A 143,397-nucleotide genomic window follows, 5' to 3' on the forward strand; every position below is an offset into this window, starting at 1 on the left:
GAAGCATGCGTGGGGGGAGGTTAAGTATTTAAGATATGCAACCATCTGTAGCATTTGCCTAGGACTGCTGATACATAATTTTAACAACAAGCCAGATTGCCAGAGGAAATCTTTTAAAAGATAGATACACAGATATTGAAATACAGATATATTAAAATACTGCATCTGTAGCAGGGTATGAGGTAAGTGCCCTAGCCCTCCGTGTCAGAAATCTAAGAGAATGCAGGGGAGGAGTTCAAGAAACAAAGAAAGAAACCATGCAGAAGTAAGTGCAGCAGATGAGAGTGTTGCTTCGAACTCCAAATCCCCAGCTCTGGCAGCTGAGATGACGTCTTCAAAGTTCCAGCAGAAAGAGGTCCTTGGTCAAGCACTCTGGAATTACATTTCATATTTCACTTGAAGCTTTTGGTATCTGTGAAGCTGACCAATGCATCACAACTTACTTTTGTTTCATCCCTGGTGTTGGAACAAAAGACAGAGCCTACCAGGATGCTTTTTCTCCATAGGGCATGATGAATATAAGCCCGGCCAACCACGATGGAGAGGGACCTCCATTCTAAGACACGCCTGGGGAACACAGGCTGAGGGAGGCATTTCTTAGGTTGCTGTGGTCTGTCCCAGTGCTATCTGCTAGAAGTTATAAGATTAGAACACTGCTCCCGTGGGACCTGGATATTTAAGGGTCAGAGGACAATCCCAAGCAAAGCCGAGCAATTCACAGTATTTGTTTTTGAGGTTAACACACAGAGGCCTAATATAAATGTTTTATTTAAAGTAAAAAGTGTGCACAAATAAAGGGAGTGATTACACGACAACATTCAGGACCATATTCCATATGAAACAGGAAAATAGTAGTGACAATATTAACTAACAGAGCACCCATAAGAATCCAACTCTTATACAAAAAGGAGGTTACTCCACATAAATACATCATGCTTCTGAGGCAGACACTTTCTCCGAAAGACAAAGCCTACTGCACTGGACTGTTTACACCCAATGTCCCTTCTCAATATTTGTGACAGTTGCTATATGCTTAACAATGGAAAAATAACAGTTAATATCATGGCACTTTGGAGAAAATTAAAATATAAAAATGGATTTACAGTCATTTAAGATGTTTGTCACTTATCTCAGTGACATTCTTAATGGTTAGGTAAGCAAACAGAAAAAGCATCTTTTCTGTGACATTATCTATAAAAAACCCCAACTTTTGTTTTAAGCACAAAAGACAGTGTTTTACTCCATTACTCTTCTGTGATGAACACCAGAAATGCCCTTCCTTACATAAAGCCATTTTCCTTAATACTCCATATGAAATTAAGCCACGGTAGAGACAAGGCTTTTCTCGTTTCCTTTAAGTAACTTCCAAGTTTAATATCAGCTAAGTTCTGATGTCTAAACCAGTCATGCGGGTGTAGAAGTCAGAGGCTAAACAATTAATCACAATTTTAAAACTGCATGTAAACAGTTAACTTGACATGAACTAAATGTGCTGAAGCTATCTACTCTTTAAACATAGGTTTACTCTGATATTTTACATTTTTAAATACACAAGTTGAGTTTAAGGGAATTTGACTTCTAACAGTGTTCAATGCTTCCCTGCAACTGAGGCCCCTCCAATCACCTCCCAGTTTTGAAAACTCAGCCCAATACTTAGGAGTTTCCTATTTTCATTGCAAAGAAAAATACAAACTAAATATCATACCATGACACTACTGTGTATTTGTGCATTCTCTCTCCTCTAAGCTAACATGTAAGTTAAAAACACATACTCTGAAGATTTGTGCTCTGCATTTACAGTGTTGCCATACAAGGATTTTCAAGGAGAGACACTGACCAAGCAGAAGTCTTATTAAAAGCTTCAGGTAAGGTTTGCTAACTTGTGCTTCCAGATACTCAGATCTGCTCTCAGTAACACTTAACTTGCCTTACAACTCTTACTATAACACAGATTCTTTTCTTCAATGTCTCTTAATCCCTTTTCTCCAAAATTAAAAAAAAAAAAAAAAAAAACAAAAATGGTACATTTGGCATTTCTTCAGCCTAAGACATTCCAAACTACTCCTCAAACATTAAAAATAAGAATTATCTGTGCTGTATATTATACTGTTTACTAACATGAAATGTAAGAATCACATCTCCCAAAAGCCCTAGTTTGAACCGTTCTTGTTCAGTTGCCTCACCATTAACTTTCAGTCTACTACCAACATGTAAGGTTTGATTGTGATTATAAATCACAATCTGAAGCGAAGAAGTTAAGGGAGTCATTGTGGACAGCACCTATTTTTTTTTCTAGATGTGCTTTTTCCACTGGCAAAGTGGAATGCATTTCCAACAGTATGGCAGTAAGGTTAAAAAAAGGAACAATGCCCTTATCTAGGCCATAGCTGTAATGTATGCAGTTCTGATACAGTTAAGACAGCAAGTGTAAAAGCAATAAATAATAGCATGAGGTTCTACATCTATCAATATTAGCTGCCCATTACTGCTAAATTACACTCTACAGATTTTAACTTTTCAAAGTATTAATTGAATTCCATTTATTTAAACTGACACTTTATACCATGTACAACCCTCATGGAAAGGGACAGGCTCAGAAAGGCACTCTCTGTGTATCTGTGTACAATTCCCACTGTCTAATTTCGGAGCAAAGTCTATTGATTCTAATATTGAGTTAATAATTTCCTTTTGGATAGGATCAATTTACCCTATGAAAGCAGCCATTCTTGACCTATTCAGTTTACAAATCTGCTCTCCTTGCTGTCATTTCAATCTGAAGGGTAATAACATAGCTCTAACTTCTAAGTCTAAGCAGAACAGGGAAATCAGATGTCTAGACAGAAGAGATTTAAAACTAAACTACAGAAGTTATAAGGTCTTACTTGTCTTACTTAATTATATTGTATTACATCCCCTAAAGCAATTTGTATTCTTAAAGCAGTAAGAAAACTTTCCTTTATCAGAACGCTGTATTGGCAGATTATACAGCCAGACCCATTGCTCAGTAAGGAGCCCTAGAGACCAACTTCTGTATTAAAATTCAAGTTTGGCAAGACTGTTGGAAAATTTAACATTTTAAATCTGGCAGCTGAAGGTTCAGCATAACAACTGTCCTGGACAACAATTAATACAAAAAGAAAATTAGTGAGTAATTCACACTAGGTGGCAAGGGTAAGATGTTCAGTTACTCATTTTACGCAAGCGCATCCAAATGAAGAGATGCTTATCCATGCAGAAACAAACAGAGTAACAATTGGCACAGTCCAGAAATGGAGAATTCAGACACATTCCTCAGCTGACATCAAAAGAGGATTTATATATTCAAAGCCTTCAAATTCAGACTGGTCAATCTTCTTCACAATATCACTATTAAGATTAAAAAACAGTCATTAGTTCAGCAAAATTAAAAAGGTAACAGTACTGATAGTTTGTCTAAAAATTTAGACCTGTACAGCAGATTGTAATTGAGAACACGTCCCTTCTCTCTTTTGTCCCTCTCTATCCTTACAGTCACCACTTTTTTTTTTTTTTTTTCAGCCTCTATAATGGTAACAAAACACAAAATCAGTCAGGAGCAGTGACTGGGCTGCTCCCACACACGTATTCTCCCCACAGAGCAATCTGCAAGGTTTGTAGTTTTAAAACTTTCCAAAAACAGTCAGTTTTGTAAAAAACTGAAAATATTAGGATGTGATAGATACTGCACCTGCATTAGCAACTTTTCTAAACTTTACTTGTACGTTGTGCATTTAGAAAGGGATGAAGGACGTTGGATCTCAGACCTAATTAAGATGCACAGGTAACATTTAATATTCACCGATTGTGTTTACATGCTAAATGAACATTATACAAAACCCTAGAAAAATTCCTAAAATGCAAACAGCACTGGCTAAGTCAAACTAGAAAGGCCCTCCCCTCCTCATCCCAAATCAGGGCCTCTCAGGAGTAAGGAATCACAAATCCACTACCAAAATGAAACACATTATCATGCATTTTATCAAGGCTTTTCCGCCAGGACAACCTCACTTGACTACCAGCTATTTAAAATACCCAAAACTAGCCAAACAAAGCATCTTCTCTTGTACAGAACATCCAAGATAAATTCAATCTAAATGCAATATTCTAGAAATATCATGCCTTAAAAGTAATGCAAAAATAAAGCACTTGACAAAACAGATCTTTTCCATCACACGTTAATTTCTTGCAGATGATACCACTAAAACTTGTAAATAGCACTTATTCATTTTCCCTTAAACTAAGATTCTTTATAGCAACTTTCCCACTGTTAGTTGATTTTTACATCATGCCAGAGTACAACACTTAATCCAGTCATACAGAGTCTACCATGAGGACACATAACAGAATTTTCTCCAAACTAACACAAGAAAATGTTACTTACCAATTTATGTATACTCTATGTTCTACAACTACAGTTATTAAATGAAGTTTTATAACCCCTTCACTGACTTATCAGAACTTCTTAAATTCGACATTACTTACTCATCATCTGGAGTGAGTTGCACAGGTTCGTTGGTGAATTGGGAATCAAAGTTATCCAGACCAAATTCTCCAGATATATTTGGTTTAAATGGAGGCACCACTTGCTTTTGCTCCATCTAAGAATAAATGCACTTAGTGACACCAAGAACGAGTTACAACTACTGAATTATTTTTAAACAAGGTTGGAAATCACTATTAAGTTTCTTTTGTATATTCTATTAATCTACTGTACGTAAAAGGGTTAGAAGATTCTGTATTGTCGTTATGATACATCATATGTTAAGAGCTTAAGGTTTTTGAGCTTAAGATCATCTCTCATGCTCAAAGCAAGTTGTCAAGCTATCACTGTATATAAAGAAAATAAGCCAAGCCAGTGGGCATTCACGTACCAGATCCCAATCAACATTGCGAAAGAATGGATGTCCCTGGATATCTGCAAATCCTGTTTGAGGATGGCAGCCTAAACGTTCCTTTGGATCCTGTGCAAGGAAGAAAATATTTCTAAATGGGTGCCGTGGCCTATACATAAATAAAATGCAAATGTTACACATTCTGTGAGAAACGAAACACCAGAGTTACAGTGAACACTGAAGAACTAAATTAGTGTTACTGATTTTGGAAATTGTTCCAATTTACTGTCTGAAATAGGCATAAATATATGGAAGCCTTTAACAAAATTTTATATAAACAACCCAGCCATCTATCTACGCTTTTATTCAGACCTGTTTAAACACACCATATGTTTCACAGCAAACTTGGTTAGACTACAAGTGAATTTGATTCTTCCCCTTGTGCACCCTTCCTCACCACTCCCTGAGCAGACTGACTACACCAGGCAGTCACACTGGGGTAGTAACTGCAGGTTACTGATAAATATGGTGGAAAGAAGATTATTTTAACAAGACAATTCCATCTCCATGTGCACGTATGCACACACTACCAAGGAGTTAAAACAGAAGCCGTATTCTTGAACAGTAGTACTTTCTTAGAATAATTTACCCAAATCTGGTTTCTCCTGTACCTTTTTCTCCCCACGCATGTAACAGCCACTAAATAAAGGCCAGCGTGTGCTCAGACTAGTCCACTACCACATCTGCACCTTTTGACTCTCACGCTAGTTAGCTACCAGCGAACGGTGAGCCTCTGTGTTTCCCTCAACGAAGTCATCAGAAGTTGCCAAAGTGCAAAGCTGCTTCTCTTTAAGAACCAAAAAAAAAAAATAAATCTGCTAAGTTTGTCCAGTTCTCCACAGTAAATAAATCATTTGGAGCATTTCTATGCTTTTCTATTTGAAACTTACTCATGATCCCAGCCTGAGAATCCGGAGCTTCAGATTTTAAGACAAATACCTAGAATAGGTCCCCCAGCCCCAGTGACATTCTGCTTTAGGCTCACACCTTTTCTACCTTGTTTCTGTACATGGCAGATAAAGCATGTCTGCTACACATCAATTACCCAACAGCTTTTACAAAAAAAACAATTGCTCTTGAGAAGTCTTAAATAGTCCCCTTTAGTTCTTACCTTATTAAGGAAACTCTTTAGAACACCCGCTGCTTTAACAGAAAGGGATCGGGGAATTCGGATCTGTTTTTCCAAAATTACTGAAAGAAAACAAAGTTTGTATCAGCCTTTGCATATTTAAAGTTCTATTAAAGGTAAGTAGAAACAAAGCACTGAAGTGTAGGAACACTCATGGCACTGACCTTGGAAAAGATAATCTTCTGTGTTCTGATCAGGATTGTCAGAACTCCCAACAATATCAAATGGTGACCGGCCTGCCATCATTTCAAACATAAGCACACCAAGTGCCCACCAGTCTACGCTGAAGCCTAGAATTCAGAGGGAGAAAACACCACTGAAGATATTTTGGAGCAAAAATACCAACACTTTTGGGGCTAAAGACAGACGTGTTTTGAGAAGAAAGAATGAGTTCAAAAATGTAAGTATTGCCAGTCTTTCTGATTATCTGAACACAGGAGAGGTAAGGATTGTACGAGGCATTACTTGGTTCATTATGTGCGCAATATTTTGTACAAGGAAAGGAAATACAAGGAAAAGGAAATGCAAAAAGTTTAAAGGTTAGTGCTAGGACCTTAACAAAGGTTTAGATAATATTTAAGCCTAGCCATTACTAACCAAAAATGCGTTATCCAGGGCGGGGGGTAAGGACAAGGAGGAAGTATGTGATTCTTAATAGTAGCAAGACAGTAATTTATGGAGCTAAGCGTATCTATGGTACTATTCACTGCTAAAGAAAAATTCCAATAGCTAGGCTGGGACTGATATAATCTAGTTGGCCTAGAAAGTTTGTGATAAGGAAGGAGGATGTGAACCCAGTCTGAAAGAGACATTCAATCGAAATAAGATGGTAGATTTAAAAAAAAATACATATGCTTTTTTAAAAATAGGAACTAATTGTAGAACTTGTTAAAATCTTAAGGGAAGAAAATAGATCAAAGATCTGCTTGGCACAGTATTAGAAGCTTAGGAAGAAAGGAAAAGTAGCAGGAAACATACACAGCAAGCCTTCTATGCCCTTGTATATATCATGCTTCAGGAATCTTGCGGACTTCCTGAACAAGCAATTGCATAGACAATTTCATTTTTAACACTGAGATTTGTGAAAGGGACATCTATCTAGGCCGTTTACAATACTATCATTGCTGCCAAATATAAAGGTCCAAAACTGAACACAATTCACAACTGCAAGTATATCACTGATAGTATCTAAAATAGTTATGAACAATAATAAATTTGGAAGACTTAAGCTATTCTTCAAGACTGATAAGAAGTATTTAAAATGTGGAAGGCAGGGTACCTCATTCGCTTGGTGTGATGTTTTTGGCCCCTCCTTTGAAGAGTTTATTTACTTTTTCAGACAGGATGCTGAATTAAGACTGATCATGTGTCTAATGGAGATTATACTTTCTACTGCTAAACAACTCCAGTAAGAAATAAGAGACAAGGTGAAAGTTATATGATACAAGTGAAAAATTCCATTTACCATAATCCTCTCCCCGAAGAATTTCAGGTGCAATATAGTTTGGAGTGCCACAGAATGTGCTGGTTGTGTCACCAGGCCTCAGACCCTCCTTTAGGAAAAGATGGGAATAAAATACTTTACAGTTATCCAAAAATCCCACACTCCCCACTCTGCTAAGAGCTTCATTTTGAATTAAATATCCTGAATAAACTGCTTCTGGTTTAGTAAGACTATACTTAAATCTGTATGTAAATTAATACAAAACACTACTTTTTTTTCAGAATTAACAGAAGTAGGTTGCATCTAGAGTCTCAAGAGGATGGCACATACCTATTGACAACATCTTTTAAAGATTTAGTTCATAAGCTCCACCACATCGCCAACAATAGGCAAGTGGAAATAACTGAGGCATGGTGGAACACCTTACATGACTGTGGTGCTGTGATGGACAGATATAAGCTTTTCAGATAAGAGCACAGGATGCAGAATCGGAGGGTTACACAAAGAAGTTGTGCAATTTTAATCCTTGGAAGTTTTCAAGACCTATTCAAACTGAATAGGGCCCTTAGTAACCTGGCCTGATCTTACAGGTTACTCTGCTCTGAGCAGGAGGCTGGATTAGACTTCCTGAGGCCCTTTCCAGTGTGTATTATTTTATACTTTTCAGTTGCTTAGCCAAAATGATAGCATTTAAAACAGTTTTAATAGATCAGCATAATGGCAATTCCACAGCAAAGTCAAACCTGTGCTCCAAGGTCTCTGTAGTGACAAAAGTTTTTCTAGAGAAAATGGGAAGTGTCACAGAATCCAAATGGGAGCAAACGTGACTGATCAACCTTTTGCTCTTTTTGAAATCAAGCTATCTTGACTATTTCAGCCTACCCCTCCCCGTCAAGTTGATACAGCAGCTTTATAAAAACATAAACAGTATATATATGTAGCCTGTGCACTTTGGCATTTTTCTTTCCTCCATTTGTAGAAGTGGAATGAGCATACAGCCCATCTGCACTGTGCATAAATGAGTACCTTGAAATTTCACATTTTTAAGTCTCTCCATCTTTTCGTTTATGAAAATCTCTTAATTGTTGATTTTACTGTCAATAAGGAACTAGAGCTTACCTTGCACATGCCATAATCTGTGAGCTTAATATGCCCTTCAGAATCTAATAGCACATTATCCAGTTTTAAATCTCTGTAGATTATCCCTCGTTCATGTAAATAGTTCAACGCTAGACTGATTTCAGCAGAATAAAACCTAGTGTAGAAAGAGATACTGCTTACTCACGTAATCAAAACTCAAACAACAATGACTTAGTCTCAGTAGTATGATACTTTTCTAAATTTAACTCCATGTATTCTATTATTTTTCATCAGAAAAGTGGCTAAGTTGTTTATAATCATACAAATGTTTCTATCCACAGTCACTCAAAAATTATTTTTAATTAATACAAATGTCTACTGAAATCATCCCTTCCATCTCACGATCTGAGATGAAGCATATGCACCAAGAACTCAGCATTTGTCTGGACAGCTGGTAGCGTTTGTTGTAAGAGAAACACACTGATATCATTAGACATTTAAAAAAATACCACAAAAGTGTTTTTCTAGGGAAAAAAAAAATTCAGAGTCAGATTGAAGTAATCTAGGGTAATACTAATGCAAACAATACCTAAGTGCTTCCAATTACAGTTCCTCCTTGAAACAAAAATACGGTAGCTTGCAGCATTAAAATGAGGATGCAGTTTCACTTTTCTTAAATCCTTAACATCTGGAGAGGATTTGCTAGCTCATCATCATAAGCTCTGCACTGCTGCACTGTGTCAGAAAACCAACTGTTTTGATGCAAGAAATCTGAAAGCAGACATACCTGGCATGCTCCTCTGGCAGCTTTCTCTGTCTCTGCATATGAAACATTAGGTCTCCTCCATTTACATACTCTATAACAAAGAATAACCTGAAACACACAGGAGTTTGTTACAAATGATTGTACACAAGGCTGAAAGAGGTTTGAGATGTTACAGGTCTGTTATCAAACAATACCAATTCAACTCCTCTCATCTCCCTGGTAACATGGCTGGTTTCACCATTTTCCCTCCCTTTGAATAAATTCCCAAAGTTAAAAATCAAGTACAGGAAGTTTCTCTACGTAATTACTTTATTGCTAAAGGAAAGTAAATAATCCTTCCCACACTCCTAATTCATTACAGCTACTGCTTGTTATTATATATGCGACTATATAAATAGATTCATATCAGTTTCTATGCATAAACCAGAACAATAATTAATTCTTTCTCATTTTCCTTGTTGATTCCTTTAATCTCTTTTGTTTGTGGTTAATACTATTAGCGTATTACAAATATTCTTTCTTTTTGGTTCCCTCCACTAGCTTGTCACCTTTTCAAACAGCAAGGATGTTGTTTAAATATACAACAGCTATATTTTATATACACTGAAAATTATTACTTTATAGAACAGTACTTTATTTGCCTACTGCAATCTCTTCTCCCATATATAAACACACATGAAAATAATAATTTTCATCTCCATTAACTCTGTTTTCCTTTCCAAATTTCAGGTACTATTTTCTGAGTCTTGCTCACAGACTAGTCCTCAGAGAGTCCATGCAAGTTTGAGGTTTTCCTCATTTTTTGTACTTCTGATTTGTCCCTCCCTAAACCCCTTTTTTCCTCCCATTCTAGGTTCCGTCTTCAACCTCATATTCTTAAGGCTTTTTTCTGCTAGCTGCACCTCTCTTCCTGTCCAGAACCCTTCCCATCATACAGGATGCTTCATCACCACTAAGGAGGGCAACTTCCCCGTAATCAGGATAGCCAGAGGAAAGCTGAGTTCTCTGTGCAAATGAGAGGAAAAAGGGAAACAGAGCAAGATGGACTCAATATTTATGGTTGGACTCGATGATCTTAAAGGTCTTTTCCAACCTAAATGGTTCTACGATTCTACTAGTACTTTACATTCTTTTGCATCTTCCCAATCTGAAAAGTTTAGATGATGAACATGGCCTTTTGCTCATAAAATGCTACAGCTATTTACAGCGCATTGACTCCCTACCTACCTAACATTTAATGCTTTAAATAGGCCTTTGAAGTGCCTAACAGTATGAAGTATTTTTTGAATAAGACTGTCTTCTTATCATCTCGTGACCTTTACCTGCTTTCTGTCTGGAAGCAAGAGTGTAGTCCAACAAGAAAGGGATGATTTGAAGCCTGTTCAAAGACGTGTTTCTCTGTCTGAACCCAATCAATATCCTATTTATTTAAGAAAAGCGACAGTCAGAAAAGGATTGTTGCACTTCCAAGGTCAAGTATTAATGACAGTTAACGGAAAGATATGCAAGTGTTTTGCCGTCCTCATTTTACTTGCAGGAAGTTAAATACAATATAGTTCTCCAATGTGAAGTAAGACAATTTAGCATACTCATGCAGACAAATGTAAAGTAGCATCAAGAAATGTAGAAGAAATCAATGGCAGACCAAGAATGCAAAAGCTCTTGGATAGGAAACTGCAGTCAGTAAAGTCTTTTCAGAGTAGCCTAAAGAAACACAAGGGAAATCTTCAGCAACAATAGGTGCAGTTTAGCAGTTTAATACTGCAGTTTCTGATTAGTTTCCACTAATCACTATATAAGCTACAAGCAAATTATCAAGATGGAGATCCGACTTAAAGAGCAATTAAAATAACATTGCGAGTCTTCCTTTCTGTCAAAAAGCAAATGTGAACATAGGAAAACCAGACTCCACCCATTTCCTTTTCAGACCAGCAAGCTAACACATCAGGAGTATTGTATAGTATGTATAAGAAACTACACGTATAATTTTCAATTAGTGTTGTAGACCCAGAAGCCCAGCTGCCACCTTTTGGCAGGTACTGAAGCTCTTTGGAAGAGTTGTCTGATTTACTGATAAAATCTTGCCTACCTCATCATCATTGACGAGCTCTTTCTTCACCACTTTCATTGCATAAATCCGTTCTGTTTTCTTCAATCGAACAAGCAGTACTTTAGCATAACTGCCTCTTCCTATAACTCGGAGCAAATCAAAATCCTGAAGACCCAGACTGGAAGAAGCCTTGCCGCTTTCTCTAATGCTCATTGCCTTTTAGTAAAGATAGTTTGAAATGAGTAAGCAGGCTTGCTAATTTTAACAACTGCAAAAGTTAGCATTTCAAACAGAACAGCAGAATTAATATAAACAACTGATTCAATTAACATTTGTTTTTCTTAAAACTGCACTCTCCTGGAAAGGAATGTGAGAGGGGAAAGGAAGGAGGCAGAGACTTGGCAGATAAAAACAAATTAAACCGGAGGAGTTTGCATATCTGTAGTTTCTAAATCAAAGCACATCTCAACTCAAGGTTCAAAATAACACAGCTTGCAAGCCATACATGCATACACCTGAGTGAGCAACCCAAATGTGCTTTATGTACTAGTTTGCAATTTGTGACAAATTAAATTACTAAAATTTTGAAATTCAGAGACACAAGCTGCAAGATCTCTGAATACAGTTAGCGTGACTATGATACTTTACCTCTTTTTCTTCACCAACGTGGTCCAAGCTCTCATGACTTGAGGGATTGTACGGAATCACTAGAGGTGCAAGAAAAACTATTAGACTGATGCAACACAACAGTATTTTGTTTTGCCTTAAAATTTTCACACACAAGAACTCAAGAGATTTTTTTTTGCAATACTGCATTAAATAATAAGTTATAGTTAATATAAACCCCTGTAATTATATTTGAGGATCTCTTCAGATTAATCTTGACTCCAACACAAAGAGAATCTTGTGCAGAACAGTGGTTTGTTTGGTTTTAAACTGATCATTGTCTATATTCAAACCCAAATGTTAGGATCATCACTCCCAGTTGCTACAAGAATGAACTTGTTTGGCTTCCCATCGAGGAGAAACTCTGCTAATTCTGTTAAGGAGGTTTTTTTGTCTGTTTGTTTGATCAGAGCATTTAAAGTACACAGCTTACTGATGGAAAAATGTGGCTGACAGTCTAAATTCTTCCTTTTCAGTCAAGTTTCTCAAACTGATAAGATATTGAAAACTGAGGAATTTTTCTATTTATATCCTCCTTATCATTAAGAAGCTGCCTTATTTTTCTCGTTCTATGAACAAAATAAGGCTTTTAAAATTACAGTTATTCTGTTTCATTTTAAAACCTGAGGTTCACGTTTCAGCAACTTACAGTGATTTAAAGAAAAGTTATCGACCTTACCTGATTCTACATTATCTGAATGCACTGATGATGGATCCATAGGCATTATTGGTTCCTGCAAATAGGCAAAGGATTTTTGTAACAGACTGACCAAGTGAGAGAGATATTATTGTAGAGACAATAAATGAAACATATGATCCTTGAGGAATGTAATCTAGCTACTTTTTAACTTGCTTAGTCAACACAGTTACTGCTCTACTGCTCTAATCCATACACAATTTAAAAAAAAAAAAATTAAAAAAAAAACCCCCAAAAAACCCCAAAACAAACAAAAAAAAAAACAACCCAAAAAACCCCAAACCACCACAGTCCTCATTTTACCCATTTTCCAGAAGTTAGGACACACTTCCAGAAGCTGTTGAAGTGACAACTTAGTACAACAGAGAAAAGTAGTATAGTAGATGAGAAATGAGACAGAAAAGCTCAAGTACTTCAGCAGTACATATATTACTCAAATGAATTCACAAAATGTAGACTTGTAGATGTCTGCTTGTAATATTAAACCAGGAGCAGTACTCATCTAAATTTTTCTGGGGACTTCAGAACTACAGATTGAATTCCTTGGGAGAAAAGTCAAAACTTCTGCACTTCATTTTCCTTTTCTGTAAAACGGGAAATAATCTAACAGAAGTTTAGAGAATTTATTTTACCTGTACCTCACTTTGAGGATGCAAAATAGTGTAGGTGTGTGTGCATGCACTATGTAACCATATAGTGAAGAACAAAATAAATACCACTTATATGTTTACATTTGACACAGGAAAAATTTCAGATGTGAAAATTAGACTCCCATCTTGCCACTAAATTGCTAAGTGATTCTGAAACTTTCTTGCAAAGTGTCACAGTAACCATAAAGAATGATGTTTCACCTATTGTGATTATTTGCAGCCTATAGTTTGAAAATCATTAGTATAAAATGGGTTATTTTGTTTGATTGGTCGGTTGTTGGTTTTTAAAGACAACTTTTCAGATAAGTTTTACTTACTGGTTGCAGCGTGTGACGGCCACATTCAATACTGACAAGTTTGTGACACTTCTTGTGAACAAGGAGTTTGCAATTGATGCATTTATATCCCTGGCGACCCAGGCCCCATATTCGGTCAGTGCAGATGGCACAATGAGCTCTCTAGAATGACAAATCAACAAAACCAATTAAAGAGCAAAACTAACCGATAAAAACTATGCAGCCACATTTTCATTAACAAAGAACACAGGACAGGTGATCAGAGAGACCCCTACTGAACCTGCCACTATACCAAGAGTCTCTATCTGAAAACTTTAAGAACTAACATGCAATCTAGAGAAGCTCAAAAATTACAACTGAGCAACAAGCAGCAACTGCTGTACAGAAAGCGTGCATCTACACGGAAAGGTGCAGGCACAGCCAGCCTCTTCCACTGCACAGGGAGGCAGAGAGACATAAGCCAACTCCAGGTCGAAACCACTGCAGCTGAATCAGCAGGCTGCTGTGACCAAGCTAATTTGCTGTGCATCTCGTCACCTCTCTGTGTAGATGAGTCCTCACATTTGTATAGAGGAAGGTAGGAGAGCAAAAGCTTCACACGTTAAACCACCAGAAAAAAGGAAATGGGAAGATCACCACTCGCTGAAGGACATTCACAAAATAACTCAAAAGAACCATGAAAACAGGGTGCCTACGAAAGCAAGATTGGAAAGTGATTAAACTATGGTGCCTTGACAGCCTTTGACCAGGAAGAGGTAAAAAAAAAATTTAAAAGAGCGCATAAGTTAGATATGAAGGATGCTCAAGATGAAGTTTAGTGGAGACAATCCCAAGCATTAAGCACACAATACACTAAGCTTAGAAAAGAAGGAAAGACTATTGAAGCTGTCAAGGAACCTGGCTTATTAAAATATTTTGGGTTTGGGTTTTGCTGTTGCTTTTTCTAAATATAACAGATACCCTTCTTGGTCCTTAGCTAATTAATTTGACCATTGCTTCTTGAAAATATTACAAATGGTTTGTTATTTTCAGTTGATTACATGCCATCAGGCTGTTTGGAGAAAGATCTCAGTTTTTCATTTAAAAGTCATGAAATAAAAGTCTGTGCATCATAAGCAAGTTCAGAGCTTTCTACTCCCAGAACTTAAAGAACTGAAATGTATTTTCAGCTCAGTCATCTAATGCCAGTGTTCAAGTTTTCCCTCTGGGAAGATTTTAAGGGAACACAGGAGCATTTATACAATTGATATCATGGTTTCAGACTATAAATAAAGTGAATTGCAACAATTTTTTTCCTTTTTAAGTTCCAGATAATTTAATAATGATTAAGTTTCATGAAACTACAGGGTTAGCATACTATAGACGAAAAACAAAAATGAGACTAAAACGACCTTGTAATTTTTGAAGGCAGTAACATTGTAATTTCAAAAAGTAAGACATCCCTGTATCATGGTTTTAAGTACCCAACAAGAGTCTCACCCTGTTAAATCGTTTGGCTTGGAAAGTGTGACCATTTGCACAATAGAGCTTTCGCCACCGGCGGGCGCCTCGGCGATAAATGGATTCTAAGAGGAAAAACATACGATTATATCCATAAAAATATAAACACAGAACTACAACATCTTCTCATGGACATTTCTGTGTAGAGTGATTTGCAGAGTAAAGTTTCACTTCTACACCTTACAGAAACACAGAAAAAGGTTCTAAGTATCTTTTTCATTTTTTTTTTAATTTTGGAGAAAATTTCAGGTAAAATATCCTGATCAACTCAAAGCTAATTCTTCTTTTCCAAAGTTAAAAGGAACAGTGGAGTCAAGAGAAGGAAAATTGCCCAAACAATACACACTCGTGTGCAAAGTACGGACCCACCTTACCTAAACTTGGGGAGGAGCTGTGGGGAAAGTGAAGGAGGAAAGAAGGTGAATTTCAGGAGCATGCCCTGATTTATAAGATTGCTTGCACAAATCCTCCAGTGTTTTAGATCCACAGCTGACACTGTTTGTTTGGATTTATTTTTTTTCTTTTTACTATTATAGGTATGTCAGGAACAAAAACTGAAAACTAGAATATACAAAATTACACTGAGTTGCAAATCTATTTCAGATTCGGTCTGCAACCTCATTTTTTCATAAAAGCAGCATTACCTATACTGTCAAAGTTAACTTTTAAGCATGCACATTCACATTCATCCAAGACTTGGATATCAAGCTGATAGATGTGTGTGTGCATGACACACATATGCTCTTTTATAAAACTTTGAGATAGAGGGGGGGAAAACCTCTTTAATGTCTAGTACATTAGCTAATATAACTTAGAGGTTTTCAGAGAATACTTCTGATAGTACCTAAACATCGATTTAAAATGAATTAACCTCAGATCTCTAAATGGTGATACGACAAGTCGTTACCATTGGCTACAAGTCTTTGTCCACATTAGTCAGCCAGCAATCTGGCAACTACCAAAAAAGACAGGAATAGGATAAAAAATTGTCACGATAGAAGAGGCAAAAGCAAGGAAAGCAGAGTGACATGGATAGTTAACAGGAATGGGAAATGCTTATTAACAATGACTCAGAAATGACAAACATTTAAGTTTAGCAAGTACAGGATGCCAAACTGTAGAATACCAAAATCTTCTAGAACAGGAAATCTGAATTCCTGGTTTTCTGTACTTCTTAACTAAAATGCCTACTTACTGTCTTCTCCTGGACAAGGCATGCCAGGCCGTTCTGGTACACAAGGAAATACTGCAAGAAAAACATTAACTTCCAATTAATCTTTATTTTGGACAGAAAATAAATCTTTGGCTTAAATGCAACACTTCTAAAAGGCATTTAACCACTTAGGAATACAGCACAGACTGCATTTTAACAAAACTTTGTGCAACAGCAGGTGAGCTGAAAGGCTGGCACAAAGCCCTTTGCTAGACATAGCAGTGATTCACATGAGAAAAATGACAAAAAGCAGAGTAAACTAAGTTGCTTCCTAAAGAAAATAACTAGAAACAAGCAATGATTCTGGTTTCTCCTGTGACCAGTCATCACAGCCAGTATTTGGAAATCTTTATTATAAATACATTATGTTAAAGTTTACTAACAGTGACATATGATCTTGTCTACATTAGTCATTTTTTTCACTTTATTTAGCTTCAGTAACTGTCAGAGAAGTAAAACCGGGGAGAGATAGCCCTGGTTTAATCAGAAGCTTATCAAACACAAAAATAAATGGAGAAAGGGTAGATCAAACAGCATACTAAATTAATATATACAGATACAGTGAAATATATATCAGAACAGACTACATTCTTCTTCCACTTTTTAAAAGTCTTTGTGGGAAGCTGAAAAATTGTCTCTTCCTTCCAAATGAGCTGATGGCAAACTAGATTTTTTGATCCTTTTAGGGAAGGACCACATTGAGACACTGTACTGTAACACAACTGCTAACACTCTTTCCAATCATCCCCTGCTTTTCTGCTATAATCTCTGTTAAACTGAAATCTATCTTCTAATTGTAAAAAGTTAGAAACAGTTAGAAAAATATACTGCAGAAGCTACTGTAATAGACTTAGAACCCTGAAAAATAAAAACTGAACAATTACACATGAAACAGGGGCACGATACTATTAGGTTCAAAATTAATCTGAAGTACTTAATTTTAGAAAAGTCAAACTTTTGACTAATCTAGCATCACAAACGGAGCTCAACAACTTTTTTTCCTAATATAGATGCTGCTCTAAAGCACTCAGGAATAACAAAGTGTAGGACACTGTACTATGTATCTTCAACTACCCACTGCCAGCCAGCATACGAAAGCACTTGGGATAATGAAAGAGACGGGCTGTCTTTCATTAATAAACTAACACCAAAGTATTTTTTCCTCCCTTAATTTAATAAAGAATATTGACAAAGTGCTGACAGCTAAAAAGCACAGAGCATCCTCTTGATGGAATGCCACAACAGGTTTTAATTGAGGAGGCTGGACTAGTGCAAAAAACACAGATAACACAAGGTAAAAATTCCACTTCTTCACAGGTACAAAGATGAGAAGTAAGACAGTAAATTTCACCATACCATGAATGAGAAGCTCTGAATCCTTGTTTAGTTCATACAACCGAAAGGCCTCTTCTAACTCCAGCTGAGAAGAAACTGTACATGGATCTCCTGTAGAGGAAAGAAAGAAAAAAAAGTAACAATACTACACTCAATCCAATTAGTTCTGTGCCATTCAACAGTTCCCTCACAGTCGGTTCTAAGATAATTACTGCAGCAAAAGAGAACAATATTCTTAAGTGTGGTAGAATTTATTTTTAACAGTGTTCAGAGAGTACACCTGAAAATACAACCATATTTAATGCTTTCAGCGAAAATAAAAATATGAGATATTCCCAAGAGGCAAGCAGATCATAATCACAAAATAACATTGGTTTGGTCTGCTACAAGCATGGTTACACATCCTTTCAGCACAGGAGGTGCAGATTATCTTCCTGCACCTAAAATCCTTCTAAGATTCCATTTTATTTTAGGTATTTTTAATTAGAACTCAGTCAATTCCATTTTCACAGCTGCTTCAACATCGCCACAACTTTAACCAGGAGGTTAAAGCAGAAGCAGTTAGACCTCTGGTGTTTCCTTAAACCTCAATCAAGACATTGGAAAAATCACGTAACCTAAGTGAAAACACCCCATTTTTCTGATTTTTTAACTACTACTTTCACACTCACAGGACTATCTGAAGCAAAATCCCTTAAAGAAAGAAAGGGCACCAAGCCAGGAAAAAAAAAGTGTGAGTTTGGTTGTTTTTTTCTGGTTGGTTTTTTTTTTTTTAATAGAACAATTGCAGCTTTTGTTGACCATTTGAGATGGAGCAGATTATCATACAAGCATTTGGCATGTATTTTAAAGTTTCTCTGACAAGACTGCATTGGGTTGCTTTAACAAATCCATGTTTCAGAAGTAACAGTTTAGGACTAAGGTCTCTTTGTAGATAACTACTTCATGTTTCTAAAAAAAATAACATATATCCAGAAAGGTATTTCAGAGTCATTAAACAACACTTAATTACATCAAGGCAACTTTGGCATATTGGTAGATTCAAAGCCTAGGGATGGGGTGGGTGAAGAACAAAGGAGACCAAACTAGAGATCTGCTGTACCTGAGTACAGGAGATCAGGAGCAATAAAGACCTTAAATTCCAACCTTGGTCCATACTCCTTTGGACACACAGCCCATACTTTACTTGTTTCTCAAGACGCATCTAAAGACTCCATCTGATATTTTAACTGATCTCCTGTGCCTGTCAGTGTGTGAAAACTGCTATAAAGACTTGAAAGAACAGGCATGCAACAAAATGTTTTCTTCAGTGTCTGATGTAGATTAGTAACGCTGTTCAAAATTATGCTAAAACTGAAACATTTTTAAAGCAATGTTGCAGCTGAATCATCATTGCCTCCAAGAAAGTAAATACTTCTGGTTATCAGTTCAACTTTTTTGTTCCCCCTCCACCTATAGATGTTCTGTGCAAGAATACGGGATCTATCTCTGCCTTCTCATACTCCAGCATGCGAGGAGAACAACCTTCTTTCTAGCCAAAATCCCATACAGCAAGTATACTGCCATAAGATGTTTCAAGTTTTTAGCAGAAATAGTACTTTCCATACCCTTAAGTGGTAAGCTGGTTGTGGGGTAACAGAACTGGAGGAAGGCAGAACAGTTTCCACCTCAGCTGAACTGGATCTAATCTGAAAATGTTACTGCTTTGAGTCTTCAATCAATACCGTAGTTTGAAAGCTAACAACAGTCTATTAACTATTCTTTTTGTTTTGTACTACAAGATATCAAAATTAATACAGATACTGCTACGGCTTTTCAGCAGAACCGTGCACCTAGCAGGTATGGGGATATTTAAAACTCGCCCTACAAAAGTTTTTCCAGTTAATTTGTTTCGTTTCTAATGCATCCAGTCTTTGCTATTGCTAAAAGATTAGTAATGAATTTAAACTGTTAATTGGAAGCATTCTGTCTTTATTCTTTTCTGCATGTCATAACCCTCAAAACTACTCTTTTAAACCAGCTGTAGTCATTTTTTACCATACCGCCACCTCCCTGCAATTAGCTTATCTGGACATCAAACAGCCTACCCACTGCATAAGCTCACACAGTGCAGAGCATGGGGGGAGGAGAAGGAACAACTACATTTATTCAGTCTCACAATGAAAATCAACAAACCAGTTTTTCTTCATTTGTTTCTGACACCTGTGCAAACACTTTTGTGTTTCTTTTTGGCGGAAGAAAAGGAGGCTCTCAAGAACACATATCTGCTTCAAACTAGGAACATAAAGTTTACAGACGTGAGAAGGAAGCTTCAGAATTAAATCTGACTCACGCAATTTTTTATTGGTGATCACAACTTAGCTGACAATGGCAACAGCACGTAACTGATCCTCTCCAACACTTCTCTCAGACTCACAATTTCACTTTAAAATCTAAAAGGGGATAACAGAAGTCTTAATCCACAAAGTGTTTTCAGGGGTAACTAGGTACCTAAAACCAACAAGCTACAAATATTCTTTCAACAAGATCAGACTAGTAAGAATTTTGCAGCCATCTAAAGGAATGTGAGCAAGTGACAGGAAAATGTTTACTTTTCATTTATACAGCTACAAACAACAGACTTAACACAAACACAAGGCTAGTTTCATCCTATAGTACATTTCACAAGACAGAGGTAAGAAACTGACTGCATACAGATAAAAATAGAAATTTGTCTAAAATCAAATCAAGTTAATTCTATTTTCCCGTTGAATCCAACCATTTTTTAAGTGATTCCATTCAACTAAATTAGGTCTGCCTTTGTATGCCATTACTTCTATGAAATAGAAGCAGTTATACATGATGCTCTGCATCTTGCAAAGGCTAAAAAGACAAATGACAAATAAAAGTCTCAGTGACTAGGTAAATCCAGTTTAGTCACACATCTGATCAAGCAGTTCAGTCAGGAAGTAGTGAAGAGATGGCCTCGACACCATATCTTGTCTTATACTACAAGAAGCATGGGCAGTAGTGTAACAAGTACCAGGCCACAGTACACACATTTCCTCATGCTGCTATTAAAGAGTGAATTTCAGTTTTAGTGAAGAGGATGCGATACAGGAATTTTCCAAGAAAGCAAATTATGAGTTTCTAGAAAGAATACCAACTGAAAACACTAAAGAATGCTGGAGAGAGAGGAAGAGAGGAAGCAGGGCTCTTGGCAAGAAGCCACACATTGTAGATGCAAGAATTACTCATAATAAAGACAGTGGGATTTTTTTTAAACACACTCCTCATTGCCAGATTAACTTTTTCTCCACTGACATTAAACTGGAAGTCAATGACTAAAGCAAACACGGATTGCTTGTGAAAACTGAATCCTATGTGAATACATGAAAACAATGTAGTCAAATTGCAGCTTTCCTTTTTTAAAACCTATCTCTAATTAAAGAGCAGAAATTGAGACAGAAAATTATCAAAACGGCACAAAATTTTCTACAGATGTTTTATTAAAAAACGTATGTACTTCTTACTATGACTGACACTCCAGACTCTTCAGTGAGAAGTCTGTTATCCTCCTCAAGATGAGAAAAAACAGTCAGCTTACCATGAAAGAAACGTTCAACTCAAATAGCAGTGCTGCACAGTTCAGTCATAAACATTGATCATTTTACTTTAATGCATCTGACTGGTATAACTAACTTCGGAATGATGAGTGGAATACAAGAAAAAGAAAGAAAACCTGCTCAGATTTCCAAGACCACATAATCTTCAATATACTTGCCCATACAGCACTTCCAAAAATAGCTTTGGACCATCTTTAGCTTTAAGCTCTGAATAAACTGGCAGTTGCCCAGTTTTGAATGGGAAAGCTGTGAGAAGGGGAGGAAACGGTTCCATAAGCACCATTTATGCTGATCACTGCATACAAATACTAACCACTGCCGACAAATCACTGCACATTATGGCCTTTTATGTATTGCATCAAGCACTTAGCATGCTAAAATAACTCAACAGCTATTTCATAATTCAGACATCTCTTTGGTGTAGCTTAAAACCTATGTGTACAAAAGAAATTCCACAAAGAAAACAGGAACTACAAATAACCTTTTCAAAAAATTACTAGTGTATACATCCAGCTCAGAACTGGGCCACATCTGTGAAGAAGAAAGGAGAACAGACTCTGAACTTCTTTCAGCCGAGGTAAACTTTAACATGGATAACGTAAGCGCTAGAGATGGCAAGAGTTCTCAGCCAAGGTTGTTATTGGACTTTGATGAAAAGTTATTATACATCATTCAGACAAGTAATTTATCTTCTAATATTTAGAAAAATTTTATTAGTACCTATGTGTTAATACACTTTAGATTGCTAAAGTAATAGCTGATACAAACATTCACAGAACAATGTATTTTGTTACACATACAACTCAACTATACATTACACTGTATCCACATTTTAGATAAATACTGTAATTTGTATAATTTAAGGTTAGTTTAACTCTTTTTCAAAGATTTTAGACTTAAGGGGAACCATGGTGGTCTTCAGCTGTATAAGGGAATACTTTCTATTCCTTTTGTAAGAAATCCTACCATTGAACTTACATTTTGATAGTCACTGAGGTTTTATTTATTTGGGGTTTTTAAAAAAAAAAAAAAAAAAGCGCTACACACTAAGCAGTTTGAAACAACAAGCTTTTCGTTAAGATATCCTTACAAAGGCATTGGATAACCATTATTTTTGGAGTTAGGTTTACTATTTCTAAAAATACACTTATGAAATATGTTTTATAAGCTTATCTTATGAAGGCAGAGGGAAAGGAAAAGATGAAAGGGAGAGGAAAACCAGAAAGCTGAGCAACATATTGATCAAGTATTTGTTAAAAGGCCAAGCACGAAGCATTGATTTACCTTCTTCATCAATCCATTTCATGGTGAAAAGCTGTTCGTTGTCAAAGGAGCACATGTCTCGAACTTCATTGCACAGTCCCTCAAATGAGATGGAAGGTTCAAAATATGTTATCATGATGTCCCTGAGCAAGAGAAAAATACATTTGAGAAACTATATTGTAACATGTAGCATTTGATCACCACCTCTAACACCTTCCATGTACCACTAGCATAAAACCAATCCCTGCTGCAGCCCCCTAAAAAAAAATATTGAAGTAAAATAAAGCACACAGGTTCCTTCCTATAGCAAAGCCAGGCTCCAAGTGATTTTTATTACCAGCAACTTGACATTTAATCCTCCAGGTATCTGCCTAAGAAAAATTAAGATTTAAATGCCCAAATAACTGAGTTGCAGAGCACAGACTAAACACATACAGAAATTAGATATATTATACCAGTGGAAAGCAAAGCATGAAATGCTGCAAAAATTTTGAGGATTAAAAACATATTGCTGATTTTGTTTACTTTTAGCAGTTATTTTGTTATTAGATATCAAAGTGTTGTAAGAATGTATACCTTTTTTCCAGCTAAACTTTGGTTGTGTAGATGTTATGAAACATTAATGAAAAATATAACACAGGTTTCCTAGCAGATTAGAGGGGATGTTACAGATGTTGCAAGTGCCTTTAGAGACCTGTGACGCTTCACCACAATGACAGGGAAGTGGACTGAGACCCATATACTTAGAATCAAAATTTACTACTTTACTGTTATGCAGAATGAGTATTTCTGTTTTAATTAAGAGTCAGTTAACCTGGTGTTTTAAATATGTTAACATAAAATGCTGACCCATTGTCTTGGTATTTGCTGGGCCTTAAGAGGGAACAGGTGACTCAGGATTGCAGTCCTTTAAACAAAGGATTTCAGAGATACAGTTCAGAGGAAGGTGGAGGAAAACAAAAAAACCCAACCAAACAAGAACAAAAAAAAAAAAAAGAGGGCTGTTTACAATACTACTCTTCAAACATCTTATATAAGCCCAATGTTTGAGTTGCAAGACTCATCTTCCCAGAAAAATCTCAGCCCGTTGGGATTTGTTTCAGTTGGTCCCAGCCACCAGCACTATTTGGTGGGGGGAAAAATAATGGAAGCAACTGACAATTTATATCTGGACAAAATTCACATCAACATAATACCAGACTGAAGTGTACGTACGCAGCACATTAAACGTCTTTAAATCATCTTGTGCAGTGCACGGGCAGAGTGGTATCAAGTAGGTGACTTGACTTAACCTACTGTGGTCACTGAACCTGAGCCACTTTCAGGAGTGGCAGAGAACACGTGATAAACATGCTTGCCTGAGGCTCCTTCAAATTCAGCAGCACAAATAAAATAAACTAGCCATTTCTAAGCACTGTAGAAGAACACCTAGCCTACTTCTGGATTATGAGCGTGATCAGAGTTAGTTTAGTTAGGGGAAAGACTCCAGTAAACGGCTAGAACAGTGAAATGACATCTCTTCAATAATCAGAATAAAGTAGTCAAAAAGCTGCTACATTATTTGGTTGAGGAACTGCTCCTCTTCTTTCCATAGGAGACAAAATACAAGACAAAACAATATTTGGACCCCATTATTTAGACAAAGTTCAATACTATGGGGCAAATAGGGCTTTGTCTGAAACACCTGAAGGCAAAATGTGTTCTCTCCAACACAAAGGAGAGGAACACATCCTCTCGAAATGCACAAGCTGCAAACCCAATGCCAGTGTTTGCCCCTACAAACCGAGGCAGGTTTAACAGTTCATCACTGTTACAGACACACAGGCATCAACCAAAGAGAAACACATAAAGCTATATTAGGAGGTAAAGTCTTAACCTGTATTTCCTGTTTTTCAGGGAAGGAAATACGGCATTGCTTACTTAGCAACTTCACTGATTTTGTGCTAAAGTTTACCATCCCTTCATTTATTCGCATTTTAGTGTGGATATATTAACTTTGGAATATCTTCTTAAACAAAAAGTTACATTCTGAAAGGCAGTGAGAAGTCAGAGCGAAGTATTTCAATTACTGGAGTTTATTTGGTGATTGAACTAGTCAGTAATAGGAGAGGGCATGTTAAAAGCAGCAGTGACTACATGACTACTACGGTCAGACAAGAAAGAAGAGTTTGGTGACAGACCACAACCCCAAGAGACAGTAATCACTGATGCTCTAGCAAAAACCTGAAGATTAAAAAGAAAAAATAGAAGAAGTTGTTCAGCAGTTTTTCAAATTTGATAATTCAAGTCCACTTAAAAGAGATTTATCTGTGCTACAGTGAACAGAAAAAGTAGCAATGTTAAGACATACTGAACAGCCCAGGAATCCCTCCCTATCTATAAAGTAAAAGCTCAAACCAGTTGAAAAAAACCTCTTCCTTCTTGTTGCTACCTTCAAGTAGCAAAATAGTTGCCCTTCAAATAAACAGAAAATGTCATTATTTTAGAATTTAAATGAGTTCTCTAAATTACAACTCTAATTCCTTCAACAGGACATGTATCTGATAGTTATTAAATACATTTGGAAGATCTTACCATCTCTGTTGTAACAAACACCGATCAGTCTTTCAGAGAACTCTAGCTAATAGCAACATAATAGACCTCATATGTAAAGTCAGTAACAACAGAAGGCCCGGCACCTGGGTCAAGGCAATCCCCAATATCACTACAGGCTGGGGGATGAAGGGATTGAGGGGAGCCCTGCAGAGAAGGACTCGGGGGCACTGGTGGATGAGAAGCTCAACACGAGCCCACAATGCGCGCTTGCAGCCCAGAAGGCCAGTCATATTCTAGGCTGGATCAAAAGAAGTGTGGCCAGCAGATTGAGAGAGGTGATTCTCCCTCTCTTCTCCACTCTTATGAGACTCCACCTGCAGTACTGCATCCAGCTCTGGAGCCCCCAACATCAGGAGGACGTGGACCTGTTGGAGCGAGTCCAGAGGAGTCCACGAAGATGATCAGAGGGCTGGAGCACCTCTCCTATGAGGACAGGCTGAGAGAGTTGGGGCTGTTCAGCCTGGAGAAGAGAAGGTTCCAGGGAGATGTTATTGCGGCCTCCCTACCTAAAAGGGGCTTACAAGAAAGATGGGAAGAATCTTTTTAGCAGGGCCCATTGTGATAAGACAAGGGGTAAAAGAGGGTAGATTCAGACTTGATATAACAAAGAGATTTTTTACAATGAAGGTGGTAGAACACTGGAACAGGTTGCCCAGAGAGGCGGTGGATGCCTCATCCCTGGAAACATTCAAGGCCAGGTTGGACTGGCCCTGAGCAACTTGATCTGGTCAGGGATGTCCCTGCTCCTCGCAGGGGGGTTGGACTGGATGGCCTGGAAAGGTCCCTTCCAGGCCGAACTATTCTATGATCCTATTAAAAAAAAAAAAAAAAAAAGTGTACTTAAGTATGAATAAGGTTCTACAAGCAACATTTAGCACACTTTTCCTAGAGATGCAAAACCAGCTTTCCCTAACACAGAAACTGAAAGATTACAGGTCTTCCTACAAGCTTTATTTTGCCATTTTAACTATAGTGATGACACTGACATTTCTACTGAGACAGGCCTCGCTTCCAGAGCAGTTCTGTTATCACACCTTTGCATTATATCATGTTCTCCACACTTCTTGCACCTAACATTGCACTGATGATGTCTTAATTAGGAAAAAACTGTATTCACTCAAGATAAGACAAAGTTAAACTCTACTGAGAAGGAATTTGGCATTTTAAACAAAAATCAGAAGGCTAAGTTAAAGAACAAAGGAGAATTAATACAGACCATTGCCTGCTGCCTTGTATGAAAAAATACAAAATGCTTTCTTTCACTAAGACGTGGGAAAAAAATTTCTGGACAATAGCCCTTTCCTTCTGATGAAGATAAGCTTATGCAGTGCTTTTAATAAGCACATTTGTTATAAAGCTATTCCAAGGCATAATATTCTTATTTGTCTCCTCATGACACACACAGGGAATTAGAAGAAAATCTCATTCAAGCACACCCTTTGCACCACCACATTTGGATGTGTCAATTAACTCTTACTACAGAAGCTCCAGGTATTTTAGAAATTTTTTTTAGTACTATTACAATAGGTCTTAATCAGGGACCTGTAGGAAATCAATACACTGCAAGAGCAAAAATCAGTGAAAGAAAAACCATAGGAAGATAGAAAATGCAAACAGTAAATCTAAACACGAACACTAGAGAACAGATTTCCAATATCTCTAGAAGACCATGAACCTCATGACTATCTTCCCCACCTTTCCTCTGAGACCAAATAGCTTTTCTCATGCCTTTTCTCTTACAGATCATCCAACAATCATAATATCCTTTAACAAAAACCACCCACAACCAACAAAAAACCGCAATGCCAACAGTAAAATACAATTTAATATCCGTATCTCATTCTTTACTTCTGAACTTAAACTTCTGTGAGAGAGCACTCCACTGTAAGAACAGAGACTACACTGCTTTAAACATAGCTATCACATATTATGTATGTAGAAATATATAGATATATAATCACGTATTATCTACATATTCGCATATTTATAACACACCTGGGACAGTCATCAAAGCTTTTGATAATGTCTAATTATAGCTCACTGAAGTTAACCCATACAAGACTCCTGGAGAATTCTGCTCTTTCAGTATCATTTCAGTATCGTAAGGTGCAGAAACTGTCGTTCAGAACAATTCAAAGTGCCTCTTTCCCCAGTGGGAGTCTGAGGTCTCAAACTGCCTGCTCCTGCAGTCTGTTTTTCTGGAAAAAAAAATGTATTACCAGAAAATGAACCAACGTTGAAGCTGCAAGAAGGTGCGAAAATGTGTTCATAGGCTTAAACTAAAGCTTTCTTAAGCTGAACGCTCCTGTGTGGAACTTGATACTCAACAAAATACAAGAGACACTGAGCCGAAGAACTGACCAGACAATGCTCAAGACAAAAAGCAATATAAAGAAAGGATGTGAGAAGTCAAAAATTCTTAAGAAATTAATTTCCTGGAAATATTTGTGGAGGTACATTTTGATTTCACTTTTGCCACTTACATAAATGTATTAAAAATTAAGAAAAGAAACAGGCTTAACACATATCACGAGAGGACTGTCAGGAGTATTCATTTGAACCAAATCAAACAAAGTGGGCAAAGCATTGCTAACCTGTGCCTTTAACTATATTAAAAGTCTAACCTACATTACAGCCTACACAGTTAAAACAGTGCAAAATCTATGTCAGCCACTGAAAGAAAGCAAGCTATCAGCCCTAATGATGACAGAAAAACGGTTCTTCAAGTTTGTTGTTTGTTTGTTTTTTAAAGTCAATATTAATTCTACAGGATTCATAGTGCACAAGCAGTGAATTATTCCTACCTGCTCTCTACTGCTACAATGCAATCCTCCCCATATGTATTAATGATATTATAGCTTCTTGTACCTCACTGACAAAAAGCATCTCCAACAAATGAGGTAAGACAAAAGGTAAACTTTGAATAATACTAGAAAGCTGAGATGGTTGTAATTACAGATGCTATTTAGTACCATGCATTTGAAGCTGCTACATTTTTTTACTGTATCAACAAAAAAGTATGTAAACATTTGGTGTAAGAGAGTAAATTCCTAAGGACTCACTAAGGAACCCTCTGTTACATACACTGCACAGATTATGGTAACTCTTTAAAACAGATAAGACTATTTTCAGCGTTTTAAACAACCAGCCCTATGAGAAAGATAAGCGTGGCTTACCTGAGTCAAGGAAATACCTGGATAAACTCAACCTAATGCCCTAATTCTAAAGTCCCCGGGAAATTCCCATCCTCTTATTCTCATGATCTCTGTTCACTTTAGGAACATTTTCCTTCCTGGTTTTACATATTTTATGAATTTAAGATAAAGTATTACAACTGTATAGTTGAATGAAACAAAGACCCTTCAACGAATTCTTCATTGAAGTCTTTGTCTGGGCTGAAAAAAGCAATTAGGCTCTTGGCCAGACTAAGCAATGCTTTGGGGATTCAGGTTTGGCTCTTTGATCCGAGTCAGTAAGCACAGCACCTCGAGCCCCAGGCAAGTATCCTAACTATTGGATTCCCAACTGTTACAAGAACAAATCTGTGCTTCTGAGTTGCTGGGTTTTTTATTTAATTAGAAACTCCTTCTAGAAGTTGGAAAAGACATTTGTAGCAAGACTTTCACAGTAACTTCTACAACCCACTTAAATGCTTCTATTAAAATGAAATTTAAAGAGATTAACATTTCCTGATTAACACTATTTCCCATTAAATCCTCTATCCAGCTCTAATCTTGAGACAGTTTATGGGACAAAAGGGGAAAACGCTGCCCTTGATATCAGCATTGACATCCTCAATCTCCAATTTGTTCCAGTGTAAATGCAGGTAAAGTGTTTTGACTCCCGCTCCTCAGACTAGCACTATCAAGAAGTGGGTATGAGACCTCCTGTTGTAGGAAAGCAGAGAGAATAATTTGTTTAGATCTCAAAAGAAATCATGACTAAGGAATTCAGCTTGTTAGTTTGTTGGTATTCACAATGGTTAACCAACACCCTATATGACTCAGTGTCTATTAAAAGCAAACTGATAATTGCATTAACAGATAAAAAGTCAGTAGATGAGACTCAAAAGACACATTCCAGCGTCTGTTAAGTTATTACCTAACATCTAAAGTATCATGAGCCAGCATTCCTGTGCAATGTAGCAGTTTTCCTCCTCACTCCCACAACCCTGAGCTGCTTTCTTTCTGTTCTTGCACCATAGCCTCCCTGTGCTAAAGCAAGAATTCATGTGATTGCATGTGGAAATGATGAAGATTAAAACTGACCCAGCAGAAGAAAAAGAAATGGTTTTCACCCAGAACAGCTCCCACTTTAGTTCACTGCCTGAACAAAGGAACACCTCTCTCAGCTGACAGCCAGGGGCATCTCCAGGTCCTTAAGAAATGGTAGATGAAAGGGACTGTAAAACAGAGCTTAAAATTTCACATACTATTACTTTGACAGTGTTTCACACACCCTTTCAAGACACAGATTGTGACAGTCTCTACAATACCTGTACAGATTTTTTTCAAGAAAAGCCCCAAAGCAGAGACAAGCCAGAAATCAAACATGATAGCAAATATCAAATGGCTCAGCATGGTTTCGATATCTCTGCTTAAAATTATAAACCTAGAGATACCAGACAGTAAACACAATAAATCTTTTATTGTACTTAATACAGACAACCGGGAGGAAGCTGTCGAGAGTATCATATGTTCAATCTTAATCCAAAAACATAACCTACATTTTTTTCTGCTTAGATCACCTCCTCTCAAACCTAATGGCCCAATGAACCACTGTCAACCCTTGCACTCAAACTTGTGAAGTCAGGTCCTGTAACTGTTACTATTTAATAGGGATTTGTGAACCCAAAGCCGAACCCTTCTACCTTATATGTTTACTGCTGGAGAGCCACTGAGTTAGACTAGCAACATGCAGATTTTCATTGTGCAGACTTCTAGCACATTTTTACAGCAGAAGTGTAATTGACAGTAGATGTGTCTTGGTTACCATTCACATACTCAGTCATAAATCACTCAGTCCCTGGGAAATAGCCTAAAAACTGATTAAACAGGGTTCAATCCAAACACCCTCTTCCTTTAGGCCTGAATATAACTTCGCATGCAGAGACCAGGACGAAAGCTGAACCCTGAACATAAATATATTTAAGTATGATTTTGGCATGTGTCCCCCAGTAAAGTGTTACGAAGGAATGTGCACTGACAGCAGGTAAACAACCAGGGCCTCAGGGTGCTGGGCAGCTGGGTGAGCAGGGCAGAGGAGGCCTCGGGTACATCCGTGTTTACCGGTGACGACGGAAATCCAGCGGCGTCAGCTCAGCCCCATCTCCCTGCCCCAGCCCACCGGCCCCGCTAAACCCAACACCCGCAGAGAGGCTCCTCTCAACGCTTCATCCCGGCTCAGAGCAGCACCTGAAAGCCATTTTAACGCGGTGTTTAGTTGTGGGGGGGTTTTCCTCCTCTCTTTTTCTTTTCCCCTACAAGTGGGTGGATATGCAGTATTTGGGAAGCTAACATTACAGTAAAAGCACTGAACCCCTGGTACTTAAGGTACGGCATTACGAGAACCACCACTGACAGGGCCGGGCCGGACAGCGCGGCGCCGGCCCCACCACCCCGCGCCGCGCCCGGCCGCTCCGCGCTGCCGAAAGCCTCTCCTCACGCCGACCCGGGCCGCACCTCCCGTCCCCGGGGCTCCACGGCCTCGCTCACTCACTCACCCCTTGTAGTAGGCTTTCACCCGGACCTGGTGGGCGCCGTCCCCGCCGAGACCGCCCCCTCCGAGGCCGCCCGGAGCCGACATGGTGCTGTTGCCGCTGCTGTCCCGCTGCGTCGGCATCCCCCCCGCTACGGCGGGCAGCGCCGCCCGGGGCGGCGGGCGGGCGACGGGAGGCGGCGGCTGCACGACCCGCGCCGCCTCAAGCGCGCGGCGCCGCCGTCCCGCCCCCTCCTCCTCCTCACGGCGCCAGCCCGGGGCGGGCGGGACCACGGGGTGGGTAGGGGGAGCAGCGGAGAAGGGGCACGGGGAGAGCGCGGAGCCGTGCGGGACGGCGCAGGACGGGAGCACGGACCCTCCCACAGAGTGAAGGAGGAGCCGCTCCGGCAGCCGCCGGTCAGCAGCTCTGCCGCCTGGGAAAGGCGAGCACCACGCCTCGCGTGTGTGTGTCCCCTGCGCTACATGGGCTCTTCCCCGCAGGACTCCGGCGCACACCTGAAGAGCGGAACGCTCCACGTCGGAACCGAGAGGGGAGAAGCGGAGGCGCAGAGACCTCCAGAATCCCCGCAGCGAAGCCGCCGGAGCACGGCAGCTCCCGGCCAGGGGACCAGAAGCCACCCCGATGGCCCCTCTTCCCCCCTCCCCGCGCCTGGAGCCGAGGGCGAGCACCGCGCGCTTCCCGCCACTTAGTACGGCCCGCCGCGAAGCATGCTGGGACGGCGAGGCAGGCGCGGCCGATCCCGCGGCGGGAGTCACCGGCGGCGCCGGGCGCACCGAGCAGCTGCGGTGACGGGGCTCGGCCCGCCGAAACGCCGCTTTTCCGTTATAGGTGCCCGGCCTCTTGGCAGCGGCGCGTTCCGCAGGGCCGCGCCGGCGGACGGGGACGAGGAAAGCTCGTCATTTTCCTCTGGTACAACCGGGATCGCTCTCTTCTGAGGGATTAAAGAGCCAGAAACGCCGGCAGCGGCGCTGGCGGAGAGGGGCCGCTCTGTCTGCAGCAGCGGAACCGCAGCCCGAGGAGCAGGGCTCTCTCTAACCGGGCTGTTAACGTACAACCAAACCCATCGCTACCGTCTGAACATCAGGAAAAACAGTTTTGGACACGTCTAACCATGCTCCTTCGCAGTCAGTTTCATACCACGACTCCCACTAACTTTGTCACCACCACCCTGATTTCAGAGGAGCCACAGAAAATTCAGGATTCCAACACAAAAGTAGCGTGCCGCCCTTCAGCAGCCAGTACCGAGCTGACGTGGAACTGGAGATGTTCAGAAGCAATGGCAACTCTTACAACTACTGTTGACTAAAATATTTTCTGTAACAATTCTAAAGAATGCACGCAATGTGCACTGCCCACAGACAAGTGCAGTCAGTTCGGGTGAAGCTTTAATTACCATCTATGAAATGGCTAACATGTTTTTAAGGAAAGAAATCAGGAAGGATGCTTTTTAACTAAGAAAGGGGAGGGTTAACAAAAGGTATTTTATTAAAACTGTTAATCATAAGCCACTTTATCACGGCAAGTACTATTTCCTTCTAGCTTTGCCTATTAACAATATATCAATAGCGTCTTAACGTATTTATATTGTCCAGCGCTTCCTGATCAGATGGATGTTTCTGGCAGTCCTAAGAAGTAAGCAACCTTTGTTTTGTTATAGTAAAAACAATTCCTTTTTTTCCAGTGCACCCCTCTACGCTTCAATCAGCGCCACATCTGGATGTTTTTATTAGAGCAGCACTGGTGCTCAGTTACAGGCTCCACATGAGATCAGCGCTTTCCAGTCCGCACACTTTGCTCTTTCTCACGTTGATTATAAAATAACTTAACTCTATTTGCTGTTTACCTTAGGCGTGGTTATAAAGTACAGAACTTTTTTCATGCTACCTGACCTTCCTGCAGCATTGTTGGTTGGGTTTTTTTTTCCTGAAATTTGCTCGATCCAGCTTCCACAGTCTCACATCCTTTTCATACCTTGCTGTATTTGAACTCACCTGTATCTTGCACCAGTACTTCCAACATCTTTTTTTTTTTTTTATTTTCTACTGGATTTCCATGAGTATTCCAGCATAAGTCTTCATTTCCCTACACCTCCTTCTTTTCTAACCTATGAAAATTCCTATTTTCTCCTACCAAATCATCAGATGGTCTTTTATAGAAACGAGGCATCCTCGTTAGACCCGATAAATTGTCACTACTGTCAGGCAGTCCACCTGTGGTCAGTGTGACTGCTTCACCCTGTTGAAACAGGTTAAGCTCATCTACAATGCTTTGGAATGTATTTGCACTTTTTAAGATGCTAAGATTCTCTTCTTTGCAAAGTACTTATCTATCCCAACTAGCTGCTAGACATATGGTTGTGTTTTTTTTTTTCCTCCATGTCAAATTATCAGTTGGTCAAACTGTCTTATGTAAGGAAACAGCAGCCTAATTGCAGAAAGAAGTACTGGTGAGCTACATTTTACTGTTTGTTCCTACTGCTCTTTTATCAAGTTTTTAACCAGTTTCATTTTCATTCACACAACTGGTTCTCTCAAATATTTAAAATGTCATGAACCGGCACTCCTGTCTAACGTCTTCCTAACTCACTGCGCTAAGCTGCTTTCTTTCTGTATCATTGGGAATACAAGCAACTTTGAAAACACTAGTATACCTTAAGGCTATGTAGTAATGTGATGTAACAGGAAGACACTTAATGAAGAAGAAAGGGCAAGGTGCTGAGTTTGTCAAGATGTCCCACATAAGATCTGAATTAGGCCCATGTGGATTGGTGGCTATCTGTCATTATGGAGCTTGGGCTATGCCCATCTATGCCAGGTAATATGCAGCAGCTTCTAATTAATAATGATTCAACTCTGATCGATTAGGTCTATTTAGAGGAAAGGTACTTTCTATAGCAAGGAAAGGCTCTGCACACCAACATTTAATAGGAAGGAACTGAAAGCTTGGCTAAGGAAGATAAAATAATCTTCTGCTTCATATTACTCAGAGAAGTTAAAAGTTCACCACCAACATTCTGGTTGGAGCTGCTGAGGTCCTTCAGCAGCTAACATCAAAAAGCACTACAGGCAGGCATTTCCCTGATCTTAACCTCCCAACAGCACTCTAAAAACCAGCACATGCCATCTCCTTCGTTTTTCTACTGTAGCTAAACCACAAAATAAGTAAAGCCTATTTGCCACAGGCTGACAACATATAGCTCAACTCTACCACTCCTACAGGAAAATTAAAATAACTGTCCGTGCTACCATGCTCACCTAAACACGCAGCACCACACATCACTATGGGCCCTGAGGGAGATGGGGCCCCTCATCCCAGCTGGGCCACTATTCTGGGCCACAGCCTTCCTATGTTAACGTGAAACCCGTCGCTACTTCACCACAATCTGAGGGCCGCCCGGGAAGCTGCCAAGACCGGCTCCTGACAGCTCGAACCCCGCCACCACCTCTCACGAACGACGCCAGGCTCCAACGACAAAATGGCGGCGGGAGCCGTCACGTGCCCGGCGCTGGCGGCACCCACCGCGCCTGCGCGGCACCTCCCCCGGAGGGAGGCGAGAAGATGGCGGAAGCGGAGTGAGCGGCTTGTCCGAGGCGAGTCTCCCGGCGGGACGCGCGGAGGAGGGGGAGCGGCAGCGGCAGGCCCCGGCCAGGCCGCGGCGGGGCGGGGCGCGTAGGCGGGGACCCGCGCCCTGACAGCGCCCCGGCGGCGGCTCAGCCCCGGCCCCGGCCCATCCCCGTGCGGGGAGCGGGTGCCTCCCCTCCCGCCCACCTTTCCTCCCTCCCCGGCGGCGGCTGGCACCTGCGGGGCCGCCGGGGGTGGGAGGAGGCGGTGGCGGCGGCGCTGGGCTGGAGCGCGGTCGGCGGTTGTGGCGACGGCGGGGCTGGGCTGGGTGAGGCCGCGGCCTGGTGCGAGGGGCTGAGGGGGCGGGTCAGCCCGCCGGGCCCGGCCTGCGACGAGGAAGCGGCGGCCCCGGCCGCCCAGGGGCCCTGCCGGTGCCTGCGGAGCTGCCCGGGTGCCCTCAGAGCGGCGGCGGCCCCGGCTGCCCGACCCGGGCAGCCCCCGGGCTGGGCCGCTCCGTGCCGGCTCGCGGGCGAGTTTTCCCGCGTGGCGTGGGTTGTGTTTCCACAGGGCATGGTTTCAGCTCTGCTTTTTAATGTTTATTTATTTGGGTTTTTTTTTTTTTAGCGAAAACACAAAACCTCAAGGTGTAGGCAAGATCGGCCTATACTGTAGTTAGAGTGAAGGGAAGGAGGGAGAACTTGTTTCAGGGTCTTCAGTCATAAACAAAAAAATGCCTGTAGGGATTAGACTTGGAGGAAACTTTAATTTATTTTCTGTGGTTTGTACCCTTGGAGTTGTGAGGAGAGGTCATAAGTAGAAAGAATAAGAATGAACCGTGTATGTTTTAAAAAAAAAATAAATAAAAAAAACCCAAACCTATTTTCAAATACCCAGTTATGGTTCCAGATTGTCAGCAGTGTTCATTATTACCATAACATTTACTGAAAATCAAACTTTGTAAAACACAAGTAGTGACACACATATCCACTGTGAAGGTAGTTTAGTGTTTCTGATACAGAATAGCAGGGGTTTTTTTTTTTTTTACTTCAGATATTTTCTTTGATGAAAAAATGTGAAGAGAACAAAACTTATGAATATTTACATTATGCACAGTGTAGTTTGAAGTTATGTGGTGTCTCATGCTGTTACTACTTGAATAAATATTTATTTTCAATATAGTTTCCAGATGTGCTTTGTGTTTTGAGGTTGCTTAAATGCATAGAGGTTTTTAAAGTCAGAGTTCAGTGCATTTTCTAAAACTTACTTTGCATTACGGAGGTTCTTGTGAGGTTAAGTTTCTCACAGGCAACATCATTGTATGATCCTAGCCGTACATTTAACAACATCTATTTTACTACAAGTTAGGAGTTTTGACTTTTTGATTTTGTTGAGTACTTGATGAACAATTTTAAAAGATTGTGTTCAGTTGTATCTGAGGGTTGTTTGGTTTTTTTTTTTTTGTAACTAGAAGTGGTCTTTGCTTATACGGCATTGTAAAATAATGAAAGTGACTGTAAAGGAGGTCTGATTTTAAGCCTGTGATGGTTTTTATGCTTTCTGTCATAAAATATCCATCTGCTAAGTTGTCATGGATTCTTTATTTCTTTGCTAAAAACAACCACTTTTTATGTATTTCCTGTTCTCTGTTAAACATTCCACTTCTCACTTAGAGAAGAGGTTTCTAACAAGTCATGTGTTGGAACACTTCACTGTTCCTCAGCCGAGAGAGGGCACGCTGTTTCTGCGTGTTAGTGCTGCGCTGCGTGGTGTTTGTGTCGCGGGAGGACCGAGGGTGGCAAGTAAGCGAGGTTAGAGGAGGACTGGAGGTGCACCTCAGTGCCAGGCCACACTGAATGATGGTTCTTCCTTGTTTTTTGTTGTACATCTCTTGTGGGAACAACTTGGGAATGACAAAATTGTTTTGGAAAATGAGACATTTTCAGCTAAAGGATTAACAGCTCTCATGGGGTGAACTTCTGATGGAATAGCTAGTAGAGCAGGATACGTTGCTTATCTCACTAATAATACATCTAAAACATGGCTGAGAATGAAGGAAATTTAAACATCCAATGTTGTTTTCTTAGGCTAATAACTTAGGTTGCATAACTCGGCTAAAACTAGCTTGACAAGTTGTAGATACTTTGATGTGCTTTTAATGTCCTCTGGAGGAGACAGAACTTTTTTTTTTCCTTCAAGTTACTTTTCATTAGCATTATGTGAGATTAATGTAAAGTGGTTTTAGAACCGTCAATAATGCACAACAGATCTGAATTTTTAACAGCAAAGCCATATTTTTTCTTCAGTTCTAATAGCAGGATGCTCTGCTTTTAAAAGCATGCTTTATTGCCCTGAATTTTCTTTGGTGGTAAAAGATACGCAGCTATACAGTACAATGATAGGCATAAGGTTCTTAGCTGACCATATATCTGTTAAAGTTTAGTTATTCCAAGTGCTACGGCGGCGTGTGCAGTTCTGTGCTTGCGGAGCAGTCACGTTTTGAGAGGTGAAGGTAGCAGCCTGGCAGCGTTGCATTCTGCTTTTGACTGTGTGAGTTGAAACTCCTAAGAATGTTTGTGTTTGATGCAGCACCCAGTGGATGGTTTGTTAAGCACTTGTCAATGTACTAGAAAAAAAGTCCTCGATTATTTTTGAGTTCTTTTTTTTTTGTAGGAAGGAAACACATCTCTACTCATTTTTTTTTAACATCCTTTTAAAAGCAAATAAACAGCAACTATGCTATTTCCTGTTAATCATAATACTAATACTGAAAAACAAGCTAAAGTAAATGCCCCGCATGTATTCAGATGTGTGATTCATTTCAGTTTTAAAGATGACACTTTGGGAGAGAGATTGTACTCTGCAACAGAGGAAAGTCTCGTAAGGTTGGGGGAAGGATCATCAGAGATGCTTAAATAGGTGGTCTCTTCCTTGACTCTTGCTGTATTTTGGGAGGTATTGCTGTGCAAAGGAAAAGCATTTTTCTCTACATCCTTTCCATCTCTTTGCAAATAGAGCATGCCACCAGTGATTTTTGCCAAGAGGATGTTTTGCTGAATGTACAAAATGGTCAGCCAGCAGTTTCAGTGCTAGGCTATGGGCAAGAGGGGTGCAGCAGTACTCCTGTGTAGCTTGCTGGAAGTCTTGCGTGTATTCCTAAATTGGTCACCTATTGCTGCTCTTGATGGATCTTAGAAGATTATAACCTCTCAACAAATCATGTCAAGTAATAGCAAATATGACAAACTTATCCATTTGAAAATTGTCCATGATTCTATCTCAGCAAAGCTTATGATTTTTTTTCCTTTAAAATCAGTGTATACTGACCTTCTGTTTGTGAACCACTTTTATTTCAATTCTGCCAGGCTGGACAAACACTGCACAACTATGGAGAATGAACCAAACACAACAACGTGTTCTGCATCTACAACTACTGTCACTACCACCTCCACTTCTCGGACACAGCTGCCACAGATATCGGTCTACAGCGGCTCTGACAGGCATGCCGTCCAGGTACTGGGCTATGAGATAATCTTTCCTCTCCAGGCCTTGCACAATACTTTACACAAGATTAACTTTCTTTCTTAATTACTATAATCTTTCTCAATATCTGACTTACTGGTTTTCAGAAGATATTGCTTACCAAAGGGCATCAGACCACTTGAGAATAGTGCAGGGTACAGGCCTGCCTCCCAAATAAGGGAGGGGAAAATACTATCCTGGAAAGTTTGGGTTTTTTTGCCATTCCCTAAGGGTGTGGATTATTAACACAAGACTTTACAAAACCACACAACATAAAGCTGTTTGTTTGACCAACATTAACTACAGGGATCCAGAGGTATCTGTGTGTGTGTAACTGCTGATTTGGATCTAGCCCCCTCTTGCTGTTCTTTAAATTAGGTCTCATCGAACTCTGTATGGTCCATTCTGTTGGGTTTGATAATTGAGTCTCAAATGCTCTCCTGATCTTTCAAAAATCGGAACGTTATGTAGGACTTGTTGACGAGAGCCTAGGAGGCTTGGATGTTGTGTTCCAAGCGATTTGTGTTGTTAGCTGATTGTCAGGCTTTCCTTGAAAACATGAATATATTTATATTGACTGTGTTCCGTGACTTGGTTGAGAACAGTGATGGAGCAAGTTCAGTATTAAATAATTGATGTGAAAAGAATTTATTTGGTTTTATTTCCTTGTAAAGGTAAACTTCAGCATCATGTCAGCATGGTGTGTACTTTGTAATTGTAATTAATTACCTACTGATTCATCACAGGTTATTCAGCAGGCCTTGCATCGTCCTCCTAGCTCAGCTGCTCAGTACCTCCAGCAGATGTATGCAGCCCAACAGCAGCATCTAATGCTGCAGACTGCTGCTTTGCAGCAGCAGCACTTAAGCAGTACCCAATTTCAGAGTCTGGCAACTGTACCACAGGTGAGAGTGAAGATTGCTGAAAAAGAATGGTATACTACTTTCTAGAGTAGGACTACAATTCTAGAGCATTGTCAAACATAATAACAGCTTAAGTGCCTGAGCTTAATGCCTCACAATAATTCACTGTTATATTATAATTACTTTGTTATTTTAAATTTTACCTTCCTCTAAACTATTTGGAGGATTTTGTCCAGTGTTATAGATGCTCCAGTAGGCGACCATTCCATGCTTTATTGCATACATTATAATGCATCATGTAAATCATCAAACAGTAGTAAAATAAATATTAAAAATAGACTGCTTCAATCTTCATCCCATGATTTTCTCTAAAAGTTGATGGGGAAAGCAATGAATAGAAATATATCTTGGTGAAATCAAATATAAAGAATGAAGATCTGGTATCTTAGTGTGTTTTGCCACACATCTGGCTGCATTATAAGAAACAGCAAAATTCAATTTTAAATCTGAGTGTAGAAATATAGGAAGTAAATGACATTTCATTTCTGAAGCACAGCTTTTAACATTGGTGAACACTGGAGGAGACCCATTTTGAAAACTCAAGCAGTGAAAGATTTCTTTTGACCTTAGTTGACCTTGGATTGCCAATACTCTCTTGCAGAGATAGGTGATTGTTGATAATATTGCATGTGGAAATGCTAAAATGGAGTTAAAGACTTCAGAGATAACGCTGTTTGTTGTCAGAACTGAGATGGACTCTTCTATGCTCCTGGCTTTTTCTTCTATACTTTTCACATTAGATTGTGGTAATATATTGATTTGTCATTTTTTTGGTGATGGATTTGTGTGTAACTCATACAGTTACTGAGACAGAGCAAAGAAAATCAGATTGGGGAAGGCTAAGGAGTTTTGGTATGCAGAACTCTAAATCACTGTTGTGATTCATTATTCTGAAGGGCTGGAATAGCGTACTGTTATAAATGCTAGGTGCGTATACATAAATTATCATTCTATAATATGAGGGTGTTCTTTACTGCATTTATAAAATTTGTTTTATTTTTAGAGGATTCTAATCATATTAAAAATTACAATGTGAGTTTTAATAATGACAGTTTTTAATGATGTCTCATTTTAAATTCTGAGCACCATAGGTAGTGAGCTGATCAGTTAGCTCCGTTGTTAACAGTTTGATAGAGTTTACCTCCGATAATTTTTGTTCAAGTCTTGATCTGCAAGAATCTGAGTGCCTGAAGTTGGGTAGGAATTCAAGGCATTTAGCACTTTGCAGACAAATTCCGTAATGCAGACTGCACTTTACTGAAAACTAATTCCACTGAATGAAGCATTTTTACTGTTAACTCAGAGAAAAGGTAATGGTAGAGAGGGAAATTTCTGATGGTTTGTGCAATAATATGAACATCACTTAAACACTTTTTGATTTCAATATTTGACACGTATTCTTGCTATTTAGGCAAGCCTGTCAGGTGGGAGGCAATGTACTTCCCCCACTGGGAATGTCACTCAGCAGTCAAGCATGTCGCAGACCTCGGTACGTAACTGAACAAAGCCCTCCATCCATTCTCAACCCTTCTTGGTTATTGCTTGGAAAAACAGGAAAAAAATTAGTAAAGTTGTGTGGCTAAAATTAATATTACAGAAACAGGAAATAGAAGTATGATGACTCTGTAGTAAGTGTTGGCTGCGCTTCCAGCATCCACCAGTCATACTAATGCGTGCTGCCAGCCGCTGTCGTTGCTGGCCAGTGTTGGAGGCTTCCTCGATGTCAGCCCACTCTTGATGCTCTGAGGGGCAGCTGCTCATTCCACAAGCACTAGTGACTGTTCAGGCCGCTGCAGGAGTCACTCCCTGAGCTTTCATCTCTTAGATGATTTGTTGGTGGATTTTTCACATTGGTTTCTTTATTCAGGGCACTGTTGTAGAAAATAACAACTCTGTGTATCAGTGATTAAAGAGCATCAAATCTAAAGAATCCAAGTCAAGGCTCACATTTATATATGAAACTAATGAAATATTTATAGAAGTCATTCTTTTATTGATTGTCATCTTTTATCATGCATCTTTTATGTACTTTCAGTTACTTTTTCCATATTCTAGGCATGCACTCAGGTTTCAGTTACTAGCAGCTCCGTGTTCCGTCCATGCTGTATTTCTTTAAGTGGCATCTTCAGACATGTAATTTGCACAGTCTCTTATGCACAGGTCTACAGTTGTCTTGAGTAGGACCTTGTTAGTCCTACAGACATCCTGCTTATTAATCATGCCCTCAAGATGTTCATTACTTCAGTACATAGCTTCAGTGATTTAACTATTTTTTTTTAAGCTCTCATAGCATTGCTTTGGCTTACAGTTGTTAGAAGTAAAATCATTCACTAAATTTATGAGGGAAAGTCTTTAAAGAGGTCTGATGTTCAACTAACAATAATTGGGCTGGGATTTTTCAAGGGAATCTTTTGAGTAAGTGATGAAAAAGAGCTGGGCACTTAACTCTGTTAGATTGGTTAGGGAAAAAAAAAAAATGAAAAAAACAAACCAAAACCACAACAGCTTTTGTTTGAGAAGATGCTAAAGAGCAATTGTTGAGGAGCATTTGATACAAAACAGTAAAAAGTTTTAGTCTCCAGTCATTTTTAAATGTGCATGTGTAGAATGAGGAATCAAAGTCCATGTGTGGCAGCACAAAGAATTGTCCTGATCAGTTTGCATAACAAGCATAACAGAAGATGCCAGTCCAGTCAGATAACATAAACATCTAAAGATGCTTAAATATTAAAATTCAGATATTTGTCTTAAAATATTACAAGCTTATACTACATATTCTGTAAATTTGTATTTCTGTGAGATACATTTTTCAGACTTCGTAATATCATTGTTTAGACCTGTAACTGCTCATTATTTTTACTGCGAAACATTTGCTTGCAGTTTGAGGATGAAAATGTACAGTCTTGCCAGAATCCAATTTTGTGATGAGTGGCTCGATATGTTTTTGATATCTTTACAGTTTAGTGATTTCAGCTGTCCCCACCATTTTTGTCAAAGGCTTTCTGGCTTTAGACCCTAGGATGAATGAATTTCCATGACAGAAGCAATATTTTTGTTTCCTTAGATTAACCTCTCCACCTCTCCTACACCTGCACAGATAATAAGCCGTTCACAGACCTCCAACACCACCAGCAGCAGTATTACCCAACAGACTATGTTGCTGGGGAGCACCTCTCCAACCCTGAGTGCAAGCCAGGCTCAAATGTATCTACGAGCTCAAATGGTAAGTTTTTATTACAGTTCTTGAGCTTGGTTTTGGTCCATCTGTTGTCCTCTCTCTCCCTCCCCCCCAAAAACCCCAACAAAATCTTAAACATTTCAGTTTTTATTTTGTTTCTATAAATTATTTATAAATAGTTTTCTTGAGTTTCAGAGAACATGGAGAATTTAGTCACTCGTTTGTGAATATGTATCTTCTGAAACGCTGTAGGCATCAGAAGTAAAAGAATTGCTGTAGCAATTCCATAGAGCTTGTCATCTTTGCTATATTGCCTGTAAAGAAATTAACCATTATTAAGTATACTGGTAGTCTGAAATTAGTAATTTCAGGTTGGTTGTCCAATGCCTGTTCTTGCTATGAAACTTAATTAGCATAGTTAAAGTTCATGTAACAACTCTGCTTGTTAAATAACATTTTGACAGATTGGAAGATCTAAGTTATCTTTCTTTAGTATAGTAGATATCAGGCTACTCTCTTAACCTTTTCTGCCTTTGTTTCAATCATTTGTAACATTGAAGGGAAAATCCTCTTTAAAATACTTGTATTAAAGATGATAGGTGTATGTATATATATGAAAGATTTTTCTCAGTGTGTAGAACAAATACCTTACATTATTGTGTTTATTTTACTTTATTATCTTTTAGTTTTATTTACTTAAACTACTATGATAAATTGTTCTTTGAGTAAAAAAGTAAATCTTAGAAGCTATACATCACTACATAATGTATGTATCTCTTTAAAATACTGCATTTCTTTCACATATTTTCAAAGTATCAATCTGTTACCAGATATTTTTTCTTGCTTAACAGCTTATTTTTACTCCTGCGACCACTGTGGCTGCTGTCCAGTCTGACATTCCTGTTGTCTCATCATCTTCCTCATCTTCCTGTCAGTCTGCAGCTACTCAGGTGAGCTTGTGTACATTTGTTAAAGGCATGTCCAGTAGAGTGGGACAAAACGGAGAAGTAAGGAAACATTGTTCTTAAGTTTTTCTTGCTTATAAAGGCTACTGATGAGTAGAGCTTATATACAAATTCAGAGTCCTCTGTTTGCCATCATCACACATTTAGAGGTAATCATGCTTTGTATAAAATTTGGGTCCCGGATATTGCATTTTAGGTCTTCCTAGTTAGCTCTCGTCTTTATTACCTTGAATAACTTCATGTTATCAGCTGAACTTGTATCACCTTTTCACCACTCAACATATTTGTGTGTCAACTGGAAGAAACGTGCAGCGCAGCACAGCACAGATAGCTACAGAGCACATTAGATACAGTCTTCCACTGTGAAAAGTGAACATTTGTCTAACAAATTTATGCTCTCATGAGAGATCTATCTTAGAAGTTTCTTTAAGTCTTTGATAAATGAACCTTGTTTAGAAACCTTTGAGAAATCCAGGTAAATTATACCAGTTGAGTGTTCTCTGGCCTGATGTTTGTTGACCCATTCAAAAGATTCTAATAGATCTGAAGACCTTAAAAAGGTGTCACTGTTCTGAGGTAATGGTGAACCATTGAAGCTTGCCATCCGTTTGCTTTTCCAGTAGGTATGTGACTCTTTTTGCATTTGTGTATCTTTATCTTTTGCGTTCAAGGCAGAGATGTCAGTAAAGCATATCACTTTACAGTCTTGGTCCTTCTCTACTGCAGGGTTTTAGAGGTGCACTTCGCACAAGTCTGCCAAACTGTGCAACTTCCTGAGACGACATTGAATCTCACCCCAGATCGTAGAGAATTAGTCAGATGAGCTGCTGTGGTGACCCTGTCAAACTCAAGCCATTCCTCTCCTGTCTTAATGTTCAGTACTACCCTAGTGCCAGATGTTAACCTTGGTCATCTGGTAGTTTCTATAGCAGCAGTGACTTTGCAAAGATCCAGTTTCTTCTGTAGTCAGTGAGGCAATGGAAAAGGTTTAATGTGGGTACACTTTATTTTTCTTACCTTGTGAAAAATATGTCCTTGGGGTTTCAGTCAGCTGGGTTTAGAGAAGCGTCTTTGTTTATCATATAAGCAAACCTGAGCAAGTAGGCAATGCCAGTTAAGAAAAAAAAATGCGTTTGGTTATATACACAGATGTGTATATACACTTAACCAAGGTGTTTGTGAAGGTACAGTGGAGTGATCTCACTGTATCGTCTGCCACGTAGAGATATCAGAAGCTCAGAAGTTCCTCAGTGACTAGCAGTGTCTCAGTGGCGCACCTAACATGGCCTGTTAGGTGAACTGACACTTCTCTCCTACTTTTCTTCCCTTCTGCTTTCATACTTTTTTCTTTTCATATGTGTTCCCCCCATGTATGACGTGGACATCTCGGATTAGGTACCTTATCTGTGAAGGTGTGCTGAAGGTTGATTTGTACTCACAGACAGGATTGCAGTAAATGCCACATGCTTGCCAATAAGGAAACAAATACTGTTGTCTTCAGAACAGGATTTGAATGCATCCTGTGGCAACACCCTGGATAGTGAGAAGTGAAATATCAACTAACTATTCATTATACAAGTTCTAAATGTTGAATGAGGAAGGGATTATGTAGTCAAAGTAGTGGATGGTGATAATAATTAGTCCTCTTTTTCATCTGAAGTACGATGAAAGTTGGAGAGGGACTTTCAACAAGGGCGTGTAGTGATAGGGCAATGGATAAGGCTTTAAACTGGAAGAGGCTAGATTTAGATTGGATATAAAGAAGAAATCCTTTACTGTGAGGGTTGTGAGGTGCTGGCACAAGTTGCCCAGAGAAGCTGCGGATGCCCCATCCCTGGAAGTGTTCAAGGCCAGGTTGGACGGGGCTGTGAGCGACCTGGTCTGGTGGAAGGTGTCCCTGACCAGGGCAGGGAGGTTGGAACCAGGTGATCTTTAAGGTCCCTTCCAACCCAAACCATTCTATGATTCTATGTGAATTTGTACTACAAGGGTAGTCTTTATCCTTGAAAATCCAGCTCAGCATGTAGGATTGGAAAGCTGGGATCATTATGCAGAAAGTCTTGGTGTGGTGTAACAGACATCAGTGAAAATAACCACTGACTGATTTACATTTTGGAAAGCAAACCTTTTGTTTCATGTGACATTGGAGGTGTCATGATGAAAGGGTACATCGATACTGCTGTAGAAATAAAGGACTCAGCTTTGTTAAGACATGGATGACATACAGCAGATTCTGATCCCGTTCACTGCCCAAGGCTCTGGTTTATGTTAGTCTCTGCAAACATACTTACAGATAACTGCACTTCTGCAGCGTCTGTATGAAAATAAAATTGCATTTGCTTAAGATGCTTTGTGTTATTCACTTTGAAGGCACAGTAAAAGAGAAAAAATGCTAGTTTAAATGTAAATTAGTGTAATAAACAGTTTCTGTTTCTTTTAAAAGTTCAATAAGAAAAAGGCTTTTCTGTATTTTATCACTGAAGTAATTCAAGATCACTATTATTCTCTAAATTTTATGGCTTAAAAGATACTTTGATAGTTTGATATTTTGATCACATAGGATGAGAAGCATGACATAACGTTATTTTTTTTTGCTATTTTTGCCTGGATGTTTGTCATAGATGTTTATATGGTTTGTATTTTTCCATGTTTTGCTCTTTTCCCAGGTTCAGAACTTGACATTGCGCAGTCAGAAGTTGGGTGTATTGTCGAGTTCACAGAATGGCCCACCAAAGAGCAGCAGTCAAACTCAGTCATTGTCTCTGTGCCCTAATAAACCTGTAACCAGTTCCAAGGGCAGCCAACCAGATCCCCCAGAAAGCAATAGAAAAGGCGAGAGCCCGACTGCAGAGTGTCGGAGTACACCGGTCACACGGACATCAAGCATACATCATTTAATAACACCAGGTAGGATGAAAATGGAGCTGTAAGAAAGTTACTTTAATTAATTTGTATGTTTATGGCTCTGTCAGAGTCCAATGCTCTCTGACCTGGTTCTTTTAGATATTCCACATGAAGAGAGTTTAATGCTTAATAGTAAATTTACTTATTTGTTGTATTGGATGTTACACAGGATTTTGATTTAGCAGAGTGATGGTGTTCTTAAAGCACAATATAGCAATGGCAATACACAGCTGAATCACAGTATAAACATGATTCTTATTGCTGGTCTTTCTGTATGCTCATTGTCAGGAAATGTCATCCCCAATCTCTGGGAAGGAGTACGTGGGCTGAAACCACCTCAAGCCTGTTGCTTCCATCAGAATCTATTTTGTTGGTGGTTCATTTTCTAATTTTTTTTCTGTCCTGTCTGTGTCATCAGAATGTTCTTATATCAGGCACATTTATAAATCCATAGGTAATAGTGCCCCGGAATCTTAGTATTTTGTATTAAGAGATAAATAACAATAAACATGCAGTTAGTTAGATAGACATTTATCTTGCGTGCAGTGTATTTGCATTTTGGCTTCCTTATTTTGCAAGAGTAAGGGTAGTCTAGACAATTGGTCTGAATCCTGTGGAATAGAAGGCCAACCGCATCCTGGGCTGCATCAAGAGGAGCGTGGCCAGCAGGTCGAGGGAGGTGATTCTCCCCCTCTACTCTGCCCTGGTGAGGCCCCACCTGGAGTACTGTGTCCAGTTCTGGAGCCCCCAGCACAAGAAGGACATGGACCAGTTGGAGAAGGTCCAGAGGAGGGCCACGAAGATGATAAAAGGGCTGGAGCACCTCTCCTATGAGGACAGGCTGAGAGAGTTGGGGCTGTTCAGCCTGCAGAAGAGGAGGCTCCAGGGAGACCTGATAGCAGCCTTCCAGTACCTCAAGGGGGCCTACAAGAAAGATGGGGATAGGCTGTTTAGTAGGGCCTGTTGCGATAGGATGAGAGGTAATGGTTTTAAAATAGAGGGGGGTAGATTTAGATTGGAAATTAGGAAAAAATTTTTTACGATGCGAGTTATAGAGCACTGGAACAGGTTGCCCAGAAAGGTGGTGGATGCCCCATCTCTGGAAGCGTTCAAGGCCAGGCTGGATGAGGCTCTGAGCAACCTGACCTAGTCAGGGATGTCCCTGCTCCTTGCAGGGGGGTTGGACTAGATGACCTTTGAAGGTCCCTTCCAACCCTAACCATTCTATGATTCTATGAATTTAGTTTGGCTTAATGGCACCTTTTAGAGAAGGAGTAAGACTGTGAGGCAGACATTCTTGAGGTATTGAGCCCAAATTCTCTTAGAACTCACTGCTGTAAGGAAAAAAAAAAATCTTCACTAGCAGAATACATAATGAAAAAGACATGAGTTGTTTCTCAAGTGGAAAAGACAAAGCAAGAAGAGGTTTGCATGTGAAGGAAGAGATGTATGTGCATGCTGTAAGGAATTACTAGCGAGTCACTGGTTCACTGAAAAGTGATGTGATATCTCTGGAAGCTGCACTATTTTTAGATTCGTAATGTTCAGTTTGTGTGTTCAAGTTCAGGCAAATACTTTGAAAGGTTTTAATTCGTACTGAAATTCTGTAATTTTGTTTAGTCTCTTAAAATCGTGTTATCTAAACTTTAAATTAGCAGTAATCAAAAAATCCTCTTGATAGTGACATGCTTATCTCTTCTATTCCAGTCTGTTTTGAAGCAGAAGTTAAATCAATTTCAAAAGTTAAATCCATTTAAAGTTGTGTGAAATTCTTAAATAAGAGAAGGTTGGATCAGCAATAATCTTAGAACTAGTACCAAAAAGATAAATTTAGATACTTTTATATAGAAAGTGTGTGTATATATATATGTGTATATGTATCTGTAAAAAGCATGGCCATGTTCATTTATTCATTGCTGCGTTTTGCTTAGGAAATTGATGTAATCCCCTAAGAAATGTTTCTTGTTTATGCTGTCAAAGAAGATATTTCTGTACATAGATGCAAAGGGTTGAAAAAGTTGTGCTGGTCTTACTTTAAAGTAGAAAATTCCTTTCTTTTGCTGTTTTTATAATGTTTCTCTGGACTTAAAGAAATAAATACTAATTGTCACTTTTTCCCCCCTCACAGCTTCATATTCTCCATTGCAACCTCATTCTCTAGTAAAGCATCAGCAGATCCCACTTCATTCACCACCTCCAAAGATTTCCCATCATCAGCTGATATTGCAACAGCAGCAGCAAGTCCAACCAATTGCACTTCAAACTCCTTCGGGTCAGGAACCCCCTCCATCACAGCACTGTCTACCACTCCCCAGCCATGGTCTTCCGCAGGGTCCCAGCAGTGTCCAGTCTCATTGCTCACCTATTCACATCCATCCTCCGCCTCTAACACTATCTCCTACTCCATCCCAGTCAGCTCAGCAGTCTGTAGTGGTGTCCCCTCCACCTTCTCACTCCCCTAGTCAGTCCCCCACAATAATTATTCACCCTCAAGCACTTATTCAGTCACAGGCAAACACCCTTGTGCCAACAGCTCTTCAGGCAGAGCAGACTGCTTCTCAGCAAACTACTACCAATCCAGTACGACCAATTGCACAGCCACTTAATCTTCCATCGCATCTTGCACTTCCATCTTCCCCCACTGTACATATAGGGTCAGTAGATCAGCCTAGCTTAGTTTCCCCAGGCCAGCAGATTGCGTCCTCGACACCGCACCAGCACTATTCAGCCTTGCAGTCCACACCTATCCCTCTTGCAGCTCCTCCTCAGCTGTCAACATCTTCAACCCAGATCCAACAACTGCCGCTGCAGTCTGTGCAGTCTTTACAAGTGCAGCCTGAAATTCTGTCCCAGGGACAGGTTTTGGTTCAAAACACTTTGGTTTCTGAGGAAGAGCTTCCTGCTGCAGAAGCTTTGGTCCAGCTGCCATTTCAGACTCTTCCACCACCACAAACTGTTGCAGTAAATCTTCAAGTGCAGCCAACGGTACCGATTGAAACTCCAGTGGTAAGTGGTAATATTGCAGTCATTTATCCTTGGCTTCTCTAAAAAGCTGTAAATCTGACCCATTGACTTCAGAGAGAGCTGAACCAACTGCTAGGTGGAGGACCAGAAGAAACCCGTTGATTACAGAAGTTAAGTTTAAGAAAACAATAGGTGTTTTCCTCTGAATTTTTTTTTTTTACTGAGTCATCAGTCAAGGATATCAACCATGATATCATGAAAATGCAACTCTTTGACCTAAAGTCTTCTCTTAATGAAATTGCAGCATATCTGAAGTTAAAAAAGCAAGTAAATATGTCAGCACTTACGTCAGAATGAATTTTGATAAATGTACCATATGGACTGTAAGTTTTTACCTCTTTATGTTAGTACACATATATGGGCAATGAAAATTTTGAGTAGGAGAATCATCTCTATACTAGATGTGAAAGTGTATAGCAGATTATTAAGATAATAGAGTTCTGGATAATTAATGTTGTACTAATGTTGAAAGGATTGTTGTACTAATGTTAAGGATTTCTTCCCCTCCTTATCTCAAACCTCGGGCTGTTTTTCTTATATCATCTTCCCCTGTTCTCTTGGAGGGTGGGGGGAGTGAGAGAGAGACTGCGTAGTCTGGTCCCGATCTGGGCTGAACTACAACACCTTCATAAAAGAATAGGGGAATTGTCTATGCTGTCTTGGTGTTCCACATCACTGCAATTTAATTTAGTTCAATGTTAGTCTCAGATATCTGCAGTGTGTAATTGAAGTTTTCAGCTTCACTCACACTGAACTAAAATAATGTACAGGGAAATATCAGTGAAATAAAATGATATGCAAATAATGTCAACACTTAAGATAGCATTGCTAGGCTTTGGTGGTAACATGCAAATGAGGTTAACATGAGCAAAAGAATCAGCGGTTCTTGTAGGCTTTTTTCAGGCTACCAACAGATTAAGGAAGATGATGTGCTGTTTAATTTGTATTATGAGGGGAATGATAATCTCAACTCTCTGATCTTTCATGTAGAAATTAGGCAAAAGAGCAGTAGCAAGGTTTGCTTTTGACAAGGTGTTGTTTTACATCCTAATCTGCTAAATTGTCAGTAATTTATACAAATACAATAGTTTTGAGGAAAATACCTTATAATCTCTTACAACCACTAATACTTGATAGTCTTGGTGTACTCTTCTGAAGCACTCAGTTTGATTACAGTGCTATATAAGATGGAGAACTGTTTGCAGAGCAGTTTGGAAACTAGTATTTTATTAGATTAGCATATTCTAACTAGTAATTTATTTTAAAAACTGTATTTATGCAACTCTTTTAAGGTATTAAGATAGAATGGAAATCTCTCTAAAGCAATAGTTTGTTGGATGCAGATTTACCAAGTGGAGAATGTATGTGAAGAAGAGATGCCCGAGGAATCGGATTGTGTCCATATGGCTAGAACACCTACGCCACCCACTTTATCTCCACCAGCCGTAACCTTGGGGAATGGAGAGGCACTGAGTTCAGAAGAACCTTTGTCAGGTGAGAACAAATGTCAAACTAAGGCAACTGTTCTGCTTAGAAACTTCTTGTTATTGATGTTTTAAAGTAAAAATCTGTTCTTTTGGTGCTAGTTATAATACAGTGGTATCAATTTTTTAATTAAAAGAAACTATATGAAATGTATTAGAAATCCATGTGATGGAATGAATGATTCAGTCAAAAAGGTGTGGCTTATATATGTAATGGGATAACATGTAGCACAGAAAAGCCTTATTTGATCTCTTTAGCACACACTTCTATACTAAAATCTTAACAGGATTGTCAATCTCCAGTTAATCTTTAAGTGATAGCTGTGTGATACAGACAAAATATGGTGACTGATCTGGTTTGAAGATTGGTTTTGCAGAATCAGGGTCAGCAATCAGCAGTTGCTGTTGAAATGGTTGGCTACTCTGTATGATTCTGGGCATCATTTTTTTATATGCCAGAGTATGGAGCTGTTCTAATGCAAAAGCTGCCAATGGAAATTTTTCTTCAGTGAGCTGTAAGATATACATGCCTTTATCAATTGTTGTCCTGCAAACTAAGGTAACCTCCTCAATGTGCTAAATACGCAAATACATACTCTATATAGCATAGTGTCTGTGTATGTATATATATATAATATATATATGCACTATACGTATAACTGGGTGCTTAGTGGTGCTCAGTGGCTTGATGTTTTATATACTTGCGACCCTGCAGGTTACTAAGGCTCAAAGCATCCCTGAAAATAAATTCTCTGTTTAGAAATACCTCAGCTGCTCAGTCTTGAGAATCCAGAGTTTGCAAACACTAGTTTCAGCTTTTGACTTACAGATTTGTGTAGGTAGTTAATGGCCAGCTATGCTTATAGTGAGTAGATACTGACTAAAAGAAAATGTCCACATGAAAACTGTTAGTTTGTGGAATAATCTGTCAAGGAAAGCATCTTGTTTTGAAGGTAAAACCTTAGGGAAAAGTTGGTGTTACAGGACAATGGGTGCAGAGCTGGATATGTTTATCAGCTCATATTTCTAGAATTCTGAGCCAATGGTTGGACATAAATGATAAAAACATAACATACTTTGGTTTTGGTTTTGTTTTTTTTCAGAGCATGGGGGCCTACCTTCAGTGACATCATCAGTCAGTGCCTCAGTAATTAAATCTCCATCTGATCCTTCACATGCCTCTATTCCACCACCACCTCTTTTGCTTCCAGCAGCAACAACAAGGAGCAACAGCACATCAATGCCCAATAGCATTCCTAGCCTAGAAAATAAACCTCCGCAGGCTATTGTTAAACCACAGATCCTGACCCATGTTATTGAAGGCTTTGTGATTCAGGAGGGGTTAGAGCCGTTCCCTGTAAGTGTAAAAGTTGCTATGAATTTTCTACTACTAATTTTTAAAACAAACTACTTTTAAGGATGATGTTATTTGTGGCTAGTAGCTATTAGATCTTGAGTCATTTTTCAAGTGTTGGTTTTGACCTTTTTTTTTCCGCTGATCAGTAGCCTGTTTCTTACAGCATTCATCACGCTTGTATACTGGTTGTATTTTCTTACGTATACAATTGGAATTCATGCTACTGTTTGACTTGCCAGTGTCACTGGATACGAGTTACTAAATGAAAACAGGGACACAGTTGAGTAGATAGGCTATATCTGGAGATAATGACAGAGATTGATTTTAGGCTGCCGTTTGCAATAAGTTTGTTTTATGTTTGTCTCCTAGATACCTCAATTTAAGTGATATTTTAAATTAAACCTTTGAGATGAGTCTGTGATAAAATTCTAAAATGTTAAAATTTTGTTGTTTAAAGCACTGGCAAGCTCCTTATTGCACTTGGTGTGATTAGTACTGTGTCTGGTAAGAATTACTGTTGAGAATTTTAAATACACAAATAGGCAGTTTAAAACCTATAAGCCTGCCTTAGTAACTAATTTTGTGTGTCTTGTTTTCTCATTCCTTCATTTCTCTAGATATAATGTGTTTTTTCCTTTGTTAAATGTAATTGCAGTCTCTGCGGAGCAGGAGTGAGTCTTTGTATTTGTTTGAGAAATGGTATTTAGAGCTTTGGCACTATGTAATAATGATTCACTGATACGGAATAGAAACTATGATTCTAGTCTCAGTTACAACTGCTAAGTCACAAATACTATTTTCAGTTATTCATTGTTCAGTTAATCACTGCTGCTTTGCTTTTATTGCAATAGGTAAGTCGTTCATCTTTGCTGGTAGAACAGCCTGCAGAAAAAAGATTGCTAGTGGAGGGTCAAATCATGAGTGTTGTGTGTGTTGAATCAGACTTGCAGAACACAAAACACGCAGACAATTCATCGGACACAGAGATAGAAGATATGATTGCAGAAGGTTTGTAGTTTTTGTTTAAATATCCAGGTTCTTTTCCTTTCAATTCTGTATGTATTACAGAATGCCATTCTGTCTGTACTTCTGTAATCTTTCTCCAGTCTTTATGCTATCTCTAACAGAAACTATTTTCACAGGTTTTTTCCTAGCTACACATTGTAACAGCAATTGCTGTAGATGCACACAAATGTCAAGAAACCATGCACTTCTCCTGCTTAGAATACAGTGGTCTCTGGCACAACACATGAGCTAAAAACGTCCACAGAATTCCCCATGCAGTATCCAACATAATTATAATGGATTTTTTAGAACTCAGCAGTCAACTATTTTGGATGTGCTACACCACTATTACTGTTCAAGCCCAAATGTAGGTAGCCTCATGTGTTATGAAATGGAAATTAAACCATGGCCTGGCCCAGAAAAGCCAAATTATTCTTTAACACACATTTTTGCATAAATTCATCCAAGATTTGAAACCTCAGAATTTTTCAGCCACCGCTGGATTTCCTCTTCCACAGCTTGAGCAACAGGAGCTAGTTTTGGTGATCTGTTTAAATTTGTCTTAATGCAACTCTTAGTTTCATTCTCTTAAAATAGTTCTTTTCCTGCTTTCATATCAAAACTGCAGTGAGCAGGGTAAGAAGGGACAAATACAGTGCTTGCTATTAGCACAGGTCTGCATTAGGGAAGTGGCTGGAAAAAGTCAGGACAGTGTGTCCTGAGTAGTAGCGAGTGTCACTGCAGCTGTGCTTCAACTGCTTCCCACTCTCCTGGCATCGTAAATTGTAACTTCATTAAAACAGTCTGTCCCCCGATCTGTTCTCACAGGGACTTTGGAGGTAGCGACAGCAATGGCAGTTTGTTAGTTATTGTGGTTTCTGCCTTGGTGAATGGTACTGAAGTGCAGTAGGGAAGTTGGCTGCATCCGTTGTATATCTCAGCAAACAGATTAGCTCAAAATTCAGTCTTTTAGACTGTTAGATTCCGAGACATTGTTTTTTTACCGCAATGATTCGTGTCCATTACTGCTTATGAGTGTATTGGGTCAGACCCAAGTCAAGGATTGCAAGCAATCCTTTAGAAAGCATTCTGAATTCAAGGAGAGTATTTGTTGGTAGTGAACTCAAGTAAACGCTGTTGCAGTTTTTGCGTGAGGCTGACTTACTGCTCAGGCAACATACGTCTCTGCTTAAAATTAGGAGTATATTTTCACTTGTAAAACTGATTTAAGTAGGAGGTGGTTTAGCTTGGACGCACATCACTGAAAGGAAATATTGATGGGTTGCAGTCCTCCTACATGTTGATGTAACATCTGTGGAAGCAGTGCCTGAAAATATGAAACAAGATTTGCTAAATTATGGCTGATAATATGATTGCATTTACTGGTGTATCTCAGTATAGTCCAGAGCCCTTCTGCATTTTGCAGTAATAGTGTAGTTTAGGCAGTGGCAGATACTTGAAGTGCTTTGCTTTGTAACTATGCCTGTTTTTTACTTATGTTGCAATTAAGTTTTCTACATTGAAAAATGAACAATTTTTCCAGAGTCCATTTTTAAAATATATTACACAATATTCTACTGAAAAATAATTTGAGGCCCATACCTTATTCTTCACAAACCTTCACGTACGCATGGCAGACTGAATTTTGGAAAGCAAGCATCTGGCATATTAATAGAGAGGACTGCAGTGTGACTGGAAGTTTTCTAAACCTTTGTTTCATTTAATAAAATTGCTGGTTTTTTTTTTTTGCTATCGTCTCCCAGTGAGGGCTTCCATTTAACCCATTCTTTGAGAGGGAAGTCCAATGACATGAAAGCGTCAGGCACAAGAGGCTTAAAAAAAACCCCAGTTATCTGGTAAATTGTATGACTTGTTTGACATTTTTTTTGTTATTTTATAGATCAATGGAGTTCTCTACGCACAGAATGAGACTTGTTAGCTCATGACTGTGCTTACTAAATTGCTTAGTAAATTGCTATTAAATAAACATACTTTCTTGATCAAGAGTACAACGCTTTAATACCTTGTTTCACCCAATATATTTGAAACAAAAGAAACATTTTGCCATCTGGTGTATCTTCTAGAGTATTTGCAATAGTTATTTTGCCTTTCATTTGTTACGGTAGATCTTAATTCTGCTTTCTTTGCAATAGCGTTCCCTAAGACCTTTTCAGTATTAATGCTGCTGTTTCTCAGATTTCAAACAGCTCGTCTGTTGTTGTATGGAATTATTCGAAAGTTCATGGTTTTGTTTTTAGTTATTGTTCCTGACAGCTGGTGTTTGTTTTTTGTACATGATTTGCAACTACTCATTAGATGAGCTAGGAAGTATGCAGCATTGAGACACATCCACATATGCAGAAGTTGAGCAAAGATTTTACTGATACTAAACCAGATTATGATTGCATATATGGTATAAACACCTGATACACGAAAGAAGAGGCCCTTAGCATCAATTTTCCCTTCACTCTGTTGCTTTTTTTCCACATAGTATGATGTGATTTGGGAGTGAGGGTTTTTTTATGGAGTGACTGATTTATTTGAAGGATGCATTTCTGGTATTTATTTAGCTTTGATGGCAAGACTGGTCAGATTTGGTATGTTTCCAGTTTTTACTTCCTGTGTTAAGTTGGAGACTTGTAACATGGTAATTTTCAGGCTGATTCTGCTGGAGGATTTGTTGACTTCAGTTATGTCTTTGAGTCCTGATACATCAGATCTGTTATTCAGATAAACTTTTTAGTATTTTCAGCTCTTTGCTGCTCTAGTGCTTTTTTATTTGTTACTTTGTCAGTACAATAGTTAGTGTTAGCAAGCAGTTTAGTGAGTCAACATCATTTTTACAAATTCATAGCTAAAAATCTTTCAGTTAAACATTGATACCTAACTGGCATCAGAGCTTAACTGCTAATCTGCAGTTTTTGCAACCAGTTATGTAAAATTAAAAGTATGAATGCAGAAGGTGAATAGGAGGAGGCAAAGTACAAAACAAAGGCAAACAGTGCTTCACGTAAATTAGAAGTGTAGGAGAAATGTATGGTTGCTTAGTCCTTTGAATTTTTGAACAGTGCATTTTGTCCATGATTGCAGCCATGTGGCACGCAATTCTTTTATCTAACCTGAACGAACACAAAATGTCACTTGGCAGTTTGTGCCAGTTTTACTCCTTCAGTCCTTCTGCTGCATTTCACAGATGGTTCATGGGGATAAGGGTGGGGTTTTTTTCCGTGCCAGAAGTCGTTGGTTTGCAGATATTGTGGCATTATTTTAAACTACGTACAAACCATGCTCTACACGTGAGATATGCTTCCAGCAGAAGAGAGCATAGACATTCACCATGTGACATCTATGCTGCCTTCTTGCCTTGTACTGCCTTCTTTTAGACTTTTCTACTTTTTCTTTCACTGATGCTTCTCTCAGCTAGTGTTTGAGTTCTTCACAAGGAGGAGGAGAAGTGCCTTCTCACCAATAACAGAAAAATATTCTGTAATAGTAAACTGTAAATCAGTAGATGCTATAATCCTTTCCTTTCTTATATGCATCTTAGCTTTTTCATAGATAAGATTCAGTCTTTGACTTGCTTTCACAAGTCGCTTTGGTTGCTTATTCAAAGCCTCAGTTGGTTATTCAAAGAAGGTATTTTAAAAGTTTAATGCATTAATGTAATTGCAGGAGACCTTGAATTTGGACAGTGGAATACCCAGTTTTCTTAAGGAACTCTTTATAAGCAATTCATGAGGACTGTAACAGTTCTTTTTAATTGTTCGCTATGTTTGAGGGCATACTTGGATGGCTTGAAATTTAACAAAAAAAGATTATTAAGTTCCTTTAATAACTTAATTGAAGGTTCAGTGAGGTTCAGTTTACTCCAGACCTTTTCTGTAGAGAGTCAGATTTATGACTTGCTTAATTGTGCGTGATATTCTGTTTATCAAAGTATTTAATGAAATGTGTTAGATATTTGAAAATCTTCTGCCTGCCTGCTTGAGATGGGAAATTTGAACATAATTTTATGTCATTGAAACTGAGTTCTTTATGCCTCACTCCTTTCTTTAGAGGGACTGGATGAAATTGAAAATGATCTTCTGAAGTGTGAATTTTGTGGAAAAATGGGATATCCCAATAAGTTTCTACGGTCAAAAAGATTCTGCTCCACATCCTGTGCCAAAAGGTACTCTGTCTAGTTATTGCTTATCATTATCTGGTTAATGGCATAGCATGCAAATAGTATCTGATTTTGAAGTATAAAGAAACAGTCAAACATGACTGCCTTCTAGCTGAATTTGCAGAGTATATGGGTACAAAGGACTACGGTAGATTATATTTCAAGAAGATGAGACAAAGGGAATTACTGAAAAATTGTGGACCTCTTTCCAGAACGTGCTGTGAATGCTGTTGGGCTTATAGGAAGGTGACAGGTATCATGGAAGGGAAATCCATTAAGGGTTATGAAGTGTTTGGAAATTGGTGCAGAGGTTCATGGGCCACAAATCGTTACATATTTCTCATATTCATATTGTCTTCCCCTTGATGTTGGGCAATGTCAGAGAAAGAATGCTGGGCTAGGTGAGCTTTCTAACAGTTTTGTGTGGTGCTGGGGAAAAAACTCCACTGAATTGATCTTGGCATAATTGAAATGCTGCACAGAAAAAAAAACATTCTTAAATGTTTTTAGTAATAGTGTAAAAGTTCTTTATTTGCATAGAGTAAAACGGAAAGACTCATAAATAATTTAGTGCTTTCTGAAGCTTCTCCTTTCTTGAAAATAATAAGTGATGCCATTTGCATGTAGTTGTCAGAGGAAAACAGTTGGTTTCTGTTTCTCTTTGTGTTTAGTAAACCGCTTTTGTTTTGGTTAAGAGGAAGAATTCATAGTCAATATGTGAATGTAAAATCTTTCATCATTAGAGCTGCAAAACTGGTATTTAATCCCAGATGTTGTAGAAATGGAGAACAGTTTCCTATTTCTAATCACGACTTAGTTCTTTTTTTGTATCGGTATGCCTTGAGATCACCTTTCTTTTGTCTGCTGCTTTTTTAATCCCCAGTGTGAGACTTCAGTTTTTAGTAGTGGGACTGTATATAATTGATTTGGTACTTGTTGGGACACTGCTAGTGAAATAATCCTAAGAAGGGGTTTAGACCTTTTGCCTCCATCCTCCTTTGACTGGGTATCAGCTAGGTAGAGAAAATGGAAGCAAAACGTATAATGTGACTTCAGGCTTTTAGTGGCCATTTTAGAGAAACTGAATTGGACTATGTGATAAAATGTAAAGATGTTTCTATCATGGAAAGTTTTTAAGAACGCAAAAGGATGACATCTTCCTGGGCTGACTGAGCTGTATTTGATCTTGCATCAAGACAAGGGGTTTGAGTAAATGGCCTTTGAGACACTTTTTTCTTATAATTTTGTGACACCTGTTGTTGTCTTTGAGGAAGTGTTTCTGTAGACAACAATGTCATTTTATTGTTACTTGATTGAACGCAGTCCAAAAAACTATTAGTGCATGATTGAATATATCTTACTTCTTTAGGCACAGCCTTAGTTGCAGTAAGAAATTTGGGCTGTTTACATCAGACAAGACCAGTCGCTGGAATCGGAAATCAGATAGCCAAAGTCTTGGGCGACGCGGGCGTCGACCGAGTGGCCCTGATGGGGCGTCACGAGATCATTTTCTTAGACAGGTCTGTGGAATATTTGCTTAAAACTATGGCGTTGTTTTGGGAATTACAAATAAAATATAATACTGTAGTGTATTTGTACTACGTTTTCCAGCTTCCAATTACTTATCCATCTGCAGAAGAAGATATGGCTTCTCATGAAGATGCTGTTCCAGCTGCCATGACCACTCGTCTGCGAAGACAGAGTGAAAGAGAGAGAGAACGTGAACTTAGGGAACTAAGAATTAGGAAAATGCCAGAAAGCATTGACTTGCTACCAGTGGTGCAAGCTGACCCATCTGTGTGGACTGTTGATGAAGTTTGGGCCTTCATACATTCTTTGCCTGGTATGTGCAATAACTTGTTCCATTTTTTTGACAGTAAAGCTCCTTGCTTTTTAGCATTGGTGTGATGAGGAGGTGGTGTGGTTTCAGTACTCGGTAGTTGGTGATAGAGACTGGAATGTGATTTGTTTCCTCTTGCTTGTTCCTTCAGCACAAATTCCGTGTTGTTAGAACTAGTTCCAATTCTGCTGTTCGATCCCAACTGCTGGAGATCAGAGCTGTTCCTCCCTTCAGTCTGACTTCTTTCAAGAGGTCAGTAGAGAGATCAGACACGCTTCCTCTCTTTTACATTTTTCTTCTCTTCTGTTCTTACTGCTTATTCAGTAGAAGAAGCAAGAAGGGAGTTTTTTCCCTTTATACAGCTGAAAAATTTGAAAGACCTATGCTGATACAAGTAATTTTAAAAGAATAAGTGAGTCTCTTCCGTAAAGCTAAACTTGTTTTGCATAGTTTTGCTCAGTAACTGAAATGCAGAGAACTTCTGCATATAGATTCTGCGTACTGGTAGACAGTCTGTTTTCAGAGAAAAATAATCTTTTCTCCGTATTTCCAAACCTTTTCTTTAGCTCAATACTCAGTTACCTTTATATCATCTTCAGGTTATTTAACATTTATTTATCATTTCCTAACTGTCATAAGCTTTGAAGTTTCCCTCCCAACTCTTTCCCAAGGTTGCCGTTCCATCTGATCAGATACTGTAATCCTTCCAGGTAACGAGGCAGCTCTCCATTATAGAGCCATAGGATGGTTTGGGTTGGAAAGGCCCTTAAAGATCATGCAGGTCCAAACTCCCTGCCATGGGCAGGAACACAATAGCAGTCGTATAAGAATTTTTGTTGCTTACTCATGTAACTCATGTGTCAAATTACTGAAACCCTGGTTAAGTTTGTTCCTAATTTTCTAGTTTAGAAATGCTGAATAATTTTTCTGGGTATCTCATTAGGCTAATAACCCGTAAGGAATGAATCGTCATTGTTAAGTTATAGATGTAGATTTTGACAGTTAATTTTTTATAAAGTAGGTCAGGCAAAGAATTGAGTAAGGGATGTCTTAAATCAGCAGAAGTCATCCTTGAAGTACCTTTCCTCTGATGGTTTATAAATAGCAATTAAGTTACAATATCTGCTTCTGGGAACCTGCAGTGATGTCTGTAAAGCCAAGCAGGGTTCCATAGGTTTAAGACAGGGTCGTTCGTGTTTTTCTACTTTACCTGTGTTACTATCACTATATCACTGCTGTTTTGAGTTACTATTTTTACAGATTTGAGGCTCTAGTTAATTCAATAACTTCTTGATGCTATGAAAGAATAAACGATAAAACAACAGTTCCTGTCCTAGAAAAATTAGAATAACACATAAACACAATTCACTTGCAGGTATGAAAACAAAAATTTTATTTTTAAAATGTAGTTTCTGTTTTGAAACCATTACTGTAGAATATTTCACCAGCTGCTGGATCTGGGATTTTTGTATTCTATAAACAAGTTAATCTTATATTTTACAAAAACTTTGCATTTTTTCTACATTTAATGAAAATTTGTTATAATTACTCTTTCTCGTCCATATTAAGACCTAGTTTCTCAATTTTTTTTTTTAAAGTTCAATAGGTATGTGAAATTATATTCACAACCTGCCAGAATTTTTACTGCTACATAGCTGCATGCATATTTTTGGTGATTTTGGGTTTTTTTTCAGTTCAATATATTCTAAAGCCACTCTCTTGAAAAAATATTTTTTCATATGCTCTCGGAATTGAGTAATACAAGAAATAATATAATTGACTTTCATTATGCTATTTTGCAACAGATACTTGGTGTAGTCGATGCAGACCATTTGCCATGTTGTAGGAGAAGGTGATTTGTCAGCTTTTCATAAACATTAGGGACATCTGTTTTGATTTACAGCTTTCTACATAGAGTCTGTAAGCTGAGATCTAGCTGTGGAGTCAAGTGTCCTTGTCAGACTTTTCCTGAATTCCTCTGGAGTCTTTTGGAGAAATGAAGATTGTAAGACACTTCTACTGTTACTTATTTCTTCTAGGGGGAAGAGACAGCAACAGTTTTAAGCCCCAGCAGAGTTGTTCCTCCTTTTTTTTCTTTTCCTTCAGTTGCAAGATTAATGATCTTTCACCCGCTTCCCATCCTTTTTTTTTTTTTTTTTAGCTAAGTTGTTGCACAACAACCAGTTGTGAAAGTGCTTAAGAATACCCAAATGTGCTTGGATGAGGGAACTGAAGTACATTCAACTTTCATCCTTTGCTTTTCCAAAATAACTCTGAGAAAGGTATTTTAAGAAAAGTTTTGTGTAAATGCTTCTTGTCCTGCTTAAAGAAAAAAGCCTGCAACAACAACCAGTTACCTGTTTTAATAGGACAACTGTTGTAGTTTAGCCCTGCTCAAGACCAAGCTAGGCAGTCTTTTTCTCACTCCCCTCACTCTCTGAGGGAATAGGGGAGAGATAATAAAACAAAAAGGCTTGAGATTTGAGATAAAGGACAGGGAGAGATCATTGAAGTTACCGTTATGGGCAAAACAGACTCAGCTTGGGGAAAACTATTTATATATTAATAAAACCAAAGCAGGATAATGAGGAGGAGAACAAAAACAACTTCCCCCCACACTTCGAGCGGCACAGAGGGAATAGGGAATGGGGGTTACAGTCAATTCATCACACATTGTTTTATGCTGCTGCTTCCTCCTCGGGGGAAGAATTTCGATGTGGGTTGTTTTTCCACGGGGTGCAGTCTCTCCAGAACACCTGCCCCAGCACAGGCCCTCCCATGGGCCATAGCTTCCTCCAGGCATCCGTCTGCCCCGGCGTGGGGTCCTCCACGGGCTGCAGGGGGATCTCTGCTCCTCCGTGGGCCTCCATGGGCTGCAGGGGACAGCCTGCTCCACCATGGTCATCACCACAGGCTGCAGGGGAATTCTGGCCAGGAGCCGCATTATTCCTCCCCCTCCTTCTGAACTGACCTTGGCGTCTGCAGCTGTTCCTCTCACAAGAAATTCTTCTAAACAGGCTGGCAGATGCCTCTCAGGTTTTTTTCACATCTCATCTCCTCTCCACTTCTTGCGGCCAGGCCAGGCCAAGTTGGGCCCAGTCAGCTGCCTGGCAGGAGGCCAGAGGGTGAGGGCCGCAAGGCCCACAAGGCTCGTGCCTCTTAATTTCAACACCTGCTTTTGCTTCTTCACTTCTCATTTCTTTTTTTTATTTATTTTTTCCCCCCTTTTTAAATACATTATCACAGAGGCATTATCTCTGAATATGCGATCACCAGTTAATTGGCTCAGCCCTGGCCAGTGGCAGGTCCGCCCTAGACCCGGCCAAGTCCACCAGACAGAGGGAATACTTCTAGCAGCTTCTTGCAGAAGCTGCCACCGTAGCCCCCCAAACAAAATCCACACAACAACTTTTTTTCCTAAATGCAAAAACTTCTCTTGATCTCTCAGATTCTTTCTAAGTGCTGTGGTCTGACAATTACTGTGTTCTGGTCTTAAGTCAGATATACGGTGATATCTTTCACAGAAATATATTTTTCTTTATGTTACTGGCAGTGTTATCTTCACTTTGTAGCTGGAATTGGCAGCACCATTCCAGGAGCTCTATGACAACTCTGGGCTCCTGAAGAATGTTCTCTTATTGATTGTGGTACAGTTTGTAGCTGGGCTGCACTAGTGCGTCGCTATACCAGAAATGTTAAAAGTAATTGTTATGGAATACATGCAAGCAGTAAAACATTGTAATGGCTCTAATGGCTATATAAATACTGTTTGTGACAAACTAATTTGGTTTTTTTTTTTTCTCTCCGAAAGATAACTACTCTAAGTTCTTGTTAGAATAAATAATACATGTTTATCATATATTAAAGCTGCTTTGTTTTAAATGCTATGCAAAATAGTCCTTAGTCTTGATTAAAAGTTAGCCAGCTGCTACAGAGTAACTACTTTTGGGATTGTAGTTCATAGAGTTGTAACCTAAACTACTGAGGTTTAGCCTGAAAACAGAGGCTACAATGAAATTCCATAAGATGACCTTGCTCTTTTTGAATTATCTTGTAATCTTTTCCTTTCCTTAATAAAGTGGCAGCTAATTGGTACCTGAGGTGTGTTTAACAAGTCATTAACAAAAAAAAAAAAATCGGACTTTGTGAAAAGCTAACCTTTTCCAACATTGAATGTTATGACCGCTACACAGTAATAATCTAAATGAATTGAGGTTTGAATGTCAATACTTCCTTCTACAATTCCTTTCTGTTTGTCTCTTACGCATTTGTAAATCCATTGGGAAATGAGACTATTCTTTATGAAATATATGTATTCTTTGTAGAATTTAAATCTGAACACATAAGAGGGCATGAAATTAGTCAGTTGCTTTCACCTGGGGTGGAAAGAGTTCTTCACAGTATTTTCATATCTCTGTAATAGTATACCTTTAGAAAAGGGGAAAATATAAAAATGTCAAAAAATAAGCTTAACCAAGGAGTAATTAAAAGCAAGAATGGAAGGTGGAGCACAAATTAAAATGTGTCTGAAAGGCACTGAGAGACCGCTAGATTGAAAACACAAAATATATTAAAAACAGGAAAAACATGGCTATGGGGAAAGAAGCTTCAAATAAACAACTGACAATGAGTGCTCTTATTCATGTTGTCAGGAGACATTTGTCCATGTAACAGAGCTGCCATACAGCCAGGCGTAACTGACTGTTTCTGCTTAACAGATGTCCAGAACATCTTTTGAGGAACCTTTTGTTTCCACAGTGTTCTTCAGTGGAAAGGGACCCTCAGATGCTTGGGACAGTCTGACCCAGGAAGAGTCCCCTTTCTTATGTTGTAGGACTCAGTAACCTGAGACCGTGTTATTTCATGTTCAGGAAAAAAGTTTATCATTTAAAAAGAAATCCAACTCGCTTAAAGTTGCACCAGTGAAGTGACTTACTGCTGTGTATAGAATATTCACTCAGGTAACTAATGATAAATGTCTTTATGAGACAGTTATGCTAAAGCCCTTAAATCAAAATTCTGTTTACTTAACCCAGTGGTGGTAACATACAGATGGATTTAACACCTTTTGGAAATGGTAGCTAAGGGAATTTTCTTATTGAGTTGAACATAGCAGTAGAATATGCCTATGTATTTATTGATGGAAAGAACCCACTTGAATTATGCTCTTACTTGATTGCTGTTTCAGTGGTATTTTGCCAGTCTCTTCCACTTGTGAGATCATGGTGATTGTTCCTCTTAGTGAAATGAGAAAACTGTCTTTGCTAGGACTTGGAATTTCCAATGAGTGAATTCTCCAAGCTAGTGTCATTAGAGGCTGTAGTAAATATTGCTTTCAGACTAACTCAGAAATTGTGTGTACCTTGGGTTCCACAGGCTGAAGGGCCAAGCATTGGAAACTGTGTAGTTGAAAAGCTCTAGCGTGGACAGAGTCACTGCATCTAAGAACGCACATTTCTAACACAGTAATTCTTTTTTTTGTTGTTGTTGTTGCCTTGTAGGTTGTCAGGATATTGCGGATGAATTTAGAGCACAAGAAATTGATGGACAAGCTCTCCTCTTGTTGAAGGAGGATCACCTTATGAGTGCAATGAATATTAAGCTTGGACCTGCATTGAAAATCTGTGCACGTATCAATTCATTGAAAGAATCCTAGGGGGTGAACACGAAGGTTGAAGCAACAGTTTCTCAGTGACAGAACTGACAGTAATATGCCAACATCTTCACTGTGGCATGAGTGTTACTGTGATGTTTTGTTAAATATGTGGGGTTTTCCCCACATAAAGACTTAAAAATGTTTCTTTGATTATACCAGGTAGTCCTCTGTAGTTTCCAACAATTAATAGGTTCATGGTAAAGCCTGAGTAATACCTTGAGTTGAAGTGGGAGTTAATGGAAAAACATGAAGTGAAATATGTTGTGATAGGTTAAATATTCCCCAATATGTACTTTATCTTACAAGTTTAAGATTAACACCGCAGCACCCACCCTAGTCTAAACACCATTTAAATTGTGTTGCTGTATTCTGAAAGATTTTTCCCAAATACAGCAGTTTTTGGACTGAAATAACAGAAGTGTCCACAGACTCTGTGGAAGCACTAATAACAGTAAAATGCTATGCATTTAGTTGTGCTCTCTGAGATTCTTTTAGCCTTGAGCAAATTGTCTGTAAGGGGTAGGTTGGCAGCCTGTTTTCCTTGTGTAGGCTTACCCTCATTTCTGCCACTGTAGTATTTTCTTGAAGTCTGGAAATACTATAAACTACGTAGACGTCTCATCAAAATCCTCGTCGACAGGCTACTGAAATGCAATGGCATGACACTCTTGCCAGAGGTAACTGAAGCACATGTTACTTTACTCTCTGTATGCTGCTATGCACTAAGAGGGCATTAAGTTGTTAGGTTTGTAGTTTCGCGTGCTGCTAGTTAAACTAGCCCAGCAGTTCTCAAATGGGGGTTCAGGGTGGATCCTGAGAAGGTGTGAGAACACTCAGGGTTCAGCTTCCTGAATGCCTAGGCATGAGGGGCTGAAAACTGCAGCCAGAACTAGCTCATGTTGAGACAAGTGTACTTTTTAAAGACTGGAGGTAGAGAAGGGATAGCATAGCTCAGATGCTCTTTTTCTTGATACCTCTTCTAACTTGTCTTTTGCTGTAGTGCATTCCCATTGCCTCACTGGAAGCTTCCAAGCACCTTTTATTTGTCCGCTGGCTAGTGTGAGCTGGGCTTGCAGTAGTCTGAGGAAGGAGCGTGGTGAGTTGCTCAGTTAGGTCCTTTCAGAGCTCCGTGTAGGAGCAGCTGCTGCTCCAATGAGGGAGCCTGGAGCTGCAGGTGGGCAGGAGGAGTGCCACCGCCTGGCCACTCTTGGAGAAATCTCTAGGGAACCTTCTTTGTCCCTTTGGCAGGAGATTTTGACTTGGATGCTGCAGAACCAGGCGGTGGGATTTTAGTGTCTCCCTCCATTTTCTCTCTCGCACTCTATGCGGAACAAATACGTGTTTCCCCAGTTACTGACACTCTTAGAAGCTGCTTGGGCTCCAAGGCAGCAGCGCTTTCTCAGCCTTTGCTTCCCCATCACCTGTGTACGGATGTTCGTGGATGTATTTTGTACCTTCTGTTCCCTCCCTTTTGCAGCTCCACTCCCCTTATGTACAGACCTAGATCCCTAAGCTCTTGTATCGGGAAAGAAAAGTATGTGTGCTGATAGAGTCGTCGTGTATATTTGAATTAAATATGTGTATGTATCTGCAAATAATGTCTTTTATGCAAATTAATGCATAATATATGATTGTGTAGGGAGATAAAGTATTCCTGAAAAGAAGAGGAACTGATCTAAAGTTTGAGAACTGCTGACCTAGATCAAAAGGAGTCAATGCACATACACTGGCTGAAAGGAAGGTTTATGACAGGTAGATTAATATGTATATTATTTAACTGATTACCTTAAAGAGTAAATTTAGGTTACAGAAAAATCTGTGCTTCATTTTCCTTTAATTAGACTATTGTTTTGTTTCTATTAACAACCTTTCTATCATTATCTTCCCGATATCAATATTAGAAAAATTGTTTTTAATTAAAACTGTTTGAGCTTACCAATAGCAAATGTTCATATTTTTATTAACCACTGAAGCTTCAAGTTAGGATGACCCATTGCTGTTACATGCTTGTATGTGGTGAGAGCCCTGATCCAAATGGCACCAAAGGCTTTAGAAACTTGATGTCTGGGTTTATTTTGGAGGGAAGTTGCTAAGCACTTTCTAATGTGTTTTTTCTGTCTTCAGTTACTGTTGTCAAATAAACTTCTTAGTTGAAGGTTGAACATTTGGCAATGTTCATTTGAAAGATATTCAAATGATGGAGACAGCAGGTTCCCATGTGTAGCATTTCTGTAAGATACACTGTGTAGAATATCTGTAACATAAGTTCTAAAGGATGCTTTCTGTTTTGATGAGCTAATTGAAGACTAAAGATATCTTAGATATTTAGCCTTTGGCTTTTGTCTTAAAGTTTTATTATTTTTATATGAAAATTTCACTGGCTAATTTTTAATCTGTCTTCTGATTGTACTGTTCTTTGGCAATGTAAAAAGTATGTGTGTGTAAATGTGATTTGATAATGGCTTAAGGCATATTTGAAAATGTGGACTTAGGAGTCATATTTAGACCTGCAGTTATCACAATGTTGTTACATGCATGAGAATTTCACAGTTGTTTTAATTTTGCTTTATTAGACAGCTTTCAGGAGAACTTCTACAGCTAGTGTTTATACACGATTTTCGGACATAATCACTGACAGATGCCAGGAGCTCAGAGCAGACCTCGTTAATGCACGTCTGTTCTGGTTCTTCTGGTACACTACATTTTTTGTGGTTTTGGGAGAGCCACAGATAGTGAGTTATGCTTTAAATATTCATGAACACAGCAGCTAAGAATGTGGGTCTTATGCATATTGAAAGTTTTTTCTGCTTCGCTGATTTTGGCATTAAGCAGGAACTTAAAAGCAGACACAGCAATACTAACCTGTACTGATAGAAATGCACATCTATTGGAGTGTTTGCCGGTATAGCTGTGTCAATAAAATCATTTTTAAAAAAACACAGTAGTCTGGAAAGCTTCCAAGTGCAGCTAAAGTCTACTTCAGAAGTTTTTTAATTTACCCAAAAAAGCAATATGATACTTGGAGTAAATATTCCTGCAGAACCATTTTGCATACCAATCGCTTGTTTCTGTTCAGATCAGTGAGGTCTTCCCAGGCTTATACTACTGTTTTCCATGGCTTTCCCCACAAATTAAGCTAGACTCTCTTGCAAAAGAGGAAGTATTGCAGATTTAAATTGACTAATTTTTAACACTTGCTCGCACTGGATGTGTCTAGAAAAAAAAAAGTTATTATCTTTATTTCCTGGGCTTTTGTATTCTGTATTCAGACTGCTGCTGTTGTGGGCTACATCTCACAGTAATCCCTGCAATATTTCAGTTCCTATAGAAAGGAATACGTGGCACCATAGAATCTTGGCTCAAAAAGGAGATACGTTGCATAGCGTTTTCCCTTCCTTTTTCTCTGCTGGTCTCCATCCTACCCTGCTCCTAAATGCAAACTGAAGCGTTAGCTCAGGGCAAAACCCTCTTGCAGAGCACTGGGCTGAATGTTACTCTCAAGATTTTTTTCCAGTAGAATTATAACTATTACACTTGTCTCAGCTTCACAGTTTATTTGCGGTTTTAAAGAAATGCATGAGTGGTCAAAATGGGTATGCAGACTCCCCTGCTTAATCTGGCTCATATCACTCAGCAACCTTGCTTTGCAGCCAAAACTGGGACCTCTAGCAAGGGAGCTCGGCCAGCTCCACTGACAAAAGTGCTCTGGGAGCACTGGCTGCTCCTTGTTCAAAAACAAGCATTGCCAGGGAATTGCTGACTTCTCCCAGCCAACCATATTGCTTCACATTTGGCACATTCGTAGGACTTTATCACCTTGCTTATACAGAGAATGAAAAATAACCATCTTGTCAAGTTAATCTGTCAGTTGGCTTGGATCATCAGAGAACGTTTGAAGAGTTTTTAAACAGACTGCATTGTAAATCCACTCTTTACCCATTAATCTATCATATTATAGATGGAGGGTGAAACCTTTGCTAGATTTGTGTCAATGAGGTATTTCAAATAGAAGGCTCATGTCCTGCAAGCATCCATTTCCTCATTCTTTCTTGTGAAAGCAGTTTTTTCCCCCTAACTTCTTTTCGGACAAATCATAAGTAGGAGTCCAGCCTTTTGGAAAGAGCAGATGGAGTCCTGCATAACTGCAGCAAGCGGAAAGACATGAGCAGGTTTACTGTAGCGTTTGGATCACTTCTTTACCTCGATCTTAGCTGTAAGGAAATGTTGAGGTGTAAAACCATTTCTTAACTGTAGCTTGAATTCAAGTTTATTTACCGAGACTGCTGGGTGTAGTGTGTCACTTCCTGGCGTAGTGGTTAAAACTAACGCCTGCTTCAGATGACTACTCTCATTTTAGTGTCACAACATCAATGCAGAGACTTACAGCTGGATAGCTTAAGAAATTTCTTACATATTGACAAATACATAGCTCTAAGTGATCAAAGAATTCAGTAACAGCTATACTGTGAGTCCTGGTTTTGCAAATAATTAGACATCCACATAATATATGAGTAGTTCTGATTGTATTGAGACTTAATTAAAATTAAGCATGTGTTTAAAAGCTTGCAGGTTTATTTTCTTACCAGTATTCCATGGAGATTTCCTGTTAGCATATATTTAGATTTATAGTTGTCACTCATTAACCAGGGTTTTACTCATCAGTTTTAATAGGCTGCAGATAATGACTCTGCAAAATAATCAATATCTAGGATACTTTTATTTAATGTTCACTAAAATTAGTTTATTACAGATGGAGACAAAGTAACATTTTGAAGTATTTTGTTTAAATGTACTGTTCCTGTTGAATGCTAAGTGGAACAGGTATGAAAAGAGCTATAAACGTGTAATTTCAATGTAAGGTGTTAATAATTGCTCATAGTGAATTAATTTTTTTTAAGTCACTCTTTCACAGTGAGGCTGTAGTTTCAGACAGGAAATATTGTGAGGAGAAAGAAATTTAAACTCATTTAATGCTTAGTTCATTTAAGCTAAGCCTAAATTAAGTTCATTTTAAAGGAATTTGCCTTTAGTCATAAGGATTTATTTACACCCTATTGGTTCTGTGTAGTTAGATCCCCTCGGTGGCTTTGCAAATGCTGATATTTAAGAAAGATATGGTAATTATGGTACAGATCAGTGCCTCCTGTGTAGATGCTAAGTCTACTTTTTTTTTAAAAGCTGTCCCTAATGTAGTCTGAGAGCCGATGGACAGCCTGTGCCGGGCAGTCAGAGCCTGGGACGTAGATTGAGTACAAAAGCAGGTAGGACACGTGACCCTAATCCATATGAATCAGGCTGATTTGTTTTTACCACTTTCTTAACTTTGGAGGAGCTCTGTCACGTGCCATTTCCTTCTGCATATAGATTTCTAAAATGTGCTTTTTGCCCTGTTGTGTGTTGGCTGGAGCATTTTGTGTCCTGCCTGTCCCCTGGGTCTGATGGTGGGCACTTCCACATGTATTCAGTGCCCCCCTCCTGAGCTGCTGTGTAGGTTTCTGTAACCTCTACATTAAAACTTATACAAACCTACTAATTCACCTGAAGGTTGTATTATTTACTGATCTCTTATAGCTAAGTGGAAGGAAAAAACAAAATTCAGAGGTGTGAATATGCTTGTAATTGAAGGTATGTAGTAAGCTTATAGTCTAGCTTTTGTAGCCATTGGTCTAACTTTCCTGAAGCACAGATCTGGGAGTTAGTGTTATGAACAGATGCAAGTTAAAAAATTTTAAAACTTCCAGCATGTGTTAGCTTCCTACTGAATTATCCAAAATGACTGCGTACAGTAAGGAGCTAGAAAAAGGAGATCAAAAGAGACTTTTTCCATCTGGAAAGAATTACAATTTGAGCACAATTGTACATTCATAGAGTAGTGATCGTAAATATCATTTAAGTGCAATACATAACACTTAAGGAGCATTTTAATTGTGCATAAAAAGCGCCGTATTGTTACACAGAGTTCTTTGAAAGGCTTATAGTGTTGTTCATAGGTACTAAATCAGGGTATCCTTGCTGATTATGGGATTAGGCTAGAAGCACAAATGTCATTGATTCATGAGGCATATCTGGTTTTTGAAGACTTGGGTTCTCCCCCACTACCTGACCAGTGTACTGGCAGCCAGGATGTTGCCATCCTCAGGCAGCTTCTTGCAAAGTCAGTGTTTGAAAGAACCATGAGGTATTCTGCGCACCCAACTTCTTTTTTTAAGTTGTCTTTGTGTTACGGTGTTAGCAAACCAGTACTGATCGGGAAAGATCAGTGTAAAGAATGAAGGGTTTTATTAATGTGTGCCAAATACTTCTATTTAGAAGTGAAAATGTGTAGAATATCTCATTAAAATCAATTTTTACTTTTAAGGAATTCCTTATATGAGGAAAGTACAGAAGTTGCTCATAAAGGGTTAATACTTTAGCCACTGTTACCATTAATATAAAATAATCCTATAAGAACTAAAGACTGTAAAGCATTTGAATGGTGTAAGGCCATTAGTTGCTGGCACAGCACAGGAAGTAGCGTACAGAGGAGATAGAGCGGGGTTGTCTGTAACTCTTATTTCAGATACTACCGCTTTCCTAGCATAGCTTCCCTCCGTCTGGCAGTGGAACTGTAATCCTGCTCTGTGGAGTCATGGTTTGTGGTTATATGGCTGGACTTGAGGTTCAGTGTCAGGACTTCCCAGAAGCACCAGAGAAAAGAAAATGCACAAAGAGAGGAAAAGACGTAGGGTAATAGGATGAAGATCACTTCACAAGTGGTATCTCCCTTCATAAAAAGTCAGGGATAAAAGTAGGCTTACACAGAGAGCTGCTATTAACGTGTTTTAAAATGGCTCCTAATCAGCAGGCTCAGATGCCACAGCTGGATGCTGTGTGGAGACCTGTAGTGCCAGCATTACCTCCTCGGTGGGTGCAGCAGCAGCCCAAAGGCTGATGTTCTTTGACGCTTTTTCCCAAACAGTGTAGGAGAATGAATTTGATAGGAATACAGTGATGTGACATCAGTACATTAATATTTGCTTTGGCTGCATGTTGTGGTTTCCTTGTAAAAAATTAAATTTTAAGAACTTCAAATGGCTTTAGAAGCACTGGAGCAACTGTGGGAATTCTGTTCTAGATGGGGTTGTGTAAATTTTAATTACGGGTTGAGAAGCTGAACTACACTGATAAACAAAATACGTCAGCAGCCCTACCCAACTTCTCGCAGTTCCAGTTCTGTATATGCTAATGAATCAGAAGAGTGAGACTAACCACACAAAGCAGAAGCATCTGAAATGGACTTGAAACTAACTTTGCCTTCATCTGGTGTTAAATAAATTTTAAATTAGGAATTTTCCCTAGCCTGCTGAGCGTGTAGGGATTAGTTATTTCACAATCTTCTGAAATGCCTGGTGCATTGCTATATTTGAGATATTTGCTGGTTTTTAAATGGAATTAGGTTTTGTAAATATTTTGTCAACCCCTTTTCAGTGGGTGTCCAGTTTATATAAAACCTGAAGAAAAGCTGTTGTCAAAAAACTGTGTTTGGACATGGTTTATCCTATAGCATCTCAAGAGCTAAACAACAGCAGTTAAAAATTGAGAGAGCAAGGAGAGATAGCTTAAGGTAGTTTTTCAGTTAACGTTGTGTGTGCTTTCCTACTTTTAACGTGGAAATAGGATTTCCTCCAAATGCATTTTCCAGCATAAAGGATGAAATAATTTGTGGTGCCAAACACTTCAAGCTGTGTTGCTAAGCATTGCCTCCTCTGATTGCACTAGTTTTACAATTCAGTTGTGATCATTCACTGTCCTTTTGATGGCCTTTTTAACAGGTTTTCCCCAAACCATTTTCTACTGTTTAGAATGCTTGTGTCCTTTTGATTACATCACTCAAATCAAAATTTGATTACAGCCTCAAAGAAATGTACCACAGACTGGCTGAAAGAAGCACTATGTAGAGTGAAGTAATAAATCAGGATGATACCTGGGCTTTGATTCATTGCAGAACTGCAAGATAAATACATGATTGAGACGCCATTGTGTATTCTTATGGAGTGATAGACTGGAATATTCTTTTATAAGGTATTTTAGCCCACGTAGTGTTAAATTCTGCAATTACATCTATGTCTATAATTGATATATAATAATGTAAATGATAACCCAAAAATTAAATTTTACAGTTGATGAGCACACAGTGAGCTATGTAAAAATATGATCTTCACTTTGTGAATCATTTTTTTAAAAAGCACTTTCCTATTGCCAACTAGCATGTGAATGAATTTTAGATTCTCTCATTTGTTACAATCTGTAGAAGTGAAATTTCTTTACTCTGTCTGTTAATGGGTAAATTCCTCATACAAATGCTGAAACAAAGCACCTTATACTATGCTGCTTAAACTTGCTTGTAATTGCACTTTTTGTTACCTGCAGATTTTTCTCTGAGTATTCTTGTGCGATATCATTGTTCCCTGTGGGTCTGAGTGAATGATTAACCAACTTTACAGCATCATTTACTTCTATAGTTTCTATTTCAATCCAACATTGTATTGTGAGTTCAGTGCTTCAGAAATAAATGCTACTTCCATTTGTCTGCTTTGGTTGTGTATCATTTATTTCTCTTCTACAAAATTAAATCAAGGCCTTCATAAAACTAAGAATTTAAAAAATTAAGATAGTGTTTTTGCTAGAATTTTTGCCTGACTCATTCTTCCCCTACTGAAGCAGTCCCACTTCAAATTTACCTATTTTAATTTTAAAGTAATTTTGTCTTCAGAATAAATTTTATTTTAATTTAAGCCATTCTTTAACCTTGGGCATCTATTTATGTATAGCAGCTAATCTTGTTGCTTATTGCTCTGACTGTAATTATTTAGTATTTAATATGTACATATACACATTAGAGGAGCAGCAGCAAAGAACTAATGAAATATCAACACCTCTTCTGTAGTTGTGGAAGTTACACATCTTGCACTGTTTCTGTAGCAGGTAAACAAAGTTTTTATTTCTGTAGGAGTTGCAGCTTTATGTTAACTAAAACAATTTATTTCTCATTAAACAGACAACAACCCTGAACTTAAACTGACAAAAAGTCACACTTTAACAAGAAAATACCCTTCAAAGAAATCATAGAAGTTGTTTGAACCTTTGACAGCAGGTTAACCAACAAAAGGGCTCCAGCTTTGAAGAAGACTTTATTGCATTTTATACTATAAAACCTGAGATCATTCCATTTAAAGCAATTCTAAAATCCTAGTCATAAACATAACATTTAACTGAAAACTTGTTTTATGTAAGTAGTGGTCTTTTCTTAAACCCGTACTCTGTAGTTAAATTATCTGAACTGGCAGGTGCTTACTGCCCACTGGAACCCACTGTGGAATTGCGCAGCATCCCACGCCCTGGTGCAATATTCATTAGAATATTGCTGGACGTTGGACTTTTTTTCCACAGGTTGTAGCTCTGGAGATGTTTCCTTGTATTATCCGTGAGGACAGGGTCACAGAACATCAGAGTACACACTTCTGTTGCCCAGCACTTATTTGCAGTCTCTTCAGTCAGCAGCTCATTAACAGATTACAATTACTGTGCCTGGCTTATCAGCTGGCTCTGTGTTTTCATTGTTAAATGGCATAAAGCAGAATTTCCAGCTGACAAATGGATCTGTAGACCACATCTCGTCTGTCAGTTCGACATTGTGACATCGACACCAGTATGCTACTGCAATGAGAAAGCTGTTGATGAAGTACAGCCAGGGGACATTCATCTCCATGTAGGCTGGAATCTGAGCACCGAGAAATAAAATGATAATCTGAAGAAGAACAAAAGGTGCCCAAGTGCCAAGAAAACAAATGAGGAGTCTGGTCAGGAGCTGCCACTTAAAGCAAGTGCCGTTGTTGTTAGACACACATGAGAACATCAGAACAGGCTGACTAGCAAAGGAAACCATCCTGACAGACAGCAGCATGGTTGTAACTTCCTTCCGACAAGCCATGAGAGCCGTGCCTATGAGAAGCAGCATGGCGCACGAGACTGAGTAGCTCTGCGCGCTGGCATAGAGAGGACATTGATACGGAGAAAAACGGTTCTGAATTTCTAGTTCTTCATAGACGGCAGGAACTTTCAGAATACAAAAAAACCCTGACATCCAGATAACAACCACAGCAAATACATAAAGTAATCTTTGACCTCTTTTAGGAAATTGAGAGGTTTGGACTATAGTCATGTAATAATCCAGACCAGCCACGAGATACACTGGGTAATGCAAAACACCGTAGGTCAGAGAAATTATCTGAGTGAACAGGCAAATATGGTACTTTGTGAATCGCACACCCCAGAGTGCAAAGTCCTCAAAATAGAAAATGAAGCATAGACTCATCAGGAATGTGAAATCGAGAACTGCCAGTGAAACACAAAAGTACCCCATAAAACTAACTCTCACATTTTTTTGCTTAACTTGCAGCATGAAGAAATCGAGGAACACTTTTCCGAGCATAATCAGGAGCAACGTGCAGCTGATTTCACGAGGTTGGTTGACCTGGGTGTGGTGGTACTGACCAGAACAGTTTTCATGGAGTATGGCAGCCATCCTCCAATGGCAAGAACCAGTAAAGTATCACAGGGCACAATGCTTCATACCTGTAAAGAAAAAAAAAAAAAGGTTTGTAAAAATTTATTTCTGGGCTACCTCTACAATTAATTGATTCTCCATCACAGCAGCTACCAATTTTACATCTGAATTTTCCAGGCTCCTTAATTAAACAGCTTAATGAACACATCATTAAATTGGTTTTAAAACAGAGGGAGGTAGCTTCAGACTGGACATAAGGAAAACATTTTTTACAGTGAGGGTGGTGGAACACTGGCCCAGGTTGCCCAGAGAGGTGGTGGATGCCCCATCCCTGGAAACTTTCCAGGCCAGGCTGGATGAGGCTCTGAGCAACCTGGTCTGCTTGGAGATGTCCCTGCTCCTTGCAGGGGGGTTGGACTGGGTGGCCTTTGAAGGTCCCTTCCAACCCTAACCATTCTATGATTCTAAGCAGCACCTACATTTTCTCTTCTTCAAATTACTATCTCTTGAAAGTTAAAAGGTCAACATAGACCTAAGTTACTTTTCTAGCTGCTTTCCTAAGGAAAAGTTTAGGAAATAAGGTTGACTGTATTCCTTTCCTTTAGAAAGGACAGGGATCTTTCTGTCCAGCTGGGCAGAGGAATTGATGTTTCAGAGCTCCTACATATTTTTAAGAAATTAGATAACCACTTAGGGCAGAAGTTGTACAAGACACACAAGATGTTACAGTATGGCCTCACAGTTCATTGTGGAATTGAGACTGCAGAAATATGCTGAAAGCAGAAAAAAAGTATCAACACCACTCATCCTTTTTAGGTGCTAAAATCCTGGAACTCTGGGGCAATCCAAAGCATGCATGCTTCAATAGCTGATAAGGCTTTTTTTTTTTTGTCCATTTTTTAGCAATGTAAGTACTACAGCAACAGACACCTCAGAAGAGGTGTTTTTCCTCTTGGAATTCTGTTAAGTTTCCTTATGATACCTCTTTTCTCTGTATTAATTCCTAAGGAAAATGAACACAGGATGGCTTTGTGTATGTCAGCAAGACACACTAGACAAAGCTCTATATCCTTGCTTATCTCTTCCCTAAAAGAAGCAGGATGGTGTCCGTGTTCTCAGTGACAGCAGAGAAAAGCTGAGAAGCCGAGGCGGCTGTAAGAAAGAATTGCCTCTGAGGCTCTCCATTAACAGCGATTCACTTCTACTTAAACAGACACCTGCATTTTACTCCCAGCTCGCCGGAGTTGGTGAGCGTTTGCGTTACTGGCAAGCAGACCGAGAGGGAAGGAGGAAACCCGCAGGCAAAGCAGAGCCACGCTATGGAAGCGACCGCTCCAGTCCGTGCTGTCACCGTGCAGACTCACCTGTACGCGGGTCAGGCCTCTCCCCTGCGGCGCGACGACCCGGGCAGGGCAGCGGGAGAACCGCGCTCATCCCGCGGAGCCGTTCCCCCCCTCCCTGCGCGCCGGCTTTCCCCGACGCCCTCCTGCTCCACGGGCAGCCCCCGGCCCTGCCCACCTCCGGCGGGTTTCCCTTCTTCTCTGCAGAGCTCCGGCAGCCGGGACGCCCGGGCTGGGCGCGGCTCCCGCGGTGGGTTCCCGCCCGGGCCGGCCTCTCCTCGCCCAGGAACCCACCTGCCGCCTCTCCGCGCTCCTCCTCGGCGTGCGGTGCGGGGACCTTCCCGGGCCTCCCGCGCCGCGCCGCCCGCGGCCACCTCAGGCGGCGGCCTTCTCCGCCCCTCCCCATCGCACGGGGACGCGGACGGGGTGGGGAAGGGAGGGAAAGGGCTCGGTTCGCCGCACCCCTGCCCTGCCCGCCCCGGTCCGAGCCGGTCGCTCGGCGCCCGCCAATTTCCCGCCGACCCCGAGGCGCCTCAGCGCCCAGCGCCAGCTGGGCCCCGGGCCCACCCTCACGGCGGGCGGGAGGGACGTGGCGGTGAGGGGCTCATGTTGAGGGGAACACGAGCGCCGTGAGGAACAGGGTTCAGTGTGCCGTGTTTAATCCAAGGGTTCAGTGAGCGGTGTTTCATCCCTCCCTCCAGACACGCCCGCCATGACTGAGTGAAGTGAAACGGCTCCAGGCACGGGAGGTGAACGCCTGTCGTTTCCTGAGCGGTGAGGGCAGAGCACGGTGGCCTTCCTGAGGCCGCTGAAATCATAATATCCGTGGTGGATAAACATTTTCTGTTCCAAATGTGTGAGGTGTGTGGAAAAATGGCGGCAGGGCGATGGCAGGGTGCTGAGGGTGGGTGTTGGTGAGAGCCCAGGCCTTCAGGGCTGGGGGGCCGTCGCCCTCGGCGCTTGCTCGCTGTGGAGTGTTGGGTGTCAGCGACCACAAGACCACTTGGTTTCCGAAGCCCTGTGTTCACACAGCCTGTGACTACTCGCCCACGTCGGCTTTGGGGCTCAGCCCTGTTGGTGAATTGTCACCGGTTTCACCCCCGCAGAGTTAATCACAACAAGCGGGGATGCCGATCCCCTCCCAGAGATGTCCCTGAAAGTATTCAGCGGACTTTGGAATAAATAATTTCTGTTTCTTTTCCGGTCTCACAGCTGGAAGAACTCTCAGCGAGGATGTCCTGTCCCCGTCCACAGAGCCCTCCGTGGGGAAGCGCATGGGTTACCTTGCAGCATGATTGCACATGAAATGCTTTGGATTTGTGGTCTTCCACATGCAACCTGTCCCGTACTGAATGCAGTAGGCTTCTAAATGTGTGACAAGACAACTATTTGCAGCATATCACTACTTTAATAATTGATGAAACCACCAAACGAATGTGAATATTGCAGAATTCAGCCAATGGTGTGTTTGCAACACAGTTCAAGTTTTTAACACTGTGTGTTGTGGTTTAACCCCAGACAGCAACTAAGCCCCACACAGCCGCTCACTCATTCCCCCCGGGTGGGATGGGGGAGAGAATCGGGAGAGTAAAAGTGAGAAAACTGCGTTGAGATAAAGACAGTTTAGTAGGTAAAGCAAAAGCTGCGCAGACAAGCAAGTGAAACAAGGAATTAATTCACCACTTCCCATCAGCAGGCAGGTATTCAGCCGTGTCCAGCAAAGCAGGGCTCCATCACGCGTAACGTTACTTGGGAAGACAAATGGCATCACTCTGAATGTTATGTTGGCAAAAAGATTTTTTACAAATGGCTGTCTCAATTCTGTCTGCCTCTGAGATTCTTAATGATTAAGAAAAGTTTAGGAGAGAGGTTAGGGAACACCTATTATTTGTTTTAAGATAATGATTAATTGAAGTAGATAATCCTCAAAGTATATATAAAACCTTCTAAATGGGCCAGCTCTTTAGCTTGGCCATCCTGTAGCAAGCTACTTAATAGAATTTTAAAAGTCACAGTAACAGCTTTTCTCCTCTTCCAGACCGAAGTACTAATTTAATTTTCTGTTTGTTGTTTTAACTCCCACCTACCAATATGTGCAGGATAGGACCATATCCCACCACAGGCATGGCGTGCTGAGGGTCCCGAGCTGTGCTTCTCAAGTTAGTTGGCAGTGGTTTCCTAATTGCTGCATGTATGCAATATAGCTGTAACACTATGACGTCTTTATTTTTTTCCCTTTATGTTTGATGCTGCAGCACCCGCTTTGTGCTGAACAGTCCAGAGCCCAGTACTGACACTCCGCTGCCTCCACGGACGCCAAGGCTGCCCATCCCGGGATGCTCGTCCAAACTGGTTTACTGAGCAGGAGCGGCTAGCGTGAGTCTCTAGATGATCTGGGAAAAGGTCGTGTCTAACATCCTGCCTTTCTCAAAAATTAGGTACTGATGGAGATAAATGACATCTTTTAGATGCTTCCTCCACATGGGACCACCTGAGAAATTTAGGCAGAACACCTGATTTCTAGGACCTAATGAAGAGAGCTAGACCTGAGAGCTTTTTGCATTTGTTGTTGCTCAATTTAACCTGGCTTTTGTTGGGTCTAAAACTCCATAGTGATCATAGAGCAACCGTAATTTTAGTATGTCTAGTGTCCATTGGGAGGGAAACGTTTTTTGTTTTCTTTCTTGCAGGGTAGATGATTGCAAATCCATGTTTGATCTATCTGTGTGTGATCTCTGTGTACAAAGTTACCAAGTGGCTGGCAGGACCTCTTCTGAAAGCAACTCACTCTGGAATTAAATTCAGATGCAAGTAGAGCTTTTTTTTTTTCTTTTTTACCCTCTTCTTCTCCTTTCATGGTTAATCTCAAGGATTAAATAACTTCAGGGGGAAAAAAAGTTTGTTCTTGTTTTGGTTTTTTTTTTTGTGGATAAACAAAATTATCAGTATTATATTCTGAAAAAAAATGTGAGAGCTTAAGGAAATCTCAAGCAGCATTCACACTGGCGATATTTACTTATCCAAACAGTACTTACTAGGACTGTTGCACAAACTGCAATATAATAAGAAAATGTTTCCACCTGAGATGGATATTTTACATTTTGAGCATTGAAGCCCACAGTGTGGTCCCATCACAAGTATCTGAATGGTGATGCCCTCAATAGTAGTTGGTTTTCTCCTTCTTAGTTCTAATCTAAAGTAAAGCAGAAAGTGATTTTCCCAGTGGTAGCTGTGAATTGTCTGGATGGTATCTTCGTGGTGTTATTGTTTCTGATCGTGTCTGTCTTTATGACTGCAGAAACTATTGTACTGGCCTATGTGGGGAGATACTTGGATGGTGGAAATGAGCAACCAGGAGGTGAAGGGGAGATTTTAAACATTTTTTCTGCTGATAAAATTCCTCATGAGGGTGTGACCTTGAGTATGCAGCACAGCATGTCAGCCCCGTGCTCAGTGAGCCTTCTGAGCAGGCTCCTCAGCGTGGCTGCCCAAGTTACCTCCTGAGTTAATGCTGGGATTACTTGGCTTCTCTTTCCTTCCTCCGAGGCCTTCTCTGGTGCTTGTTTCGAAGTTGGCTTATTGCTCACTGATTACTCTCAAGTTATTGTTTTCTGCTCCTGAATAATACATCTCATCCTCCTGTTTTTCAGAGAAATTATGATGCAAGATGGAATGCCCTGGAAATCAAATGCATCACTTAGCGCTGGGTCCTCCTCTCTGTGTGCTTGCACTCAGTACTGAATAAGGTCGGGCTCTTCTGTAGCATCTGCTCAGTTTCCAACTTCGCAGGAAAACTTGCAGGTACTGGACAAATATCATACTCTGTAAATAATGGTTTGAGCCCATGCTGCTTGATTAAAGAGGCTGCATTTATATTAATGTGCAGCTGTAGAAAGGTTTAAGAAGTTCTATTTGCATGCAGGCAGCTGTGTGTGAAAATAAGACAGGAGACTGCCTCCTCCAGGGGGAGGGTACCTGAAATGATGCAGCCAATCTCTTGCAAAAGCCGTTTGTGTATTCTTCAGATGACCATGTTGTGGTTCTGTGTCCCCTGTATTCATCAGATATTTGCATAGATGCTTCCTTCCTTCTTCAGGACTGTTTCCTGCTACTGATTGCTCATATTTTGGGTTCTGTTGTTAACTGTAAGGGTAGGATTTTAGGACAAAGGGGAACGGAACAAGAAAAAACCAAAAACACTCTAATTTCAATTCTAACTTGGTCAGTTTCTGAAAGAACAGTGCCTGAACACGGTTAGTGTCCTCACAGAACAGGGATCGGTCTCTCCCCTCTCCTCCTGTGATGGGGCTCAGCAGTGCAGCCCCACGGGTCACTGTGGCTCTGAAGTCGCGTAGAAGGACCAGCGGGGAACAGTAGAGTTTCTGCTGCTGCTGCTTCTCCCTCAGTGCTGCCTGATTCAGGGCCAGGAGGTTTCCTTCAGACAGGAGCAGGTGTAGACAGTCAATACAACTTCTTTACCGTTACATGAAGGAATCTAGGGTGTGCTTCCTATGTATGTAGTACTGAATATTTACTTTTCCCTAGTTCTTCCTGGTTGGGACATGCTGTGCTTCATAAGTTAGTTGCCATCTGCCCCTTTATTCAGTTGAGCAGAAGGAATAAATTTAAACCTCACCTTTGTGCGTTTCAAGGAATCTTATGTTGACATCTTGGAGAGCTCAAGCCGCGTGGGAGCAAGACAAGGAGATCAAATGTGTATTTGTGCTTTTTGAAGTCATGTGTGGGGAAAGCTATGCGCTGTGAAGTGAACTCCTGGAAAAATTATTATGAAAAATCAATATCCTGAGCAGCAAGGAGCTGGGCTGTGACTCAGTTTGGAGGTGAACGGACGTAACAGTGTGCAGAGCTGGCAGCAGACCGCAGTGAGTGCAGAATGTCATCTCTGGAATGTCTTTGTAGGTGGAGATGAGTGCCAATCTGATCCAGCCTTGCCTGTATCCTCTTCTTTTTCCTGGATGTGCCTTTAACTGGGTGTTGCCTAGCTGAGCATGTTTAATGCCCTGTTAGATTGTGTGCCTTGTCAGCAGAGGATTAGCAACCCAAGTTTTGCAATGGCTGATGAGCAAGCGGTTGTGGAGTTGCTGTTCCTGAAAGGCTGCATGTCTCAGAAAGACAGTATAAGGTTTATGAAGACTTTAATTTTTTAATAAAATATTTAACTGATAAAATATTTAACTAACTTTAATTTTAAAGAAGGAAATACTTGACCAGTGTCCCATTTACAAGATGTTTTCATTTACTTTTCAGGCATCTTTTAAAAGCACAATGTGCCTTTGGATCTTTATTTGAATCGTTCGAGGTGCTCATCTTAAAACTAACAGGTTTGTTCTTAGGAAGTTCTTGTGAGAAGACACTGTAAATATTTCCAAAGTAATTTTACTTTGAAGGCATCTTGTTGTAGAGCTCTAACTCTGCCTGTTCAGTGACAATCTAGTAAATGCAGGACATTGTTGATGCCAGCCTTGTTGCATTTTTCAGTAGTGTTTCCTTGGTGTGTTTAACTGTAGCATGCTTTCACTCTACGAGGTGTAACCTTTACCAGCGCTCATGATGACGCTGCAGTCTTTTTGGTTTTTGCTTGTCTTTGACACAGATAATTTTTCAGGGAACTAGAAGAAAGATGGGATGTGCAAGGCTCTGAAAACTACATTACATGAACCAGTAATTTATAAAACCCAGTTCGTAGCTTGCTGGTCACTGTGACAAGAAACTAAAATTCTTAAGACTGAAGCCAACACGGAGTGCAAGGTGTGATCCTACCCTCACTATGTTGCTCACAAACAATAAAACAGCTAATAATCTTCTGTAACCTTTTAGTATATTGCTATCAGCTGGTAGACTTCAGTTTTAAAGTGGCACTTTCATTTAAAAGGAAGCTAAAAAGAGGGGAGATGCAATTTCAATCCCACCCTCGATCTCCAGAATTCAAAACTGTATTTTCTGATTCCCAGCAAACAGCCTTTCTTGATTATTGGCTGAAGACTCGTGTGCCGGAAAGAGAAAGTGCAATTTACTGCTAAGGCGAGCGAGAGTCACTCAGGACTCTTCTCTGTTTCATTTACTGACTAGTAAAGGTAAACCACAGGGGTGTTCTTGTGAGCACCTACATCCTTTACCGGATCCAGGCTACAGACCACTTTCAAGAATGGTAAGTGTGGCCTTTTCTGTGTTTGGTTTCTGTTTCACGTGATGAGGATTAGTGGTGGTTACTACCTGTGATGAGGATTAGTGGTGGTTACTACCTGGAGAGAAGACTTTGATCTATATCTAAAGCACGATCAGTGTTTACCCAGTACTGTTAGCTCCCTCTTTACTTTAACTTGCACTGAAACTGTTTGCATAGTGCTATTACTAACTCTAAACTAACTTCTCTCACAAAAGTTTTTTATCAGAAAACAATTATTTTTCTGAATGATTATTATTTTCACATTAAAAAAATGCACTTGGCAAAACGAATGCCTACTGTGTCAGCCAGGGAGTAATGGACTCTTTGTGGACACTATCAGGAAATGTGCCTTTTGTTTTCCTGCACCTGTTGCTGTATTACAAATAAAATCATCCAATGTTTTATTTAATAAAACGAGGAGCCCTAATGAAATTGTACCAGCCATTACCAGGAAGTCTATTGAAAACATTCAGCAGCTGCTGGGTCTCAGTTCATTTACACTGATAGGATTGTTTTGTCCCTCTCCTTGTGCTCTGAGTGAGAAAGCTCCAGCGCTGTGCTGGTGTGCAGCAGAGCCTTGGACCGTTTCATACCGCTCCCCTCTAACTCCCTGTGGAGTAGCTGATCAGAATCGGTAACAAATGGTGCTCAACAGTTAAGTACCTGTGACTTGGAAAAGTTTGTTGGAAGTCAGTGTCCCAGGCCTTTTGCAAACACACCACAGTGGTAAAGCAGGTAAAGATCTACTGTTTTATTCTGATTTTATAGAGGGATTGATCAGAGAGGTTAAGAATAAAACCACTCAACCTTTCTTATTAGACAAAACACCTAGGTAGCCTGAGGAATCCTCCGGAGTGAGCTGGGGGGCAGCTTTGTTTAATATTGTTACGTGTCACCACTCTTTTTCTAAAGGTCCCTCACAGAATTGGTCTCTCTGTCTCTTCTGTATTTAAAAGTCAATACATCCATCACATAGCTGTGCTGGCAAGTAGGTAGAGACTCTTTCACACACTGTAGTTCCTAGCAAGAGTTTGCTAATTAAAAGGAAAAGCTAAGCCTAGCAATAATCTCTGTACTAAATACCGAACAGTAGATCTTACATTAAAAACACCAACAAGTTGTGTCATAACTGTAGCTGCTTTGGGTATTGGAAAATGGTTGATAAAGACTTTCTGGTAAAAATATTATAGTGAAGGATTTTTTTGTTCTGACTTGCAGGATTTGAGCATTTCTAGGCTTGGTTTTTAAAATGTATGAGAAGTAGTTGGATGAAGCGCCAGCCAAGCAGTAAGCGATACAGCCCTCCCTTCCCACAGCAGCTAGGGAGTGAACGGCCGTGCCTGTGGGCAGGTGGTGTGGTGTGAGGACGCGCAGTCCCCGAGCATCTCCTGCTGGAGCGTTCCTTTCTGACCGCTGGGATACCACTGCCTTGTAGGATCCTGTATCTGCTCCGCTTTGCTTTTTTCCACAACCAGTCTTCTTAAGCCTGTCCTACCGGTGTTTTCAGCCCCCTTGAGCTGGCTCTTCTCTCCTCTCCTCAAGCACTAACCTGAGGAGGAGGCATGAAAGAGGGAAGTGAATTTGGAAGTTAAAAGGACTCAGCTCTCTCTTAATAAATCAAGACCAAAGCATCTTTCATGGGGTGCTTAAGAGCCAGCACTGCTTTAAAATCACCAGTTGTTGCCATCGGATCCACGTGTTAGGATTCTGCACCACTCTGGCTTACAGACTCAACACCTCCCTGGTGCGAATTTAAAAAATTGCCCAGTGCCTGGCACCACAGGCACAGTTCCTTCAGGAGGGCTGGGCCAGGAAGGGGCACGGGCTGGCTGTGCCCCAGGTCTCGCGCAGAGCGGAGCCTGTGTCTGTTCTGTGACAGGCAGGGCACAGCGGTACTTGAAAATCCTGTCTTTTACCCCAAGGTAACGGCAGTGCATAGCAACGTAGGGCACCTAGATCAGAATAAAGCAAGTTTTGGGGACAGGGAAGGGGGGTTTGTAAATTGCTGAGGTTTGTGGCTGGAGGATATACATGGTGGTGTGGGGCAGCAAGGGGTAAGCAGCTCAGCGTCTGCACGGGGCAGGAAAAGGGCAGGGCACAGCGGCGAGGCGGGTGGAAAGGGTTTACTCTGCAAACCCAGCTCGCCTGAACTGAGCCTGCGGATCCAGGAGGGGTTCTGACCAGGACCTCAGCTGCTGCCAGTAAAGCAGCTGCAGCTGGAAGAGGCTCGCTCTCTGTTACCCAGTGCCTTTGATGCCAACTGCAAGGTTTGATTATTACTTTGCTGTCACTGTGACCCCGTTATCAAATAATTGTATTTTCAGAGGAGCTGGAGACCAACCCTGTAAAGCCTGTACAGCTTAGTGCAGAGAGAGAAACGCAGGTGGTTGCAGGAAGGAAAATACAGGGCTAAGCCAGGCAGATCCATTTTCCATGTTTCTACATTTAACGTTTACATAAGGCAGACGTGCCTGTCCGCCTTTCTCCTGATCTGTCAGAAGGCAGGCACGTCCTGGTTAAAGTGTAATTTAAGGGTTGACTGAGGAACTGAGACGCTCTCCATTTTGCTTTATCTGCCCTTTTTCAGGCTGCCTGATGCTCTGTAAACTCCATCCAGTATAGAGTTCAAACAGGAACTGAAACAGCCCTAAACGAGCAATATATATATATATATAACTCCTATAAAATGCATGTATAAAAAAAATTCAGAAAAATTTACTCCACGATCTATAGCACGTGAAAGTAAAGGCTCCCCTGAGCAGCTGCTTCAAGGGTACCTTGCTATTAGAAAATTGTGTGTCATCACAGATCCAAGCATCCCCACCAGCATTGTAGCATTTCCACAGATAAAGAAATATGCGAGTTTGTCACAGAATAATTTTAAAAATTATTTCTTAATTGCTAGAGAAAGACCTGCCTTTGTTTAAGAACACCAGAACACCACAAGTGAGCTGAGGTTGTATCCGTACCAGAGCACGGCAAACTTGGGTGTAACATCTCCGCTAAATACTGATCTGCATGAAATATTCATTTGTGTTTCACCAGTAATTAATTCAAAAATAAGTTAGTAATAATACTATTTTCTTGCAGAGAAACATAAGCAGAAAATTATAAATCACTGGGAGGAATATCAGTAAGACCACTATGAAATTTTATTGCAGGAAGGACATTTTAATAGACTAGTTAAATAATATACAGCTGTATATACTTGTTCCCATAAGGTCACCCTAGGGTCTGGAAGTTAAAAGTCAAAATCAGTAAGAACAACTTTGAAATATCTGATGTAAAAGTGGCCTGATAAATAACTAAACATGGCCAAATCCTTCGTGATTTTTCTCTTTGGGCTGGAAGTGTTTGTCAGGATATCGTAAATCCACTCACACTTTTACTGTTACTGGCATATTGTAATCACTTCTCTCATCATCTTGTTCTAAAATAATTCTGAAGTGTTTGGGAATATTTGTAAAAAATGCTGGATTACAGTGATGGCTGGTGAAGCCCTTTCCTTAACCCCTGACCAGCTCTGACAAAGTTCTCTCTCTTCGCACTGCTCTTCAGAAGATGCAGAGCTGCTCCCAGCAGATCAAGTGAGAGAGTTTAAGGCTCAGCTGTGTGAGCCTGAGCCTCTGTTCAGGTGACAGCACAAATTTGCGGTAGCCAATTTGGAGATGTAGACACTTGTCCTCAGGCCACAGGTGGGTAGCGCTGGTGTATCGCACGCATCCGCTGAACAGGGAGCAGATGGCAACGTTACTGAAGTGTTCATTATTTGACCATTTCAACCAGCCACCCTTGTTTTAGCTCCCACTGGAATGGGCAGGAATCCAACCTAATGAACTGCAGGGACATCTTCAGTGTGGGAAAGATTTTTATAACTCTGCACTGGCATGGCAAAAGCTCTTTGGGTCAGGTGTACCACGAACTGCACTGCCAACAAGCTGAAGATTCTCGCGTAGAAGGGCAGGCAGCTCTGTTCTCCACACTGGGAGTGAAGATGTGAAATGCAAGCACAAGGGAAATGAGCCTCTGTATGGGCAGAGTGTCCTCAGCCAGCTGCTGAAGTGAGAGAAAAGGCGGCTGTTGGTCAGACGCGTCACCACCACATAGCGTGTATCTCCATAAGGGGCTGAAGCCAGCAACAGCTTCATCAGCGATTTTAATCAGTGACAACACACAAGTGTCCAGGAGTCAGTCTGTTTCAGTAATAGGTCCTTTAATTTTTTTTTTTTGCTATCAATAGAAAAGTGATCCAATTTATCTGTTTTCTTATGGAGTAAATATTCAAGAGATTTAAGAAGCAAATACACCACATCCATGAGTTGTTTATCAGCGCACCCATTACGATGCATATATTTGCACTATCTGAAAAATCAGTATCTTCATCCAAAATGCCAATGCTGGAAGGAAGGGGAAGCAACTTAGGAGGGGGGAAAAAGTTCTCTCAGTCAGTTATTAAAACACCAAGCTTGCCCTTATCTTCTCTGAGTGGGTTCAGGAGACGATCGAAGCTACAGTCACTGTTAAAGCGATCTGGAGGAATGATGCCAAGTCTTAACTTCTTGAGTGCTTAGTTACCCAAAACACAGAGTACCTCCTCCAAACGTCCGGCAGAGAGGGACGCGTTAGAGAAACAGCACAAACTACTCCAAGGTATTTATAAACAAATTATTAATGGTCTCTTCATATTAGCTTTGAGTTACCTACATTTCTGAACAGACAAATGCTCTCCTGCCTTTTCCGTTTAAAAAGTATTCCAGTTCCAGAATACAGAAAGTTTTAACATTAAGGCATACATACAGCTATGTTGTTTGCTTTCATTTAATAAAGATCAATTTACTCAAATACATGGAATGTTGGCACAAAACTAAAGCTCTTGTGGAACAGCTACCAATCATACACAAATATTCTGTGAGGTCCTCTTGACTTGCATTTCTCTGATAGATACACCACAAAATGGCTTTAATAATACAAACGGAACGCTGGATCAAATCTCTAAATAATAAGTAGCAGTTAAAGTAAATGGTTGGCTTTATTTGTAAATTATGTACAGAATACATTTCTTTTTAATCATGATGGAGCAGGAGAAAGAAAACAGCCGTAATTTCCAAACCGTGCTGCTTCCTTCACCTGCTGGAGATGACACCTCTCTCTGAACCAGATGTACAAAACCAGTTTGGATTTCCTCAGTTGCTGGCACGCAGTCTGGAGAGACAGAGAACACTGCAGCCAAATTCAGCACTACCAGCTTTTTAGATTTTCAGCAAAATACTTCTGCTAAAACTAGTTTTCTTAGGAAAGTCTTCACAATCTTTTGAAGATAAAATCAAGAAACATATCAAGAGAGCTGTGGGCTACAAAGGGCTTTAGCTAACTAGCTATCAAATAACAAGGAATAATCTGAGATTTGGTCGTTCGACTTTTACTTGTTTTACAAAAGCAAGTTTGAGAAGCTAAACTAATCGACCAGTTATGCAAGTACCAGAAAACGATGGTTTTCAGGATGTTTGAGGACGATCTGGGCAATCTATCAATCAATAGAAAACTTGTCAGATTGATAAAACGTCTGTCAGTGGATATTAATGATTAACATAGTACCAAGTAATCAAGTTAATGGTTAAAAAATGAAGGAACTAGATATAAAACTGTTTGGTAACACGTATATTTCAGCAAACAAAGATGCTACTGTATGGTCTATGTTTTGGTGATCAGCCAACAAAGAAAATCCAACCATTTGCACATACTTAGTCCCAAAACCACAGTGAGTTATGATTTTTCATGTGAAGGCCTACTTTCGGTATCTTCCTCCTCTTCCTCTTCCTCTTCACAATCCCCTTCATCTGTTTGCTGTTCCAGTTCCTCTTTTGTGATCATTTCAAAGTCGTTTCCATTTCCACTACTGTGCTGGGACCTGTCGTCTTCACGCCTGTCACTGTCAGTGTCTGAATGTCGCTCTCCTCCGGAGCCGTCTGTTCCCGAGTTCCTCGTCGCTTCTGTTTTCCCATCATCTTCTTCCTTCTTCTCACTGTCTGATTTCTCCTCGCTGTCGTATTTCTGCTGCTTTTTGGATTCTGATTTTTCCTCTTTCTTTAAGTCTGCTTTTGGTCCTTTGTATTCATGTGTGTAGAGGGGTCTGAAGGAGTCGATGAATCCCACATCCGCTGTAAGATTTGGCAGGAACCAGAAGTGATGCCTTCCTCCAGTGATGAGCCAGATGATAAGGAAAAGGATGCAGCGAGCTGTATAAAAAAAAGGAAAAGAGAAATTTTGGGGTTTATTACAAACATCCACGCTGTACAACTATGGTGTACGACACACCCACTACTAACACCTGCCCCAAGCCGGGAGCAGGGGCAACGTCTCTTGTTCTGCAGTGGAACAGTTTCTTCTTACCACATCTCCCTCACCCCACTAACCATCCATCTTACCTATGATTTAGCTCTTAATACCCCGCGCTACAGAAATACAAGCCAAAGCAAGCTTTACAATCCTGGGGACGTCGTTCTCACCACTGAACCTGTTCTTATGTACAGCTCTTGGGTTTGTTTTCCCCCCCTTTTTTTTTTTTTTTTTTAAAGGGAGGCAGGAAAAAACTCTCCGCTACACAGGAAACACAAACAGGTGACACAAGCATGAGCTTGCTTTCTGTGGCACAACCCTGACACCCCGTGGCCAGGAGGGAAATACAGACTCAGTCTGTACGGCGAATTGGGAAGGGAGACAACGCCGCATCTCAGACCGTGCTTAACAACTGGGCTGTGTCTCTGCCCTTTTAGACTTCACCTGCTGATAAAATGCCAAAGACCGACACTTACCAACAGCAAGAAGAAGAATACTGGCGACAAAACAGCCCGCGCCTACACTGAGGTAATAAACACCAACACGCATTTCTGCTGGCCAGAGCGGGAACAGAGTTGCGGCTATAACAGCAATCACTACATAGAAAGGTGGAAAAAAAAAAAAAAAAAAAGCATGAGAAGCATGATTAGTTTTTCCCGGGAGGTGCACAAAGGTTCTAGGCTGAGCATTTATTCAAGGTACTGGCTTAGCACAGTAAGGGTTACTGGTAGTATTTTATGCCTTGACTGAAACCTTGTCTAGTCCCACTGCTCCCGTTTTCATACTGGGTAGAGAGACGACACATCCAGCAACTCCAAGTCGCTGTGCTTAGGCCCCAGAGCAGAGAGAGCACCTCCCACCAGAGGGCAGGAGCAGACAGATGGGCAGGGAGCTGCCGATCAGCAGCGCAGCAGGACGCAGGCGCCAGGAGCTGGGGCAAGATCATGGTGGTCCCAAGGACGGGTCAAAGGCCCGAGTGTGAACCCAAGGGATGACACAGATTCTCAGGAAAGGTGGGTGTCAGGGCGAGGAAGCTGGAAGGTCCAGGTCACGGGTGCCAGACCAGTAGTACAATGATCTGTTAGCTCACTGATGTCAGTTAACGCTAATTTAGATTAAAAAATAAAATTAACTGATTGGGCTTATCCTGCACAAATATAAGTTCTAGGGTGAGAAAGGTATCATTTATAGTTTAAAATAATTCCTTTAACGTCTTTCAGATTTTTATATAACCCACCACCTGCTGGATAACTTACTCGTTAGCTTAAAGCAACGGAAAAACAACTTGCAAACTTGTGCAATTTGCTAAAGCATGTTTCAGCTTTCTCTTTTTACCACGTGTAGCCCCTCCACCCCGAGATCAAAATTCACATAATGTGAACGGTATCAGATCATGCTGAAACTGAAGAGCAAAAGCTTTGTCCAGGAAAAAAAAACAAGCTTCCCCAAGGACAGACAGGCCTGTTGATACTACTCCTACATTTACAATGTGCTCTCTTACTTACCAAGCACAAGTCCCATGGCAAAAGTTTTAAAGTGAACAGGGTCATAGATCCACACGTACACCTACAACAGAAACAATCTGCTTTACACCTGGAAAACAAGCTCTCTGATAAACTATTTCCCTTATTCCCTCATCCAAATGCTTACTGCCACGCTGTAACACTTGGTGCTGAAGGAACGGCCCTGTGGTCAGTCCGGTATCAGGGCAAGGGAGCGCGCATCGTAGGCAGGGCCATACTTTGAACAGGACTTGAAACGGGTTTCTGCCAGTGAAAGAGGTGCAAAAGGAGACAGCCAGCCAAGGGGCTGCACGCCTGCATGCGCACACCGCGTCCTCAGCTCTGTGCTGATTATAACCTGAGCCTCACGGCAGGCGGCCTAAGGGCACCGTGCTGGGCAGGGCACTGGCTGCGCTGGAGGCTTCCAGCTGGGAGGGGAAGAAGGAAGGGAAGAAGTTTCCACACTGTGTAAGAAATACTGGAAATCTCAGACTGGATCTCTCAAATAATTACTTCATGAATGAAGCTGTACCCAGAGTAACTTCCAGGTGACATAAAATCCTGGGGAAAACAATCAGACAGTAAAACCCATGGGAAAATGAAAGATTCAGAAATGTAACTGAATCAAGGTTTGTTTTTATCTTTCTTTATTCATTAATGTTGTTCAGTATGAAGCCAAAAAACTTTTCTAAAAAAATTTAAAAAGTTTCTCAGGTCTGCCAAGTGGAAACCAAAAAAAATACTTCAGCTTTGAAGAGACTCCCTTACGAGAAAAAAAACCAGACTGAACATATGGAACAAAGCAACCAGCTGAAATGCTCAATTCAGCCAAAGTCCCGTTTGATGGCCTCAGGTAAGTGCAACTGCACCCCCTGTTCCACAGCACGGTTATCTAAACCTCCACCGTTGCAACGCTCAGTACCAAATGTTAGTGTGAGAACTGTGGATCCATTTGAATCAGAGTTACTCAGCCTTATTAAAAAAAAACTTCTTGGTAAAGTGCAGGATTTTCTGAACTAGAAAAATAGGATTTTTTTTTTTTTTTTTTTTTACCAGACTGGGCAGCCCACTCCAACACCCCAATAAACCCTGCGGACAAACATGGCTGCTAACGTAAACTACTGGTAATTAAATTTTCTTTTAGATTTTTAAAGTCACTGTCCTGCATTTCTCTCCCTCTAACCTCCTTGCAAATATCTATAAATCTGATATTTCAAGATCAGCCAGCAAATTCCCATTAATTTTCTTTCAACATGTTAAGACAGAGTTTGCAGAAAACCAGTAAATGAACCTATCGTATGATAACAGTACGTTAACACTAGAAGTTAGAAAATACCCATAAATCCTACCTCATTTCCATCCAGGAAAAATTGCTCTTCATGTGGCTCAAGTTTAAATTTCCTCTTAGTTTCCTTTTTCTTGGGTGTCCCTGGGATCTCATCCTGAGGACAAACACGAATTAGATACACATTGAAAAACAAAACAAAAAAAACCATGAAGAGGGTATTAATTTCTAGTATCTGAAAATATTGAGTCTGGCAACTTTTCACAAACTTAAGATCATGTTCAACTTTTTTTTTTTTTTTTAAGTGAGGATGCTTGATTTCCTTCTGTTCTCATTTATTACCAACTGGGTATCTCAAAAATAAAGGAAAATTGTAAGGAAAGAGAAATTTTACTTTTAGTTAGTGTCTAAGGACTAGACTATGACTTCGGGGTTACATTATGTCTTCGAACGCACAGCAAAGCTCTGCTGATATTGACAGAGAGTCTGCACTGAAACCGAGAACAGGGTCCAACACCTTGTGATCACTAACTTTATTAGAATTATTTGGCCTCTTGGTGCCATGTTACCATATGGGCATCCTTTCAGAATCGGTTGCTGCCCGTTTATTCTCTGTTCTCCTCTGTCGCTTTTCTGATCTTGCGCTTCCTCTTCCCTGTCTCCTGTTTCCTTTTTTCTGCTTGAATTAACTTCCTAATTTTTGCTCTGTGGTGGTGTTCAAGTTACTACCCACTGGCTTATATAATACATTAAAATATCAGTTCAATAATTAATGATTAGTTTAAAACTGAACATTACATTTAATAACGTAACACTCCAGATGGCAGGGAATTGGAGGAGTTCGTAACTTTCACCATCAGCAGTACCTCAAGATTTAGGTAATCTTATACTGGCTTCTGTGTTTAGACTGCCAGCAAGGTCGTTTTGTTTCTAATTCTTTTATTAGCCAGGTAGCTTTCTTCTGAGATCCAGACCTTTGTACACTGACTACACCTCTCACTAAACGTGCCATTATTTCACTTAGCCGTGTCTGCTAATAACATAAATCAGGAGTGAAATTGTGAAAAAGCACATGAAAACTTGTATAGTAATAGAAGTTTAAAGAAAGTGAAACAGAAATCTGTGAAAACAGGCATTATGGATATTAGTAATGGAGCTGTCATACCCCAAACCAGCCCGCTATTACAGAGCTGTTTACAAGCACCAAGTATCAAATATTACATCCCAAACATTCTTATTACCAAACACCGCAAAATTGTTTCTGTTTCCCATGTGCAGCTGCACTGTTTTGAGGTGTCAGGTCCCATGCATGTGTGTCACTCCATGCTGACGTACACTTGTACAAAGGACCACTGCCCGCTGCAGCAGAACAGAAGTAGGTTTTGATTAACTCGGTCCACGTCAGAAGATTATGAGGTACGCAAAGGCCCAACTGAAGCCTCTTTTTTGATCTAGATCAAAATCAGAACTCCAAAGTTAAAAAAAAAAAAGCAGCATATTTTAGAGATGAAAACAGGCAAACAGGCAAAAAAAAAAGTCACATTTTAGAACAATCAACCGTATGTTCAAGCCAATGTAATCTTAACAACCAGTTGACGTATGCTGTTACAGGTTTGTCCCTTCTCTCACAGACAGTACTTACTTTCTTGCACTCCTCTTTTTCACCGTCCTTTTTCTTTTCCTTTTCTTTCTCCTTCTTATTTTTTTCATCCTTGCCACTTTCCTTCTTGCTCTTTTTCTCCTCTTCTTTCCCACTCTCAGGCTTTCCTTTTTCCTTTTCTTTCTTTGTATCCTTGTCAGGTTTCATCTTCATCACTTTCAATGCTCGATGAAAGAACTGTTTTTTCAGGAGTCTTAAAATGAAAAAAGTTAAATGACACACTTAAGTGTGGTGGTGATAATAATGTTTACACTCAATTATGTTATTAGATACCATTCTAGATTATCTAATATAATAATGAACAGCAGGACTGAAAAGATAGAGGTCACCATCATCTGTTCTACTTACAAATAAATACACCAGACCTAATTATCCTGTGTCTCACCTCTTGCTTTGCTGGTTTTTTAGTATCTGTTCAAAACTGGGTAAAAAATCATACTTTTCTGTGGCAGCATTTTGCATAGACATAAATGCATGCACAAGATGTAGGATGGAGAAAGCCACTACCTGAATTTAATTATCGTTCCTGTTAATGCCAACTCCAACCAGTATATATTTTGAAGTTCACGTCAATGTATTTCATAGCAAAAATAAGAAAGTGGACGTATAAAGTTCCTTGGTAAGAGATGCAAGATGAATAAAATGACCCTGTTGAAACTATGGTACACACACAAGCATTCCATTCATGTCAGCGACAAACATACCTGATAGCACGGATATCTATGGCCAGCGCGGCACCAGAAGTAGTATCTGGTAGTCTTAAGGTTGTCACCAACAAGTAACATCCTTGAAAGGATCATAGCCAAATTCAGAATAATAATTCAGAAGAAAACTCCTCAAAAGAAACCCTGCTGAACTTAGATCAATATGTAAGTGTACCAGCAGACCTTATGTACTGCAGCAGCGTTATGAATTCAGTCTGTAACTGGTTTTAAATATGCAACGGATCGATGCAATTGACACAGGATGAAGGAGCAGGAGCTTTGGTTTGACAGGGCAGGTAAAACAAGCAATAGCCACACCAAGAGAGTTACGGTACTTGGTTTTAGTATGAATAAGAGCCTAAACAGCCTGTTATACTGAAGGGACTAATTTTCTATCTATATTCCTCCATCCCTTCCAAAAGACAAAGGAAGTAGACAGTGCTAATGTTTAAAACCCCGAAAACAGCTTCAGTGACCAAAGGCGGCCTTAGCGTTATTAGCAGCATAAGAGTGAGCAAGAGAAACCAAGCTGCAGACACGGTATGGTGACAAATGGATCACCAGGGCATGACATGATGCTGGGGATAAAAATCACTGCCAGAGAACAGAGGGTCAAAGTGATTTTATTTGCACACGACACAGGCATTCTCTACACTGCTGGAGCTGAAGGCCTTTACCAACTGTTGTCTCATCCAGTGCTTTAGTAACTGAAGAACAAACACACAGACTTCTACCTCAGTCCAAAGATTCTGAACGGGAAAACTTATTTTTCTGCTTGCATTAAAATAATTGTTTTTTCTAAACTTTCTTGAAGTCAGCACAAGTATTAAAGTTCAAACACGGAACCAGCCCTGCCTCAGCCACGGAACTGGGGGAAGAATCTCAGCTTGGTGGATGGCTACCTAAAGGAAGCCAGGAAAAAAGACTAAGTAGCAGCCATATTCTTCATTTTTAAATAACTTCCGCAGAGCTCTCCAAGAACAGGCTGCCCCAAGCAGCCTAAAGAAAGCATAAGAGAGTTTTCAGAACAAAAATGATGAAACTATACTGTTTCCATTTCTAGTGTGACACCCTCAAACACAGTAATAAAAATACAAATCATTATTTTCACGTACAACTACAAATATTTTAGAATGCGTGAAGCCTAAGTGAAATTGGTTCCTAAATAACTAAGACATCTTGACAACTACCTCATTAATAAAACTGATGAATTACGTTAGGTCATACCTGTTGCAGTAATCTACTACAGACTCTCGGGTTGTAAATAAAGCCTCTTCTCCTTTCTTTGCCTTTGCCCATTTAGAATCCAGGAGGCAATCCACAGCTTTTGAAGCTAGATGGGAAAAACAGGATGAAAAATGCATTAAAATTCATGATATTTATTTTAACATTTAATCTACATTCCTTGAACCAGACCAATCAGTCAGTACTGGTGATGTTCCGTATCCTCTCAATCTTTACAGACTAGCCACTACTCTGAAACACATCACTCTTGAAAACTACACACCTTTACATCACAGGGCAAAAAGTTTATGGTGTTTACTTCAGACTGCTAAGATTAATTTTATGGCTATTTGATGCTTAGGTGAGTTTTCAAAACCCAACTGTAAGATCAGTACATATTAGATAAAGCATTAATAATAAAACCAAAAATGTTTCCCCCCACCCCAGTGCAATGTTAGAAGAAGGAAGCATCATTCTCTGGTTAAAAGTAACCCTACCAATAAAATAATCAACCCGGTGGCCCATCATGTTGGTGGATTTTGTTGGACAGTTGAAACGTAAGTATTTAGCAACGGCCTTCTCCTCTTTGAATGGCTCACCGACCTCCTACAATAGTAAAAGTGCAAAATTAATACAGTTTTAAACACATAGGAAGGATACTCATTTGGGCTTAAAAATCAGATATTGCAAAGTCCTCATTATTTTACAGCAATATGTAAGTAACAAATAAAACGTGTAAGATGTGAAAATAGGTCAAGTCATTTTCCCAAGAACTTTCTGACTACATAAAGCAAAAAAGCAGGAATTCTTAAGTTAGATGATCTGAAGGTAACGACTACAAACTCCTCTAACAGCTCTGTAAAAAAAGCAAACTAAAGGAGGAACTCGGAGCAGGACACTGGGTACATAGAGAGTGCTTAAGGCATACAAGCTTGGATGAAACCAGTCGTGAAGCTGAGAGCAAAGAAAAACACCGAGGAACGAGCATGTATGAAATGACAGCAGTGTGGGCATACTGACAGAATACAAAGCAGCCTGAATTTCATGTGAAGGAAGGGAAAAACTATGCTGAAAAGAAGTTGAAAGATCTGGCTACAAAATAACAGTTACCATTGCATGGCTACAAAACGACTTAAATTGCAGAGTGCCAGTGGGGAGGTTCTTCCAATCCAGGGACTAGGGACAGCAGGATGCAGCACAGCAAGATGAAGTACAGGAGTGTCAAAACAGCCATTTTATAAAAAGGGAGCCCGTGGTCTGCACACATTCACAAATTCTGTCCATTTACCAGCTTGCAGAGAGGTAGCAGAATTCAAAGATTTGTAAGACAGAAGGGTGGAGATGGGCATTATCAACTACATAAAATTAAGACCTTGTATTTATAAGCAGGAAGGGAAGACCTTTCTCATGTTCTTGCTTCACAAAAACATATCTGAAACAAACATTTGGCATATTACACTGACTCGGCAACCTTCCTCCAAATTCCTTTCTGTAAGAGTGCTTTCAATCAGTTAGGCTGAATTCTCCAAATCCCCCTGCTACTCGCAGGTCAGTAACAGGGAAACACAAGGACATCTTTTCAGTCTGCCGATACCTTTTCTGTACCTATTCTTCTCAAGCTGGCCAAAGAAATAGATTACGGAAGCCACAAAACAGACTGGGGATTTACAGGAATATGTAAAATTCAAAGATTCTATTTAAAGACGTAATATTTTTAAAGGTCAATAAACATATACAACCTCCATTACCGCTTTTAGGATGTATAATCATAACATCACAAGAAGTATATTAAGTGGAAATGCAAGGTCAAATAGATGTTGTTACACCACAACAAAAACTTCAGATGGTGAGAGTTGTTAATTTTCAACAGTTTGCACAGCTTTCAAAATCAACTGGTTAATGAATTATCCTTCTAGATGCGACTGTTGCTTTTCCTATCCGAGGACAATTTTAAAGAGAATAATACCGGCATAAAATATCCAAGTGACCAAAACCACCCTGTAGTTCAATAGTTCTGAGATTACTGACATTTTTCAAGGCCTAAATTTTTTATATGTATGCAAAAATATGCTCTCATACTCACCAGTTAGACAGTTTTAAAAACACGTGCCTAAATTAAGCCAGATGATCCTAGCAGTCCTTACATAGGTTAAATTAACTCTTTCTCCATGTTCAATCTTCCCCCCCCCCCCAACCCCTCGCCCCCAGTTTTAAAAATCCATAGAACTCATGGAAAACTACTCACTAACTGGCAGTGCACGTATGCACATAACTTATATGCTGTGGTTTGATGTCCCCTTATATGGTACAGCTGTGCCAGTAACTGTCAATCACTGATGACACTACCAAGTTTGGTACCAACACCAATTTGCTTTAATAAAAACAAAACGAGTTACAATGCAGTTAAAGAAAATGAGTGAAGGTGTACCATCGTTATCGTATGACACATCTCTCACACATGGAGAGTGATGACTACATGCAGCAAGTGAGTTTTAAAATAATGCTTTTCTACTGTTTCCTATTAATTTACCAGCAAATTAAACTTAGAATTCCTCCTCACAGGGCAAATGTTTCTCTTCACAGCTGTAAAACAGTCAGAGATGCTACGGATATTCACCTCAATGTTAATTCTTCTGCTAGGATTTTCTTTTCTTCCTAAAATATTTATGATTCTGCTAGGTCATGTGATGCACTATACAGGCAGTGGTTGGCACCAGGAGATTTTTTTTTTTTTAATTGCTCCTTACTCTCTATTGCTTTGTTCTTTTCTGTGGGACAGTTTCATCATATCCCAAACAAAAAAGCTTCCCTGTGAGAGAGACTGCCGCAGTTTAACCAAACTCATCCTGAGAAAGTTTCCCCTGTGATTTAATCCCCATTTTTTATCCTGTTTCCATCCCTTTATTTGCAGAGCCAGGCTTTCAAAGTATAGCACAGTGCATTCTGAACTTCCTTCAGCATACTGATGTAGTTCCTAGTTAATTCACCCTCCAAGTGGGCCTGCAGCAGAGAGGCCTGTACACACTGAAAATAAAACCATCTGAACTGAGCTATCAAAACCAGTGCGTCCATGAGCTTCCTTCTCCCTCTCAACTCTACCTAAGTATGACTTTTTCAGGTTCTCTTACTCCTGGAACCCTTCAATGGATGTCAAAAGGCCAGAGCATATTTGTGGTTTGAAACTTCACTCTTTTTTTTTTCGTTTTTCCCCTTTACATCACAGTTGCGAGAAGACAGGCACGACCCAAGACAGGGTGAATTCCATCCACGGCGCTGTAATGTAAATAAGGAGTAACAAAAGAGAGTAAATGATGGCTACCACTAACTAGACAAGTTATTTCATGTACAGACAAATGCATTACAAGGACTTACGCTCCTCTGTTTTAAAGGGGTCATCAAATTTTTTTTTTTATTTCAATAAAACGAATATCTAGTTTATTTCTTCGCTCCTACATCTGAGAACTCAGATTTTTAGAATATCGTCGCTCACAGAAGACTTCCAAAGCGTAATAGTTTATACAGTTTTCAGATAAGGAAAAGAAAAAATCTAAGCACGTTTGTCACAGACAGCCTGTTCTTCAAGCTGAGAGGACATGTCCAAAATGATGCTATGTCAACCCATGTTCCATTCCTCACACCTCTCCTCGCATTATAAGGGCACTACAACTGCATTAGGGTTATCTTCTCTGAAGATGGTCTGAGCACATCAAAGCTGGGGCTGAATCACAAGATTATCTTTTTCCTTTCCCTGCTGACTCTCAAGACCTTAGACTCTAACATGTTCTGCAGCAAGGGAGTGGGTACACCTCAGTCATTCTGCGGAAACGTTTGTATTTTCCCTAAAATAAACCAAGGTGCGGTAGGACAGAGAAAAAGCACAAAAATTAGCACAGTTGGATAGATCACTGGGTGGGAGGGGGTAGTGGGGAAACAAACACGCTAGGGTGTTAGGACTTGCTCTTAGGGCTCCATCTATATTTTCTCCAGTTACTAACAAACATAAAATTGTCCAACTCTTGCACTGATGACCAGTACATGGATTGCCCCAGGTCTCTTAAAAGAAACTGTGGCAGAGCCATGCAGAGAAACCAGTTCTTCTGGATTACCATGGCTGTGTAACCATGACATTAACTTTTCTTTACAGAAAAAGATTAAGACTTTTTAAAATCCTACACATATCCTATAAAGTATTTGTTTTCTTCCTTCTTCCTTTTCAGTCATCACTAATCTTTTTGAGCAAAAGCTGTAAACATACAGAGTTCTAAAACACATGCCAAAGGAGCAATGTACAGTACTTTGAAACCAAAACATGCCCGCTTCAGTCCTCTTCTAACCCTGGGCCAGGTGTTTTCAACTTTTTCCCTTCCCACCTCCAAAAATGCAACTCAGATTTTCAAAAGCCAGTGGTTCTTGTTTTACTGACAAGTGAGGCTGCTACTTTTAATTCCTATCTTTCTGCATTTCCCCTCGCCTCAATCTTTGTTTCTTCCTCCTCTATCACCTGATACCACTCACTTTCAAAGAAGTTATTTCGCCATTCTTTGTTATCATCCCACTCAGCTTTACTAGAGTTTATGAGAAAATAAAGACAAAAAAAACATTGCATTGCTATTTCTGAAGATCCTTTCCACACTCATTCACAAAAAACTGTAACACAGGAAGCAACAACGTAGCTGTTGCACATTTTCCTTCCAGCAGAGCCCAAAATCAAGACATGACAGAACTGTAGGCTACAACAGTTAATACTGACTAGTAGATGTCCTTCACCAGGAAAATCTCGAAGCTTAAATCCCATGGTTCAAGAGGGGAAAAAAAAAAAAGTCAACAAGGAAGGTACGTGTCATTAATGGCACGTACACAGCATTGATGCTACCTCAGACATCAATTTGCAGCGAGACATTTGCCTAAGAACTGTCTTCTCTATTTATAAGAGCAGTATTTACACGCATTAACATTTCTAGAATAGAGGACACAGCAGTAAGGTGCTATGCAAGTGTTATTAATTGCAAGGTAAAGATAAACAAAACTTCACATGGGCAGAATAAAACCATGCACAATGGAAACCAGCCAATGTAACTAAAACTTAATGCCTACTTAACAGTCAAACTGCAGACCTGCCAACAAAGTGCCACGTGTTACCCAGCCGAATGTGTGTCAAGGTAACCAACTCTGGAGATTTTGTGTTTAAGTGAATTATCTCAGGGTACGTATGGAACTGTATTTTTTTTTCCCCCAAGAGATGAGATAGCTTTGATCAGGTTGCTGGAGTAACAGGAATTCAAAGACATCTCCCATCTTTTGAGATGTATCTGTCTAAAGAAAAAATATTAAAATAGCCATCAGACAACATATGTTGTTTTTCTTTTACTAAGTCCTTTATGTACAGCAAGCATTCTTGATACCAGAAATTTGAATCATGCGCGGACCCATTGGCTCGAACAATCTGCTTCCCACAGACCGGCCTCTTTTCACTACTGCATGTCTGAAGTAATCTCCGCGTTAATTACAGTTAAATTACTGTCGGGAATGACACTTGAAAATTTTACCTCTAAAACGTCTTTACTCAAACTTCTGAAGTTAAGATTTCTGCAACTTCCATAACTTCCAGCTTGTAGCCAGAGGAAGAGCCTAAGCTATGCAACACGGATTGGGTCATGTGTCTTTTTATCAAAATGCATTCTGTAAAACACATCCTTCCTGTTATCACTTCCGATGGAAAACAAAGAAAGTAGGCCTGACAGAACTTTCAACTATTTTATCAAGACTTTTTTTTCACGTCTCATCTCATGTGTAGCTAGCTGACCATGATTCTGATCTGTTTCTGTACATGTAGTACTTGTAATTGAACTCTATTACATCAGTCTCTTTCACAGCTAAATATAACTTCTGCTACAAACCTCACTCTTGTCAAGAAACACAGCTCTGCTTAATGACAACGGGATATTCAAACGTCAGACTTGTGTACAGTATGGTAAACAGTCTTTTTATTAAGGGGTATACATCACCCTAAAATAAGTACACACTTCTAAAGCACTCGAAACACCCACAAAGAAAAATCCCATGACAATCATACTATGCCAATAAAGCTCAAAAAGCTTAAACCTCTCCCCCCGAAATGAAACACCAAGGAAAAACACATGTTGTTTTATTCACTGACCAATTAAGAACACCCTCTGGGCATCCAACAGCATTCTTTGTTCGCTTTCTTGTCTTCCCATTGTTGTTGACATACACTGGGAAACTACTGAGACGCGATACACATTTATCTGCATAATTATATCACAAATTTAGGCCACAATCTTAAACCTTAAGTGTTAACACCCAGACACCAATTTCATTACTGACAATCCGGGAAATACTTCTACTCCTAACAGGCTGGAAATTAAACATGTGCTTAAGTGCCTGCAAGACCACAGCCTTGGGTATTGTACAAAACATTAAATTACACTTAATTTGTTTTTGATCCATGCTTTATTGAGCTATTGTCATCCTTGGTAAGGGAAAGTCTATGATGATTATGAAGAGAGAATAATTCTGTAACGTTTTACGACAATTCATTGCGTGCCCGTGATTGATAAGGCTTGCTTAACAAGATTCTGATTAATTACTTTTTGCATCCATCCCCTTCTCCCCTTGCCAAGTAATTTTAATTAAAGGGGAAAAAAGGAATCATGGCATATCTCCATCTTCTTGGGGGAAGGGAAAGTGGGCTGGGAAGGGAAAGGAAGAGAAAGGAGAGAGGGCAACCAAGTGGAAGAACAACATATTAAGTGTACAGTGTTGAATGGCTCAGTGATTTCTCTCGTGAATATTATCTCCACTTACAGCGGAGCAATAAATCCCAAACACACACTATGTAGGCTTAGTGTTAAACGTATGTAACAGTAACAGACATTATAGTAACTGTGCTCAAAACACATTAAAACCTCTGTAACACTCACTGTTAAAGTCCTCTATTGAGAACTCCAGACTTTCAGGTAAGTGAAAAAACCCAAGCAGCCTTCTCTTTAAGTGACACCACATCATTAGCACTACATTTTAACATGCTCTCAAAGCTGATTAGGTCTATTTTTAGATGCGGTTGTTTGTTTATGTTTTCTAAAAACAAATTCCCTTTCCTTACCACATCATTTCCTGGCTATGGCACGTTTGCTTTTAAGATGCTTATACCATCTGTCCCACGTCTTTTGCTTACAAATCACTGGAAGAGACACGCTGGGTGCCAGCTCCTGGCTACGGTGGCTGCTCGCCTGGGTGTTTTGAGTGGTGTCGTACCACATTAAGCTATTGTTCGACATTGGTAACGGGTGAGACTCTAAGTATAACACGGCGATTAAAAACAGGTAACAGCTGGAAATCTCACTCGCCGGTCATGGAGAAAGCTGACGGACTGCTGAGGGCGCAGAACCCCTGAGGACAGAACCGATTAACGGGAGGCCGGGCTGCCCCGCCGGCCGCCCCTCAGCCCCCAGTACCGGGGGGCGCAGGGGGGCAGTCAGCGGCGCTCCCAAACGCTCCTGCCTGCGCTTCTCCACCACGCAGCGGGCTCCCGCCTTTCTCAATATTAACTACGATTTTGCTAGAAAATTCTGAAGAAAAGCTGTACCCCCCCCCCCCATCCCCGGTGCCAGCCTGGGCTTTCACCAAGCCCGGCGCGGCGCCTCCCCCGCGCTCCCGGCGCCTGCGGGGCTCCCGCTGCCCCCGGCGGCGGCCGAGACGAGGCCGCTTCCCTCACCGCCAGCTCCCGCGGACCGCTCGGCACCGCCCGCCGCCGCCTCCTCGCAACGGCGCGGCGTCGGGGCGGGGAGGCCGCAGAACCGGGGAGAGGAGTGATGGGGAAGCCCCTCTGAGGGACGGCCGGGCCGCCCGGCGCAGCTCGCCCGGAGAAAGCCGGACCGGAGTGAAAACGGAGCTGCCGCCTGGGGAGGGGGCGCGGGCCGGGCAAGGAGGGGAGGGAAGGAGAGGTTGGGCTACCTGGATCCGCTTCCTGTGCCTCCGCCGCTCCGCCATGTTGTCCCCGTCTGCTCCGCCGGTGACGTGGGCCGAGGGGTGGAGGGGGGAGCAGCCTCGCGAGAGGCGGCGGGAACCGGCGGAGGGGCGGGAAGGGAAGGGAAGGGAAGGGAAGGGCGGGAAGGCCGCTCCCGCCCAGCGACCGCGGCGGCGGAGGCGCAGCGCCGGGCTGTGAGGGAGTGCCAGCTCGCAGCATCCCCGCCCCGGTTCAGCGGCATCGCTGCCCGCCCGCGGACCGAGCTTGGGCCCCCGCCTTGCTGTCGGGTCCCCCTTTGCAGCGGTCTGGTTAATGAGAAACTTCCCCCGCGGGGGGAGATGCGGCCTCCTCTGCTCCTGCGTCCCGCCGTCTAAAGTCCAACTCCCAAATCTGTGCTGGGGCCTCTGGCCGCCCGGTTCCCTCACAGGCAGCCGGGGCCTCCCCGACGCAGGAGGATCCGGCCACGTCGGCCGCAGGCTGGACAAAGCCGGGGTGCCTGCCTGCGCTCAGAGGTGTCCCTGAAAAGCTGGCCCGTCCCGCTGGAATAAAGGTGCTCCAGCTCCTTGGCTGTACAAATCCTTATGTTCAGCTTTGATACTTCTAAACAGGACGTTAGGCCTTAGAGATGCTGGGTGTAGCAGGCCTTTGTCGGCCTATTCAAGCAGACCCTGATTGCTCAGACCTCATATACTTACAGAATTAGGTTCGGAAAGGTTTACTTCATATAGATAAAGTAAAAATGGCCTTTTGTCAGAGGTTGTCCTGCATGCTTTTGGTATGAGGTCACTCAACTTAGCCAAGTGTGTAATGGTTTATCCTGGCTCCATGTTTCCAAACCACACCCTGGCACGTTGGGATGGGAAAGTATGTGCAGTACTGTATTGTCGTGTCCAGTCCCTTCAAATCTTCTTGCCCCTTCCTGTTCCGATGATTTTTGAACTTCTCAGTTTGAAAAGTAGGTAATCAAAGACCAAAAATTGTTTCTAGCAGCATATTTGCCCTTGAGTTACCATGCCAGTTTTTGTGGTTTTTTTTTCTGGTACTATGTCTTTTACTTTTGAATGTTTTTCTCTTGCTGTTGCTGGGCAGAAAATCTATACAAGTTACAAATTAAGCTGACTGACTGCAGAGTGAATTAACTCTAAAAGTATAATTAAAAAGATAAATCTGTAGGTATGGGAATTAAGAGTTATTATGGTTACAATAAAAGTAAGCCATGGTAAAAGCAGGCAAACTGTATTTATTAAAAAATACATTTTTAGGTTGGCAATCATTTTAACAATTATTTCATGTGCTTAACTTACAGTAACATAAAAGCGCATCTGAAATGGAGGCTTTCCTGCGGAAGAAGTTTTAGCCATCGGTAACTTATGGCTCACTAGTAACACACAATGCTTGTTGTAAGGGTTTTAGCACGGCGTAGCTCAGAGCCCCTCTGCTACCCCTGCATAGGCACAAGCTGAAGTTCAGCTGGGAAACTCCTCCCTGCTCTATGGGAGAGGCTGTTTGGAACCAAGCTCCTGTCTGCTCGCTGCCCTTATTGTGAACAGCACAATCAACGAGTCTTGTTCCAGATCACCATCCTTCATACCTCTACTTTCAGACTCTTCTAAGACCTTACTTCCCATATACCTTCTGTATCTTGGAATCTGCTGCTGCTTCATAAACACTCCTTTAATGCTTAGCTCTTAATTCTGCTCTTTTTTGGGAGGCATTGTATATTATCTGCAGTACATCAAGTTGTTTGCTGCCAGGAAAGCACCTTGGATTTCTGGTTAATCTCTATTTTGTTGTTTGTTGTTTTTGGTTTTGTTTTTTTTTCCACAGAATTTTTAAATCATCTGAAGCTTGAGAAACACTAACTTGCAGGAGCTCTTCCCAGGACAGCTGGGCATGCAGCAGCAGATTGGTGTGCAGCACAAGGAGCAAACTGGTCACTTCAAGCAGACAGATGGAAAGGACCAACGGACGGACAGTGGGCCAGGGAATGTGTGCTCCAGTGTGAGGCACTGGATGGTGAACTTCCTACCCCTATGAGGCACAGAGCTTATCAAGACTGAATCTTAGGTGGGACAAGCTTATTTGCAGTTGTCAGTATGACAGGTGAACAGGAGAGAAGTAAGCAGCAGAATCTCAAGAAAGCCAGGGAGTGGAAGTGAAGGTTCAGCCTGGTTGATTTAAGGTCAGTGTCTATGTCGGCTGTAGGGCAGGCTGAAGAAGGAGCATTTCAGAACCATGCTGTGAAGTTACAAGCCCTTAAGGGCCAACTGCCATGTTGATTAGAGTAGGGTTTCAGAATCCTGACCACTTAAATTACTGTTGTGAAGGATATTGCATGCAAGTGGAGTGGTTTCCTTTTTCAACTGAAGCCAAACCGGCGGCATTTCATTAGCCTCTTTTCCCTTCTCCTCCTCTTCTCTTTACCCCAACTGTGTGATCTCATATGGCAGAATGGATGCTGGAAATTTAGTTCAAAAGCAGCTGGTCACAATTCATGAAATAAAAATGCATCATGAGCTATTAAATATAAAAATTACCTCTGGTTGTCTGCAAGATAGGTTCCTGGAGATAAAGGAAGTATTCTGAAATGCTTGCTTTGTTTTTACACTCAGCTTTAAGTATCCTCACTTGGCCTCTGAGGCAGGACACTGGGTTAGGTGGTGTTCTACTCTTTTTGGTACATATTTTCTTATACCTTTGTATTCACTTATTCCTGGCAAATTATTGGCATTTATGCTATTGGAAATCCCGTTGTTTTGGGCTCAGTGTCAGTCATCCTGGATCCGTAAGATGATGTGGTCTTGGTTAATACGTGCCAGAAGTGCAAGGCTAGGTGTTGGCAATCGAATTTCTGCCAAGCATGTAATGAATTATCTCTAGAGTGACACTGCCTTCTGCAATTGAGAAACTGAAGTGACACTAAAAGTCCAAGCAAGTGTCTGTTCTGCTGAACAAACCATTCACCTGTAAGAAGCTTCCACTGGTCCCATGGTTAATCCTTCTGGCTTTAGGGGAAGAGAGGGGAGAACACAAATCACAATTACCTCGGTTATTATGTTGGTGGGAAGGAAGGCAGGAATGAAGGAAGGAAGGAAAGAGCTCCCATAGAGGAATCCAAGGAGGGTAGACAAATTCCCCAGCAATATGCTAGGAGCCATTTCCTAGCTTGTTTACAGATGGTAGCATGCTGCAGGCTCTGGAGTGGCCTTCCACTTAATCCAGTCAGTTTCAGCATTGAATATGGGTTCAAAATGTAAGGAATATGGGCCTTGTACTGTACACCATCACATACAAGGCAGGTTCAGCTAAAATCCACCCACAAATACATGAGTCATAACTCAGAAGCACACTCCAGTGTAGATGTATCCTGACTCACTTCCATCTCAGAAGCTTATAAATATTTAGTTAGCCACTTAGCTTTTAATTTAGCAGAACAACAAAGATGCATTAGACAAATCTCCAGAATTATCTTTTACTAAGAAGCTTCTTAAGTACTTGCACTCTTGCAAATTCCTTTTCATTTCTATACAACTCAGAATTATTTGATACATATAACTTACAAAAAACATAGTTGAAAGAGGAATTAATTTCTCCTAGTTCTGATCCTCCTGTAATTAATTGCATCTATTTCAAATACCAGCTTTGTTCATTCAAAATATATATTCACTTTAGCAATAACTGATGAACCCTAATAAAGACATGTCTCTCCTGATGCGGAGTGGCATGTAGCTCTTCCTGAAGACCACTGTCAATTCTGCTGGTCCAGCAGACCATGCTGGAATCAGTGAGGCTCTACCTGGACACATAAATATGTTAAATAGACAATACATCAATATATTTTTTTGAAGAACCAGCTGAAGTTTTGGGAAAAAAATATTTAAAAGACTTGCTTGTATCTCTGTGTTTTTTGGCAGTGGCAGGAGGGGAGGGAAAGAATGGTAGTATTTAAGGATATAGCATTAGGAAAAAGTAATTGTTTCATGAAATAATAAATTTGTTGTTATGACTACAAGTGTTTGAGTTAAAAATATTTGTTACATAAAAATGTGATTCTTGAGTTTACATCTCTCCAATTAGCAGATTCTACCGGAAGCCAGTGATTGCTTTACAGACCATCTTTCGATGCAGGCTGTTTCCAGGCTGCTGGAGGCCCACGAATCACAGACCGAGCAGCACTCCTCTCTAGCGCAGCTCTTTGAACCCTCTAACTGAAAGGTAATCAGCGAAGATGAAAGCCAGATTGGCTTGATGCTTTCTTTTTTCCTCTTGGTCAGCAGTGCTTTTTCTGTTTGCTCTTTTGGTTGATTGATTTTTATTTCAGTAATTCACACGCACAGATGCCACATATATGTGTTTTTAAGTTTTGATAAAGCAAAACCTCTACTCATGTCTTGGCTGTACTAGAGGAAAAATACTGTATTGTTCTCCATACAACACGGACAATAGGTTCCCCTCTTCTACAGTCTAGGTAAAAGACAACAGGGAAATTGTTGGTTCAAGAAGAAATGTGAATAGTAGCAGAACTAATGTCTGTCTGGAAGAATACAGACTTACATAAACCTTTCAATGGGACAAAGGAAAGGACTGCATAAAGGCCAAGTCAACAGAATAATACAGGTGATAGTAGGAGAAAAGCCTTCCTAAAGAAAGAGGTGAGATACGCAAATGCAAAGGCAGAAAGCACCCACTCTCCAAAAGACCACCCGCAAACAAACCAAGTAGTAGAGGAGAGTTTTTCCCTTACCATAACTTGTATTCTTATTCTATTGAAATTGCAATAGCAATACAGCTGTAGCTATTTATTACAGCGTGAAGGGCTTAGTCAAACCCAAGCATCAGAGGCAGCAGAACCCTGCTGAACACCCAGCCTCATAGCGCTGACCTGTTATTTTCCAGTGAATAATAAAGGGATTAGGTAGGACATTTATTATACCAATATCAGAGCAAAGTACCAAAACAAGAGCTCTATCTAGTTTTGAGTGCTTTTCTGTAAAATGTCTGGAGTTGAAGGTGACTCAAGTCACTACACAACCAACCAGCAATATATTAGCATATTTGGAAAGTCTAAAATACGAGAAGTTTCTACTTAGTTTAAAAAATAGGGGTGATTTTGAGAACTAGAGGTGATTATTTTTTCTGTTTCACACTCAAAGGATAAATTAACATTCTGAAAACTGTTTTGTGGATGAATCACAATTGTATAAGGTCTTGCAATATTAAGTTCTGTGAAGTCCATTTATGAATATGATTTGGTTTGAAATGCCATCACCTTGTAGGCCTAGCTGCCTGTTATTGTTTTCGTGTGCTTGATTAGAATGGCTGCCTGACTTGGACCAGGTGGGAATTCTGCCTAACTGTCTTATAGTCATAGCAATTTTTAGAGATTTTTCACCTGGAGAACTGAGCAGAGAATTATCAATTTAGGTCCATATGAACATGTATTTCACATCATCGTCATATGCAGCAGTCATGAGGTCAGAAACACAGGTTGTGGTAGGAAGGACAAGTAATTTCTTCTTTTTCAGGACTTTCCTAAATCTGTTATGTATAGTACAGAACCATTTTGTTATATGTTTGCTATACCTTTTTATTTATCTTGTCTTTAACCTTGGCCCTACTAAAAAAAAGAAATGGAAGTCCCTGTCCCTAGGAGCCTACACATTTAGTGTAGATACAGACAAAATCAGATACTTGTACATCATCTTCTTCATTAACTGCATCACTATTACAGACTAATACAGCAATAGATGTTAAGTGAAACATTTCTACATGTATTAAAATACATCGTCTGCATCCCATTGTGATTTTAGTGGCATAGCAGAAGAATGAATGAAGTGGTGGCATAAGTACCAGAAAGTCATTAAATAGCACAGTTCTGGCAGCCTTCTTACGTACTTGTGATTGCTAGCTACACCCCTTTGCAGCTGGAATAAGCATTAAAAGCCAAAAAAGAATGTGTAGCTGCTGAGAATCAGTAAGGCCTCAATGTTTACATATAAACATAATTTATAGAATCATAGAATCAGAGAATGGTTAGGGTTGGAAGGGACCTTCAAAGGTCATCTAGTCCAACCCCCCTGCAAGGAGCAGGGACATCCCTGACTAGAGCAGGTTGCTCAGAGCCTCATCCAGCCTGGCCTTGAACGTTTCCAGGGATGGGGCATCCACCACCTCAAAGTCTGACAATACGGGTCTGTCTATTGATTCTATGTCTTTTTAGAATTTTTGCCTTTTTTTTTTTTTATACTCTCTGAAGTGTTTGTAGGAGAAGGAACATTCATTACCAGTGGTATTTCATTCATTAGAAATAGAATCGATGATGTCCATTTAGGTAAATGCCTTTCCTTTCTATTTCACTCTACGACTGTACACAGTCCAGGCCTTATTGCGTTTTGGCTGCTCTGGCACATCTCCCTCCCAGTACAGGAAGCCATGAAGTCATTATTTTTGTCGTTTTGGGAAGAAGAGCCCAGTATGTGCAAAGGATCATACGGGTTTTTTTTAATTGCAAAAGTAGTACCTGACTGCAAAGTTTGCATTCCAGCTTTCTCTGCTTTTGGCATTGTTCATGTATGAGCCATCTACAAAAATAGTCACACTCTTCAGAATCAGATTTCAATCTTTCTTCCCTGGCATATGGGATTTCAAGTCAAGCTCCTCTGCTGTTACTTTAGAAAACAAGTTCAGTTTCTTCATATCCTTGCTCTTAACAGGCCACCTGTACAAGTGTGTCACATTTCGTTTTGGAGGGGTAGCAGGTGACTGCTCGCAGCTTTACAGCGACATCTCGTGGCCTTCTTGGCCTGGGAACATATCGGAGATGCTTCTTCTAGGGTGGAGAAGGTCTCGTGGATTAAGTCAAGTATTTGAGGAAGTAGGATGCAATTTGAAAACCAATTCACTAACTGTGTTTAATTAGATAAGTGACATTGTCAACATGATGGTCAATTGCACACAAAAAAAAAGTTAGAAATTGTTTCAGATGCTAAACAGAATTGGTGTCCCCATTTTTTTTTATTTTAACAAGCACTTTTACTATATAAAAATATTTTCTTTTCCCCTCATGATATACAAACAATCTACATCAAAAAAAATCACAATAGTTAAATCTACTGTAAAAGTAAAACATTTTTTCTGGTGTAATGCAAGATGTTATGGTGTAATGCAAGATGTTATGTGTTAAAATAACAGGTAAAAGCATTTCAAACAGAATATAATTTTTTACATTGACAGTTGTGTTTCATCCAAAATCTGGAAAAGTAAACATTTGCATTACCAAATTCAACATAAAACTCTCCAAGCTGCCTTACTAAGTTTTAAAGCCATGAAGAAACGTAGAAAAATTAATGAAGCGGACAGAGGATAACACTTTTTGAAATTAATTGAGACAAAGTGAACAGCAAACTAATTGCCAGTCCAAGATTAATATTGCTGTTGTATGTCTTTTAAACAGTCTTATGGAGTTATATTTAAGCTTTCCAGCTTCAGGTTATAATTTTGCTTCCTTTGAACACTATTGAGTATTCAGTAAATAGTTCCTGATATGAAAAATACCCACAGATGATGCATGAGACAAAATGCAAATTCTCGGGAAAGACTCCCATTATTTCACCAGATCACAGATTTAAAGGCCAGGACTTCGCTTAGGAGGGGATTACTTCGGGGTCTGTCTGCTACTTTAGAGTATTTTGCTGCATATCACGCCACGCTTTTTCATTGGGCTTTGCTGGATTTTATTGATTAATCCTAAAATCGTACACTCTGCTTACCATATTTGGAGATACATGCACAGAGCCCAAAACTGCTGTAACAGTGGCAGTTTTCGGTGAAAGGAGAATCAGGCTCTGCTCCTTTTACAGGAAGACTTTGCTGGTTCAGAAAAGGAGTAGCATAGATATTTGCCCTTCATCTTAAGGCTGCAAAGTTTGGACAGTATAGTAAGGTGAACATCTTAAGCTGCTGTTGCAAACGTCTAAGCACATATTATCTAGTGCACAAATATACCAAAGATATAAAATAATTTCTCTAAAGTAAAAGAAGAGGTGCCCACAGTCTGGAATACAAGAATACTCCCTCTCTTCATGTGTGTAGACACTCACCATCTAAACCTTGTGGGTTTTAAGTACTTAAGGCCACACAAACTAAACTAAGGAGAGGGAATCTAAAGTAGCAATATACAGCAGATCCACAATCTATCAACCCTCAATTTACAGAAATTAGTTTTATCAAAAATATTTATGTGTCCCTTGGAGTAAAGAAGTGTTCTTTGCAAGGAGGAGAGTGGAAGACAGCACTGCAGTATACTGGCTTCCAAAGCCAAAGTGGGAGACCAGTGTGTGACCAAACCCCTAAAGAGGGAACAAAGTTAATTCACAGAAATCATAATAAACTGCTGGGGACTTATCCCTACCTAAAGCTCTTATTTCGTTGTTCTTGTTTGCTGTGAGGTAATGAATCATTAGTAGCAAAGTGAGGGAAAACTCTATTTTTGCAGAAAAAAGGGAACTTTCAAGCTAAAACTGATGGTCTCTTCTAAAATGAAGAACACTGAGTGTGCTGCTGAGTGAAGGGCTTTCCAGGGTTGCCCAGGTGAGATGAAGGGAAGGGTCCTGTGACAGAGGTTGACACCAGTCGGGTGGCTTTGAGCCTGCTGCCTGCAGGAATGTTACTGTCCCAGTGACTGGTCTTCCTGGCGGAGTCTGGTGATGCTTCTTCCTAACCTCAGCTCAGCTCAGCTGTGCAGTCACACAAAGCAACTTCAGACCCCAGCGATAGGAATGCCTTGGAATAATTACAATTGCTGTTATACACGTTATTTTCATGTCCAGGGTTTAATCTGTGTATTTTGTCTGTACCCTGTATACCCTTCCCAGGCACTTAGAAAGGCTGAGTCCTAGAATAGCAGTGGAATTAACTCAAATTGCTAAGTGTAGGGTGTATTTCTCTATATTCTGCAGGTAATTCCATACTCTCCCGAGGAATTCCGTACAAATTTTCTGTTTAGTTCAACAGAAGCAGAAGTCAGTTATGTGTAGAAGCTGCTACTTTTCCTTGTAGTTTCTCAGCAGGAACACACTGTAAGACAGGCCGTGCACTCAGGGTCTCCAATACATTTCAGTGATCACACTGGACTTTAATGAAAAGTTAAATTTACCTGTTAACTGTACTGGTATTCTTTTCAATGAATTGCACTTGACAGTAATTGCACTAACATGTAGTTGCATTTTTAAAATGCTTTTCAGATACCATACTTCATCATGCTGCATTTGCAGCTTATTTCATTCAGCCCCAGTCATACGGAGGTTTCAGGCTGTAGCTATCTTCGCAAACATGTCGTAGCTAGATATTTGTGTATTATTAAAAACATTTTATATCCTGGACTCAGCTCAGCTTTTCTGAAAAGTGATCATCTGAAAGTCAGCGTGCGATCCAGCTGTGTCACATGGATTTTCCCTGCTTTCTGAAACAATCTGTTCCACTGCTTTTGAAGTTTCTGGGTCCTGGGAGCAGGGACTATCCAGCATATCGCCGCTGCTGTTGCAGTGAAGAGGGGAGGCCATGTCGGAGGGCTGATCGGAGGGTTTGCCCGCAGCAGGTGGCAGGGGCACGGACAGAGGAAGATTTGTCATGTAGAACACATTGCCCAGACGTCGAGACACCTTTAAAGACAAAAGCACAATTGCAGCAATTTTTTCTTGAGATAGTGTTAAAGCCATTAAACATCAAGGCTGACTGTCATTTAGCAATGCCAGAGACATCCAGGAAATCCCAGCCATCTCAAAACGGTTATCAGTGCTTAGCAGAAGTGAAAAAAAAAATCTCTTCCATTTTCCCTCTCTCGTATTTTTCTAGGCCCAGGTTCTTGTGGAAGGAGCTTGGCAATACTCAGCTTGGGAAATGGCCCAGCGTGTTGGGCCTGACGGCAGGTTCCTCTTGCTCTCTAGGTGCTGTAGCACCCGTGGGACAGAGGGGAAGCAAATTGCCAGCCAGGAGCGGGGAAGGTGGTTTTAATGAGAGAAGAGTGAGAGAAAGCAAGGGGTTAAAGAAAAGGAGAAGAACCAGGCAACAATAGAAACACACAGAGAGCTGATATTACTGGATTAAATTAAGAGCAAAAAACTATAAACATAGAGGGACAGCCTGTCCATGCAACATTATATTCTCAGAAAGGCTGTAGAAACCTTCTCTTGGTGTGTTTTAAAAGCCAAGTTGGCGCAAAAGCAAGTATGTATCAGAGCAGTTCTTACCAGCTGGGAAGGGAAAAAGAGTGAAACTGAGTTAATTCCTCAAACACATCTTTTCCATTTCCAGCCTCAGCCTAGTCTCCAGTGTCGTTGCATTCTGACTCCACTTTAAATATCTCTCAAACTGTCAGTCCTAACCTCCTCTTAGTGTCTCCCTGCGTTCTATTGTAACACACAGAGAAGCAAAACCAAACGAGGTTGGAGTAATTTCTTTTCTCTTAATATTATGGTAGTTACCTTATCAGTCAGAAAAAAAAAAGGTGTTTTAGTTTAGAAAAATTTCATCCTGTTAGTTTCTGACTCTTTCTTGTCTCTGTGGCTTGCCATTTTGCAATACATTTAATGATCGTACCTGAGAGCGGATTTTTAATGCTGGTCCAAGTTTTAATCCCATGGTATCCAGGAGATGTTCCTCTGTTAGCAGTGGGAGGGTTTCTCCATCAATAGCGTGGTCTTTAAATATCTTATGAAATGATAAAACACATTATAGTGTGCTAAAACAAACTTCACTGGTTATTTTTTATGCTTAATCCTGAGACATAGACAATAAAAGGAGGAAATAATACTTTTAGTGTTTTATCTTCATATTTATCTCTTAGCTGCAGTGTGTTCAGGTGTGTGGATATCAGCACATATTCCTGTACCTTATCTACTTGCTCTTGGCAAGTGGGAACTTTGTAATGTTTCAATGTTTGTTTAGTTGGTTTTTGTTTTTTTTTTTCCCCAGGAATTGAGCAGCCTGTTACCAATGAAAGAATAGTGTTGTTGTTATTAAGGCTTACCAGGAATTTATAAGATTTCAACCTCTTTGCTTGCATTTCTAATGATATTTCATTTTTCAAATTGAATTATGTCTATAAGAGCTGAGGGGTGATGCGTGGGTTATACCGTTATCCAAGAATGAAAAATTGCTTTAATCTGCATAAAAATTGTTGAAGGCATGTGGAGCGAAAAAAAATGAGGATACTTTTCTTATACTGTTGTTTTGCTGCTGGTCCTCCTGGTATTTGTCACGACCAATGACTCCAGATTGCAGCAGAAGTGCACGTGACCTCTCACAGCATGGACTGCCTTTCTTTTGAAAAAATCAAGTGGCTTCATATGTTGAATTACAATGAAAACTACTATTACGTTTATAACTTTGTGACAATTCTAGCATTTACATTTGTTTCATGACCTTTACATCTAGATGGTCCTAAAGACCTGAAAATGTGATGAGTGTTTATAATCACCTGGGCATAATCTGAACAGCCTGGGAGGCTGACGATGAAGCTGTATACATCATCAACAGTCCACTTGCGAATGTCTTCGATGGAAGAAATGTCTTCTCCGTTCAGGATCAGGCCGTGTGCTCCTTTGAGGAGGAAACACAAATGTTATGTTTGTAGGACTTTGCTGGCAAATCAATAGGAAATGACTGTTAACATGAGGATTTTTATACTTCCCCAGAACCTAATTTATTAACAGCAGTGTGTGGTCCCAGGCAGATACAGGAGTCCTAGACACCAAAATCACCAGATGGTCAGCAGTAGCTGATTCTGAAGGGTTTTCCTGTAGTGACTTCTTTTGTTTGCTGCTAGCACTGTAGCTACAGTCACTACTCTGGTATTTTGTCTAATGAGTGCGTTATCCAATGCTTTTGATTCTTTAGACTTTACTGTTATTTTAACTTGACTAGTATTTCAGTAGAACAGAACCAAGCCTTTGCTACCCCATAGTGCCTACTGTGAGTTAGAAGGACATACAGAAAAGTTATGGGCAGAAGAGAGAGGCTAGCTCACAATTTCATTGAGCAATTTTGTTAATTTTAATTGAAATTCCATTTTCAGACAGGAACTGAATACTTAATGTGCATTATATATTCTTCAGTGATACAGTATGTCTTTGGTAGATAATCCTGGACAAACCCCAGCCTGTTCTTGTTTCAGGAAATGGGAAGTTTTGCAGGGCTTATCCACTGGCACTGGTACATTTAACAAAAGCTACAAAGCTTTAGAAACTATGATTCCTGCACAGTGTTTGGAGAGGCCTGTGTCTTATACTCTGTTCTTGGGGAGGTCAAGTCCCAGGAATAAGTTTGTTCCTAAATAAATGCAGCTTCTAAGGGAATTCCTTGTCCTGTTTGACACCCAGGGACTACGATCAGTGTTGCGTACTGCTGCATTTCCCCCTGACCACCAGAAGGAGAGGAGAGAATGTAACTTGTTGAACAGAATTGCAGAGAACCTCCAAGTGCTGCTAATTTGACAGCTTAGGGGTGACAAGTGTGTTTCCCCCAGGGACTGATATAAACACAGGATGACATTCTACAGCGGTATAGTGCATGGCACAGAGCATTGAAACAGGAGGCTGCTTTGTGACTTTTTGCTGTGCAGTTGCATTGTCTTGCAAAGTAAAGCACTTCTACCTGAGATGCTGAAACCTCCATTATGCGAGCAAGCAGCACAGTTTGCAGGTAGGGAAAACCATGCTTTACCTTTGCTAACTTGGATTTACCAAGTTATTACTATTTGCAGCATATAAATTCTACTTTTAGTTGCCATGACTCTGTCACACCAAAATTTACTTAAAGCAGAGGAAAGAAATAAGAGAGTAAATCAATCAAAATAAATAATATCGACATGCCATTCTAACTGTAATCTGGAGACTTCACAAACCTGAAGGTAGCAATGGGTTGCTGGGTACGGGAAATCCATATGGTAACGCTGAGAATGGGATTGCGGAAGGGTACATGTACTTGTCATCAAAAGCAGCACAGGAGCTATTGGATTCCTTCTCATTTGTGTTGCTACAGCTGTTGGTTTCAGTAGAAATTTCATGAGTAGCACAGTTTTTTCTCAACCCTTGTTCGAACTCTTTACAGTTTTTGGCAACTGCAGATGGCTCAGTCTGGTTTTTGCTTTGTTCATGTTTGTTGAGTGTCTCCACCTCTACTTCTTTCTTGTCTTCTTTCTCATCATCTGCTGCAGCTGAAGCAAGGTCTGTAGTTTTGTCATCAACTTGGCTCTTTGTGCCATTGGCATTACAGTCTGCAGTTTTGTGATTTCCAGCTCTTCTCCCTGGTCGGCGTCCCCGCTCCCTTTGCAAAGTGCTGACTGGAGGGTATGGGCTGGTTGCCATGAGCATAGTGTTGCCATGAATTTCATCTAGGGTGCTACGATGAACATACAAGTCACTGGGAAGATTGCTTTCAGGTAGTCTGTGCCTGCCACGGAAAGTGATAGGACTAGCTGGCATCCCATGGTAAAGGAAAGGTGCTTCCAGACCCAGTAGCCCTTTCCGATGAGCTTTCTCCATTTCTTTTTGCTGAAAAATAGCACTCATCTCCATTTCCATTCTAAGAGACAGACAGAGCACAACCAGTTAGTGCTGCTCGGTTCCTTCGTCACCTCTTTTTTTTTCAGTAGCAGCTTAAAACTCAGATAATTGAATAGGAAGGAGTACTGCTTTTCTTCTCTCTCCCCTATATTGCTAATGTGTGAGAGGTCAAACTGCAGATGGAATGGCAAACATGGCTGTATTTAATGTGCTGCCAGATACATAAAATAAACTAAAAGGAAGAGAAAATATATCTTCCATGTGATGTCTCTGGATAATATTTCAGACAAAAATGTGTTATTTTTATATTAGCAATCCAGGTGTTATTACAATGATTATGCTCACTTGGGATTTGGAAAATTGTCTCCAGGGGTCGTAAGGGTCAAAGACTAAAGCAAGTAAGTGATTTACACAACCAGTCTGAAAACTATACTGAAAATTAGAAAATGGCAGTGATAAAGAACTAGAATTACATTATCTGCAGAACCTGTGTGTGCATGCAGAGTAAGCTAATGTGAATAAGTCTCTTGAGTAACTCTTCATAGTGCCTGGCACCTGAGCATGGCTCTGAGAGTGTGAAAGGGTGAGGTCCTGCTGGTAAGTGTTCAACCGATCTCCCTCCTGGTGGATAAAGCCAGTGCTCTGGGTCTCTGCCAGCTTGCTGCCCCTGGCATAGCGGGTAGGAGGGCTTACCAGTGAGACACGGCGAATATAAGGAGTAGTATGTGCCTCCGTTGTACCAACCTTTGCTGGCATCAACTTTCTCTGGATCAAACAGAAAGCTAGAGCTCCTAGAGCAGGAGCTGAGAGATGGCAGAAGTGAGCCGGTCTACCAGACACAAACCACAAATGGTTCAGCCTGCCTTCATTGCTTTGAGGAGCTTTCAGAGGGACTTCCACATTCTGCTTTGGAAAAGGGCTTGTGAGGGCAGCCAAGTCTTTAAAATGCACCAAGATGGCTTTCTTAACACTGCAGTGAGGATAACAGGTCAGAGAGAGTCTGACTTTTAGGAGACTTCACATTAATGTAACATTGTGAGGAAAACAGTTTGGGCAAAAGCCATCTGTTCAGATGGTTGTTGTGTGGAGAAATTAATTGATCACTCCATAACATTCAGGGCTTTTTCTCTGCCCTCTTTTCATCTTTGCAACAACCTCTGAATTACTAATCTTCTGCTTTCAGAGATGCATCGGAAGTGTTTTGTCTATGTCCCATGTCCTTGTACATCTTGCCCAATTGTCATCACTCACATACAGCTCTTGAGGTGAAGATAAACTGCGAAGAGCATTGCATTCCTGACTACTCCAGATAAGATGGTCTGCTTCTCTGAGGATCTGCAGATGGGAGATCACTAAGCTTTGGTATGGAGTCCCTTGGAAAACAAGGATTTGGGCTTAGGTGTTCAGCAGCACAGCTGCAGCAAGTGCAGGAGATTGTGTGCCAGCACTTGGTTTCTATAAAGGGTGAAAGGAGGCAGGGCAGCTCTAAAGGTGATGTGTGCTGCAGAAAGCAGTGTGAAGCTAGTGGAAATTGCCAGGATGGCAAAAAGAACAGGGTAAAAGGTTGTCTCATGGATTTAAGCTGAGCTTTTTTTTTTATGTTGGGATTTTCCTGGATTTGGTGGGCTGAGGGAAGAGCCTGAACAGGTAGGACTAGCTTTGATGTGGTTGAGGTGATATGTGATGGCCATGCATGCTTGTTTTTCCCAGGGTTTTTGCCATGTGGCAGGAGCTATATGAAATGCATTGTTGATGCACATCTTGTGCTTGGAGGAGTTCAGTAATCAAGCTTTGCTGACTGAAGAGCTCAAAACACTTCTGTCCTAACGCTCTTGAGATGCTTACTCAGGATTTATCTGTTCTTTGCTCTTAGTCCTCCTGTGTGAGGGGTGCTGCAGGGGTACTGTGCCAAAGCCCAGTGCAGGAGTGGTTGAGGTTAGAGTTCCTTTATGGAAATGGTGTGGCTGTGAGGGAGGACACTGGTGGTTACCTAACCAGCCACTGACCATGCTGAAACTGGTACAAATAACTGGACTCTCTATAATCACCATGACATTCAAACTAGGAAAGCTGTCCACCCTAGTAGGGTGGAGATGTAGTTTATCACCCCAAAGGCCCAGCTGTAGAGGCTTAAAATGTTGTTTGTGATAGCACACAGCTGTGAAGTTTGAACTTTTTGTAGCTTCAGGGTGTTTGAATCCAGAGTTCAAGGGCTGGGGCTGAAGTTTGTAGCTTTTTTGTTTCTTTAACTAAGCTGAGGGGTTTGTTTCATTTGCTTGTATCATTTTAAGGCTAAAAGCAGAATAGGGGCAAGCAGAAAGTTTAGTAGCTTCAGACATTAAGAGATGCTTCTCTGGGTGACTTGAAAAAGGATCTCAATCACTGAAATAAAAAAAAAAACCCCACGAAAAGTCTGTGACTTAATAATTTCTAGCTGCCTTTGCTCCCCTAATCCTGGCATGCCCCTCAAAGCAAATCTTACTATTGATTACCTGGCAATATTTTGCTTTTGAACCAGTTCCTGTCTTCTGGCAACAGCTTCCACAGATTCTGGTTGCAGAAAGCTATATCCTTAAAGGGAGGGCGGAAAAAAAAAATTAAAATTCATTTGTTTCCTCAAGCAAATGCACAAAACCCAAAGCAATGCAGAGGCACTTTAAAAAGCTTTTTAAAGCTTGAACTATGTGCTTCACCAGGAAGCTGATATGGCTTCAAGTTAAATCCTATTTATGTTCATGGCTTTGGTGGGAATGTGTAGTAGAAACATGAAGTCCAGCATCAGGTGTTTGCAGGATCAGATCTGTGATTATTGATGTTTTCAGGTGTGCCTAAAGGAAAGAGATAGCAGCATGGTTTTGTTTGGTGACTTATGTCTTTAATGTGCACACAGCTGCTCTGAAAATAATAATCAAAATAAAAAGTTTTCTCTTCTGTTCTTTTTCTAATTTAGGCTTGGCAGTGTTAGGTTAATGGTTGGACTACAATAATCTTAAAGGTCTCTTCCGTCCTAAATGATTATAACAAACAATTAAGCAAAGTAAACCTGCTCCTTCAAGACTGTTATCAGCCTAAGTGTCATGTAATTTTAAATGACACTTTGTCTTGAGGGACTCTTAGCTGAGATCCATATTAAGAGCGGAAAAAAAGTTGAAGCCAGAAACTCCGGTTTATAGAGCTATATGGCAGCAAGAGCTTATTCACTCATCTCGAAGAAGGAACCTTAAGATATAACCTCTTTATATAAAGTAATATGTAAATTTATGGGCAGCATGATGCGCATGCCACGGTTGTGTTGCCATGTTCTGATATCCAGCCTTCCCTTAGAGCTGTGCCCTGTAATTTTGAGCCTTTATTAAAAGGACTTGTCGTTGCCCTACACAAGTGAAATGTCACATGACGTTATGATTCAAGAATACGATCAGTAAAGTCTCTTAAAACTGCTAATGCTCAGTCATGAGCAAGAGTTAAATGTAGCCAAAAGTGTTGATCAGACTCAGTTGTTTAGCTACAGCCTTCTGTTTAGGTGTGAAAATGCTTGGAAAATACAAAAAGAAAAGGAGAGAACACAAACATGCAAATTATTTTGAAAACAGTGTATTTAACAAAAGCTAAGATGGATGTGTTTACACTTAAACTGGCACAGTTTAGAATCTCTGGTAGGCAGGCTGCCCCCTTTCAGTGAGACTGTTTTTCCAAAGAAAATAAACTGCCACCACTGATAAGCGTATGAAAATCTAGTAGGTGCAGTTTGCCTTCTCGTTTACATGCTACCACTTTTCAGAATGCAGACAGTGCTTCATTACCTGGGCCTGGGTAAACACGGTTGGCCAATATGTTTGGCATGTTTGCGTGCTGCGGGACTGTGGGCCCAAGGTGGGCTGCTATATGGATTTGTCTTGGGTCTGCCGATGCCATCATTTCAGCTGAAGGTAACAGATCTCTGTGAGGAAAAAAAATACATTCAGATATGCAAAGGACATTGTTTAGTTAAGAATAATGTAAGGTCTTTATATACTCAGGTACGGCACATGCACAGTTAAAGAATAACTGCAGTGTTATAATAGAAAAATGGTGCAAAATACCTGTCTACCAGTCGAGGCTCAAACTGGGAGGGAATCGCCTGCATTCTCTGCGGGGCTGCACCCATTAGCTGAGGGTTTACTGCCATCAACTGATTTCTCATTAGCATCTCCTGCCGCTGCCGCAGTTCTGACACAAAGCATATACAGTTCTGTTGTCAATGTAGTAAATTAGAAAGTGATTCTGTCTGCAGTATAACTTGACCAGAAACAATAGGATTTTTTCCTCAAGTGCCAGCATTTTAGTACGAGTTAGCGAATCACAGTGGTTTTTTTGGTTTTTTTTTTTTTTAATAGCAGCAAATAAAAAAAAATGTTTCCACTACCACCTTAACCACTTTGTTTAAATAACATAAGTTTATACAATCAAACTGCAGTGAAAATAAATAGGATGTGCACAGTGTACAAAAGGACAATTTACAAATAACAAGAATTTACATATCACTGTGAAACAGAAGAGAATAGCCATGAGTGTTAAATTCTCTACTTCAGAGATTTTTGATTTCTGATAAAGTTTTATTTTTAGAAAAATCTTACTAGCTGCAACCTGCCTTGTCATGAGACAGCAGCTCTACAGAGAAGAGCCTGCAGTGCTGAGCCAGAACCTCATAGTGCCAGCTATGGCTCTTCTAGCTGAGTGTGACCTTGACTTTTCTTCCAGATGCTTATCATCTCTTGATCAAATTCTGAATGCTAAGAATCCTCCGTGCTAGCTTTTAGTTGTCTTAAGAGAAGTGTTTCTCCAGATACTCCTAAGACAAATTTGAAATGCCTTTTAAAAACATTAAACCTGTTGCTGGCTGTTTCTTGTACATTGTACAGATGTTAGCAATCCTATAAACAGATGTGCAGTTGGGTTTCTTCCTGCTTACCTCCTGCTGCCATGCCACTTGCTAATCGATACAAGTGCTTCTCTTCTAGTGCTCCTTGTTCTCCCAGGATAGACATTTTTCTCATGTGATCTCGCGGAGTCATGCTGTAAGGAGACAACGACGACTTTTCTGTTGTGAAGAACTGAATCAGCAGGCCCAAAGAAAAGAATAAGACATCCAACCATGTAAGAAGCAGAGCAGGTTATATAGGTTATTTCTCAGATAAGCAGGCAGTCCTTCTGCCAGTCAGAGCTGTACCCTTCCGTGCTTGTGGATGGTATTGTTTACAATATAGAAACATTCAGTTTTCAGGACAAGGCAAATATTGCCCTTGTTTATACTGAGTTATTCAGTGTCCTCAGTGTCCTTTCCTATGCAAGAAAAGTCAGGATGTTGGGAAATACCAGCTGCTCAGAAGGACGTAATTAAGCTAAAGTCTTTTGCCTGCAGCCCTTGGTGTATCACAGCAGCCCTGAGAACAGTGACGTGCTCATACTCAGAAAGGCAGATATCTTTCCTTTAATTTGGGAATTGTAACAGTTTGGAGCCCTATCTACTGTAAATTAAGTGAAATGGATGGAAAGAAATGGTAGAAATAAGCTGTTCCAAATGACATTAGCCCCTTAAGACTGCCAAATGAAGCAAAAAAAAAAAAGCTAAAAGAACATGTTTTGTAGTAATGAAAACAGTGATTAAAACAGCTAGGCTCAGATTAATTATCCATATATGTACAGGTGAATAAAGCCAGACAAAGAGTAGAAATCTAGACTGAAAACTAGTACACTACAAATGTGTAGCTGAATAGCTGTGGTGTCACTGAGGTGGATTGCGTCAGCATTTCTCAGCCTGTCTAAAGAAACAGGTGACTAGATTACAAATGATCCTGATACCAAGGGAATGTGTAACCATAGTATGCCCTGCTTTGGATTTTGGGGTAACGATCTGCAGCAGGATTACTTGTGCAGATAGATCATAAAGGAAATAAGTCCTGTAACCCACAGCCTGGATGTTATAAGCTATCCTGTGCAGGCTGCTTTTAGTTGAGGGTTGGCAGAGGGAGCAGACTAGCTCTAAAAGCAGTAGGGGCACCTGTACATTCATTCCAAACTACATTTGCACAGCAAATGTTTGATTTATTTATTTATTTTTTAAGTTGAAATTAAGGAGTTGAATCTTCTTCCCCATTAGTTCTGATTAAATTGATTCTTTCGTCTTAAAGATGGAAGATGTAATGCTTAAGTGTTCCCATCCTGTAGATGGTTACAGCTCTGTGAGTTCAGCCAGCATTTGGTATAGATAACAGTGAGGGATGCCTTAGGAATGCAAAGAGAGAAAGCACAGAGAATCTACCAAAGCCAAACAGAACTCAAGTGAATCATGCCTTTCTGAACCTTTCCCCAAAAGCCAGTGAACAGGAATCATGGAGAAACAAGATCTAAGAGACAGATGACTGACTGGGCTGCTAAGGGCAGCAGATAGCTCCTCTGGGTCTAGTTTGGTTTCCCATGGCAGGGAAACCATCGCTGACAAATTCCCTGACAGCAGCTACCTTGTATTTCAGCCGAGTGCTGACAGTTGCTGAATTAATGTTAATAATCACTCCAGAGAGATGTGATCTCTGAAGCACAAATGGCCAGAACCATCCAGAGCTTTGGATAATTTGACTTTTTATGGCTTACTTGCCAATTTGCCTTTAGCACACTGTGATAATGTTATTACATTGAAATACCAGCCTTCTCCAAGAACTCTATTAGCTACCTCTTGCTCAGGTCTTCCTCATATATTTTCACATTTATGCTGATCTTGCTTACTTTGCAGGCTGAAACATATTTTCACTTTTATACTATGTTGCCCTTGCTTCTGCCCTTGCTAAGTCAATGACTGTGAATAACAGGGTTAACATGATAAAATAAAATCCAGCTGTGAAACCGATTGCGCATATGTATGCAACCACAGCAAAGACAGTGGTGGTGTACGGGTACCAGTGAGATCAAACACAGCGTGGGATGTTAGCGTTGTTGTGAGTAGAAGACAGATCTAATTGCTAAGTGGTTTGTTTACCTTTCAACCAGCTACCTAGGATACAGAATTCCTCAGAAATAGTAAGCAGGAACAACCAAAACTCCCTTCTTCACAGCCAGTCCTTCTCCAAAACAGAGCCAAACTTTAAAAACTGTTCATTATCCAAAATCTGATGGAAGCCAAATCATGTATTTTGTTACCCAAGCAATTTATAAATTAATCATTATAACTCCTTTTATTGCCTTTGACCTATTGATGAGTTACAAAATATTTTAAGGGAAAACTATCAGCTATCTAATTCACATGCTTCAGGAATTTGTCATTTCCTTGGTATGGTGAAGATACTTGGTCTCAGCCTCAAAATGAGTTTTCCAAAGGCAGGCAAGTTAGCAATTTCAGCCACTCAGACTGAGAGAAGGGGCTATACTTGGACCACATCACTGATTGTCCCTCAGAATAGAAAGTTATTTACATTTATAAATGTTGTCAATGCTAGATTCTGTGTTGGCCAGGATTCAGGTCTTCCTGGAAGCACGTCCTTTGTTCTTGACGTATGTATCTGAACACATGCCGTATGTTTCCATTTGCTTGCCTTTTTTTTTTCTTTAGGATACTTTAGACTTAAAGCGGTTTAGGATGCTGGGTGCTTCATGAAGAGCATTTGAGCTGCCAAAGTGCTTCTGAGCTGCTAAAGCATTTTAAAGCTCAGTACTAAAGCGATTTAGTGCTGAACTAAACTTTACAGCAGCTCAAAAAATAGATGGCAACTGGGATGATGATACTTGCCATACCATATTGGTCCAGTGAGCCATTTAGGTGATTTCCTTTCATGGATGAGTGGCCATGTATTAAATACTCTGGAAAACAAAGCTGCCATTTTAAACTTCACACTAACTTCCTTACAGTCTGGCCTTTGCCTTTGCCTGGTGCACCTGTACCAGAGGATATGAAGGTGCAAAGTAACCAGCAGAGGTGCAGAGAGACATAGTGGAAAAAACAGGGTTTTAACCTTTCTAGTAAATTAGAAAATAAAAAATGAAAGCTAGTATTAACACTACAAAGTTTTGTCTGTCAGATGCCTGACAAGCTGTAAAGCTTTTGCTTTTTAGGAATTGCTAGAATGCTTCAATCCCTTGTTTTAATCATAGTTGTGAACGCATTTCATTTTGAGGAAGCTGTCCCTGTGTGGGGAAAAAGACATAGAAATAAAAGACACTTTTCCTTATCAGGCCTACCTAGAACTTCTACACTTTTACTGTTGTAGCAACACCCCTCACTCCACTCCCCCTCTAAAATTATTTGATACAACTTTGAAGTGTAGAATCGTGGAAAACCTAGTAAGAAAAGACTGATTTATCCTGACCCAAATCCACCACCTTCACATGCCATCCCATGTACCCTGCCTGTTATGACAGACGTACGTCAACAACCAAGCGGCAGTAACTGTAGTTAGAAACCAGTAGCACCAGTATCACTGTGGTGTTCTCTGTATACTCTGTGCAGTTCCCAGAGCAAATCTGCATTTTGTGTTGATGTGAAGTATGTTGTACTGTATGTGAGAGACTACCCATCAACAGAGCCTCCTTGCAGAGCAGAGCTGAAGCAGAAACTATTTAGGAATTTTCTTAAAATCTTTCTTTTAAAAAGTGAGGTTTTCTTTTAAATACTGGCATGTTCACTGAATATAGGGTACCATATACAGCAGCATCCATAATGGAGTTGATCTGTATTTATTGATAGATTATTATCTACTACATGACCAAGATTAACAGAGCATCACTTCAGGCAACATTCATTGCTTCAGTCAATGTTCATTGCATAAATAACTTATCTTTGCAAAGGTAGACTAGGTGGTCTGTTGGTTTGACATGGAAAAGATATAGTATTAAAAAAAATTATGGAATAATATGACTTGAAAGTTCATTGCTATCTTCTTCTGCTAAAGCTGTAGCTTATTGCTTCCACTGACCCAGTTTTTGAATCATCACGAGCCACAGGGAGGGTTTGATTCCTTAGTGAGGTTTTCACTGGAGTTGCTCCATGAAGTCATTCTGTTTTTTTCCTTGGTATGCCAGTCAATCCTATCTAACTTAGCTTGGATTTCTTCTCAGATATATAAAAATAACTCTGGTATTTGTGGTAAAAATTTTCAGATGTTATTTCCACTGAAGTTCTAATCTATTTGCCCTGGCTGAGTGTTAGAATATCAGTATGGTGTACATTTTACTTAAAGGACACATTTTGTAGGTATATGTTATCCACATTAAATTACTTGTTTATTTCTCTGAATTTCCTGTTCAGGGAAGTACTGAATTGATCAGGTAGGACAAATAGTTAGCTTAACCTAATACAAAGACTTGTATGTAACCCTGTGCCAGGAGGAGATACTGAACTTGACTAATCTAAGTTATTCCATTTGGAGAAACACCTTTTTGGTTACTTAGCTGGGGTTCTGACTCGCAGGTCAAATTTAGGGTACTTAAGGTTCATACTATTTTCATAACAACTAGCATATTAGAAACCAATGTTGGCAAAAAAAAAGATGTCTGAGGGAACAGGGAAAGTATACTTCTGATACATATATTAGCTGGGATTTGAATAGCTCAAAATCTGCAGCAGGGTTCATATAAATTCATACACACCAGCTGTCCAGTGTTACATTCATATCTGGCTCTTCTCTGATCCTATTGCACAAATCCTGGCTGTACAGCACATTACAGGGATGAAGACAAGTTAATCTCTACCTTTAGAGTCTTACCCTTAGCAAACCCTTCTTGGCAGCAGGCAGAAGCACTCACCCAGTACTAATTCTGTCTCAATTTATTAAATGAGAAGTGGCAAGACCCGAACTTTGTGAACCAGAAGCATTTGCAAATCTAATCACGCTATACGCAGTTTCAAAATGTCTATAGCAGCCTCTGTGTCCATATTATTAATTGCATTGGCAAAACACAGTATTGTCTTATGTATAATATGGACTTGTTGGAAGACTTTTAGTTAAATATATTTAAGATTTCATTACCTAATAATGCTTTTATTTACATCAAACACATGGAATTAGTATTTTTTAAAAGCAGTTGTTTAGTATAACGTTGCAGTGGCTCCACAGACTGTTTGGAAGAAGCTGAGTATTGTTTAAAGCGCTCAGGTAAATCTGTGTCAGATAAATCAGTTAAACATATAAACATGTATACATGCTTATGATTGAAATATATGATTAACAACATGCATAGTCTCATTTTCATTCCCATTGGGCCCCTTTTTAGAAAAAGCTCTCCTGATTACTTGAAAATCAGATGCTATCTTTAAAAAATACATACATGTTCCAGTGTTATTGATACTCTAATGTTATTAGCTATAGTATCAAGAGTTCTTGCCCTAACCTATGCTAAGAGTCATAAAGCCAGAGACTGTACCTATTCAAGAACCCAGAGTTAGCAAAATGAATGACTTTTGGGAAGCAAGAAAGCTATTATGCCAACATTATGTCATACAGGAGCATGAAATATGTCGTCTTAATTGGGGTAAGGTACCACTGGAGATGCTCTAGGGCTAAATTCTAATCCTAGATACGTGGGCACAGACTGCTCAGAGATTGAGATTAGAGTGTAATCCTAAAACTGGATTGAGAAAGATACATTTGTTAAAGAAAGGAAAATAACTATATTTATACTGTGTGTGTCAGCCAGTAGTTTGCATTGCATGCCTTTGCACTGAAATGAAGAGCTGGATGTTTTGCCGTTTTTGAGCTAGCTAATTGTTAAGATTACAAGCAGCAAGTCGCTCATATTTCTTTTAAACACGCTGGTCTCAGAAAGAAATTAAGGCCTAGTATTGGCAAATTCAATCCTTCAGGAACTAAGGTAGGTTATAATAGGAATTCATTCATCTTCTTCCCACTGGAATGGCCTCGGGCAAGAGGAAACTGTTATTCCTGTGTGCTAAGACAACAGCTTAATGCATTGACTAAAACCAAAGGTGGAGATGCATCGTGCTGAGCACAAACACACAGCAAGAGCCCTTAAAGCCTTCTAGGTGAGACAGACAGATGGTGGAGGAAGAAGAAGCAGTCCTGCCATTTGATATGGCGTTGGAGGGATATAGATACAGGACAGTAAGCAGCTGAGGTGGGAATTGTGCTTAGCACTTCTCCCTCTCAGCTCGGTGCTGTGACCACAGGACTGGTTTCTGCAGAACCACAGTGCTGATATTATTCATTTGTATTTGTGGCAACGCCAAAAGGCTTCAGCTGGGATCACTGAGGGCTTGAACTATGCCTTTTAAAAAACTAAGTAAAACAACTAAGCAAGAACTAATGAAAATAGCGGTCACAGCAGAGCAAATGTCTGCGTGCAGGTGTGTGTATTTGTGTAACGTTGTACACCCACCCTGTATCCTGAGAAATTGGTACCTGGAGAAGCTGTTTACAAGGGATGGGTCTCTATCTCTGTAACGCTATTACATCAGTTATCTACACAGAGATAAAAGCATGATGTAATTTGTTTTCCCCGTGGATTTCATAATTAGAGATGACATTTGAAACATTATCCTCTTGGCTTTGGTTCTTTGAGAGGCCTAAAGATTGCAAAATGTGGCATAAGTGGGATCAGTTAAAGGAAAACTAAACTCTGTATTTTTAACTTTTTAATAATTTTTACTTTTAAAGCAAAAAAAAAATTAATTTATTTATTTATTTATTTTTAAATACTGGAAATTGAAGTCTTGGGATGGAAAGCTTTCTGACAGTTGGAGAGCGAGGCCGGTATTTCCAAATGAAATATAATTGAATTTTAGTTGGATTTGTGTCTCACTTTAACATGAAATACTGCTGCAAATGACAACACTCCCAGTGCCAAAAGAAACCAGGCAGTGGGAAGAGGAACATGTTTTAGGAAGGCTATTTAAAATATTTTTATTTAACAACCCTTTAACTTCACTGGCTAGCTCAGAGTTTGAATCTAGATAACTTGTACTGGATCCTCAGTACTTTCCCTCTTCAGTTAGGATATTCACTATTGCAGCAGTATCCCTTGGACTTCCCCAAATCCTCTGATAAAACAGAAAACTGCATTTGAGTGTCTTATACCACTAAGGTAAAACAAGATGGTGTAGGTTTTTATCATTATTCATTTCAGCTTAGCTTTCTTTATTGCAAAGCAAAAGACAGCACACACTCATCTTAAAAAAAAATATTTGCAGGTATATTAAAATATATGTAAGTCACAGATATCAGACACTAAAACCACTGTTATTTTCTAAACTTGTTTTTGAAGTCACAAGTTTTAATGTAAACCTTTTCCCCTTGCGAGATTGACATATGAAATTGCACACCTGATCCTGTAAACAGACTCAGAAATCAGCGTCTGTAACAAACCAAACACTTTGAGCTCCAGTTTGCAGGATCAAACCATGATAAAATTATACTTCAGTTAGGATTGTCTGTCTCACTCTTTCTGTTTCTCTGAGGCACAGGGGAGATACAAAAATTCATGTATTCTGTAACTGAGGAACTTGAAATTTTAGCTCTGAAATTTTAGCTCTATAATAATGCCCAAGCCTTTCTCAGTCTACAGTTAATTCTGCCCACGTATTCAGATAATAACAGGATGTGAGGAACCCTCATCACGTTATATTATTGTTACAAAATATATCACAGTGCATACATGGGTGTCCCACAAAGCTGCTGTGGCTGGGGTTTGTTACAATGGCTAGGCACACAAGCACAATTTTAATTAGGTAAGTCTAATGTAGGTACGTCAGACTAAGCCAGCCAAATGTATCTGTGTGATGATTGCTCACTGATTTAGAAAATCTACTGCTCTAGGAAGTATCTGTAAAATATTGAGGTTTTTCTGTTGTACTTTTAAAAGATAAATTAGCACAAAAATTAAGCAATATATTAACAACCAGTTAGCTTTTAAGAATATTTTGTTACTATTAGACAAGACAGTGAAACACTTATGCGTATACATTAAGCAACTCAATCTGTATCCAGTGTATCTCTAGAAAAAACACTGAATATGCAATCACAAGCCTTTCCAAAGTAAAATCCTCCATTTGTGAAACAGATCTTTTAAATATTTCCAAAATTATCAAGCTTATGTCAAAAAATAGAATGTTTCCACCAGAATATGCAGGATTATTTACCCATATTCACGTATAGCAGATTGCTGAGGAATCAGAACACAGGTAATCACATACTTTACTTTTTCAGTATCACCCCTGCCAGTTCCTAACTTTACTCTCTGCAGCCCAGTGCTGCTCTTAAAGAAAAACAACATGAAGAAATCTGTGCTGTTTCTATCGTGAGATGAGTCTTTCCTGTCAAAATCTGAACGATCATACACCTCTTGGTATTGCTTAGCCGATGTTACATCACCATTTACATTAAAAACTAGCGCTTTTAATTTTTATTTCATGCATACTTACATCTACTGTGAAGACCTTAGTTTTGGGTAAAATGAAGACACCATGAACATCCAGCGTGTGTGCCTTCACTATGTAAGTCTTCCTTTCAAGCTGCTTCAGCAATGTGACTGGCAGCTTTTAAAACACATCAAGATTAACTTGTCAAAAACTGCCTTAACTAACGCTGACTTTACTTTAAATACAAATTGAACTTATCTTGATTAGCCCTCATCCCTGCTTCTAAGCCCTACCCACTCTGACATCACAAGCCCTTCTCCAATACCATCCCCTAACCGGGCTGTAAAAACATAATTACCAGAAGAGCACTACACTGATCTGATAAACCTATTTCACATTTAACCTGCTAAGCTGTTGTTAGCTTTTAAGATGCTTGATGCATTCACTTAAAATCTTCCTGTTCCAACAAGAAATGTAAGAGGAGGTTAACAATTGCCTAGCTCTCACGCGTTGTTACCTATTTATACTGATTTTTAGAAAGGGTGTGGTTCTGACCGTCGGCAAGCCCTTACCCCAGAACCATGTTATCCCAGAACTGTGTATCCGATTGGATTGCGAGGAACTAGAAGGTGGAAATCCTGTTAAGCATATTGTGAGGCTAACACAGGGATCAGATGGTTATACTGCTCAAGCCGGCAATTTACTCTTTAATTCTCACTGTCGGTGAGTTAGCTCTCAGAACGAACGCCTAGAAAACGGCACATTTTAAAATGTCAGAGTGGTTAGTTTCTTCTAATATCCATGTCAGCCGATGGGACATCAGGGTTGATGTTTGTTCACCTGCCTGAAGTTCATCAAGTGCTCACTGCAACAAAAAATTGCCCCTCATCCTCTCTCAAACGCTAATGCAATCCCTAAACCTGGAGAAAATTGACTAATTCCCGTTGAAAATCACTCTCAAGGAAGTGTTATCATTAGCAAAGGGATGTAATTCTGCTATAATTTAGCATGTCTTTACAGAAAACAAACTATTTTTTATAATGTAATGCAAAATACATATATAGAATTGACTGTGGCTTTTTTTTTTTTTTAAGGTGACTGTGACTCTCTAAATATTTTTGTTAAAAATGCTATCATGGCTATTTTGTTGCCGTGTGGACCTTCTTTATAAAGAAGAAAATCACACGCAGAGTCATTGTTTAAAAAAAAATTCCAGTACTAGGTTTTAAAAATAATTTCAGACTTCCTTTAGAAAAATAATTAGGAACCAGCTAAAACAACCTGAGAATAATTTTCATGCAGTTGTCCAAATCTTTGCATGTGTGGGCAGACAAGGAATCAAAGGAGCATTCTAGGCTTAAAGATAATTTTGTGTTCAGTCCCCTCGGTCTCTGACTGCCTGTGACTTGAAATGTAATGAGCAGATACAGTCTTGAAAAAAGTTCCTCTGCTGAGGTTGTCTGGGTGAGGCTGAAGCAAATGCTTGGTAAGTTATAGGGCTGCCCAAATAAATCAAAAGCAGTCTTGCATGAGCATCCATTTTTCATCAGATGTTTTAGTCCATGTGAATCATGTTTCAGGAAAACCACAAAAAGTTTAATACTAGGAAAAATTACTTCCTAAAGTAGAAACAAAACCAGCAATATAATAAGGGTATGTATTTATTTTTTCCTTTGTACCTAATGAGGGAAGTTTGGAGAGACCGCACACTACTTGACAAGACCCCTGGCATCCAGCCTTTGGTTTCTGGCACAGAAACAGGATTGCTGTGTGCTGCAGGGAAGTGTGACAACCACAATTCATAAAGATGCTTTAACGGTTCCTCTCCAGAAAAGATCTAGTTGTTCTTGACCGGCTTTCACAGGCATCAGGCAGGGGTGTATTTCTGAATCACACAGAGGTTTGCGTGTCTCAGCAGTCCTGTTTCTGCTGGTCATCTTCACCAACAGGAAACGCGGCAAAGCAGCAAAGGAGGGCGAGAGAGGGCCATAGGACATGAGTTATGAGTAGAATAGAGTCTATCAGATTGATCTGGGCCTTGGTCTGTCAATTAGTATCACTGTTAGCTAAGATGGTTTAAGACAGTGTAGTCCCGTGTTACCGCCTTTGCACGGAGGAATCTGAGAGCGGGGAAATGCTGACAGTCAGATTCCCCTGTGCAAAGGGGATGGCTGTAGCCTGACAGCTCCCACCCAGTATCTGGTGTTTGTAGCCTGAGCTGCTGACACTAGGTATGTCCTGATGTGAAAGATGGAGCTGGAGTTACACCACCTTCTGTACGCTGTTACCCAGACTTATTGCCTGGGGTTACCTCTATGGCGAGCAGTGCAGAAACCTCAAAACTGGGATTTACCCGGCCGGTGTAGGATGCCACAAGACAGCATCACTTTGTCATAGACCACAAGGAGCTGGAAGAATGCTACCAAAAAACCAGCAGTTTGGGGCAGTTTCTGTACTATTCTAAAGCAGAATTAAGAACAAGGAGGCTCTCTTTCTCAATTAATTTGGAAAGAAATAGACACTACTGTCACATCTTCCACAATTCCTGAAGTGTCAGAAAGGGTTAGCACTGTGAAATCAGCTCTGTGCACTAAGGTAGATCTCGCCTTGCTGTTGTCACCAGACATTTTGTCAGCACTGATTTGGGTCAGAACTTTCTTTCTTCCCTTTTGACAAAATCAATGACAGATATGGCTCAGCTGATGGGATTTGTGGTCTTCAAAAATAGAAGGCAAGAATTTTCCAAGTGGCCACATGCTGAAAGAGCGAATCAGTTGGTAAAATGGTATTACCATTTCCACGCACACACACCAGAGGTAGTGGGAGCCACATTCTACCATATTTGTGTCATCTGTGGAATTTCATCTGGATGTGCCTTTTCACATTGGAGTAATAATTAACAAAGCAAATGACAATACGCACACTTACTATCTTTATGTCTATTATGGCAGACATGTTTTCAAATTTGCTTGTTTGGGGATTTTTTTTCATTAGCCCGTGTATGGATTTAGGGTATTTTTGGACATGGAAAGGCAAATTATGACCACATTGGTATCACATTTGAAAATAAAACTGTTGAGTAAGTGCTCATTTTTGAACTAACTTTTGAAATAACAGCTAGAAGTACAGAGACTCGGATGCTGTCACTTAGGATGACCCTAAAAATGCTTTACAGCCAGCTCATATATCAGCATAGACTTGCTTTTCCTGGCATCACGTATTCAGGTTGAAGTTCCACAGAATGCAAGGAGAAGTTTTGCTGGACTATCCAGACCCATTGTACCAGATGGTACCGTATGGAAGTAACACTGATCCTTTGACTCTGTTGATTTCTAATTAGGTTTCTAGTAATTAATATAGTTTGCAGGCCTTGCGTGAACTCTGCAGATTACCCATTCATGTAAATGATTAACTGAAAGGGGATTAATCCTGGCATAAGTTCAACCAAAAAGAATTTTCCAGCCTGAAAATCTTCTGCGTCAGACTAGTATATTGTAACAGAGAATGAAACATTAAGTTTGTATTTGTGTAGTTCCATTTCAAAAAAGAGTAAGTCGGTATCGGAGTGTTAAAAATATCTGCATTGTGGATAGAAATATACATTTACTGCAATAGATCTTTTAGTCATGCTTTTTATGGAACTCAAAATGCATATTCACTATGAGATAGTAGTTGGGAAAATCTACTTATCACTGCTATTATTTTATAGTAGGTAAGGTAAATTATGCTAGCACCAGAGTTTCGTAACTTTACTTTTTGTCATGTTTTAAGTGTAAAAGCACAGTGAAATGTCAAAATCTTCCTCAGCCTTTCCACCCATGAAAAGTCTCACTGAGTTTTGGGGACTGTTTAAGGTTACTCAGACGCGTATGCATTTCTGAACCCAGGGTTTTAGCTGGTTTTGTATGTTCTCAGTGTCTCTTCAAACCCCTCCTGGGATCCGTCTGTGATTGTACATAAATTCGGGAAGAGGGGTTTGGATTTAGTTTTTATTACCCAGTGAAATGTATTTTAAACAGCTGCCTCAGGAACTACTTGTAGGCTGATGGTCTATTAAAATCAGAAGGTCAAATACGTATTTTGTGGGAAATGATGAGGATACTCAGGTACTTTAGACCAAATTGAATACTCAGGCATGCACATTGACCTTAGCTTAGGGAAGTCTGGAATGAGTTTGCTCCAGGGAATTGTCAGTGTTACACAATATTTCTGAGAGTGTAAGAATATAAGGAAAAAGTATTTATCCAGATGGCAGCACACTGCTGAGCTCTACCTGGAAGCCCAAGTGACACTTCCTAACTCAGGTTCTCCAGAGCAGTTCCTGCTAGTGAGTGCAGCTGCATCTGTTCTTTCCTCCTCGGGGAACGGTCCTCCCAGCCCATCGCGTGTGCAGTCTCTTTGGAAGGTTTTTGTCTGGCCCTAAAGCCAATTTCTGCTGCTCTGTGAATTGCCTGGGTGTAAATGGAGTCAACATCAAATTAGTGGATGACAGAGATATTGTGGCGCTAGCAACATACCATCGGTGCCAGCTGAAGGTTTCTCAGCTGTGTAGGCAAGACTGAATTTTGCTGCCTCAGTTACAAGGGGTCGGAACTAGTTCAAAGTCAGAGGATGAAGGGAAGAGACAGAGCAGGGTGGAGGGAGCTGGGGAGGGCACGGTTTGGTGTATGTGGCTGGGAAGGATGAGGTCAGTGGAACTGGTACTGGAGCAGGCCACTCTTCCCCTGCCCTCATGTGGCAGCAGCTCCTGGCACGTCTGTTCGGAGTCAGCGCAGCCCAAGAGCAATCACCTGGCACTGGCAAAGTCAGCAATGGGGCAAGAAGCATTTTTCCACCCCCAGCAATTTCTTAGCCCGTTCCACTGCCCGCTTCGCCTAGGCAGCCTGCAATGAATCAAGCCAAGCAAGAAGCCCACAGAGGCTGCTGCAGGCAGTGACAGTCATGCAGAAAGGGGAAACGGAGCAGGCAGAGATGTGTGCTAAGGAAAAGGAGAAAGAATAACATGGCAGTGATTCAGTCTCCTTCTCCCCAGGAGAGGAGAACAGTGGCTTCACTGGGTATGAACAAAGCTGGGGAAGGGAACTGCCTTAGAAGCAAACAAGGGTCACTGTGTTACTTCATGCTACAGGACTCAGAATATTGAAAATCCCTAGTAGATAAATATCCAAAATCATTACATTCTGTATAAATATTGGGCCAAGTGCTTCCCTGGTATAACTGCAAGGACTATGATGGCAAGGAGGGGTTTAGCCCAGTGTGTTTAGATTCTGTATTATTTCAACTAGATGTTTGGGGGCTTGTTTTCCCTAATGGATAATAAGGGCCATCCAAAACAGAGTTGCTGCTTTGCTTGGGTTTCATTGAAAGAGACACTACTAAAGGGAGAGGAAATCCCCAAAATGATACTCAGTGATTAAGTACATAGAATATAGGATTTCAGTGTTTGCAAATCCTTTTTTTCAAATGAACTTGTGGCACTAATCCTCTAATGGCATTATTTCTTCGGAATATATGCTGGATTAAGGAGTCACAATGAGGCAAAGTACAAAAATCCACATTAATCTCTCACCAGTGGCTGCTGTGTGGGATGCAACTTTAACTATTTTGTTCCAAAATTGGTTCTGTTCCTAACCTTGCCCCAGGTCTACACAGAGGGAAGAGCAGATATAAACAAGTGTGACACTGAGCACTCGGCAGATGGTCACAAACTGTTTAACTGGATAGAAAGGGGAAGGCATTCATTATTTTTAAACTCCAAAAGCTAAGCTTTGTGCTGTCCATGCCATACTGCAAGAAGCAGATGCGCAGGTCTGTGAGGCAGGAGCAGGACACGTGTTCAGAAGGATGGTGTGGAGGAGACAGCCACCGATGCAGCGAGGCACAGTCTAGCATTTAACAGGGGCACGGCTGAGCTCGGCTGTTGTGATATATTCCATGTTTGCAGCACAGCCTGGGCTATTGCAAAGTAATGCTCATGTTTTCAGCCCAGTGCAGCTGTCTCTCTCTAGTTATCCTGCTTTGCTTTGGGATAACTCTGTCCACATAGCTGCTGTAAAGAAAGGTAAAGATTTGCTGTCTAGGAAGAAGAAACTAGGTCACTGCAAAACTACATTTCCCTTCTCAACGGATTACAGGGATGCTGTCGTGGTGCCATGAGGTATTTTCACTATCATTCAACAGCCTAAAGTGCGGAAAGAATTTCTGAATGGGCAACACTTCACCTAATGTGCTGATGTCAGAGCATTCAAGTTAGCCCAGCCTAACCACCGTAATCAGTGCTTAACATGCTTAAGGATTTCCCCAGTTCCAGGGAGCAGAGATTATCAGTCCCATCCCGCGTTCTCATTGAACTGCAGCGGGCATCCAGTGCCTTGGGCCAGCAGAGCCTGGCACAAGTTCACAGACACAGGTTGCCTTGTCTCTGTTTCACCCCTAGCCGCTCCATTATTACCACAAGTAAAGTGGAAAACAGCTGTCGAAGTGAATGAGTGAGTTACCGACAGAAATGCTTGGGGTTTTCGACTGTCTGCATAGCTGAGATGCCTGAACACGTGAAGTGAATTAGCACACAGGGAGGTGATCTTTCCCAGTGGATACAGGTCAGTAGTGAGATGCTGGTTTCAGAAACTGGAACAGGACAGCCACTCCAGGTGTCAGAAACCCCTAAAACCAACTTGGAGATTCTTTCTGTTTTGGGAATAGAAATGTGCCCTCCATTCCTGCAGGGAAAGACACTTCATCACAGTGGTTTTGTGCATTTTTTCTATAAACTGTAAATGTTTCCTAGTGTGCTACTTCTCATGGGCAGGAAGATTTCCCTGATGTTGGCTTTAGGTTTTTCTTCTCTCACTCTTATACTGTTGGCTCCTAGCAGCACCCTGTGCCTCGTTCCACCCTGAATCATTTGTACGTTGACACACTGAGTCAAGCCTGTCCTCACAGCTGGTGTCTGCTCAGCTGCTTTCCGAGGAGTCGTTAGTTTTGTTGACCAGCTTTATCATCCCCCACAAAAAGCACTCCGGTTTGCATATGTCTGTAGTGTATGCGTACTGGTGGACGGTCCCCTGTATTTAAGGAAGTATAAGTTGTACTGCAACAGGTGCAGACAAAGGTGAGCAGGAAATGATTGTAATGTTGTATCATGCTGTTGCCTATGAGCAGATTGTACCAATGATGCAGTAAGACCCCTCCTCTCACATTTCCCATTGCCCTAAAATGAACAGTAATGCCCTAGTCCTCTGTATTCCTTTTTCTTACTGAGCTATGCAACATCCTGCTGATAGCACGGCTTTGCTCAGCCTCCAGCAGTATTCTGATCAGTATGGACAAAAGGGGTGGGAAAACAAAGAGCTTTTCTTCAGGTAGTCTTGTAACCTGATCTGTAAGGTGACTCAGCCTCTTCTAACAACAGCTGTTTCAGGGACGTGCAGTGGTTAGCGTGCAGTATCTGAAGTCTGCGCTGCCACTTCCTGATTTCTGCCTTGCGAGTGATCGAAGCTGGGACATGATCAGAGCATTTCCATGGCCTTCTCAAATTCCTCCAGAAAAGAGAGGCCAGGGACAGCAGGCTGACGTCAGGAGGCAGCGCAGAGGAACGGAGGCATCGGGAAAGAGCCTACAAACCACTTGTGCAGAGCTGCTGTTATCCAACTGATGAAGACAGAATCTCTTGAAAGAAAAGTACGTGGAAAGCCCTGTTAGGGAAAGAAGTGAGGTTTTGTTTGCATGTCATGGCTCACTTCTCCTGCAAGCCCTGAAAGTGCTGTACAAGGTGAAACAGATCCTCAAGTGTACCAATGGAAGAGGCAGGTAGGTTTCTTTGTTTAAAATAATCCTGTTCTACAGCATGAAGACCAGCCAAGGTAACCAGCACTGCTTTACAGCTCAGTAAATGTGCATGTACATCTATGTGCATCGTTTTGTATAATTTTTTTTTTACTTTATTTATAAGAAATACAGCTGTGACAGGCTATTAAAAGCAAGACTTTAAACAATGCATCAGCTTTTTGTAAGAGCTCTGCCCTTGAACACTTGTATCGTGGCGGTTAACTTCCAACCAAACAAGAAAATTCATATATATATGGAGACATCAGTATATATACCTATATTTTATATATATATACACATACACGCGTACAAAGTATGTGTATGTAAACTACATTTGCTTTATTTTGACATTTTCCCTCTGACCCAACCCTTGCTATAACAACATGAAAACTATCTGTGAAAGTCGTAAGGTTTGTGATACTTGTCACATGTTTCTCTTTTTTTTGGAAAGCTGATGCCAGTGACATTATATGAACCAGATTGTTATTAAAATCGAGTTGACGTGCTCTATGGATGATGGAGAACTGTGGAATAAGTGCTGTGTGCAGGTCTGTACTAGGGAACGGGGAATCTGTGTGAGTACAGGAATCCATTCATGAGCTCTGTTGTATTACAGGATTGAGATCTGAGCGCGGGTCATTCCCCCTGCAGTTGACGGCACACAGTAGGACTCTACATCTCTTTTCCACGTAGTACTCACAAAGCAAAAGTCAATGAATGTCTGCTTAGTTTTTGTGACTGACTGCACACTGCAGAGCGTGTGTGTGCAGGTGAATGCTAGAATTAAAGCTAAAGAAAGAGCATTAAATTAATGTTTAGAGAAAAACCAAGCAGCTTCAGAGTCACCGAATGATGCTATAGCTTGTTTAATGTGAACAGAAATAAGGAAAGAATGTGTATAAATTATTATTAAGTCAAACTTTAATTTACCTGTGAGGTAAATTTACAGAACTGAGGTCACTATAGTGCTGAACTGTTTCAAACAAGTTGTCTGGGGGGCTTGTTTTATTTGAGCAGTAGCGTACTCCTGGTGTTCACAGCTACAACATCTGGTTGTTTTCTGCACTTCAGCTTTGCTCTACGGTTGAACGGGGTTTCATTTGCGTGTTCCACTCTGAGCTTGGGAGTGTGTGACGTTGCTCAGGCAAGGATGTCCTTCTACTCCCTGTTACACACCTCCTCCTCTCGCCTTCCTGACTGCCAGGCTGGCCTTTGGCGTGAAGGACCACTTCGGTGCCAAACAGACATCTCAGCCTTGCTTCTTTAATGTGCTCACAAGCCTGTGAACTGGACCTGTGGCTTAAATGGTAGGGGAAGCAGCAGCTTAGCCCTTCAGCGCTTGGTGGCCAGGTGGAGTGGCCTTAGGGGCAGTCTGCGTTAGCAAGGCAGCAGAGAGTGATGCTTGTACCATTGAGATCTGGGACCACCGAGTCTACTGTGCAAATACTGAGCATTGCCAGTTCCTTTTGAAGGAGGAGAAATTAGTTCAGTCCGGTCTACTAAACAGTGCTTTTCTGATAAGAAGCATGGAGGGAACGGTAAGGAATTCTCAGTGCATTTGCCATTGTGAAGGAGGGAAAGCAAGAGTAAGCATTACTAAAACTAATTCCTTCTATGTCTACAGATCCCCTGAAAGATGACATTCAGAGCTGCCAAGATAAGCGTGAAGAAGACATCCCAAAGAGTTCCCCGTTTGACTTTGTTATACAACAGTTCCAAGGGAAGAGGTCCTCTCCTGGAAAAAGAAAGAAGGAGCCTTCAGCCATCAAAAAATTCTTCAAGGGCTTTGACTTTGGGAAATCTGAAGGCAAGGACAGAAGGGAAATTGAAGAAACAGAAATAAACAACTCTGGAGTTGATGATCAGTGTGAGAAGCAAGATCTCTCTGTAGAAGGTAATGCTGGTACAATAATGAAATGCGTGTACATGTGTATATATTTTAACTTCATAGAAAATCAGTTGTTTTTCTTGCTAGCCAAAATGTAGGGGTTTGCTGCCTGTACTTTATCCTTTAGCCGGGATTTGCTTCTGATTGGAACATTATCAAGGATGTGCCCTCTAATTTGATAGGTGCCAAGCAAAGAGTGGGATCCATGTTGCTGAGGAGAGATAAAGCTTTTGGGTGACCTCTCTCTTGATCTCCAATGTGAGAGGTCAGTGCTGGAGTCAGCTCATTAGTTGCAGAGCTTATTTGGTTTCAAAGCCAAGCTTTGAGCAGTAGCTTGGCTTGTTGTATTTAAGATCAGTCTCTGCCCACCCTGCTGCTAAAGCAATCTGAAGACAAGAAGAGCAGATGTTTGCTACCACTTGACACTGGTGAGGGGGAGGGGAAGGGAATGGAAATTCACTATGTATGTTATTTTGCGCACACAAGAATACTCTTTACATCCACACCAGAGAAAATGAGACTATTTTTAAAAAGGAGCTGGAAGATGAAGCTTAGAACCCCATCCTTTGTCCTAAGAGTTTTGGGTACCTCTGGGAAACAATGAGGGGACAGGTACTGAGAGGGGGATTGCTATTTTCTGTAACTTCTGGCTGCTTTTTTTTTCCCAGCTATAGGCATTGGGTGAAACTACTGATCTGTTAAAGGGTTTAGCAATGAACGTACATGCAATTCCCCTTGCTGTACAGACTGCATGGAAGAAGTGGTGGAGGTTGCTTTGCAAAGCCAAGAAAAACAGGAACGGCCTTACACAGACAATGTAGGAAAACGAACACAGGCTGTCACAAAGGAAGCAGCAGGTTCACTACCCAGTTGCAGGGCCGCTCGGTGCTAACTGATGAAGTACAGACTGCATTGCAGCAGTGTGGCTACAGTGCAGGCACACAGAGGTGGTTATGTGACTTGTTGCATCCAAAATAGCTGCAGTTCAGAGTTTTGCATGGATTTCATGTTTCTGAACTGGTGGTGCAAACATCCGAAGTCACTGGCATAAAGTAACATGGAGAAGTGCAACAGGAGATTCTTTTCTCACTCTGCATCAGGAGCTTTGTAGAGGTCTGATCTATAGTGATCTTATCACTCGGGTTATTGGTCCATGTGGATCAAAAATAGAGCCCGGTTTAGTGACAGATTAAATTAATTTCCTGAAGTCTTCACCCAACAGCCACGGACAGGTTTTACACACTGTGTTAGCAGCAGAGGTAACCAGGGCCCTATTTCTTTGTTACTCAGATGGACTTTCACATCTCATTTCTGAGGCGGAGTCACCATCTGGTGAGCAGAGATTTAACCAGTTCATGCAGAAACTGGGAAAGAAGCCCAACAGCAAGAATCTGGATCTAAATAATTGTGCGTTAAGTGCAGCAGATGTAACAGAGCTGGGTAATACACATTTTATTCAACTAGTCACTTCATAAATTTCTTTAATTCTTACTTGCCTATTCAGATGTTCACTCTCCTCTTTTCCCTTCCCTGTCTTTTATACAGGCCTGGCTTTATTTAAGGTTTCATTTCAGGTCCCTGAGAAATGTTAATTAATAAATTATATAAATTATGTCATATATATAAAAATATAAAAATAATACAGGTCTGTGAAGCAGATGAATGTCCTTACACTCAGACTACAGATAAGAAAACTGAGTTACAAATTGTCATGGCTTTATAATGCTATATTAGTTGCAGAAAGCATCTCTGTATTAAGATGTATTGACATCCAGGGTGTGCAAATAACATGCAAACAGAATATGCTTTTTCTTTTCTTTTTTTTTTTTTTTACAGCTTCTTTACTGCCACTTCTCCCAGAGCTGGAAGAGATCAGCCTGTCCTGGAATGGTTCTGTTGGTGGGACTTTGAAAGCTCTCACTGTTCATTTTCGGCATGTGAACTTGTTAAAAGTCCTTCGACTTAACAACTGCAGGCTGACAGCTGAGGATGTCACCTCCTTAGGTACAGGATTTCACTTACATTTACTTCCAGACAGCTTGAGTCCAATGTAATCCATCTCATCTCTTCCTACATCCTACTCCTGCTGCTTCCACACTGGACAGTCTAAACTCCCGCTGTGAAACAGTAGAAAGAACTTGGGCTTATGAGTGACCTTATACATTGGAGTAGCTCTGCCGAGTTCATTCCTCAGGGCATCAGGGTTTCACATTCAGAAGGAAACTGAACTCAGTCCTATTTGCAGGAAGACATGTTTTCAATTTAGATTAGTATTTTTTTTTGCTAGCTTTCATATCTAATGGTAGACAGAAGAACTGAAACAAACTGAGTCAGTCATAATAGGGTCAGCTTAGGTCTTCATGCTGCAGGACAGATGCAGTGCTCATCACAAAATAAATTGATGATTTGGAGGAAGCTTAAAAGCAGAAATGCTGCCTTAGAGCTTTATAACTTGTTTTTGCAAGTCTGGGAGAAGGTTATTCCTTCTGTGTGCTTCTTTGCTTGGAGTGCCTGCAACCAGGCTTTCTGCAAAGCATGAGATTTAAAGGTTTTAAAGGTGGTGTAACACACTCAGGTTCTGCCAGAGACACGTACCTCTGGGCCTGGAGTTTACTCTGGGGTAGGTCTGTGATACGTATCTAAAAGAAGGACAAACTCAATCAACTAAGAATTCTAAAAACCTACTGCTTATTCTGCAAGTTCTAAAAACTGGCCTGAATTATAAAGCTGGGGTCTATGTCATTCATATCCAGGCTTTTTCCAGGACAGGTTCAGCAATTAAATTACATATATGGTGGTAGCTCAAAAGTGGGTCCTGCTATCTGTTCAGGAGGAAAAATACATCTCTACAAAAGCTGGTGAAAATAATTTGTCTGTTTCTGTTGAGGGTAAAATCTGTGTTGTATATTCTATCAGATTTTTTCAAATGTATTTCATTCTTTTTCAAACCCTTTTCTCATTTTGTTTTTTCCTCTTGAGTTTTATTGGTTATATTTCCAATTGATTTATTCTCCCAGGTTCTTCTGTGCTGTTTCCTTCCACCTTCTGGCTTGGCCTCTGCTGAGACAGACACAAAATGCATTTCCTGTCAAAATGTGATACCTATGACATGTGGAATAGCAACAGTCAGTTTGCATTGATTTTTGCCTGTGATTTTGAAAATAGCATGTGTATTTAGACCAATACTGCCTGCTTGACTTGGTCCACATCTGTCTGTGGAAATGTTGCCACTTGTGGCCGCAGTGCATTCTGCTTAGAAATCAGTGTCTCAAATATAACCATAATATCAACCTCTCCTGTGTGATTGCTCAGAGCTGTGACTGTGATGGGTGGTAGGAAACCATTCTTGGAAATATAGTCCTTTATTTATCTTCTGGGTGGAAAATGTGTCTGGAGTGCTAGTCCCCATGTCAAACAGAAACAGGCTATGCTGCAGAGGCAAAACCACTTCTCCACTGTAGAGCATTGCTCAGTATTTGAGACTTAAGACAATAATTTAAAATAAATGCAA

General features: G+C 40.4%; 6 protein-coding genes and 1 long non-coding RNA gene across 28 annotated transcripts in view; 3 read left to right on the top strand and 4 right to left on the bottom strand.

Annotated features, from left to right (window-relative positions):
• Positions 1-750: 750 nt before the first annotated feature.
• PRKCI (protein kinase C iota) lies at positions 751-34,314 on the bottom strand. Of its 3 annotated transcripts, none has more exons than XM_086754499.1 (18): positions 34,173-34,314; positions 22,626-22,747; positions 17,758-17,847; positions 16,384-16,434; positions 15,168-15,253; positions 13,710-13,850; positions 12,725-12,779; positions 12,028-12,086; positions 11,419-11,595; positions 10,652-10,749; positions 9,351-9,437; positions 8,603-8,738; positions 7,505-7,592; positions 6,204-6,329; positions 6,022-6,101; positions 4,890-4,979; positions 4,501-4,616; positions 751-3,366 (listed from the first exon to the last, which is right to left on the bottom strand). In XM_086754499.1, the coding sequence occupies exons 1-18, from the start codon at positions 34,226-34,228 to the stop codon at positions 3,279-3,281; spliced, it is 1,746 nt and encodes a 581-aa protein (XP_086610625.1). In that variant the 5' UTR covers positions 34,229-34,314; the 3' UTR covers positions 751-3,278. The 3 variants fall into 3 exon arrangements, with proteins under 3 accessions (XP_086610625.1, XP_086610626.1, XP_086610624.1); XM_086754500.1 differs by lacking the exon at positions 34,173-34,314 and adding an exon at positions 32,910-33,756; XM_086754498.1 differs by lacking the exon at positions 34,173-34,314 and adding an exon at positions 30,922-31,095.
• A 3,524-nt stretch (positions 34,315-37,838) lies between these two features.
• PHC3 (polyhomeotic homolog 3) lies at positions 37,839-73,071 on the top strand. 19 transcript variants are annotated; one of them, XR_015259431.1, is made up of 15 exons: positions 37,839-37,989; positions 38,745-38,903; positions 40,333-40,410; positions 41,986-42,144; positions 42,951-43,049; positions 45,731-45,971; positions 48,097-48,974; positions 50,336-50,486; positions 51,580-51,833; positions 52,685-52,841; positions 56,895-57,009; positions 58,373-58,523; positions 58,615-58,846; positions 64,345-65,176; positions 72,311-73,071. XR_015259431.1 is itself a non-coding variant. In XM_086755152.1 (14 exons), the coding sequence occupies exons 1-14, from the start codon at positions 37,864-37,866 to the stop codon at positions 64,497-64,499; spliced, it is 2,955 nt and encodes a 984-aa protein (XP_086611278.1). In that variant the 5' UTR covers positions 37,839-37,863; the 3' UTR covers positions 64,500-73,071. The 19 variants fall into 19 exon arrangements, 14 of the variants coding, with proteins under 14 accessions (XP_086611278.1, XP_086611281.1, XP_086611279.1 ...); XR_015259432.1 differs by lacking the exon at positions 72,311-73,071 and adding an exon at positions 61,005-61,125 and having other exon boundaries at positions 64,345-64,478; XR_015259433.1 differs by lacking the exon at positions 72,311-73,071 and adding an exon at positions 58,995-59,095 and having other exon boundaries at positions 64,345-64,464.
• Positions 73,072-73,567: 496 nt separating this feature from the next.
• Positions 73,568-76,525, bottom strand: GPR160 (G protein-coupled receptor 160). Its single transcript, XM_086754851.1, has 2 exons — positions 76,410-76,525; positions 73,568-75,113 (listed from the first exon to the last, which is right to left on the bottom strand). Exon 2 carries the CDS (start codon positions 75,061-75,063, stop codon positions 74,044-74,046), a length of 1,020 nt encoding a protein of 339 aa, XP_086610977.1. The 5' UTR covers positions 75,064-75,113; positions 76,410-76,525; the 3' UTR covers positions 73,568-74,043.
• Positions 76,526-79,865: 3,340 nt separating this feature from the next.
• On the top strand, positions 79,866-81,743 carry LOC147599732 (uncharacterized). Of its 2 annotated transcripts, XR_015259333.1 has the most exons (4): positions 79,866-79,941; positions 80,036-80,186; positions 81,038-81,268; positions 81,654-81,743. It is a non-coding gene; the product is annotated as an uncharacterized LOC147599732 (long non-coding RNA). The 2 variants fall into 2 exon arrangements; XR_015259332.1 differs by lacking the exon at positions 81,654-81,743 and having other exon boundaries at positions 81,038-81,574.
• Positions 81,744-87,223: 5,480 nt separating this feature from the next.
• Positions 87,224-103,417, bottom strand: SEC62 (SEC62 preprotein translocation factor). The gene is made up of 8 exons (XM_086754368.1): positions 103,258-103,417; positions 95,781-95,889; positions 95,287-95,392; positions 93,338-93,548; positions 91,760-91,852; positions 90,414-90,474; positions 89,385-89,504; positions 87,224-88,808 (listed from the first exon to the last, which is right to left on the bottom strand). The coding sequence occupies exons 1-8, from the start codon at positions 103,291-103,293 to the stop codon at positions 88,336-88,338; spliced, it is 1,209 nt and encodes a 402-aa protein (XP_086610494.1). The 5' UTR covers positions 103,294-103,417; the 3' UTR covers positions 87,224-88,335.
• A 9,239-nt stretch (positions 103,418-112,656) lies between these two features.
• Positions 112,657-121,886, bottom strand: SAMD7 (sterile alpha motif domain containing 7). Its single transcript, XM_010123838.2, has 8 exons — positions 121,784-121,886; positions 120,915-121,041; positions 120,636-120,772; positions 119,325-119,403; positions 116,172-116,851; positions 114,747-114,868; positions 113,867-113,977; positions 112,657-112,929 (listed from the first exon to the last, which is right to left on the bottom strand). Exons 1-8 carry the CDS (start codon positions 121,884-121,886, stop codon positions 112,657-112,659), a joined length of 1,632 nt encoding a protein of 543 aa, XP_010122140.2.
• Positions 121,887-137,846: 15,960 nt separating this feature from the next.
• The window catches only part of LRRC31 (leucine rich repeat containing 31), a 12,807-nt gene continuing 7,256 nt past the window's right edge, over positions 137,847-143,397 (top strand). The window contains exons 1-4 of the mRNA XM_086754935.1: positions 137,847-137,980; positions 139,623-139,892; positions 141,177-141,326; positions 141,723-141,890. Coding sequence (XP_086611061.1) covers positions 137,968-137,980; positions 139,623-139,892; positions 141,177-141,326; positions 141,723-141,890 — 601 coding nt within the window. The 5' untranslated portion in view covers positions 137,847-137,967. The remainder of the gene's footprint in view (positions 137,981-139,622; positions 139,893-141,176; positions 141,327-141,722; positions 141,891-143,397) is intronic.

Source organism: Chlamydotis macqueenii, chromosome 9, assembly GCF_036417535.1.
Source record: "Chlamydotis macqueenii isolate bChlMac1 chromosome 9, bChlMac1.mat, whole genome shotgun sequence".
NCBI classification, from domain to species: Eukaryota; Metazoa; Chordata; class Aves; order Otidiformes; family Otididae; genus Chlamydotis; species Chlamydotis macqueenii.

Excerpts from the sequence above, each read along its gene's own strand:
- PRKCI (XM_086754498.1), bottom strand. The coding sequence starts at position 31,040 with ATGCCGACGCAGCGGGACAGCAGCGGCAACAGCACCATGTCGGCTCCG. Across the intron at positions 15,254-16,383 it reads GCCTTGTCCAGGAGAAGACA|AATCCATTTATCGCCGAGGC; the intron begins GTAAGTAGGCAT and ends TTTTCCTCTTAG. Across the intron at positions 9,438-10,651 it reads TGCTTCCAGACAGAAAGCAG|GTTATTCTTTGTTATAGAGT; the intron begins GTAAAGGTCACG and ends TGTGTGTTTCAG.
- PHC3 (XM_086755152.1), top strand. The coding sequence starts at position 37,864 with ATGGAGAATGAACCAAACACAACAACGTGTTCTGCATCTACAACTACT. Across the intron at positions 40,411-41,985 it reads CAAGCATGTCGCAGACCTCG|ATTAACCTCTCCACCTCTCC; the intron begins GTACGTAACTGA and ends TTGTTTCCTTAG. Across the intron at positions 58,524-58,614 it reads GAGATCATTTTCTTAGACAG|CTTCCAATTACTTATCCATC; the intron begins GTCTGTGGAATA and ends TACGTTTTCCAG.
- GPR160 (XM_086754851.1), bottom strand. The coding sequence starts at position 75,063 with ATGGCTGCCATACTCCATGAAAACTGTTCTGGTCAGTACCACCACACC.
- SEC62 (XM_086754368.1), bottom strand. The coding sequence starts at position 103,293 with ATGGCGGAGCGGCGGAGGCACAGGAAGCGGATCCAG. Across the intron at positions 89,505-90,413 it reads TGCCATGGGACTTGTGCTTG|TGATTGCTGTTATAGCCGCA; the intron begins GTAAGTAAGAGA and ends CTTTCTATGTAG. Across the intron at positions 88,809-89,384 it reads TATTCTTCTTCTTGCTGTTG|CTCGCTGCATCCTTTTCCTT; the intron begins GTAAGTGTCGGT and ends TTTTTTATACAG.
- SAMD7 (XM_010123838.2), bottom strand. The coding sequence starts at position 121,886 with ATGACTCCGCGAGATCACATGAGAAAAATGTCTATCCTGGGAGAACAA. Across the intron at positions 121,042-121,783 it reads AAGTGGCATGGCAGCAGGAG|AACTGCGGCAGCGGCAGGAG; the intron begins GTAAGCAGGAAG and ends GCTTTGTGTCAG. Across the intron at positions 114,869-116,171 it reads CAACCCATTGCTACCTTCAG|GAGCACACGGCCTGATCCTG; the intron begins GTTTGTGAAGTC and ends TCCTCCTCAAAG.